Source organism: Lepisosteus platostomus, chromosome 13 (genome assembly GCF_059453375.1).
Source record: "Lepisosteus platostomus isolate fLepPlt1 chromosome 13, fLepPlt1.hap1, whole genome shotgun sequence".
Taxonomy (NCBI): Eukaryota; Metazoa; Chordata; class Actinopteri; order Semionotiformes; family Lepisosteidae; genus Lepisosteus; species Lepisosteus platostomus.
Window position 1 is genome coordinate 39,427,625 of NC_142623.1, and position 144,179 is coordinate 39,571,803.

Sequence of the window (144,179 nt, forward strand, 5' to 3'; positions counted from 1 at the left end):
GGACTGACACATAGTGCTGACACACTCATGCAGATTAAAACAATCCATGAAACCCAAAATGGTTCTGAGGAGTGTGGAACAAGCTAGCCCCCTATTTTGTTGAAGACAATACCCTGGCATCTTAAAGACACAGCTGAATAAGATCCTGGGATCTGATAACCATTTACTACCAAAAGGGCCAGATAGACTAGATTCTTCTTTCTGACGTTTTCAAATCTGATGTTTAAACCATAATTTAATTTAACTATAGAAAAACTGGATGATGGCAGGACTTCTGGCAGGTTGTGTGCGGGCTTCAACACAATTTACAATGTTAAACACCTCTCCTGTACTACAATGATGAGCTCCAGGTAAAACTTGACTTCTAGCAATTGACCAGGGGGCACAAACAAGAGTTTCATCAGAATGCAGTAGTTAGAAGGTTTCCGAGAGAGGCTGTTTTTTTTTTATTTCTTATATTCTTAAAGCAAGACAAATAAAAAAAATCTCAAATGAAAATCACACACAACTCCGATCTGATCCTGGAGTCTTCAGTGTCCTAGTGAACAGACCTAGCAGGACAGAAAGGTCTGTAAGCATGCTAGTAGACAAAATAAATTATCTTCAACCACAGAGTACAACAGCATCAGTGTATCAGACTACTGTCTGTCTGTGTGCACTGTGTGTTTATTTAAATATGTCTAGCTTATCTGCCATATTGTTTTTCTTTTATGCTATCCCTGGTCTGTTAATGTTTTCCTATTACAACTGATAATATACATTAGACATTTAGCAATTGTTTCATTGCTTCACTTGAGACTCTAAAGTATAGTGTAATCTGATGACTATTTTTAATTCACTCTAGTGGTTGCAGAAAATGTTACAGTCTGATATAACAATTGAGGGTGAAAATTTCAAGCAAGATTTCAAAAGCAGACAATGAGAATTGCTAAAGTACAATTGCACAATTAGGTCATGTGTTTTTGTTAGCTAACGTGCTAGATATGCGATTATTTATTATGTGCTAGAGTCATCCAGGCATACACAGTGTTCAATTCAAAACAATTTTTGTTCCAATATATATTTAAAAAAGGATCTTAATTGTTAACAACAAGGGCCAACATTTTTGGAGTTTCATATCTCACTTTTCTTTGGCTGTTCTTTTTAATCCTTCAGCCTGCTTTTCCTAATTCCCTTTTTTTTCTTTCCTCCGCTTCATAAAATCCATTTGTAAAATGGGACAGGTTCTCAAAATGACCATTTAGCAAGTCAGTTGAAGGGACTGATAGAAAATACGTTTATTTTTCTGAAGATGTTTTGCCTGCCCAATGACACTCGCTTAAAATAAGAATACAATTTACTGTATGAACTTGAACTTGAACTATGAAGTGTTCATAGAGTAAATTCATAGTAATTGATAACTAATGAAGAAACACCAAATGTATAGTATCCACAGTATTTCCTTTGGTGACCCAAAAGTTAAATTAGACATTGACAGAAAGATCACACTATAGCAATTCAAAGACTTCATAATCAATTAGCTGTGCCTGTTAGTTCAATAGGATCAGAGCACCTAATTATTAGATTCAGGGACATATTTACTGACAACAATAAATGTCAACTCATTTGAATGTGTTTAAGTAGAATTAATCCTGTTTCTTTTTCTCCTTAACTAACTAAGCAAAAGTCACTAATGTTACATAGATCACAAATTGTTCAAAAGTGAACAGCTAGTGTATTTTTCCTGTCATTTTAGATTATTGTTATTGGAGCAGTCACACTGCATATCTTTTTTATTAACTGCAGTGCCAACATCTGACTCCTTTGGAAATACAAGCTAATGAAGCATGCACATATGTAACCTGTTTTTTATTGCACTTGTAAATCTCCGCATTTACACTATACAGATATTTTTATCATGAACCACTTTACATGTAGGAGGGTAACAAGTTATTCCATCAATAAAATGAAAACCCGGGTGATGCAAGACAGTACCAACAGCCCCACCTTGCAGTAGATCAGGAGAAGCTACTTCATCAGTTGATTAAGATGGAATTTTAGTGAGGTTAAATTGTGCAAGTAAAGGGTAGACTTTAACCAGGACAATAGGTTTAACACTTCTTTTTCTATTGCAATAAGGTTTAAAGCTCTTGATGCAACACACTGTGCATCAAAAGCCAGTGCACCTGCAAAGACAAGAATTTAATCAAGTGAACTTTCCCTGCCAGCTTCCATGAGCTCTTTCATCTTTCTCTAGAAAACATCCCATGGCTAGATGAAAAGTGGCAAAAATCAAGTGGAGCTCATAATCATAACCTCGTCTGCACCATGATGCTACTTTGTCTGGAGTAAAGCTGAGTCAGTGAGATGGGAGATGCAATCCAGATCTCCATAAAAATGCCATCAAACTCCAAGAACAAAAGCCCAGTTTTGATGGAATGTCTGCTGACATTTCCTCTGGTTCTCTCTCCCACACACGGTTCTCCTTCGGAGAGTCACGATAGCTGGAATTAAGAGCTGATTATTATCAGTGGAAGCAGCACCAGTTTGCAATAACCCAAACAGCTAAGTCTGGTTATGAGCAAGAGAAGGAGACGCCTGTTTTTAAGGGGAAAGTCATTGAAATGTTTGCATTATTGTAATTAAATGCTTATTAGCTCTACAATATTAAGAATGGTATATAAAGTTTTGTTCTAGTGAGCACAATATATTCACTGTACAGATAAACACATAATGGCCTTTGGATAACATGATCGATTAGTTCTAGTTTATTTTGCAATTAACAGAAAACCTCAAATGATTAAAGAATCACCAATTCAGCAGTAAAGTCTTAGGACCACCTTTTTTTAGTCTTTGTGAAGCAAATAAACCAGATAAGTTATCTTGTCAAATAATATTATGTAGCCTATAAAAGTGGTCAGAGGCAGATAACCTCAGCAAATACAGAATTTTGTATCACATGAGGAACAAATCCTAGAGATCAATGAGACTCTGATCATCAAAAACTAAGCTTGTTATAGTGTGGAAACAAAACGTAATAAACCTAAGAAGGCATAGCTTGTTTAAAAATCCATGACCAAGCTGGGGTCAAAGTGTCCACAATCCTTAAGAAAATTACCCAGTGGAGTTTACTAAGCACCTTGTTGGACACGGGAAATCAGGCAATCATTAGTTTTTTGTCAAAGGCCACTTTTTATGAATGAGTCCCCTGTGGACTTCAGAGAGGCTCCCAGATCTTCAGTTACACACTTGGCTTTCATTGCAGGTTTGCACCTGAGAACAGGACGTAAATTGTGTGCCATGACCTGTAATTCTTACAATCCACAATTGGTCACAGCAGCAGGATAAGATGGCATAAAGACCTTTGAACTGCTCACCACTGCTGTTGCCATGAACAGTGATTCCTTTGCTTCTGCTGATACGGAACGTATGCAGTTGTGTCTAAACCAACCTACTGACACGAGGAGAGATCAGAAAGCCAAAGATGCACTCAAACCATCTGGTCAGTGCTTTGCAACAGCCAAATTCCCCAATACTTTCCATTGCAGACTCACCGAGCTATTCTGTTTATTGAATATGGTGAAAATAGCAAAGCCTTTCATTGGAATGTATCTTTTGAACCAGCTGTTAATTCTAATTTTTCAAAAAGGACTTTCAAGCAGGCAGTTCCAAATCAATAGTTTGTTACAGCTGTTCATTCATTGGTCAATGCCACAGAGCTACAGCTGAAAATCCTAACAACCTGCACACCATCTCTTTTGAAATGTTATGCCAATATTTGTTTTCTTTCCACATAATAACCATCAAGAAGTTCTTATGTCAAAATTCTGACAAGTTGATTACAAAATATAATACATATTCTGTATCGTTTGGTTCCTGAATGAGTAAACCTTAAATAATGTGCAGTCTAGTTCCTTTTCCAAACCGCTGCATTGTTAGGTATGGCTTTTATTGATTTATTTAATATTGCACTGGCATTTCCTCCAAATGGTATACATATTTTCTTAATATTTGCAAATAATTTGTTTATTCAGACCACCTAAGGGTGTACAGGTTTCTGAAATGAGGAAACATTCTAATCACGCTGACAATACTGATTACAAATACAAAACAAGATGTGGGAAGTTACCTTTTACCTCCAGCTTGAGTCCAACTGGGAAGTTCATGGACTCAAGTTTCAAAGCCTCCCAGAACCTACAGGTAAGTCTCGTCTCCTCTGATGTGGTTGGTCCCATTGTTATGATTGTTGCTGGCTGTTTCTTTTTTGGACTGGGCTGGGTCTTTTGGCTTAGGCAAAGGTTATGTGTTTATGCTGGAGTCAAGGGAACTGGGGTTCACATCATATCTAGGATGTGAAGCAACAGCTTGGCTATATATTACACTGTAAATCTGGATAGAAGTGCAGGGAAATTCTTCCCAGTTTTCCCAGCTAAACACATTTTTTTCTCCAAAGTTTTCAGACCTTATTTATTAATTCTATCTCCTGGTGGTCTGCTGTTCATCACTCATATGGTAGATGATAACAGTAAAAGCCTTTTCAGGCTTAGCATGTGGGTACCTTTGTATGTATTTATCTTATACTCTTTGTATAAATATACAACAGTGAGTATGTTAAGAAGATGGATGGTACTGTGAAAAGGGAGCCTATTTATTTCCAAATCATATAGGTTTTAAATATGAAAATATATAGCGGCATAATGCTTTCAGTGTGCTTGAAGTAAACCATATGAAGGAAAACAAAGGGCCTTCTGTGTTCCAAGTACTGCAGCTTCCACACCCCCTTTCCCTGTGTCTGTGTCTCAGGAGAAAGGGATTGAATGTACCAGAGAGAGAGGAGCAGGAGACAGAAACTGAGAAGGAGAGAGATAGAGGTGTGTGCAGATAACAGGAGCTGGACGACCCTGCTACTGCACGCAGCTTTCAGTCAGGAGTCCAGGTGAACTGTCCTGCTGCGAGATGTGAGACCTGAGACCTGAGACCAGGTCTGAATGAAAAACCAGCATTTGTGTGCTGAAACAGCAATGGCAGACGACTTCAGCATGTAGGTGGGTAGACTTTGTGCAAATGTTTTCTCTGAGTGCAGGTAATAAAAGGTGCAGGGGCTGCCAGCAGCGTTAACTAACAATTGCTCTCAATCGTGGGGGACAAAGAAAGACTACACACAAGGCGTTTTAGTCCCAAGGCAAGGCGTTTAAAAACATAAGGATTTTTAAGAGCTTTTTTTTTTGTCAAAGAGTAATGTTTACATATCAAAATAATGCAATAGAAGTGCAAAGGAAAAAAATATATATTTTTCTCTAATGAAATGTACTTGTTTTGTCAAGTAGTTTAGGTAGAGTTCAGACTATATTTGGTGACAGTGAACATCTTTTGTTGAAATATGTTAAACAAAGTAGTAGTTGTTTGGTAAACAGCTTTAAAAATTCTACAAAGTCAAGCATGGGTTAGTTTATGAGTGGGAAGTGTGACTGCTTGCAAAATGCATGTATCACAGTGACTTTTGCAAAGTTATGCATTCAACCTTAATCTGTAAATCACATCTCAGCAAAGGCACGTTAAAGTTAAGGCAATAAACACAAGCTGTTATGATTTACTTAATTATTTCCAGAGCTCCACTCAGGAAGAGGTCCTCAAAGTAATTCATCAAGCTTTGAAAGTCAGAGCCACGGGACTTGAGAGTATGTAAACCAACTTAGGAGTAGACATCTACAGAGAAACCTCCATATTATTGAATTAGTTAATGGCAAAATGCAACAGAAATACATTTTTAATTCATTTCAATTCATTTAATTATCAGCTAATATACAATTTATTAATGTGCAAGCTATTTTTAAACTTATGCATGAATACTCAGAAATAAGCATGATTGTCTTAACATAATTTTCACATAAGTAAAAAATAGTAACATTGTAAGGCTGTAGAGTTACCTATAAGAAAGAGAGTAAGTTTTTAAACTTGAGACTGAGCAACAGAAGCCCTTTCAGCCTGTTTTGTGGTGATGGCTACTGTAACAGGAAAGGCTACCTTTTACTGACCATTTGCAATGTCTTTGTGCATTTGTAATTAAACACTGCACTGAAACAGCAGATGGTGTATCAGATGTAAAAGGCCATTTGATGGGTATAACTCATATATTATTTACTACCTTTGTGGATACAGAGTATAATACAGTAGCATCATTAGATGTGTATTAGGAAATAATTTCAATCACATCTATTGAATAAAATAGAAAACAGAAAACACCCACCGTCCACAGTATACAAAACATAGTCTGGAAATTTAAATCTTTATATACAGGTACTGTACTGTATGCAGTTAATCATTTGCTAATTGCTTATTTGCACTTACCACAGACACAAACAATCTAGGATTAAATGTTGGAAATAGGTATTAGATTTCATTTTTGTAAAGACGTTGATATTTCTGGGTAGTCAACAATAATATCGGGGTGAGTGGATCTTGCAAAGCACTTTGGTCTGTTTGTGTAATCCCATAAGGATAGATATAATTGAAAGGAGCTAGTTGCCAAGAGAGAGGATCACAGAGGATCTATGCCTTTGTGGTGAAAAAGCTGTCCGACATATCAGATATTTTACAAAAGTAGTGCAATGAAGTTTTTTTTCCGTGTGTTCCAATGCTAGAGAAAATAATACCAGCAACAGCAAATGGAAAGTGTTGGGAAAAGTGTTTCAGGGAGACGGAGTAAAAAGAGGTTTTAGAAACAACTAGTACAGTACCTTGACAGTTGGGAAAAGTACTGTACATTGCATTCTCACCTTGGGATTTACTCATGTGAACTGGTGGAAAATCCACCACAGGAAATGTGTGGTTCATTTCAATTTTCATCAGTTGAAGTTCAAATAAATAACAGGTTACATTGTGACTCTCCCCAGAAAATTAGCTCAAAAGAAATTCGTGAAGCTTTCCAAAGCTGTAACTGTTAATGTGCTCTTTGGAACTCTGTCATCAAACACCACAAGCTGAAGCATGTCTGCTGCCACAGCCTGTGAAGAATTAGCTAAGCAATACCTGTCAGATTTGCCACTGAGTGCCAAATGATTTTCAAGTCCTCAAAGGTCTGAATGGGGCTTTGTTTCATCGGGATTGGGTCCATCCTCTTTAAAAACATTAAAGTGATTTCTTCAATGGCCTATTAGAGAAACAAGACAAGGCCAAAAAAGAAGAGAAAACATACATGTGATAATATTTTTGGAGAGCATGTTAATTGCACTAGGAAACATCAATTAAAGGCATGATAACCATGACATTGTGCAAAGTACTGTGCATGATTGTTTTAAAAAATTACAGAAACTTTTGAAAGGACACAGCATGTACATAATCTGATGAAATATGAGTCATAATGTACCATTTAACTCATTATGATATTATTAATTCCATCTTAATTAATTATATTGTGCATGCAATAATTAGACTAATTTAGAACAAGCTCATCATTCACATAAACAACAACCACTTAAGAACAACCTCAGTGCTGCAACAACTGAGATTACATTTTCGTCAGCAATTCATCTGATAGACATTAGACATCGACATCATGTCAATTACATCTGTAATTTTAATGATTTCCTTCTTTCCTTTGCTGGGACATTTTTGTCGTTTGCTTTGTTTGTTTGAAATGATGGAGTTTACACAACGTCATTATTAATATGCTATCTTAAATTCCAGCAATATATAACATATGTGGAGTTAACACATACTGTATAGTATACGGAGTTAAAATGTAATATACTGTTCTGTTGCTATCCCCCAGTATTTAAAGCTATAAGGATCTGGAAATCTGTGTATGTTAGTATAAGAGGTGTTTCAAATTGGTACATGTCATTTAGCCCATCCTGTATTTTTGGACATACAGTTGTGTGGTGTTATACTCCTTACCAACTCTCATTACCTTTTCACTTGTGGTGAGTTTGCTTTAGTATGTGCAAACCCAGTTGCCTTAATGTTCATTGACACTGTTCCTTTAGTATCCTTTTCAGGCCAGAGTTAGGAGTTAGAGCCTGTCTAGGATGGGTCATATGAGCTAAAGGAATAAAGATTAATTGATCATTAGAAATGACACCTTTTTAATGTTTATCCCTGGGAAATCAAAAAGCTTCTTAACCTGACAACTTGTCCAAACATAGCGCCCATTTTTCACAGTCTTGCTTCGGTACACTTTGCAGATTTGCAGCTTTTCAACGCCTGTGTGAAAGCTATTGTGTGAGTGTATGTGCATAGTGATGTTTCTCTGGAAAAAAAGGTGAAACAGCCTCTTTGTTTGCAGAGTGAGTCAGCTGTGGCAGTGTGGGCTATAGGGTGTCAGGAGGAGGCTGGGTGGATGTATTTAACAAGACCCTGATGTCTTGGCTCTGCACAGCTGCGACAGTGAGGTATTCAACAGGCAGAGACAAGCCCGACTCCTCTGAATGGTATTTCCGAATCGCAATAAACTGCAAAGCATTAGTTACACCTTTCTGATGGGCAGGACAGTCTTGAATGTAAAAAGTGAAAGTTAAGGGAGCACTTAAATGTAATTGTTGAAGCTACTGCTCAAATTACTTTTAAAGCATGTTTTTGTTTCCAAAGAGAAAGAAATGTGTGTCATGAAAAGATTTTCCACACACCTTCTGCTATCAGTACAAACACATTTTTGCTGAATGGCATATGGAAAATGCCCATCACAACTAAGAACAGAAACTGCATTTTTAGACATACGGTGGCTAATTAAAAGTCATAACATGGAGCTTTCAAAGTCTTCATGACAAGAAGTACAGTATGAGCTTCCCATTTGTCTTCAAATACCCACCAAGTGATGAAAACTGAAAAAAGATATGGTCTTGCTCCAGACACCCCGTTCAGGGCAATTTTTTATCTAAAACTATGGATTTCAAATGATTCCTTTTTACTACTTCTTAGTGTATGAATATAAAGGCCTCTCTGTCCAGGTTGGTCAATTTTGTGATCTAAATAAGAGGTTCCATATGCACAGTAATCACTACTACCATGTTTTAAAAACAAAGGAAGTGCAATTAATAAACCTACTTTGCAATCAGCTATGAGCTAGAATTGAGTTCTGACAGACACACTTGCTAACTTTTGCCTCTGGCAGGGATATTTTAACTAAGATTTGACATGGTTCTTGAAGAAACCATGGTTGTATCACATCCAGTTATTGTGCTGCTCTCTGCTTTGAGTAGGGCTACAAATATGAAATATTTTGTGTCTAGGAGTAGAGGTCAGAACAAGGAATGTGAGTTTTAAGCTTTCTTTTCTCCTATTACAGCTGGTTAATATGGGAGGACTTTACGTTTTTCTCTTACAGACATGCATAATGCAAACTTTTCTGATGCTGCAATGTAAAAAACGATATACATGACTTTTCTATTTTGCCACTAAAAATGTAGCTGAAGGAACAATCCTGAATTTTTATCAGGGTATTTTGAATGTATTGTACATTGCAAAGTCTGTGTGAGATACAAGAATATCGATCAGCGTGCTATTTTTTTTCATTCCAACAGTATATCACTGTTTTCATATTCACATTTCATATGAAACAGGAAAAACATTATCTCTCAGTCATCACTTTATATAAGCCAAATTGACATACAGTAAAGTAAAGTACATTGAGAACAGAGGTCACTTAAATTGATGTCTCTCTTCAATTGGCCTGCTCAATAGGGTTTTCTGCCCTTTTATAGATGCAGCCCAAACAGTCATTTTTGAGGTCCTCCTGCCCTTTTGTACACAGACACCAAACTCCTATTTTTTAAAGAATCATTTTAAGTTTTTGAGGTTGATAATGCTGCCAAGACAAACAGTGGACAGGAATTCCACATTAAAACATAGAAGAAACATACTAATTCTGTAGCTGTACTACAAAGCTGAGGGATTTCTGCATACTCTGTAGATGAAAAAATCAAGAAATTCAAAATATCTTAAGAATGACTACAAGGTTTGCTCATGAGCTACTCATTCATTATTTACGCACATTAATTTGATGTAATTGAGACAACACCCTTGTTTTAGATTCGCTTGCCAAAAACAAGTAGAAACGCAGTCCTCTGTTGCTAATACCCACCACCGAGAGCATTGAGAATTCATTTAATCTAAGGTCGCATTTAAACTTTCAAGTATCCAAAAGGAAATTGTCAATGACATATTTTTAGTATAAGTCGTGATGCTCTAATCTGACTGTCAGAATGTTTTATTTCCTGACTGTTGAAAAGCATTCCTTGTGTGTTTAAACAATACACAAATCCCTGATTACCTTCAAATAAACAAAGTCTGTAAGTGATACTCTTCTACTGAGCTCCCCACAATGTCTAGATATGTAAAATAAAATAGATCTTGTCCATTTAAATCGTGCTTTTCCGGGAAGGCTGAGTCTGTTATTGATTCAGTCATCATAATGTGCCAGAACATGTAGCAATTAGGCAAGCTAGAGCATCAGACTCAGCAGAGACAGTGATCTGTGATTAAAGCTACTGGAACACAGCGGAGAGGAATCTGGCTCCGGATACAACATTGGGCATTGCAGGCGGTGGGTCGGAAATTTGTGGGAAGTGGTCCAAATTACGTCAACAGAACCAGCAATCCCCTCAGTCAGAGCCCGGCTTTCAAATGGCATCTGATGCTCAAACAGCATTAGTGAAACAGGATCCCATTCTTGAGGAAGACACTAAACGGAATAACTGAGTGCTGGGTTTGACTAGCATGTCTGTTTTCACAAAGCCTTGGGTTCGGCATCCACTGGAGGTGAACCAGTGGCTACCTTGTGTAAGAGCGTGTTTGTGGTACCCAACCAGTTGGTAGCTTTTGACATTTTTGGGATGTACTTTAGAATACGTGAGCAGTCTCAAGTGGAAGGAAGATGTGTGCTTAAGAGGCTACTTTGTGAATAATGGGAGTTTAGTTGGCATTTATCTCTCACCGTTCTTTTTGAGATTTTGTTCTTCTCACATGAGCAAAACTCACAAATTCAATGTGAAAGCGTGCCTACACTAAATTAGTTAGTATTCAATTCTTCCACCAAAACACATTCACGAGAAAAGAAAGCACTTTACAAAAATGATGGTGATACCAGAACACGCTCCATAGCCAGTAGCTGAAGCTGATTCTCTAGAAAAGAAACATCCAGAAGGTACCCTCAAATTAGTTACTAGTTACCAAAAGAGAGTCTGACTGAATAGCCTCCTCTCATTCACAGTCTTTCTTAGGTTCTTGTATGCTTCCTTAGTTGATTACACAGTCTGCAAAATAGCTAAAGTTGTCAGTTCCATCCTGTCATTGTTTGACCAAGGTCACCAGTCTGGAGCTCCAAAAAATTCCATAACCTTAAATGCCTTTTTTATTAATGAAAACCACTTCTCGTCATCTAAAACTTGCTTTGTTGTGAAGAGGCAGCCAGATGGCAGCCAAATGTTACGCGATCCCCACTATCAGTCATCTGACCACTTATCAAGTCTTTTTTTTTTTACCCGACAATGTCATAAATTAATAATTTGGAAAGCTGTGTTTTTATTCTGCAATGTGGAAACCGTAACTGTCTTGTTCTAAAATTAATCAGACATGTTCATGTCAAATTGGTTATTCCCTTCCTAAACATTAGAAAACATTAAAGACGTTTAACGGATTTTCTTCTTTGCACATTATATTAAAACAGTTGCTACAGTAGCTTTTTCCCTGCTCATGGTCCTTCTTCCTTTCAGTCTGTAAAACTGGAAGTTAGTTCATCAAGGTTACAGTATATCGGGTTTTGAAGCACTTAACCATCCCTCTCAGTTCTGTTATCCTGCAAACGTGTGACATCTTCAAATAGTAAAAGAGTGGCTCAACTGACTCTTTGTTTGAAGACTTCTCAGCTGTAAAACTGATGTATTCCAGCCAAAAATATTTGTGTAGGAGGAGATTAGTGCTATTTGGCAGGGGGAAGGGTTCATTAAAAATAATCTTAACCATATTAGAAGGACAGAGAGACCACAGTCTTCGTAGGAAACGTCCCTCCCTTTTCTTTTTGACAAAGTATGTGCGGACTGTTAATTTAGATATATCACTGTGCTTGAAAAGTAATTGGTAGAAGGACTTAATGTGTTGTCTTGCTAGAACTAACTTACGGGAAACTCCGGTCACTCCCTTTGGCGAATGTTTTCTTTTTTAAGCATTGAGATAGCATTGTTAAATACAACATCTCCTCTTTCGTGGGTCCCAGCAGAAAACAAGGAAATTAAACAATTTCAGAGCTCTTACATATTTGCACTAATTAAGTCATTTTATTAGTATGTTTTCAGTTTCATTCTCATACAATGTCTCTACAGAAGGAAGCTGAATTATAGCTTTCTTAATATATTAAGATATACTTGTTGTATTATTAAAAAAAACTCTAAGTTGATGTATGCTTCAAAATTAACTATTTTCTGAAACATTAAGGTGAAATCCTATTCCTCTATAACATTTAAATATGAACAAAAATAAACACTGACCAGTTTAACTATTCACTCCTCATTGGGGAAATGAAAAATGAAAATTTAGACTGCAACTGTATTCTAAAACATTTCATTTCAAAAACTGCTACTTTTTCTTCATAAGATTAAGAAATGATTGTTGGCTCTTAGATAAGGTCATTTAGCCCATCTGGCCCAGTTGGTATTTAGTACAGTAGCTTATTGTTCCGAGTACCTCATTCAGGCATTTCATGAAGGAAGCTAGGGTATCGGCTTCAAAAATTAATTTTAAAAATTTAGCAAAACATACCTCAGCAGGGACCAACTTCTCTCTTATTTTCGTTTACAGGTAGCTGCTAAGTGGGAGTCAGTGGAATTACACAACAGAGTGCAGGCCGGGTGTACCAAAACAACAACCAGTCCCCAGAGCTCGGACTTTTTAATTCCCCTCACACCATCTGGGGACAGTCTTCACAAGAGTCTATTAGAAAAGCCACAGAGCACAAAAAAACAGCGGAAAACAAGAAGAAAGACATTCAGCAAAACAAAACCAGACCAAATAACTTCACAGTGACTGCCACCCTTTCATTGGCCTCGACCTGGAGGTTTTGAGAAGTATCGATCCCTCCACTTGTTTACAGGAAAGTAAACGGTTTAACATGCATTTCAGGACAACAGAGGAGTTAAAAGTGACCCATGGAATCAGAATTGCGCTTGAAGTGAATAGATCATAGAAATCACACATAAACCCAGCAAGAACAAAATCATAGTTTATCGAAATTAAAATGATTGTCTGCATTTATCTTCACTAAAATTATAATTACAAAATATTTTAAGCACTTAAGCACTGGCGTATTGAAAATGTTGATGTGACCACTACAGTCTCCTTTATCTCCTGGGACTGTTTCTAAGATCCTGAAAGACACTAATAAGGCTAAAGATACTCTTTTTTTTCAGCTCCTCAAAGTCTGTTTTCCTTGACTCGCAGCCAGAAGTAATTGCCAGTTTTATTAAGAAAATACTAACATAAAAACACTTATTTATAGAAAGTGAACAAAGAAAAATATCTGTATTCAAACTTTACAAAAAGTTTTGAAACAAGGATAGGAAGCAAATTTGTTTGCTCATTTTATGTGAAGGCCTGCTGTGGCCTTCAACCAACGGCAAAAGAAACAAATCTGGAAGGCTTCAAAATGACCTTTCTAACTTCAGTATACACTCAGACATGTACACACCAAAAACAGCAACAGAGGAAGTTCTAAAACATTGTTGTGGTTTGTTTAAAGTGTAATGAGAAGTTCCTAACATTTACTGGAGCTAGCAGTTCATTCTTACTCTGTACGCAGCAAGAAAGATAATCTACCCAGGAGACTTTCCAATAGAGGCCAGATTTATGTTTATGAAAGTGCCTGCTACCGGATTAAGACATGATGGTCAAAAACATCCTGTATTTGGGACATTCAGCACTGTTTTAAGCAAATAAAGTGGAACTAGTTTGGCCTTTACAGGAACCAAAGTAGAGCACACTCAATGTTAAGCAATTCTGATGGCAATATTTTTTGTGGGAACTGTTCCAAACTACCCTCTCTGGGATTTAAGGGGAGGTCTTCTTAGATTTAAACAAAAACAGCACATGATGATGTGAAAGTATTCTTAGCATTCATCTTCTTCTTGTTGTTGTTCCATTATCAAACACTCTTTAACGGGAGCCAGAGAGAAGAAATCGGCCATAAACAGAACAATTCATTTTTTATAAACTGAAGACCAAAGAACTCCATAATGTTGAAAATTGATGTGCATCCTGATGTTGCTGGAGGGTCTCCTGCTCAAGCTGGGGACGTTTGCAAAGAGAGTGGTGGTAGTTTAAAACCCAGCGTCCCTCTACAAGGCTACGGCCTATCTGGGGATACAGAGAGTCCTGCTTCAGAACCTGATGTGAATAAAACCGTGCAAAACCAAGGACTACCACAAACCACCACCTGGTCTTCAACAGCACTGAGTCAACACAAAGAGGTGGAGCAGGACAAGAAAGTGAACCAAACCATCAGGAGAGGAATGAGCTGGACTGGTCCCAGTTCTGCAGCGGCAGGCTGGACCAAGAAGCCCAGCCAAGAGAGACAGAGGCCACTGGCTGTAACAGAGCCACCCTGGAAAGAAGGGGGGAGCAACAGAGATGAGGAGATTCAGGACCAGGAGTGGAAGGCGGTAAAGGTGAAACCAGTGGTCAATGCCAGCACCAATCAACAAGGACGAAAAACAAGTAAATATGCCTTTATTCTTTTAGAAATCTGTTCAGTTCTGAAACTGACCTGACTGTTTCAGTATTGAAACTGGTCAGACTGTTATATTCCGCTGATATGCATTTGTCCAGCAGTCAAGAATTAGTGATAATGACGGTGATAAATGACAAAAAAGAAAACACGTTGGAAAGAATACTTGATATCTGTATATGAAAAATACTTTGAATTCAGAAATACTTTCTGAATGTGTTTTGTACATTTTACTGGTATCTGTAAGATTTAAACTAACAAAGATTTAATTGGCATTCCTAGTGAATATGGACAATGACATCAAACATTAATGTCAGTTAATATAGACATCATGTATAATGCTTTATCCCATCATAAAGAAAGAATTTTAATCCTACTAAAAAGAACAGAGACAGGAAAAAAAATGAAGAAAACAGATTTTTGACTTGACTGGCACAAACTATTAAAAGGAATAATTCAAGAGACTTAGCAAAACATCTGTTTCCTTGCGGTCAGAAACAGAATATAAAACATGAATGCCGTCATTCAAAAAAGCTTTTGGGTTCTCACCATACTTCATAAAACCATCTTAGACTACAAATGTCTGACCTTTCAGGATATTTGCTAGGAAAGAACTATGATAGATTATCCAGCTCGTAGTCTTCTAAACTGTTGAGTAACATTTGTAATTCACTTGAATGATGAACATTAAAAAACATGACTGGGAACATGTAGGTATTAATTTGACTATCTTTTATATCCGGGAGGGCAGCTCCAGTTCTCAGTGGTCTGATGGTCCTTTGATTTTTATTGCGCCTGAACTTAATGACATATTAAAATTAACTATTTTTTGGACAGAAGTGATATCACCAGTTTTCTAGCCATTTATCACTTGCTAATTGAAAGACATATTTAAAACCTGCAGGTTCCTCTTCTGCTGGAGGCCTCATATATGTAATCATTTGGTATATAAATCGTATACATCGGGAAGATCTTGCGCTTGGCAAAATTGTGTAAATGTCTTGTGTAGCCCACTCAACATTTTTATTTAAAACTTATCAAGGAGACCATTGCATGGCTGGACATAATTCAAAACAAAAGCTTTCAAAGAAACTAATGATATTGCAATTGACTGAAATGAAAAAGCTCATAGCAAATGTTTTATGTTCGAACTTGCCCCTATCTGTTGATCACAAAATCAGAGAGGGTTTAATTGAAATATGAATTGTCTGCTTGAACAATGGATAATATGAATGCTCTGGCTTGTTTTTGTCATGTCTAGATTTGAACACTTTTCGCAGAGTGGTTTTACAAGTGAAATTCAGTGAAAATATGCGGTGGTCCCATTTGCATGCTGAAAAGATTAGCTCAAAGATCTTAAATGGAACATCAGCACATCCAATATGGTACCCAAACTGAGTCATGCATCTACTGTTACTTGAAAAAAATATCTATTTTTACCAAAACAGTTTGATATTGTTACCTAAGAAAAGAACATACTTGTAAGAAAGGTCACTGACAGGAAGAGGCCATTTGGCCCATATTAATTGTTTGGTAGTTAGTGGCTAATAGATCCAGCCACTTCTTGAAAGAAGCCCAGGTATTGGCTTCAAGCACATCGCTGGGCTGCTTGTATTGTACTCCCACGGCCATCTGGGTAAAGAAGTTCTCTGTTTAAAACACACTTCCACATACTGTAGTGTGCACCTGTGTCCTCTGGTTCCTGTTTCACTGTTAATCTTAAAGCATTCTACTGACTTCATTTTGCCAGAGCCTTTGAGGGTTTTGAATACTTTTATCAAGTCCCCTCATAGTCTTCTCTGTTCAAAACTAAAAAGGTTCAGTACCTTCAGCCTGCCAGTGTAGAACATTCCTTTCAGTCCCAAAATGTATCTGGCTGTTTGTTCTCTGGACAGATTCCTAAGCAGCAATATCTAAACATGGTGACCATGTACAAAAAAGCTTATGTCTTCCTTATCTGATGGCCTCTTCTTTAGAGAAGAGGGTTTGAGTTTAATGGAGCAGGAGCTGTGTATAACTGGGTGTCACATGGGAATCTGTGCATCCAAAACACAAATCTGTCAGTTTAGTACTTTGCCATCAACAGTTCCAGATAATTCCTTGCTCTCCCTGCTGCACTGCAAGAATGCTGATGTTATTCTACCCGAATGCCTCGTCCTAGTCTGAAAGTTTAGATCTGACAGTGGATCATTCCTCTGACAGACAGCTTGGAGCAGCAAAGAGAGTGCTCAAATTCTTCTCCTAAGCAGTACGGGCTAGAATCCTATCTGCACCTAGAGACCAAAGTCCAAGGTACGTTTGCATGAGAGTTTAATATCTGCCCTTTAAAAGGAAGGAAATTCTTCTGCACTCCCAGTGGACTGCTGCTTAAGGTTCAAAAAGGTCAGTCTTTAAACTGGGTAGGCTCGCCACAGATCAGTAGTTTGAATTCAGAAGGCCAGATGTCTTTAAACAGCCTCTAAATCCCCACATTCAGCAGTATGCTGGGGAGCTCTCCTTACCTTTCACATTGTGAACGCTAGAGGGCAGCCGAACGCAGAAGATTTAAATAAAACCGATGAAGATCTTCACAGCTGACTTTGAAACCTTTAAAAATGTTATCGTTCCATATAGATGATCTTAACCCAAATAGTAGAATCTAATTTTCTTGCTTCTATTTCATATGAACATGAGTTTCATACGGTGTTCAGTGAATAAATCCATTTATAGATCTCTTTAAATGTGCAGAGATATCCTTGGTATCTAAAGCAAAGCCTAGCATTCCATTTTTACTTAACTTTTTTTTAAATGATCCTGTCTGACATATATTTGGTTTGTCAAGTGATTAACTCAACTTTATATGGAACTCATTAATAATACCACTTAAATTATCCATCAAATTTCCCATTTGAGACAATAAAGAAACGTACTGTACTGTAACTCCTGTTGAATGGTGGTATCGGCCAATTCCCGATGAGCGATTTCTGCTATATTCTACTATATTTTACTGTTCATAAGAAGCATTAACGCAAAGCCCAGCAGAGATACAGCTTTTAGAAACAAGCCATTAGAAATCAGGAGATTGTGGAACTGAAATATAATCCAATGATTTTAACCTACAGGAATTAACCCAAGACATCTGCAGATCAATTATGATTCTTCTCCACCCAATTCAATTTACATTATTGTCTTTCATCACTTTGTTTCTCATAATATTAAAATATTTTGATTACAGATATATACAAGCTTATTCATACGATAGTATCACAATAGTAATATACAGGTATAGCATTAATTGTATCAGATTATACAGTATAATAGTTGGTGGAGAACACATGATTCAGTATTAGGGGCTTACGATTGAATCTTCTGTAATGAGCTGAATAAGAGTTCAGTGGTAGATATGATAGGCTGAGCAGCCTGTAATGTAGATAAATCTGCTCATCTTTCTTATCTCGTATGCTCTGCAATAATGTCTTTTCACTGTGATAAATGCAATACTTTGTAATAGAATTCTCACACAAAGAAAAATAGAACAGCAGTTTAACGAGTTAAAACAGTCCAAAGAGAAAAACATCATTTTCTGGGATACTTCTGCCTTGTATGGTGCTTTTGCTCACTGCTGAAATCTTCTGGGGACACAATTTCAGTACTCTATCTTCACAAGATCCGGGTTTCGAGTTCAGAAGTCATTGCCTTTTCATTGAAGAGAGCAAACCTACAGTATATTTAGTTCAGAAAAGTTAAGGGCCATGCTTTTCACAATCAGTGTTTCATCTTTTTGTTTGTGTTTTTTTTTCCCTGTCATTGGATTGCTTCCTGTCACTTGCCCTCGCAAAAATAATTTTATTGGAATCCTAAACTATTTTGATATGAGGATAGGAAGGTACAATGACATCACTTCGTACCTGAAGCTTTTTACAAAGCAGTAGAATTTAATCTTTTCACAAAGTCGCTGTGTAATGAGCACACCGTTGATCCTATGTTCAAATATTCGACATTAAATATTTCAGGCTTAATAAACACGATTAAAATAAACTTTTCTTAATACACACAAACTGAATCTTGTAGGAGCGGGGAACGGTGTATTACGGGGAACTCTGGGGATTTCCTGACTAAAATGACTTTTTAATACCCTGCAGTCATTGTGGTTAGAAAAGTAAAAATGAAAGAAAAAACAAATACGTAACTCCTACAAATTAAAGAACGACAAATAGCGAAAAGCTTATAATGGCGTTTGCATCTATAATTATTCGCCAGACAACGGCAAGATAATATATTTAAAGGGAAAACGATAGCACTAAGACCTTGGGGCATCCATCCATCTTAACACAGAGATGATAGATAACTACGATAGTGCTATAGACAGTTCTAAAAGTCGGAGCTGGAGTTCATGATATCAAGATCAGAAGAGTGTTCAAGAACCGAAAGAGCTTTTTGACGGCCGCTGCCATTCGCTATGAAAACGAAATACGATCCTCTCTCCGGCTGGAAAAGGGGGTGTGGAGGAAAGCTATACAGTTAAATTGAAAAGGCTGGTGAGAGTTTTATTCAGAGAACGGAGTTAACTGAATAAAAGGTAAGAAGGGAGATCATTATTCTAACTAGGTATCTTTCAGAAACATAACAAGTATAATGGAAGACCTTATGCAGTCCTGGTATGAACACCTACTGACCGAAAGGGACGGAAAGTTTGCAAAGTCCAGTTTCATACCAAATGCGTTTTCTCATTGCATACAGTAAATGATGGGGCTGGCAGTAAGGCTTCGATAGTTGTGTAAAAAGATTTTACGGCGAACGACTTCAAATTATAAGAGTTTGGTAAAATAAATCAGTGTAGTACTACTCATTGTATTTTATTAAAACAATCGGGAACTCGCTGCAACATAATGTGAAAAGGTTCGTTGAATGTTACCTGTAAGCAGTACTTATTTCTCTTATGAACTTGAGTACCTCTGTGCGTCAAGCGAATGAAGTTATCTTCTTAATGATAGCTTTTACTGGAGTAGTCAACATTCTTGGTTGTATTTATAATGTAGACCTTAGACATCTAGGAGTTGAATTTCAAGAGCAGCTTTAGTCAAAGATAAGCATCTTTTCACTAAAAAAGTGTTGGATAGTACATTATAAACCTTTCGTTCTCTGAGAAGACCTTCACAACTCTGAAATGTGGGTATTAAAACAGATAATAGTTGTTGGTAATATTTTCTACAGTACAGTATGTAACAAATAAAAACAAATGTATACGGGAAAGTTAGGTGCTTTGTCTCAGTAAATTTCCCTGCCGACTTTCAGTTACTTACAGTTTAGTAATAGTTCAGTCAGTTTCGTTATTTGTTTTATTATCCCCAATCGTATTGCTAATTAGTAGCATTAGCAACACAATGTTAATATGGACCTTTTATACTTACTGTACATATATTTGAATTCTAAAACCAAAGAAGTACAAGAGCACATCATGAAATCCCTTAAGAGGGGGGTAAAGTGTCTACGATGCTATTTCAGAGTAATTAGTGTATTACGTTTTTCAGTTATAATATTTAATTGCAGTTGGTAACGACTAGTTTATGCTTGTTGCTCTTCAGATCCTGACCTCCGGACTAACCTGCATTATTTCAACATCATGAAATGGCGCACCTTAACCCCCCCAAGAAATCTGTTTATTTCTAAATGTTTTAATGAACGAAATCGTCGGTCTCCACTGCAACACTCCAAATGACACTTGTCCAGTGACAAGTAAACCAGCGTTTAATCTCGGACGTCAAACTCCCACGAAAGACAGCACTTCGAATGCTGAATATGAGAGTATTCTGTACAGGCTAAGAATCAAGTCCTGTGGAGTAAAACTTTTTAAAGGAATCATGAAGTGCTCTCTCACAGGCTTTGGAAGATAGTCTTTATGATCAGTGACCTGACCAATTAGAAAGACTCTATTTACATTCGATTTATGTTCGATTAGCTGTAGTTTGGAAAAATGGAGAACAAAATGAGATGACCCATTGCTTGTATTATTTCATCACAACACAGAATATTTTAATATTTCAATTATTTTCTAGCCAACCTGCAAACCCCGAAATTTTGTGAATATGGCAGAATATGCTCAGTTCATGCTTGTGATCTGTAACTTCCAGAACGTTATAGTTTTGTGTTTTAAATTGTTCTTTCCAAAAGCAGACTCACAACTTCGGCAATGGCTTGTTATTCTTGAAATTGTAGAGCTCAAAAAACAAATGGCAGCTATTGAATGATAGTCCACAATTTTTACTTTCAATAGGTTTGAAACAATAATGAGCCGTTTTGGACCATGCAGTTAGGCTTATTTCAGTGTGTACAATCTATTTGGAAAGTTAATGGACACCATTTCAATGCTGTGGTGTTTTAAGAAAGGTTTGTTGAATGCTTTGGGCAAGCAGGTAACGCTGTGTTTGCTATGTAATTTACATTACATAGCAGGTTACTATGTAATTTAGTGAAAGGGGAAAAATACTTTCATATTTAATTCATGTCCAGCTGAAGCTCATGTGGCAAGTGATGTACTGAACATCCAACTTCCGAAACCAGAAAGCCTGAGTTGCAATTCAGTCAACATTGATAACTATTTTTATACTCCGCCTGCTCTTATCATAATGTACATTTCCCACTTACTCTTTTCTTATTATGAAATTAACAACTGAGTACTAGCATAGCTTTTGAAACCAATGTAAGCTGTTACAACATGAGAAATAGGAGCAACCTTAGAGAGTCTCGCATGTGGAAAAAGACAATGAAGTTTGTGAAGTCACCCTTGAAAGTGATAATGCCTTTTTTTCAGCATGTTAACACTAAATTACTTCAGCTGTGAGCTGAACACTATGTGTGTGCTTTGATGGCAAATGAATAATTTCAAATCAAAGCCGGTTTCCTGTTCTCCTAAATTATTGCACAGGCCTGTGTGCAGTGTGTCCTGTGGTTACACTGGGTTTCAGTCCTGTTTAGATCCAACTGTCTCATAGAAAAGATCCAATAGAAAACATATGAAACCAGATATTCTGTTTGCGTAACCCTCCTAGCTGTCTGGACTGTTCCAGCAAATGTTTCATAACATAACGGAGTTTAACACATACTTAGGGAGCAGCACCTTTTTCCACAAAGCTATAATCCTACTGAAGAGGATCTGGCACACATTTTTGGAATTGATGGCATGGAGATGTTTTCCAAGTTTTATTTTGAGTAATTGTAACATGATGTAATCTTACAATATGTGGAAATCGAATAGAAAGAAAGCAATTTATTTTTTGTATAAATGATATTAATCAACATACCGTATAATGCGTAGATGTTTATAAGATTTTCATAAGCCTGTTTTTTAAAAAAAGTTCCAGAAGCACTGCGTAACTTCAATTTTATGTTCAAATGAATACACAATGTATGGAAAAGGATAATTATACAGTACTTTATTCACTTTGTTATTTTAGACAAATGGCATTTGTAAGGTTCAGGAAGATTTGCATTGTACTTTAAGACCAAAACCAAGGTTGAAAATTCCCATTTTAAAGCACTTCTGAAAAATATTTTAAAGTTCAATGTAATGTTTGCAGAACAAGAATGCCCCACGAGTTGACAACCATAAAAGATTGTTTTATTAATTTTATAAGGGGGCACCCTTGAAATGTGATAAAAAGACTTGGATTTGCAAGAACAAATCTGCAGGTTGCTATGTAATTTAGTGAAAGGGAATAAATTGGTACCTTCATTGCAGACATTACCTCAAGCCTTTTGGCATTTTGATATGTAATAAAATCAGATATTACTGTTCCACATTAACATTTTGTTTTCAATGTGGAACGTTTTTGGTTACCATCTTAAAATTCATCCTCTGAAAAAAAAAAAAACAGGCTCACAAATAAGGGAATTTTAAAAACATTATTAAAAGGTGTACCAGGTACAAAATACCTAATTCAAAGTGTGGAGCAGTGGATAGAGTTCAGGATGTCTACCTGGAAAACTGTTGGTTCAGATACCTGGCAGGATACTCTGGTACCCTTTAGCAAGATACTTTATGCAAATTGCTTCAGTAAATTAACCAGCTGTATAATTGCAACCAAATGTAAGTCACATTGGAGAACAGTGTGAAGCACATTAAATTGGACATACTTAAGCATGATTTACAATGTATGTACATGATTTACTGTGAATATATCATAAATACTTTATATAAGCTACACAGCTGTATAGTGTAGTAGAACACCAAAAGATTTGCGAGACACAAGTGCACTATTCCAGTTGATGTTTTCTTTCCCATAAATCTTACACGTGTTGAACATGCTATGAAATTCATTTTTGGCCTGGGGCCTTCTTGTGTGGCTATTAAGGACTCAATGTGTCTGTTGTTGTAACAAGCTGTTAAGTGTAAAGAAGGTTATTGAACTTTCATAGTTAACAAGAGAGTTAAGGAGATATTACAACTGTTGAAATGTATAGATTTAGGGCAGATTTTTTTCAGCATGGAATAAACCTATTACTTGTTCCTTTGCATATATTCATATTGTACTTTCATTTTAAATATTTAGGATTTCTGCATGTCAGTTTCAGGGATCAGCCTTCTTTTGTCCCTTCCCACATTTGACATAAATAAAAAGATCAGTTTGAATGTTTTTTTTATAGATCTGTGTGTTGCAGATTACAAAAAGTCCAGTTATACATTCTTATTACTTTTTCTTCTGCACTCGGTGGCATGTATCCTACATGTCTCCTCATACAGCCAGTATTATTAGCAGGTATTAGCAATTCTGGAAGTGGTTAAGAATGAATGAGTGAGAGACTTAGTCATACATACGAGATTCCAATAAAGCCAGCCACACATCCTGTGTTACCTTACAGTTTGTTTATTGAGAAACTTTCTTTCTTGTTCAGACCTCAGCAAGAACAACACCCTTTTGTTAGTGTGGCCTAATACCTTATCTGCTGCACAATTGTGTTTTCCTAAATTAGCTGTTTTGTTTTCTTTTCTGATCATAAAGGAAAGACGGAACATTACCCATTGTGTAAAGAATGTTCTTTTTTGTTTTAGCTTGCTGTGAAAGAATTCCAGTGCTGATGAAGTTCTGAAGGCTTGTTTAAGTGCTACCACAATGCTATCCCTACTCCATAGCAACTTTAAAAAGCTGGCTGCTTCGGGCTTGTGCTAATCGGATGACCTGTTTGTCACATTCAATGATATTGCTCCAATAGCATTGATCACATTCAATGATATTGTTTCTTCTGTATGTGACCTTATACATCTGTCACATGCACTGCTTTAATACAATTTTGTAGTTCAAGTATCAGATGTAGGAAATTATTCCTTATATGCACTGTATTCTCACACCTCAAGCTTCCTAACAGGTGTAAAGTGTATCTGGAAAAGAGCAACGGTGCATATGCTATATAAAGTAATATTACACATGTCATGGTTTTTACTGTTTATTTCATGTCTGTAAGAAATATGTATAGTAGAGAGAGAGAGAACCTACTGTAGTCCATTAATATTTCTCTTATCACAGTATTATAAACTTTGTTGATTGCCATCCGTCCTGGCTTTGTTGAGCTGGCAGCCGGAGTATAGGCTCAGGCTGTAATTTCCTGAGGGCTGACATTTCAGACATTCCCAGTGAGTGGTCTGAGGGCATTAGGAAGCCTGAGCTGCACGATTCTAGGCTAGGTCAGGGCAGCATCAGATAGCGTTTCTTCCATGGTTTTGTTGCAGTTCATAAAAGAAGCGGGAGGGTTTAAGATCAGCAGGTTCATTTCGGACACAGAGGAGGGCATATGAATTCCTGGGATTTACTGGGCTAACTGCATGTTTTAGATAACTGCAAACAGGCTAGCTGTCACATTAGGTAAGAAATACAGAGAAGAGGTAAAGAACAGAACTGCTGGCATGTTCTTGGATCAGTACTAACCAGACATTGCATGGTAGGTCTTTTTCTATTTCTAGTTGAAGAATATTTCACTTTCATTTGTATCTCAGAGGGTCTTTTAATTGAGTTGGTTTTCAGCAAGAACTTACACATAATAGATAAAATGTTGCCTCTTGTCTGAAAAAGAACATCCTTATTTGGTGTGGAAAACCCAAACGTTTCAACAAATGCAAATTCCTTTTTCAAGCATTCCTGTGTTGCCAGAGAATGTTTTACAATGCAGCATAAGTTCTGTCCTTCTCTGCCTAAAAAAAAAAGGATCCAGCTGCATCTGTTTATACTGCTATTTAAAAAAAAAAAACATTCCACAGTTGTTTCCAAGGTGAACCAAGGTGGTTAGGGATCCGAGCCTATTGCCTAGCTAGTAGGTACTTAAAAGAAAACTTAGCTGCTTGGGTACCCAGTTCATCTAAATTGTATAAAGAGGGATTAGCTTCTTTGATTTTTTGTAATAGGTTGTGCGTAAAGGAAATAGGTTTGTGAATAGCTCATCCTCAGTGGTACGGTACATGATTGTTGCATTAGGGTGATGAGCAAGTAAAAAAATTGAAGACACTAAATAAATTCCAAATTATTTCAGGGATTATAGTATAGAGACAGTTTGTCTGGCTAAGGGAGGTGGGGCCTAGCAAAGGTGTAAGAAACAGCTTCTAATATTTCAGCCTAATATTCTCCAGGCAACTGTTGTAACATAGACTAGACACCATCAGGCCAGACAACCACATAAGATGCATTGTTAATTTCTGCTGTCCTCAGGGAAAACAGAAGTACTTCTTTCCGGCAATTCATCAACACTACTATCTAGAGGACATCTGAAGTACCAAAGGCATTCCTTTTCTTAGATTTGGGCTTTTAGTACTGACTCACACTATGCCTACACTTCTGCATTGGAGTGGATTCATGAACTGTATTTCTTTATATCACTTATTTGTTTTGACGTACTTTTGTCCTAAGAAGTGCTCCATTTTAATTTGTCTCCTGAATATCTCTTTTGTTTTAGGCAATGACTGATCTTCTTATATTTTTTTCTAGCTTTTAGCCTTTAATCAGTAGTTGACTCAATTTAAGATGTACAGTATGATTCAATCGGATTATCTCCAGTTAAAAGATTTCCCTGCTTATGAAAGCCATGATAGAGGGACTGGTTAGGGAAAACATATGACAGCTCATTTTTGGCATAGAAGGCACTGGAGTTCTGACGGCATGCTAGGATTTCACGCAACACTCTTCTAGGTAGTTATGGAATGTCCTGGGATGGATTACTACAGATGGCTGAGGAAATAACTGCACAGATAGCATTGGCAGTATAGGTAACAACAAGAAATCAATGCCGTGTTCAATAAATGGATTTGACAGATTTGTAAATGAATGCACAGAGGTTTTAAACCCACAAACGTGACTGTTGCTGAGGCTGGGGTTAGCGTTCCCTTAGAAAGAAGAAAATATGTTTTACTTGTTGAGTTAAATAGTAGTCTTCCCTTAAAGCACTTATGACCAAATCCAAGAGATTACTTATTGGCAACAACAAAAATAATGAAAAACAGCGCTGGTTAACATTATTTAAAAATAGTATGTCTAGAGAGGAACTTTAAATCTAAATATATTCAAATGCTGTGTTGTAACACATTGTTAATTTAATGCAGTGAAGCAACCAATGTTCTCATACAGTATATGTGGGGAGGCAAATACAGTGACATAATTGGTTTATATATTTTAAGATACTATGTATATTGTGGCCAGTTTTCTTGTGGCTCAAAAAATAATATTGGACTATTTTATGTCACTTTTCATTTTGTGCTGCACTTAATAGGATTTACACTTCCAAGGACTTATGTATTCATGTAATTATCTCAATATCTATAGGAAAGTACAGAGCACCAGGTTTTAGTCCATGGGGTATCTGGTTACAGTTGTGATACATTAATAATGCAGTATAACTACATACAGTAGCATTCAACAGGGAGCTGGTTGTTATTTTGTGTTGTTATTCAAGTGCTGACATTCCCATTCTACAGGTTGTGTTTTTATAAAAATCCTACGTAAAGGTGTGTAATTTTAGGCTCTTTTAACAATGCATACAAAAATGTCTCAAAATCTGAACTCAAAATTAGTTCACATTGAATGCTAAAACATGTGCTCATCAATTCACTCCTAAAACTACAATGTGCTACCTGACCCCAAAACTTGACGGCTCGTAATAACAGCCCATTAGATGTAATGGATCGCCTTCTGGAATGGTATTAAAGTTTGATTATTTGACTTGCTTAGTGACAGCAGTTAGTTTTCTTTGAAGTTCACAAATGGAGAAGAGCTGTAGCCAGAGAAGTGTGGGTGGCGGGAGTTGTGACTTTCTAGACTAAATGAAACAATTGCTCTGCTAGCTTTTCATTTTAACATTGTAGGTTGTAATCTTTGATCCTTCATTTTAAAGCATCTAATACTTTGGCAGAGAGGCTGTTTACCATCGCAGACTTGTTACAGGGCACAGACGACGATGCTTCTCTATTCCAGGAACAGCCTCCTGATTTGGATTAGAGTTTCCTTTAATGTCCCCTTCTTGATTTCCCACTCACTACATGCTCAGCATAGTTATAAATAAAGAAGTATACAAATTCTCTTGCTGCAAAGAAACCAATAAACAACTGTTTCTGTAGTTGAAAAGAATTATTATTCTGAATAAAGCGAGCAACATGCTTAATGTACATTGACCATCTGAGTTTAGGCAATAAAAAATAATACTGGAGCTGCCAGAGAAGCAGTTAAAAGGCAATATTTTTAAGTTTAATGTTTAAGGAAAAATACTCTTTATGAATTTAAACTTTTTTCCTTGTGTTAGATATTGCATTTAAGAACTGTAAATTTTCCACATTGTTTTAAACTATTATGTTTCTCCTGAAATGTTTACTGCAGCATTCTATATCAATTGGACTTCCTCCCTGTTTGTTTTATTGAGGTCTCTCTTTGTTTTAATTGCAGACCTTTCCAGAAGTGCCAGTTTATCTGAAAAAGAGCTGAAAGAAGCAAGAGACAGGAGTCAGATCATAGCTGCCCAGCTGACAATACCATCCAACTCCAGCTCCAGGGGAGTGCAGCTTTTCAACAGGCGGAAGCAAAGGGTGAATGCCTTCACTCTGGTCAGCTTTGGAAAAGGAGTCCAGCAGCAGCCTGGGGGGAACAAGACACAAGGACCTCTCCATAATAACTCTGTAACATGGGAAGAAAAGTGCTCTGAAGGAACAACTGTAGAATCGAGCCCTTGCAGCAGTAGCTCAAAGACCAACTGGTGTCCCGGGGGAAGAAAATATACAGGGACTGAAACAATGGCAGAACAAATTGGTGGTATCCACGAGGTGGAAAATACGGATCACTTGGGCAAGCCAGAGATTCTCCCTGTGGATGGGATAGATGAATTGCCAGTGCAGCCTTTTTGTGAGAGTTCAAGCACGGAAATTAAAGATGAGCCTCCCAGTGATGTTTATAATATTAGTACAGACCAGCCAGCTAATGGGCTAGAGGTAACTGAGGCAAATGGGACATGCGCTGACATTTTGGTCAAACCTGCAAAAATTCAGAATGGATGTTCAAGCACTGCAGACGTAACTTTATGTCTAACTAAACAACCACCAGCTATCACCAACAGAACAGCGAAGCCATTTGGCTCACCAGCTATGGTACGGTCACCAGAGGCTAGAAGTCCAGTGATAGATCTTCTTCCACCAGCTCCAATTTCAGCTGCCCCTCTGCCTACCTTTTCAAATCCTCCCCCTGTGTCCCGAGTCATTTCACCATCTCCTCAGTACACATCAAACATCGGTGCAAGTCTGACTCCGGCGTTTGTGCCTCAGCACATCAAGCAGCCAGTGCCTGTCAAAACGGGGATTCTGGAAGAAGGCACTGCTCGTCGGGCGACCAGAAAGTCAATGTTCACGTTTCAGGAGAAGCCCAAACTGGCCCCCAATCCAGAGCTCCTGTCCCTGGTGCAAGGAGTGGACGAGAAGAAAAAGCAAAAGCAGCCATCCGAGCACACACAAGATGAGGAACTCTTGGCTCTCGGTGCTGAGGCTTCCAACTTCCAAACCAAAGCAGATTCAGAGGAAGTCAAAGTACCTGAATGGTCTACGTGCTTGAAGAGCTCAGGAGCAAGAGTTCGGTCTGAGCCCAAACCAGCTCAAGGCCTGATGAACGTGGCAGGGAAGGGAGCAGAGCTGTTTGCGAAGCGGCAGTCTAGAATGGAGAAGTACGTTGTAGAAGCCCCATCGATGGTAGAAAATTTTGGCAGATCCCCGTCCCCGACTATGTCCCTGCCACCTTCTTGGACATTTCCATCAAACATGCCAGGACGGGTTAAAGCCATGGCTAGCTCTTCCCATTACTGTCCGAACCCATCTAGGACTTCCAGATCTTTGGCTGCTGCTAGTTATGGAAACCAGGAAAGGTCAGTGGTAGAAAATGGCTGCACCAAGAAAGAGATGGACATCATAAAGCACCAGCCCTATCAGTTAAACTCCTCTCTGTTCATCCTCAACCCAGCCAAAGACCCAATGAGTTCTTTACCCAAGGCAGCACCACCACCTAAACCCATGGTTCTTGATAAGGCTTACACAAGACAAGCTTCTCTGCCACTGTCTCCTCCTTCACCCTCTCCACTCTTCAACTGCCCAGCACCCTTTAGAGCAACCAAAGGTTTTTCTCCTCAGATACCACCTAGCCCAGTCAATGGAGTGGGAACCCTGGATTTCAGACCAAGTCGGGAGCCAGAAGTTGTCCATATAGCCTCCCCAGTTTCTGCTTTATCTCCAGAACGGGTATCGTCACCAAAACCTGGTATCCACACACCAAGACCTACATTCTCTGCCAAGAAGGCAGGGATTGAACCACAGGTGTGGAGGCCTTCCTTTTTCTTTAATTAATCGAAAAATATGAACGAGTGCTTGCACCACACTGATCGTAAAATGTTTGGTATCATATTTTAAAATGAAAATCCATACATCAGCATACTTTTTCGCTTTTTTTCTTTCTTAAGTGAGCCATCGTCATAAGCAATTAACCAATCCCCTGCACAATTTGTCTCTCCTTTTCTTGTAAAAAAGGGAAAAAAAGAAGAGAAGGAGTTGAAAAAGATGTTAAAATTGTAAATGAATGTCTGACATTTGTGTGCTGGGTGAAAGAAATTCTGCTACTTGGATTTACATTTAGTATTCAAGTTAAGTATTATTAGGGAAATAGTTTTTCAAAAGGCTGTGAACTTCTGCAGCTGTAGAAATAAATGGGAAGTCTGTTCAGCAAGCTTGGATGGAAAAGCAGTAATATAATTGACTGCCCTTCCCCTCTCATGCTTTGGTTAATACACAAAATTCAATATTTTTAATTCAATTTTGTTCTAGTAAACAGAGCCGATTAACATTATTCATTTGTTAATCAAAATTTGTATTTAAATACTAAAGGGATCCTAAATAGTGACAAGTAACAGTTCTTTGAAGTTAATAAGCATTAGTTATTTTCATATTGTGCTAGTTAATAAATGCAGTGGCAAGTTATGTTCAACATATACAATTGTGAGTTGTTTACAAAAAATATTATTTTTGTTGATTAAATACGTATGTATAGACTTATGTGTTTTGAAACATTTTCCAGAGAGTTTGAAATGCTCCTAAACAACCTTTAGAATGTAGTGTCAATTTAAGTGTGAGTAATGCAGTCCAGATTTCTCAGAGATTTGTTTTCGGTTAGCTGCCTGTTGAAGGGCGCTGGTAATGGTAACTACTTGAACAGATGGCTTGGCTCCTTCGGTTTTTGATTTATGCTTTAAAATTTAATTTGTACACCCAAGGAATTGAGGGGAACTCCCAGTTTCGAGTTTCACTTTGATTCTGCCACAAAACAGAAATAGCTCAATCCAATTAAAATCCAAATGTGAAACACAGAAAAATAGTGCTATAAAAGCATATTTTGCCTGCATTTTTTCTTTCTTTTTTAACAAGTCCCCTCAAGGGTTCAATAGAAAGATAAAACATTTAAAACCCTTCTTAAATGTTCCTTTGTGCACTGGCATCAGTTGGTTTTATTGTCACTGTGTTCCTTGGAACTACATTTATTTACACACCAAACATGATAGAAAATCTTCTCTATGTTAATCATCTAAGTGCTATACAGTAAATGTACATTATATTGGATCACTCTGATGAATAATCTAAAGAATTCCTAAAAAAGCTAGCTATGTAATAAAACTACACAATTTCGATGGAGTACATCAGTAAAGATGAAGTCATATTTTAGTTTCTGCCTTTTCAATTGTGTAACAAAAGCCTGTGAGTGATAAAATATTCATAGATTGCAAGCACTTTATTAGCAATATTACAGGTCAAGAACAAATTACCATTAACTGATACGATGTTAATTTTTAATAGCATGGTAGGAGTTCACTATATTTTTCAAATATTTATGTTTATTTTCCAAATAGTTTCCAAATAGTTTTATTATAAATGTTATATTTTAATTTAATTAATTTTGATGATGTATGACTCCTTTGAAAACAAAGTTTTAAAATGAGCTTTTAAAGTGTTTTATAGCAAGTTCAAATGGCTATAAACTTTTTACAGCCTGTTTGTGTGGAACCTGGTCTTCAGTGAATTAGGAAGACCTAAACTAGCAGATCACAGAATAACATTGTGCTCTTTTTATGCTATAGATTGTTACATACAATCAGTTTTATCATAAAATAGAAGTTACTGATCAGATTGACCTTAAATAGCTGATAATGTAACTACAAAATAATAGAAAGTTCCTAATTAGAGTTGCCTGTATTTGTGTTATGATGTGAACATAATAGTAAAATAGCAGTATTGTAAGTAGGATACTCTCAGACCTACAGTCTGAATTAAGTGTAAGGACTTAATTCTGTGTCTTTTGTTATAACATGAAAGGTAATTCGTACATAAAAGTGAAAAAAGTACAGGTACTTTATCTACTGTATATTTAAACATGATATAAGGTCACCTACACTTTGGTTGTGGGACTGTTTGCAAAACCCATCTTTGTTGGGAAAATTAATCTAAAATATATTGTAGTATTACTTAAGATGTATTATGCTTTTGTTTCCTTTAACAGTTTTTTTTGCTTTATTGTCTTAACTGCATTTATCTGGCTCTGCCTTACCTTCTCCCTGTCTTTATTATATTTCACTCTTCAAACTGTTTGAAAACTCTTTTCTCTTTATTAAAGCTTAATCTTCATACTTCTCCTGACTATCTTTCTTTCCTCTCTCTCTTTAATGAACACTAATTGTTGTTTACAATATTGAATCTATTTATAATAGATTATAAATGTCATAATGTTTAAAACTCCAATAATCCAATAGCAATAGCAATAGCAAATCCAATAGCGTATCAAAGATGAATGACAAGAGGTCACAAATCATTCTCTAGATGTATAAGATGTGGAATACCCAAAAACTTTTCTTATCATAATCAAGACACTGACAACCCAGGAAAGGTGTCATTACAAGTTGTATGGACTGCAGAATGATTTATTGTAGAAATTGTAATATCATATTTTACATTTAAGCTTTAACAACATAAATAAGACAGATTTAACTGGGATTCACATGATTGACTCTTTAGATTTAATTTCGGGAATGTAACATCTTCTATGTATTTGGTATAGAACAGAAATCAGAAATTATTCATTAATGAAAAAGCTATAGATTTGTCAGTAAAAGCACTGTCCCTTTAAAGTAAACACAATACAAGTGTTTTAGCTACTTGTAAACTTCCAGGATTTTTCATCTTGTTGGTGCATTGTTTGCTTTTATGCTGCTTTGTAAACTCTTTTGAAGCACAGCTTCAATAGTTGATAGTGTCTAGGTGGTGAGTTTTTTCCACTTTGAGATCATTCATAGTTTAATGTTTTCCATTTTGCCTCTACCTATGATATTTCACCCCTGGGTGTAAGATAACTTTAAAAAGTTCCACCATGAATTATGACTTAACAACAACTAGCTGTGAAGTTTGTTTTAAGACATTAGTGTTGAGGGATGGATCTTGACCAGAAAGATACAGCATCTGTGGCAAACTGAGATGAATGGACACAAACACAGTGACCCACAAAAATGTCCCTTTATGTGTCTAGAAAGAGGTTGAATGGCTTTTGACACAGGAATGCAAACAAGTGATCTTGATTTTACTACCAGTATTCTTAAGTTCTAGATCCAATGTCAAGTCTGGAAGTCATTTTAAATAAAGGGCAGTAAAGGAAGAGGGAATGGAATGTGGGAAAGTTTATTTTCTCTTCATTTTTTTATTCTTTGCCTTTGAGCCTTATTTGGCTTCCCCAAATCTTTTTTTTATATTTTTTTAAAAATGTAAAATTCCAAAAAAATCGAATGCTTGAGACGTGAAGATACACATAGAGTTTTTAAAAAACAAACACAAAAAGACAGCAAGTCATTATCCTAACCAAGGCAAAACTCAACATTGACTGAAATCATTGCACATTCCATTCCAGCTCCTGGAGGCTGAGTTTTCGATGGTCCCTGCTGTTTCCATTAACTACAGTTAGTAGAATGTGGTCAGGCAGATGTGTTCAGTCAGATGGTGAACAGCAGCTTCCCTGCTGCAGGAATATATATCTACTCCATGCTTAAGAGCTGATTGACAGTTCCGAGTGTGAAAAACAAATCATGGGAAAGGTTATGGACTTAATCTGAGCTTCATTACAGTAATTTGAGGAGGACATAAAAACCTGCTAATGGCTAATGTTCAGGAATTCATGTGTAATCACATACAGATAAAGGATAACATTTCTGCTGAAATACAAGCAGGAATGTAACATTTGGGAATCAAGTATTATGCATATAAGATATTTCTTAAAACTCTTTATTCAGACACATACTGTATAGCTCTTTAAGGTCTTGGCAGCCAAAGGTTACTACAGTATGTAGCTTGGCAAGGTAGAAGGTATGTCCTAAAAATAACTAGGAATAATTATTAGTTTTTAAAGTTAAGAACAAGAGACAAATGTGTAAATCTTAGCCCCTTGTATTTAACATTTTCTGCGGAAAGACACTTCCAATATATTTGTTTTCTATTATTCTGAGATTAAATTATCTTAACACTACACGATTTAAGTCCCTGCTGTTCTGTCTATTGATTATGAAGAGAAGAGTAATAAATAGTAAGGCACACAATTCAAAATGTTTGTTTAGTAGTAGTAATGGTAGTGAACATCCTTCAACAAAAAAGGGTCAAAAGGACCTCAGCTGACCTTTTGATTGAGAGATGCAGGCTTCCTTCCAATGTTTTCAGTTACAGTAAAAGGGGGATTTGGTCAGTCTTTACAAATTAGAAAAATAAAATCTGGTCAAAATAGTGGTTTGCTACCAATGATGCATATTTTCCCTCCATCATTTGTCAGCGTGAAGGAAAGATTTTGTAACATAATGTATAATCATTATGCTAAGCTCTCCACTTCCTGCAGGCTGACACAGCTAAAAAGACATTCCCTGCCCTCTTCACTAAACAGCATTATCCAGCTGTTGTGTTCAATCCAAACCTCTCTGCTTCTAAAAAACTTTTTGTGTTTTCTTGCACAAGTAATCTACAGCCTTGCTGTATCTTCTTCAGGCCTATAAGATTAAAGACTTTTATTTTTCCCGCTCTGAAAGCAAAACTTCTGATGATTCAATGACAATGCATTTATGACTTTGTACTCGGTTTAGGGGATCTTCATTGTTCTGATATTTGTAGATTTAAGGGCTCTGGAATTCTGTGAAATCAGTGTGCTTGTGGTCGAAACATCACAACACAAGTAAAGAGGGCAAAGGTTTGGGGATTTTACATAGTCCCTAAAGGAATGCACGCTATGTCAACATTTCAATCTGAAAAATACCTGCTATTGGAGAAAGTCTGTGGAGAGACCATGCCACTCTTATTGTCCCAGAACCTGTCTATGCTTATCACTAATTTTTTAATGTCATTCTTTCTCCATGCAGACCCAAAAAGCGCCTGTCCCTGTAGCAGCCACCTGGACGCCAACTCTGTCTGCACGGGTCAGCAGCCCAGAGTCTACCGCAGTCAAGGCCCACCCAGCAACAGAAGTCCAGTTACCGTCCTCGCGTTCCCCTTACCCTTCCACGGGCTCCTCCCCCATCTCCCCGCCCTGGGAGGACAGATGCCAGTCCCCCATAGGGCAGGATATCAAGACCAACCGTCGACTGCTGGCCAAGAACATTATCAATGCTGCTAGAAGGAAAAACAGTCCATCTCCCGGAGGACTAAATGGGCGAGGGACTTCCATATCTCCTGTAGGTGGTTCCATTATACCCCACGGACATCAGCCATTGAGCCCCTCCACCATCCGATCCAGAGCTTTATCCAATCAGTCTCCATCTTTTAAGAGCCCCCCAGCAACTCCATCTAGAATGATCAGGTCACCAGTGCACTTGTATACTACTCGGTCGCTGACGGATTCTGACGCATCGGTAGAGTCTGAAGATTCAGGGCTGAGGTCTCCCAGCATCCGGAGCCACAACACCTGTCCAAGAGGTTGGGAGGGCAACTTCAGCATTAAAAGAGGAAGCATTCCAGCAGATCTATAAGGATACCAGAGCATGTCCCTGGGTAGGCCCCAGTATAAAGGTGTCACTTCGATGAAATGTTTGGCTAATACAAGAACCATTCCATCAAAGAAAGGGCAGAGACTGTTTCATTTTTTGGAAGCATCTCGTTTTCAGGCTTTTTTTAAAAAAAATGCAAATACTGTAAATTGCACAAACCAAAATTAAATTCATTCTTATTGGAATTGTTCCTCCTACCAAAGAAAACATTTTTTTTACAAGTTCAAAAGTATTAACAAATTTGAGTATTTTATTATATTATTACTGTACATTCTAAAAGTTTCCATAACTTTTCAATAAGCATTTATTTGTGCTCCTTTGAGTTTTTTCTCATTTTTGTACGTTCTACTTTTTACAAACACAGCAGCGTCTTGAGAAAAGGAACAGAATCCTAGCAAGCACATACTTCTGCGAGATATTTACAGCCTGATTCTGATCATCAGAGAGACTGTGAGGACATCAAAATGATTCTTCAAATCCAGAAGGATTTTTGAGGAGCAAACATTCCAGGCAGTACTGGTGACCCAGGACACTGCAGATATTCAGCTACCAGGTTCTGCTTTCTGGATGTCATGAATGCACTTTGATGAGTGAACATGAGTGAAGACTTTTCTATTCCCAAAAGACTTCAAAGGGGATTTAGTAGAAACAGAACAAAACTGCATTTACATTCCTTTGCGAGCAAGACTGATAATAGCATTTCAGACCAAAAAAATACTGCCGTCTTCACACCTTTCAAGCTTTGAGGCTGCCTTATATTTAGACTTAGAAATATATACTAAAACATTTTCTACAACAGCAATAGATATGCTAAAAAACTGGTTTTAAATCCTTGTAACAGTGCAATAATCCATATATCCCTTAAATTGTGTATGTTTTGTGTTTGCAACCAGAATGTCTTAAACCACCTGTGGTAATTGTATGTGAGATTGAGCAAGTGAAAGAGCTGTTGATTGGTAAACATTCTTGTCCATGTGATGGTTAGCTGATGGTGAATTAGTGAAGTAGTTCTTTCAAGCACTGCAGCTGAAACAGAGTCATATGTAAAGGAGGTTCTTCTTTATAAATCCAGGACACGGACACACATTTATAAAAATGCAAATTAATTTTCCTTAATTTGATTAAGATAGATTGATTTTTAATTTGTGCTGAAAATACACACCAAAGAGTATAAATAACTGAAAAAATACAGCTACTTTAGTGAAACCTTACTTTCTATGCTCTATAGTCAGCTCCACCGTAAAGTATACCATAATATTAGTCATGTCAATAAGGCAGAGACAGGAAAAGTAAGAAGTGTGAAGCAGAAGTTTATTGAAGTGTAAATGGGGACAGACAGTTGTTGATAACCATGTTATTATAAGAAATAAGTTTGAGGAGAATACATATCTAAAGACATCCCTGAAAGTAGTGTATTACATATTCTCATTGTAAAAGGACAATTAACACTAGGATGGAATGTCTGAAACACCTATTTTAACAATGTCAAAGTGTGTTTTACTTTCTTTGCCTAGCATTTTGACTTGTAATAACGTGGTTAAACTGCTTTTTACTGAAAGGAGTCGAGTGCTTCCAGAGGGATATGTATTTGTTTGGAAAACAAAACTGGGACTTCACAGGTTATCACACACTGAATATTTATCACTATCATTATAACTATAAGTATTAATAACATTTTTTTCTCTTCACAAATTGTTCTAAAGGCAGTTTTGCTTCATTCTTGACAAACAAGTCTACAAATATGTAGACAGTTTTGGGTCAAGAAACGCACTACAGCCTTTAATAAACATTATGTATCATACTTTGTTTTACATGGATTGATAGCATTTAGAAAAATATCGGTTCTTCAAACACCACGCAGAAAACTCTTATAAAGGAGATGGTGTGACGTCCCAGTTCAGTACATCAGCAGATTTTTGCAACCTTTAAGGCCCAGTGATTATTTACAGACCTTCTGATTGATGAGATACCAGCTGTGTGGTGACATTGCACCTCCAACAAGAATAACTTTTCATTGTCACAGTCTGGTTTAAAATCATAAGAGCTGTGCTTATTTAGCCCTGGACTTTATCAATAAAAAAAACATCTGACATTGTATTTTTCCCTAGACTGTCAAACACATGGAATCTTCCATGATTAACTGATCTTGCAGTGCTCTTACTGTTAATTACAGTACCGATGACAACAAAAAACATATATAAAGGAATAATGCTACAAATAAATTATGGCTATTGTTATTTGTGTGTTCTTCCTTAAAAGTTTAACATAATAATTTTGTATACTTACAGTACATTTGACATTCAAAATGGAAATAACCTTGCTTGTATTTTTAGTCACTTCTAACAACTATTTCATTTAGAAGACAATAGAGAAAATGCCAATGTTTTGGAAAGTTTAAGTGTTTTCTTTTGTTGCTGCATAATGGGAATGTATTACCAAATTTAGCAGTTAAAGTAAAAGAGTAAAGCAGTTTCATTAGGAGATCCAAGAAGCATGTCAGAAAAATGAACACAGTAAGGCTCCCTTTTTTCTTGAAATGCTCCATCATATTTGAAAGGACTGCCAAGATGTGGTTGGGGTGTTGTCTCTGGACATCGTATGAAAGTTAAATCTCGTTTCCCTGGCATGCAGTGAGCTTCTCATTTTACACATGCTAATGGAAACACTAAAAGACTTCTTAGTTTAGACAACCAAACATCCATAATGTTTTTAAAACCTTGCAGGAGTATTTATTGGACACTGCTATTCCAATCAGAAATCACCGGGTAAATTAATTTTGAATGGAAGAATTCTCTAGTTATATTTTCTGCAAGGAATGTTAATGGTCAAATAGCCGGAATCCCAGGTTCCAAAGTCTGATGGGATCAACTGGAACAGCAGGAATCATTAAAGTGGGTAGCAGTGTAATCTGGTGTGTGTTATGTACTGTAATAGTCTATATAGAAAGTGGTGTCCTTTAACTTCTCTGCATACATTGTGTCACGATCTTAATCCCTCCTCTTAAGGGCGCTCCGGCTCTTTCTTATTTTGCTAATTACGTGCACCTGCCCCCAGCCCTGCCCCCTCCATATTTAAGCCTGAAGCTCTCGCTACTCTGGGCTCTGCACTGGAAGACGGACACCCAGAGGCCCGCCTACCATCAATCATCCTGACCCTGCTGAGTCCGGGGCTCGGAGCTCGCCACCCCGTTTTTAATCCCTGTCCCTGTACCGGATCCCGTTCCGGCTTTTAACTCTGCTTTGTCCTGTCTCGATTGGATTATCCGGTTTTGGACTTGTTCACCCTGGCTACGCCCCCCGAGCACCAGTTCACCTTCGTCACGCCCCCCCTGTCTGTCAACCCCTCCTGTTCCACATTGTCTCCTCCGCGTCATCCTTCTCCACTTACTTCCGGATTATACCGTCTGCATAGGGTCCAGAACTACGCTTCACGGGAGCCTGGACCGACTCCTGTTACACATTGTTGCACACATGGAATTTCTATGCACAATAGAATATATAATGCATAGATATTGTATTTCCTTTCCTTCCCCTCAGGCAATTAAATGTGGTTGATCTTCCTAGAACTCTAGAGCAGAAGGGCACTTTCATAATTGGTGATCGAAATAATACACAAATTTCTAAATCAATTCTTACTAATGGTCTATGTAATTTTAAATTTAAATTGCAGTATAGTGTTTTCACTATTCTGTCCTTTTTCCTATTGTTTCCCCATGATGTCTAGATCAGGACAACTACTACAGCACTTTCCCCAAGGATTCCCCTTTTAATGAAGCCAAAAGGGCTTAAACTGTGTTGTATTCTAATCTGGAAACTATGCTCTGCCTATCAAATGGCATTTCCATACCAAATAACCCAACATAAATCCAAATTCCTTAAGATTCTTGTGGCCTGTAAGATGTATTCCTCTTAGTACTTCGTCTTCCAACAGAAGGTGCTTAAAATACAACAACTCTTACGTTTTCTGCTTTACAAATCCCCCTTCACTCATAATACATTTCTTTATTCTTTGAATGCGCCCCATTTTAAGTGTAAAAATGCAACAGAATTAGAATAAGTTGTTTTACCCTTTTCTAGTGTTTTTCCAATAGGTAAACTTTAAGGATTGTTGTTAAGACATTTGGTTTGTTTTACTTCAGAAAGAAACCACTCCGTTTTAAAATGGAACTAATCGTTAGTGGCATGTATTTATTTTTTACGATTTTCCGAGGGATCCCTAGACGGTATTGGCTCACTCTCCTCACTAAATGGATATCATGCCAAGGACCGAAAATATTTTGCCAACTCCTTCCATATATATATAAAGTTTTATATTTAGTAACATTTGTGGATATAACGTTTCCCGTGTTAGTGTTCTTTTTGTCTCAACAAAAAGATGGCGCTGAATGATAGCGTTTGCGTGAAAAAATACTGCACTTAATAAAAATCACAAAAAAATATTTTTGAACACTTTCACCGCCATTTAGCAATCTTCATCCACGAGATTGTAAAATATTTAGAGTCTTTCTAATCGAATTTTTTTGCTTTGAATTTTGTATCACGCACTTCAATCCCAGTATTTATCTATCTCTCACTATATTAAGTACAACGTCTACAAATCAAGCTGTTATTTTAATACAGGGTAGTTTTATTAAACGACAACAGGGTTTAATTACCGTTAATGTGCACTGCGGTCGTAATTTGTTTTACTGGCATGAGAGGTTAAAACGAGGTCCTGTGTACTGCGTCATGAAAGTCCCCACCCATATGAGCAGGGGTGTAACACCGATGTCCTGGCTAAAGTTCTCTCTGGGTTTACAGTCTTGATTTCCTCAAGTCCCCCATTAATTCAGCTGGCGAATTTCCAACATTTGTAACTGATCCGGTTGTGTACTGCGGCATAATGGCTCCTGCACACCAATCAGGTGAGTACTGCAACTCAGTGGAGGATGAGGTAGGTCCTCTCTGCTCTGTAAATCAGTAGGAATGACGTCCTCTGTGAATGCGATTATTAATAATTAAACACTGCTAACCGGTGATTCATTTGGGGAATTTTTGCTTCATATAGGGGATTTTCCGTTACTAACCAATTAATCTTTTATCCCAAATTAAAAAAAAACGTGTAGATATACTGTACCGTACATAAAATTAAACATAGCTTTATCTGCATATATGCATATATTTGTAGAAAAAAAAGTGCATTCTGGATATTAATTACAGGTTTTTGGCGTTTAATTAATTGATCACACTTGAGTGACTTTGTTGCGTGTCTACTAAAGCACCTCATGATTTAGTCGAACTGAGAAACGGGACAGTTGTGGGGGCACAGGCGATGGGATGATTTTAACTTGTTGAATGTCATTCCTGGTGAAAATTAAGAAAGGAAAAACAAAAAAACGGAACCACCATACCTCCCTTGTCAAGGAAACGGCACCTTTTCGCCATCAGTATGTTGGAGGCTTGACTGTATCAGTGTACTGCCTCTTCATGTCTGTGTTGTTAACAGTCCACAATTTCTAACCTGGCAGAATGTTCCAGCCAGATACAGTCTGTCAACGGCAGGCTATAATCTGGAAGAATGCGATTTATGATGAGATCAACACATCATCATCCAAGTGTGATGATCTGGACAGAAGTGTTAAGTCACTACTGAACACCTCTTGTAGTGATTGATGGCAATCTGCCTGCATGTCTCTACATTGATTAAGTCTTGGGATTTCACACTCACTACCCTTCCTGTCGGCACAACAATGTACTGTATGTCCCCAAGCTGTAATGGTGACTTTCTTGTGAGATGAGTAGGTGACAGGTACACCATTGCTGTCATATGTTCCAGTCATGGGGAAATAGATCCCTGTTGATCAACGTTTTGGAAGACAAATGTTAATCAGCATGACTTAACTATGTCATGTGTGTTCAATGTCAATTATACATAAATATGTGGTCACTGTTCTGGACAGTAAGTTAAATTAAAAAGGCAAAGGTTTTTTTCTTAAGGGAAACGGCGTCTATTTTTCTTAAGAAAGCTTAAACATTTTAAGGTTGGTTTAAGCTTTTTATCATGTTTTTGCAGTCTTTTATTGAACCTGCTTTAAACACAGTATATTTGCATGTATGAAAAAGAGCTCTCAAGGCAACTGGGCGGTTAATTTTGAAATGCATTTCAGAATATTTAATTTGCTTGTATGAAAATGAGCAGGAATGTACATGAAGAAAAGTTAATAATTGCACATTTAATAAACTTTTAGAACACTTTTTGAACACTTTTGCAGAAATCTTGAATCGGCTTTAAACTTGTTTTTGAATGAGATGAGATGAACTATTTCTTGTGTAGGATTATTAGGGTTAGAAACACCATAATACCTTGACTTCAGCTAACATCACTGTTGCATTACTCAAGTCAAAATTAAAACTGGGTGATGTGAATTGCAAGCTTAGCATGAAAGATTTGTGGAAGCCCAACTTAGCTAAGTCACATCTTTATTCCTAATGCAATCTCCAAACCCTAAGAAAGGCTGCAAAAGTATTTGGAGCTAAATCCTAAACACCAATTTTCCTATATTTTAAATTGCATTAAAAAAAGGCAGCAACATTAATAGATGTCTACTCTGAAGGTGAATTAACCTTAACTCTAGCTCCCCTCTCAAGTTACCATTAGGGAACTATGGTTAATTTTAAAATACTTTTTGAAATACTTATACGAGCATCTGTGAAAAAAAGAGCAAGAAAAAAAACCTAAAGAAAAGTGAATAATTGCACATTTCAAAAACGTTTAGAGCACTTTCTTAACACTTTTGGAGAAATCTCGTATCGGGTTTGAAATAGTTTTTGTGAATGAGTTTAAAGTCAATGCCCATGACTATTCCCTGGGTAGGGATGATTAGAAATACAATAATACTTTGATTTCATCTAACATTTTAGTTGCTTTTTTCATGTCAACATTTAGACTAGGTGATATGACTTGTAGGTGTAGCATGAGAGATTTGTGTGGTTGCACAACATTGGTTAGGTCACACCTGTACTCCTAATGCAAACTCCAACCCCTAAGGAAGGCTGCAAAAAGTATTTGGAGCTCAATCAAAAAGTCCAAAAATCCCATTACAAACACAGCAGCAACATTAATAGCAGTCTACTATTAAAGGGAATCCTAGCCCTAGCTCCAATCTTAAATTAACTTTTTGGTTAATTTTGAAATGCATTTCATTATACAGTTCCCAGATTTGATTGTTTGGGAATCTGATTCTGAGGAGTAAGAACAAGCTGCTGAATATTGTCATACCATGTCAGAAAGTCTCTGATGATTGCTCTTTCGGCCCCATCCCACATCTATCGTTTACAAATTTAGAATTAAAACATATTCTAACCTACAGGACTTTTGCTTAATTGAATTCCAATTGCTCTCCTCAGAACACAGATTCCTATTTCCTAATTTAAAACACTCAGTTCTCAGTTGTATCTGTTGCTATAGGAACAAGAAATAGGTTTATTCCGTGCTGAAAAGAGAAGAGAAAAGCTCTTTTCAGCATGGAATAAACCTATTACTTGTTCCTTTGCAGACTACGCATCCTGACGCAGCTACCCACCTGAACTGTTGCTATAACCTTGTTTAACAGATGTTTTTTTTTGTGCATGTACCATATACAGTATGTGTATCGTTCGTATGTTTTCTCTTTACTGTCTACTGCTGTAATACAAATTGCTTCCAGAGGTTAGTAAAGACTCTCTGTTAATTGATGTGAATAGATGCTATCATACTGTACCTGAATATTGAATAGCCATGACTCACTATTTAGATTTCTTCAAGGTGAAACTGGATCCTGGGCACCCTGACCCAATACTGCTAATAGGTTCTACTAAGGATATTGTAATTATTCCTCAGCAATCAAAGGTGCTCATTGCTCTTCTCTGAGACATTAAGATTTCTTTTAACATGAGAAAACAATATTTCCTAATAAGAAGCAGAAGGTATTATTAAAAAGGTCTGCCACTAAACCATGAATTCACATGTTTTAATGTGCCCTAAGATAACTCTAACCATACTTAATAAATTGCAAACCCTGATTAATACCAGACTGATCAATAGTAGAAAACAGTTTTGCCATTTTATGTTCAGAACACTTGCACATCTTTTTTGGAAACTAAGACATTGTTTTTGTTAGCTTTATATGCAGAAATATGATCCTTGTTCTATGTGGTCTCTGTTCTAAAAGATCGTGTAAACATGTGGCCGTTGATGCAAATGGCAGAAGTAAAAGTAATGTTGTAATTCCAGCATTCACAGAAAAACAGCACTGATTAAAACTATAAAACTTGAATGTGCTAATGTTTGAAGGAGAAAATCTGTGACTGAATAGTCTAATAATGACTTCTGTATACATTTCATGCTTTTTTTAAATGTCGTGACAGGAAGAAAACTATTGCAATTGACCTTTGTAAATAGCATCCTCTAGTGGTGATGAATGCTACTTTTAAATCAAATGACAACTGGTCAATAGCCCCCTCTTGTGATAACGCAAGGAAAGGTCTTTGAATATTTTCATGGTTGTAGATTTCTGTGCAGCCTTCCGTTCAAGAATAATTTAAAGATGAAGCAGAACAGACTTGTGTATAAAGCCTTGTACATATTTCTTCTGTTAGTATTAGTGCTTTGTTTGAACCAATACCACAATACTACTAATTTTAATAAATAATATTAATACCATTTTAAGGCTTAGTGGAGGATTAAGGTTATAAGGAGGAGATCAGACAACTGACATCAATGCCTAGATGTTAATGGAGTTTCATCTGTACTGCTACACCTGGGCTGAAATCTGTTAAGTCACACTACTCAAAAAACAAACAAACTTGTGACTCATAACATAAACGTCAATAAATCCCTGTAGTTAAATCCCCACACATGAATTGGTTTTCAAAATCGTAATAAGTGTTTTGGGTTGCAAATGACTGCTGTGCACGAGAGACTGGGCAGTGTTAAGAATTGCAGATTGCAACTTCTGAGCTAGAAGCGTTGCAACATTGTATAGACCTCCTTACCGTGCATTTGTATAATTGTATCAGTTCATTTAGATCATCTAATATATTACAATCCTAATACTGTAAGTTTTCAGCACTTGTCAATATGCAAAGGCACATTTACTTACACTCCATTCCAAAGTGAAAAAACTTGTAACCCGCAAACTAAATAACTCCTGAATTTGCAAATCATATATATATATATGAGAGGGGTCAAAAGTGGTATTTAATTCAATGTTAAAAACAAAACAAAGAGCTTTATGAAGACGCATAATAACCACACATTTGTCAAATCATTTTATTCAATATGAAAAAGAAGCATATCTGTAAGACAATATACAGTGTAACAGACCATGTCCTACAATCAATGTCCTTTCTTTTCCTCAGAACTAGTAGTTCAATGAAATTGGTTCAGGAATTCAACTTGTAAACAATTCAACATCTTAAAACGTTTACTATCAGAAAAAATAAAAGGAAAAGTGTTTGCTGTTTTTTTTTCCATTTCTTTTTAACTTGAACAACTACTTGACATTTATATATAAAGGACCTAGTAATACTGCATCACAAATTGTTTGGTAACATATCTTAAAAATGATGGATTCCCTCGATGGTCACTGGGAACTCAAGCCCACGCATAAGATTATCAACATTGAGTGGTAAAAAACAGGAAAAAAAACATTTAAATACAGAAACATACAGTAGGTCCAAAGAATGGATGGGCAATGTAATTGTTTTTATTAGTAACATTAAATTGTAAAACCTAGGATCCACAAAGAAGGCATAATCCCTGGGGAATCGTGTGCCTTTTTGATTACAAGAGTATAGATCCTGCCCCCTCTGTTATAAAAGTAAGGGACATACATTCTATATAGTAAAAAAAGTTATACTGTGACTAACGTTCTACTCATGCATTGAGTAAATAGAGGCAGCAGGTCAGGTCTATTAGGCAAAGACAAAACCATCTGTTTATTTCAAGGGATACTGAAATTGAATCCATTAAAATCAAGGTGACAAGAAAACTATAATCTAATGGCAAGATCAATGTTACAGTACACAAAACAAAAATAATTAGAAGTACTGGCCTTGACCTACATTTATAAATATGTTCCAACATTTCTCTGTGAGAACAGCATTAAATATATGGTTAATTCTGTTTCGTCATATTGAGTATGGTATAGAACTACAGCCAAAACATTAATCAGCCAAGCATCATACCAGCAAGACTATGACCTGAGAATCAAAATTTGCTTGCCTCTTTACAGAAAGCCAAGCACGTGGTAAGGGGACCGCTTAGAACACACCAATAAATGAATGAAAGAGATTAGGAAATTAAATTAATTTAAAACTAACAAAGAAACACAGCTGTATTTTAGATACTGATGTGTGATGGGCTTGGTGTGGTTCACATTTTTAAATGCTCATGCTGTTTTTAACTTATGTGGGTAAAAATAGTATTATTTCCAAAATGATCCCACAATCTCTAATTATATATTGGGAGATGATTTTTTCTGTGACTTAAAGCTTGGTTAACAGTATTTTAAACTGGCAATAAGAAGTCAGAATTTTCAGAATTTGTTGTCTTCATGTCCTCTATGCTAACTACACAAAAAAAACCCAAAACCTGTGAGTTTTGTTTTTAGGAAAATTAAAAAAAGATGCTTGCAAAATGGTAATTTAGATGTACACATTCTGTGATATGCAAAGCAACACGAGAAAGTCCTATCTGATGTGATTTAGTCCTCGTTTTCAGACTTTTTTTTAAACTGAGGTAGAGTTAAAGGTTTCTACGAGTGTAGGCAGTTTGACAGCTTGTGAGCACACCAAATAATTTTGTGTGTGTGTGGGATTTGTCTTTAGAATTGGTCCTGTTCATGAATTAAAAATCACTAAAATGTTCTGATTTATCTTTGGGGGGGGAGAACAACCTCTTGTTTTAAGGAACAACTTTAAAAATATCTGCAGAAAATAAAAAAAAATATTGGAATACCCAATATATCCCAGAGTATCCTCTTCATTGATCTTGGACTGCAAGCTAGTTGTCAGACAACTAGATTGTTAGTATTGCAGAACAACACAAAGATAATTGTAAAGAGTAGGAACAGTAGCACAGTTCCTCTGCTTACAGATGTAACTTTTCCACCTTTCCACAGTAAGTTGTGGTGCCTAAAGAAACTCTGATCTGCTCTTTTTAACATTCTTTCTAGATACATCTGAATGTTAAAAATGACCTCATCTAGAATGTCAAGATATGAGGTCAGAACTGAGCTTGGGATTTCCTACAGGCAGCAGAAAACTATTTAAAAAACAACAGCAAAAAATGTTTCAACTTGTAAACGAAATTTATTGAAATCCAGTAACCCACTCACTGTGTTAAAAGTCTACTTAGTAGACTAAAGTACTAAAATTGCTGAAATATTTTAATCAATTCAAGAGGTATAGGTGTGTTGTCTAAAAGGAATGTACATCAATGGCAGACCACGGTTATAATGTAAGATTGCACATTCACACTATCAGACAAGGAGCTTAATTGTCTACATTACTATCACTCCAGCCCAGGAATGTTATAGTTTAAATCTAGCGAGACAAACTTTAAAGAAGGCATCTCTGTCATAAGATGTAAAAATAAGCACAGTTGTCCAGAAATGCAAGATCATCATAATGTCCGTACAGGAAGACACGACAGAATTGCATATTAAATTAAAATGCTTACTTTTTTTTATGGGTACCATAACATATCTACCCAGCACTTCAAATGTACAACTTCAGGAGTCAGCATTAACATTAGAAAGTAAATTGCCTGGATGTTTTATTAATACAAAAAAAAATTAAAAAATGAATGCCAGGCACGATAGCTAGCACAAGCTCAGACGTCCTGTATATATGCTGAAAACCACAAGATAAAAACTCTTATTTTACTCACAGGCACCCAAATAATATTCATGGAGTTTTCATCAGGGCCTCACATCTAACATGCAAGATATTTGTCCCAGCTGTCCCAAAACCCTTCTTTCTGTGCTAACCCAGTCATCCTTTAATAAAAACCATATCCCTATGGACGAGAGAGTGGCTGGTTTCAGGGAAAAGGGAAGTGAATGCTACAGACATGAACTTTTCTTTAAAAGAGTGTGTCTGAAAATGACTTTGGACAGGATGCCACCATTTTTTTTTAAATCCCGTACAGTATGTACTGTACTGTTCCAAGTGGCGCAATGCCTTTTTGTTGTAGTGATATTTGTTGGCACTTCAAGAATGCTGGGGGTTGGCACTCAAAGGTATGTGGTTAAGAAGCACCGACCTAATTTCTGAGTGAGCTCCACCAAATTTAGATTCTACACAAAGCTTCTGTAAGCAATGCAGACTGGAACTGAAGACCTGTATGAGAAGAAAAGGGTATGGCAGATGAAAGAGGTAAACCTCCGTTTTAAAAGTTAAAAGCCGTACGCAGGCAACACCCAGCAGCAGTTGATCAGTTTAAACACGAATCCAGACAAACATTAAGTTTCAAAACAACACAGTCAACCCTGTCTTTCTGGGATTTAGATGCGTGGCCAATTTCCAGCTTCCTCTTCCTCATAATCATTCACGTAACAGGAAGATGACTTTGTTTTTACCAGGGAGGCTGGTTTCTTCTTTATTTAGACAACACTAGAACCTAAAATAACTGAGAACTGAGAGGCACTGCAGCACCATTCACACATTTTTAGTAAGGTTCTCATTGGAAAAATATTTTTATATTTTTCTTACTGGATAGGTTTTAGGCAGTAAACCTACATTCAGTAGAATGTAGCCTCCATTCAAACGCAGTCTAATGCAGTGTTCTTTGTTGTGTACAAGACTTCTAAAGTGAGGCGAAATCATGTCTTTCTAGAATTGTTTTTTAAAAAGGAAACATTTTTATGCAACACCAAGAGAGGGAGGAAAAAACACTTCAAAGGGATTTATACAGAATAAAACTCCTGCTGAATTTCAGTTTGGCTTTTGAAATTTCAGCCAGAACTTTCTATTTGGAAAACGAATGCAGAATGACCGCCTGTAGTGTCGATAGTGAGAAATTAAATTATGCTTCTGGATCCCTATAACCCAAAGAAGGAAAAAAACTCTACAGGCAAAGGGACTAAAACAAATGAGGACATATTTTCGAATACCTTTGTATTCATTTACCAAGTTATAAATTATCCAGGACAAGATGTCAAATACTCAGTTCTGGCAGTTCGCTGGAAGGGAATGTGTCCTCCACCTACCCTGACTTCTCCAGGTATCATGTCTCCTGAAAGACATTTATCATACTCAGTAAGGGCTCTGAGCCACAATTAAGCCCATAATTTAAGCAAATGAATCACTGCCGGCCTATCGGATCAAGAAAGAAAAGCAAAGATAAAAAAAAGGGAGAGGGAAGAGCAAGTTCTTGGGGGGGGAAAAAAGGTTCTGCCGTGATCAGGAGATAATGACAATCTCTGATTAGCTGTCGTTCTAATTATTATAATAATAACAACAACAAGGAAAGGCGTTTCCCAACGGTACTTTTTCCCTTCAGCCCAATGCGAATTTCTTAACATTCTTGCAAGGGTATGTGTGCTTTGTATGTCTTCTGCATACCGCTTAAAAAACAAAAAAACAAAAGAGAAACAAAAATAAAATCGATTACTTCAGGAGTCGGCTAACTGATCAATCCACAGGACTGTGGATCCGCTTGAGAAAGAATCGCTCCCCGCCCCCACCCTGCCCCTGCTGCAGACACTGCTCCATGCATAAGTTCAGTTTCCAGTTGCTTGGCAGGGCAGTCTGGGGGTTTAGCTCTGGCTGCTGGCTTGGCTCGTCTTCCTGGCCCTCCATCACCAATTTGCCTTCACTGCTTTAATGTCGCTTACAAGATTTTGTGCCAAACAGATTCCAAAGATCTAAAAAAAAGGGGGCACTTATTAGTAATATTAAAGGCAGCATCATGAAAACCAACCGATGGGAATCTACTTCTGTAATTTTTACAGGACATGTTGCCAGTGGTGTAAAGGTGCTTTAAGAGTAGCCTAACAAAGCTGTTTTAAAAAATGAAGGGAAAAGGTGTCAAATGATAAAGATGAAAAAAGGTTGTTCTGATGGTAATTTAAGGTGCTCTCGAATTTGCTCAAGCTAAACTGATTCTCTTAATTCTAGGGGTGTCTGTATTATAAGGCAGTTCCATCTGCTGGACAGGTGCAGTAAAACAATGCACACCCGAAGTGAAAACAATTATAATGAAAACAAGAATGGCGCTGATGTGTATCTGAAGTTACACCATGTTTTTACAATGTTTAGGTAGTCAAATTTGAAAACAAGACTTGCATTTATTTTAATGCTCTATGTCAACACCAGAGGGCAGTGTCATTTAAGACACAATATCTTAGACAAGAGGGCCGTCTCAATGTCAGAGGCAATCAATAAAGCCCACGTGACCCCAACACAGGAGGTGTTTTTTTTCCCCATTTGTGAACTTCAAACAATATGTTCTTCAGAAAATAAAACACGGAAATATACCAGTCCTTACCTGAAGTAGTGCAATTCCAACAAAAATACCAGCAACAAGGATTAAATTGTCTTGAAGCCACTTTTCAAATTGTCCCACGCAGCCCTTGGTGTAAATATATTTTTGTTGATCTAGTTCCTGTTAGACAAAAAGAACCTTTCGTTAGACAGAAACTAAATTAACTGTGTGTACTGCTGTAGTAGCGTATGTGAAAGGGCTTTGTAAAATGATCAGTGAATGCTGTGTAACACTTCTGTCCTTCAAAACTCCTTTTACAAAACAGGTGGAATTCCACTGGCTTTTCCACCATCAGTTTGGATAAGTGGAATAAAACAGCAGGACCACAGTAGCACTACAAAGCGTAGTAGCTAAGAGTTCCAAACTTTGATACTAATGGACAGACAAAGAAACCATGACTTCTGTGTAACTTAGCTGATGCGTGACTGGTCCTTCAGCTACACACATCCCAATACAATATCAAGATCACAGCACACCAAGCTGCCAAAATAGCTGAAGCACATCCCTACATCAAATGGATTAATTCATGGGATTATCAGAAACTTTTGTTGGGGGGGTAAAAATGACCATATGAGTGGCTTAATCTGAATTTATGAGTAAAAAACAAGCCTAAAGAATTAACTGCTACAGTGTGCTTTCTTTTATAGAAGAACTTTTGTTTTACTTATTAACGGCCATTTTGAAATGACAGACAAGTCGAACTCTGTAAAAGGATGTGTTTCACTACAGGCTGGATGGACTGTGCAGTTGAGGAGGGGAGGATATTCAATAGGGAAATCCAGAACCTAGACACCCCCCCACCCCTCTCCAGAGACCCCTCTTTGTTTGCAAAAGGCACAGACAGAAGGAGTCTTTTGTTTCCTTGAGAAACCAACAAAAAAAAAAGGCTTGGCTATTCACATCCCAACAACGCTGCTGTCTGTGAGGAATGAAGGCTTGGTAGTTTGTTACAGGAACTGCACCACTGCCACAACATGACTTTGACTAAAGTACTCAGAGGTGTTCCTGCTGCCTTTCACTTTGTGAAACCATTTTCTTCCTGAGGGCAACACACCCCACCTAGTTACAGGAAAAAAAAAAACTTGGCAGTGCAAAAACTAAATTCACTAATTGCCTCAGAACAATTTGAATTTCTCAGAATTGATTTTCCTACCAAAGACTGTGTAAGTGAGAGTTGTGGGACAGTCTCCATTTTTGTTGGTGAAAATACTTCTAAATTCAATACATCAATTCATGCAAATAATCTTAATGTCATCCTGAATTATATTCTTTACCATATTTGTGTTCTGTAGGCAGTTCCCTGGGTGTACAAATATGATATATAACAGTTAAAATAAAAGTTTATACAGTGCCTTGCGAAAGTATTCGGCCCCCTTGAACTTTTCAACCTTTTGCCACATTTCAGGCTTCAAACATAAAGATATAAATTTTTTATTTTATGTGAAGAATCACCAACAAGTGGGACACAATTGTGAAGTGGAACGAAATCTATTGGATTTTTGAAACCTTTTTAACTAATAAAAAAATGAAAAGTGGGGCGTGCAAAATTATTCGGCCCCCTTGCGTTAATACTTTGTAGAGCCACCTTTTGCTGCGATTACAGCTGCAAGTCGCTTGGGGAATGTCTCTATCAGTTTTGCACATTGAGAGACTGAAATTCTTGCCCATTCTTCCTTGCAAAACAGCTCGAGCTCAGTGAGGTTGGATGGAGAGCGTTTGTGAACAGCAGTCTCTTTCCACAGATTCTCGATTGGATTCAGGTCTGGACTTTGACTTGGCCATTCAAACACCTGGATACGTTTATTTCTGAACCATTCCTTTGTAGATTTTGCTGTATGTTTGGGATCATTGTCTTGTTGGAAGATAATTCTCCGTCCCAGTTTCAGGTCTTTTGCAGACTCCAACAGGTTTTCATCCAGAATGGTCCTGTATTTGGCTGCATCCATCTTCCCCTCAATTTTAACCATCTTCCCTGTCCCTGCTGAAGAAAAGCAGGCCCAAACCATGATGCTGCCACCACCATGTTTGACAGTGGGGATGGTGTGTTGAGGGTGATGAGCTGTGTTGCTTTTACGCCAAACATATCGTTTTGCATTGTGGCCAAAAAGTTCGATTTTGGTTTCATCTGACCAGAGCACCTTCTTCCACATGTTTGGGGTGTCTCCCAGGTGGCTTGTGGCAAACTTTAGACGAGACTTTTTATGGATATCTTTGAGAAATGGCTTTCTTCTTGCCACTCTTCCATAAAGGCCAGATTTGTGCAGTGTAAGACTGATTGTTGTCCTATGGACAGACTCTCCCACCTCAGCTGTAGTTCTCTGCAGTTCATCCAGAGTGATCATGGGCCTCTTGGCTGCATCTCTGATCAGTCTTCTCCTTGTCTGAGCTGAAAGTTTAGAGGGACGGCCAGGTCTTGGTAGATTTGCAGTGGTCTGATACTCCTTCCATTTCAAGATGATCGCTTGCACAGTGCTCCTTGGGATGTTAGAAGCTTGGGAAATCTTTTTGTATCCAAATCCGGCTTTAAACTTCTCCACAACAGTATTACGGACCTGCCTGGTGTGTTCCTTGGTCTTCATGATGCTCTCTGCGCTTTCAACAGAACCTTGAGACTATCACAGAGCAGGTGCATTTATACAGAGACTTGATTACACACAGGTGGATTCTATTTATCACCATCAGTCATTTAGGACAACATTGGATCATTCAGAGATCCTCGCTGAACTTCTGGAGTGAGTTTGCTGCACTGAAAGTAAAGGGGCCGATTAATTTTGCACGCCCCACTTTTCATTTTTTTATTAGTTAAAAAAGTTTCAAAAATCCAATAGATTTCGTTCCACTTCACAATTGTGTCCCACTTGTTGGTGATTCTTCACATAAAATAAAAAATTTATATCTTTATGTTTGAAGCCTGAAATGTGGCAAAAGGTTGAAAAGTTCAAGGGGGCCGAATACTTTCGCAAGGCACTGTATACTATATACCATGAGCTAGGAAAAGAGATTTTTATCTCCTGAGAGGATACTGACATCAGTGGCACATACAGTACTGTACTGCCTTTACATGTCCATTTCAATATTGAAGAGTCTGAAGGCCAAGTTTGGAAAAGTGTCTGCAGATGAAATACTTACAGAATGAATACAGTTGTAATCAAATATTAACAAACTGCATTCCAAGGCTGAGACTGCAATTTTTATGAAAAGCAATTTTTTGTTGCTCGTGATTCCAAAACCTTTGTTCTAAGCAGTTAGAAAATGGATGGATGACCTACGCTGTACTGGAAGATAGCCAACATAATCACTCTCCTCTGTCATGTCCAGTGTGCTGTCTGTTTGCTGATTGCATTTACAGGCTTTAAAGTACACGATTTAAGCCCCACACTATTCCTTAAATTTAACCCTGTTTCCTTTTTTAAATGTATGTATTGAGTCTTTGAAGTGCCACTCTTCTAAATGAAAATATCCACATCTTAATGGCACACTAGATGACACAACTGGAAATGTATCTTTTCTACACCCATTCAGACGTACTGCAAATCAGTAACATTAGAATCAGCTGATCTACTAAGTTAGTCAGAAATCCTGATTCTTTCATAGCTTTGGGAAATTTTTTAAGCAACTTTGGTGCTATCTGACTTTGCATGTTTTCCCTCTGTTCATGTGGGTTTCCCGTGTGCTCTGGTTTCCTCTAATAGTCCAAAGACACACTGCTACTGTACGTTAAAAGTCTACTGGGAAAATTGAGCCTTGTGTGTCTGTATCTGTGTCTGTGTGTGCCCTGTGGTGGACTGGCCTTGCACCTGTTGCTTGCCAGGATAGGCTCCAGCTCCCCCACAACCCTCAATGAGATGAAGTGGTTAGAAGATGGATGCATGGAAAAAAACAAAGTTAATTAACAGACTAAACCTTAATCTGAACCAGAGGAAAATGTAGGTATCACACAGAGAGACCACTTTTTTTTTTTGCAGACTCATGCAACAACTTCATCAACTTTTCCTACATCCAAGAATCCAAGATGAGGAAACAAAGGAAAAATGCCATACTTACACCCTGAAGCCGAACGTCATAGCCACACTGTGTATTAAGTACATCTTCCTGCCCAGAAAGAAAAGGAAGATTTATTTGAAATGAAAAATCTGTAGTTGTGAAAACTGCAATTTAATTTACGTACATGGGCAGACACAGTGTCTTTTGGTATTTGTTCTCATCATGCTTGCCATTAATAAATTGGTTGAATTATTTGATTAACTGTTAAATTACAAAAAAAAAATATTTTCCAGGACTCAAAATGTTTTACAGATCCTGCACTTTGAATCCAGTGAGTCTTTCATGGTCATCCGCGCTGGGGAAAAATCATAACCATGACCCCAGCTGAAACAGTGAATTCCTTTTGTATGTGTATGAGGGAAGCTAAAGGAGGACGAGGATAGCAGAACGAGTCTGAGCCCCAGACAGTGCAGAGGCTCTTGGTGTTGCAGGCTGAGCGAGACATGATTCTTACCGCAGGGTCTCTGACGCAGCAGGAGAAAGGCACTCCACAGCGCTCTCTGCTGGGGTTCAGCTCAGTGCAGTTAAAGTAGATATTCAGGTTCCAATCATTGGGGCCATGCGCGCCACAGCAAGACCACTGCAAGAGCAAGTTGATGTTAGATAAGGAAGGTATGTGACGTCTCCTTCGGCTTATGGAAATAAAGAAAAAAAGAAAAACAAAAATGAGTCCTACAGATCGCATACAGAACCTGGGCTTTGCTGCAGTAAAAACAGTCAAATCCATGCTTGGGCCTAAAGGCTCATAATTGTTTCTGTGGCACTAAGCAGACTGAGAACATGGGACTCCCTCTGGGTGGATGCTCATCCAGCATGGGGATAACCCTAGTAATGCAGGCACACACCTGTAAAGCAGAGTGGGCTGGAGCAACTGGGACAAAGATCCTTGCTCAGTCCCAAAAGAGACCCACAACCATCAAGGGTTGAATCCAGTGCCCTGCTCACTAGTCTGTGCTGGTCAGTGGGATACAGAGGACTATAAATGTACTATATTCCATTACTTTTCTAAGCCTCCAAGACATCAACCAGTACAGATGGGTTGTATCAAAATGTAATAAAGAAATAGGTATTCCTGCAGAAATGAAAAAAAAAAATGAACAAATGTTTCAGAGAGTTAAATTTAGGAAGATGAAACTTGTTTAAAAAAACGTGGCTGTCGCAAATTACAGCCAAAGTGAGGTTGTCACAGATCTAAATAGAGCGTTTTAATTCCTAGAACAAAACTGTATCCCTTCCTGCACACAGTCACCGAGAGAACCGGCTTTGACCCTGCCTTGCGTATTGTGTTCCTCTCTGTAGGTCTCTTAACTGAAGCCGACTGTTTTTATAGCCAGCTCCCATATCAATGTTTTCACAAGAAGAAACTCAGCAGGCTCTATTGTGTTTCAGGCCTGAACTTCAGCTTGGCCCTGCCTCTATCAGAGCTGGAACATGTAGAAAACAACTGTCAAACCTTCATCCCTAAATTTATGGAAACTCAACATCCTGTATTTATTTGTCAACGGCAGGCCTTTTGACATCAGACTGCAATGTTGCTCGGTTTTTATTTTACTGAAAATGCACAAGACCTTTAAGTGAACAAAAAGCCAGTATTTATATTCGTTTTACTGAGTTTATAGTTCAGGTATTTTTTTTTTCCAAAATACCCATAAAACAAGATTGGCCAATATTCAGAACTAATCCCAGAGAGCTTGGTTTTGGTGCTGCATTTTTGGTCCGATTTGCGGCAATTTGATTTCTTATCTAAAACTGTCTCGGCAGAACCTGAGAGGTTATCTGTATACGTATTGCTTTGCGATGTCCATTGCAGATGACAGAAAAACGTGCACCTTCCACTTCTGAGCCATGAACAAACAAGAATTCAGAAGCAAGAAATTACAGATGTTAAGCTGAAATACAGGAGGCTCGAAACCATGAGTTTGTGCTTCAGCCTTCATCCTTTTGGCTGAGAAAAGTGTTCCAGAATTCCCCAAATGATTGCAAGAATTTTCTCTTGCATCGTAGCCAAGTAAAATCCTCTTTCATTACAAATCGCAGCAGCTACCCAGAAAATCCTCTACAGGCTCATTTGCTAATTTAATATCCCTTAAATAAAGGGTGGTTCTGACATGCTGGATCAGACTCAAGAGCTGTTAAGGTGGGGTCTTAACATTTTCCAGACAAAGAACCTACAGTCATGTCATCTTATCGGGTAGTGAGACTCTGTATGTAATGATACATGTGTAAACTCACATATTCTTGTGCAAAATCGATGAGGTTCTGTAGGTCAATGTCATCCCGATATGCCTTGACGTTGTTATTAATGAAGAAATTCAGCTGATCCTTGATCCAGTCCTTAAACACGAAAGCTAAGATCCCTGCTGTTAGCTCCAGGAAAAAAATGAGACCTAAAAATACGGAGAACTGGGGAAAAAAAGGAAAACACGTTTAGTCTTCGCACTTGGTTAATGGGAGACCACAGTGGTTCACTTTACATAAAGGGAGGGGGGTCTACACACTCAGCATTACATCTTCAGAACAAAAACCAATATGCATTAAAACAAATTTTCATTTTTTGTTGTTTAAAACTAACAGAGCAGACAATTTATAATGATCATTAAAATAATGTTTTGAGGCCAGACCAAACCAGAATACACAGGATTCTATGTTGTTTAAGCTAAAAACGCATGTTGTGTGCCCCATCTGTTTGATTTGTAATGTGTTGACTGTAAATACTTCAGGCAACACGTCAGGAAATACTTCAGTGTATCTATATCATGCTGGTCATAAATCATTTTCTCGGCTTCTGACAGGCTAAGATTGCTTTGAGGAAATTTATAGGTGAAAATGAAATTATATTAGCAGCATCTGTGCTGCACACACAAATACTGCACCTGCATTAATATCATTTTAGTTCTAGCTCACAGCAGTAGCAAAAATAATTTTTTGGTTTGTTTTGTCTGCTGTAGACAGGCTATTCTTCATGAGTATGTACACTACAAGGACATACTTGTGAAATAAGATTCAATCTGCCCTTTTAGTACATACTGTATAAAGTCAAAAGTAGCATCTGCGGACAAGTATTTTTGCTTTTATTAAGACATACTGTATATAAGCCTGCATCACTGGCCAAAGTTAGCAATGTTGAAAGAGCGGTTTGGTACTACTACTGATACCACTTTTGACTTTAAGGCAGAATCAACATTTATAAGATAATTCCCCATCTCCTGTAGTGTTGACTGGACAAAGGGATAATCAGCCCGTACTTTATTATGTTGATAAGCTCCAGAGATGCCTCTGAATGTAACACACACTCTTAAAAGAAGAAGTATCATATACTGTATACATTTGATAGGAAAAAACACTGTCAAACGTATTCCCAGTATTTCAAAAGAATGCTGTGACTTAGCTGCTGGCCCTTCTAGCATAATTTATATGTCCTCTTCAGTCAGTTTAAAAACTACATACGCACATTCCGTATAAGTACTGAGGAATGTGATTTTGGTTAATGACTAGCTAAAACGATGGGATTTGTTTATCTAAGTTAGTTTTAAACTTCCACACTTCAATTTTACTTTGGCAAAGGCATCAGCATGAGTAAAAAATTAAGGTGCCACGTTTTGATAAGAAAATGCATATTTGAAATGAAATCTACCCTACCTTAACAATATTGTTAAATATTACAGCTAAAATGTAAACTCTTTTCTAATTAACATCAGAGAAACTTATTTAGTGAAGTAAACATGTTTAGGTAATTCATATCACCATTGCTCCCAGATCATTGCCACACAATTTCTTCGCTAACCATCAGGTTATTTAATATTGTAACTGTATTAGAGAAATTATAATGATGTTACAGGAAAGCAAACAGGTGAGACTTAATAGTAAGAAAAATAGATTTAAAAATATTTCTATATAATATCTTACAAATTTGAGGAGGAATGTATTTTCTCTGAGAGCTCCGATACAGCCAGCAAATCCTAAGATGAACATCACCCCTCCAACCACTATGAACAGCCACACTGGATCAAATCCTCCAAGGTCTGTGATGGAAGAGATATTGGACAATACACCCTGCAGGCCAGAGGAAGAGATTGAGCAGAAGGTTAACTCTGTGCCATCTCAGTCATGCTGAAGTGTCACTGAACAGCTCAACAAGGAGTCTGGATCAATAAGCTGCAATCAATCAAGTTAGCAAAAAAGAAGGAACTACCTGCTCCCAGACAGTTGTTTTTCTTCTATCTCAAAATGGCAATACCCCTTCTGTTGTGTGTCATTTTAAGACTAAATACAAAAAAAGACTTGAAAAAGACTTGATCAAACCATTAAGACCATTAAGACATATTAAAATATTATTAAATCACTCTCAGTTTCTTAAAACATGTGCTCATGTACAAAAAGATTTACTTGCTTGACTTCTAGACTTGCTATAGGAACATAGTTAGCCTGAGTCTTATACATGGCACAGAAGAGAGGTATTGCATTGCTCTTAACCGAATCATATTACATGTCACTGGTGTACATATCATTAGCTTTTTCACACAAGCAAGATATTCTGGTGTTGGTGAAATGCATTTGATACAGTGACAGAGGTAAGTTGTTGCATTTCAGGAATGCACAACTAAAAGGTCACAGTGAATCATTTTATTCACAGTCTCTTATCAATCACATTACGTTGAATCAATGACTTGTATCTATCAGAACCAGATCAACACCTCCTAGCAAAATAACAGTACCTATTCAGTTATTGCACCAGTTACTCTGCTGGGAAGGCCAACGAATTTGGAATCAGTAAAATCGAAGCTGGGTACTTCAGCTAGAGAATGAAATGGTAAAGGATTCATATTGATATTGTCATGATTCCATAATAAACAAGCTGAAAACACATCAAGCATTTCAACTGTGTTATGGCGCTCAAGATACGTGCCTTCTCTGCCCATGCCCACAGTCCAATACCCAGGAATGCTGCTCCCAGCAACTGGAAAACAAAAAGACAAAGACAATCAACTTCGTAGGCTTCATATATAAATTAGCATATTGCTGTTGGAAATAGGCGCCGGTTGCAAAGGAACAAATTGCTAATGCCACACTAAAAAGCAGAAAGAAAAAAAACGATATTTTTGGTTGTTGAGTTTTATGCAGGCATACTCAAGAGACAAAAAGCTGTTTTTCTTCTTTCAACTCAACAGTGCAGAATTACCCTTTACTTGTTCCTTTAAATGAAAAGGATTAAAAATAGCTTTTTTTCTGGAACCAATATAATAGAAGAACAGTGATAAGTTCTAAAATATTTCAGTACAGAATACACAGTAATAATGTTGAGCCTAAAGTAAGCTATAAAATCTCATGGAACAACATTGCTTTTTGGATATTATTATTTTCTGCATTTTCTCCTTAAAAAACAGTTTTCAAAGGAACAAATTCAGGCTGTAAATCGGGGTATGTATGTATTGGCAAAGAATACACACAACATAAGACTACTCAGAAAATAAAGGAGACTCACTAGATTCATTTGAACATTCAGTGCTCTAACCAGAGACACACAAATCTACTGTTGCACATGATAAGTATTCATTCTGCTTTAGGAAACCGGTTCCTCTTACTAGTTTATCCTGCCCTCTTTCATCTTACATCAGAAGTTATATAAATTGCCAGCTTGTCCTTACCTGTCTCACTTAAATCTGGGGCTGCCAGTTTACAATTCCAGCAAAGAATTGGCTCCTTACCATCACTACAGCAACCATGTGCTCTCACACTAGCAATTCTAATGAAAAACGTGCCGAGTGTGATAGCTAAAATAACTATGCAAACTATTTTCAATACAGTACATGTATATCGACTATAGTTAAGGCCGGAGGATCTTCATTTGCTCTTTGTAACCTCCTTCCTAATATACACATCCTGCTACAACAAAATCGCTGAATGTTTACTATACCGACATCCCTCATGGCTTGATCATTTAAATCTGTAAAAACAGAAGGTAGTGATATTTTGAGAAGAGCACATCTTTGTGGAGACAGTAATCTGAACTAGTCCTTCACAACACCTCTTATATCTCCACTGTACTGTATACACTCAGTTGATACATTAAGACAACTAGTAAGAGGTAATGCTGACTGGTCCTGCCAAAGTTATTTCAACATTCTAAAGGGTAAGGAGCTGTCAGAATGCGAGTTTGACATCTTTTCCTTCATCAAGAGCAAATCAAAATAAAAATTAGTCAAAGTATTTTATCTCTGACCTCTCAGGTAACAAAAGCTTCTGAAAAAGTGCTTAATACTGCGTCAGAAACACTCATATATCCTTCTGTTCTGTCCAGCCTTGAAAGCTTAAATCATTAACTGTGGGTTTTATTTCTCTCTGGCAGCCGATATCTCCGTGAATTCTGCTGCTAGAAAACTCAGCTTACTCGCTGTCTTCACATTCTTGCTGTCTGCAGTTGTACCTCTCTACTGTCTTGGTCACTTTAACAATCAATTATGTTAGAATGTCTAAGTGTAAAGGTTAGCTATTAGCAGTTAATAGTCCTTTGTGGGTTGTTCAAAAGTAAAAACCCATCATTTCAGCTGTGAAGCCAACTTCAGGTGTCTAGATTCCTACTTGTTCCTTTGCAGCTGGAATGCTGACACAAATACCTACGTGCAAGAACGACAGACACAACGTGTTCAGAGACAGGCAGTGGAATCCTAAGGAAAAGGAAATTGAAAGGCCGGATGTATTGAACGGTCTTTTTTTCCATTATGCCTTAGGTCAAACTGTGCAGCACACATGCTTTGGGAGTTCCTGATTTTACTGAACAACTGGATGGCTGGAAGTTCACTGTGGAATGAAAGAAGCAAATTCTCTTCATTTAAACATTTACAGTGGCAACAAATGTGATTGGTGCCAATAATCATATGTTTCATTTCTAATGTCTCTATTGTAGCACGAGCACTCCATGGCAACATCTAACAGCATGATAAAAGTAATAAAACCTTTGGTGTGTGGTCTTTAAAATTCCTTACCATTCGCCATGCAATCACTGCACTCATTTACAGCCTAAGGCAAAACTCATGTTCTTTGGCAATTACTACCATGAATACAGCTTACTTTCCTGCAGCCTGCAGACTAAAACAACATACCCAACAGCATTGCTGATTTTTTCAGTCCAAGCATGAAAAGATATTATTGTAAAGCTAATCTGAGTCAATTTATTTACCTAGAACTGAATTGGGACAATGCATTCGCCAGCAGGAACTCAGCCAGAGACAGAGTAATCAAAGAACTTTCCATGACCATGTTGGTAAAGTCGTTTTTTTGTTATTTGTTAAAGTCTAGATAGGCTACTATGTTCTCAACCCTTATATACGGCTTAGAGTACTTTAATTCTGATAAATTACTTAATCAGTAACAGTGAAGGGAGTCTGGTAGATCTTAGATAGAACAAGGGGTGGAAGAATAAGAGCTTGGATTAGTCCTGTCACGAAATTAGAACTGGTCAACTAATAATTCAAACATAACTAATACATTTAAAAGCTCTCTGAAACAAAGGTGTGAATTGTTTCATGTGAATGTAAATGTGCTTGAGCAGCCAGTACAAAGTCCTGACGTGAATCTAGCTGAGGTCACCTGGTTTTATTCTGAGTCAGAAACAAAATGAAATGGAACCCAAGGGTGTTTGAAGAAAGTGGAACAGGGCTACAGTGGTACAGCGCTGATGGTGGATCAGTAGGTGTCACTATTCCTCAAGGCTCCAGTCCCTGATTAATTGTGGTCATTAAATATCCTATAGCTTCAACCCCAGAATCCTGGCTAAATTCAGTTTTGTCCTAATTCCTTCCCTTTAACGTAGTGGATGAAGTAATTTTCACTTCTGCACCTGGGCAGCTGTATAGTTCGTTCAACTGCAACCTGTCAGCAGGTCAGTGCTATTATTTAGTGCTGGGTGGATGTAGTAGCTACCTTCCTTTATGTAAGCTCTTAGAAAACTCTATGTTTCTGAGCTTGGCACAATCATTTTAAATAAGTATGCACTGCAACTAGCAATAATTATAAAGTGGAGAGCAAAATTCAAATGACACTATGCAATTTCTAAATCACCAAGCTCTCCGAGACTGCCGAGAAGCAAAACTTCTAAATTTGACTTGTGCCTGTATACCCTGTCTGTCCCTGTGACTAGCAATTTTCATAAATCTATAAATACTGTTCCAGGTCCATTATTTTCCACCTACCTGTAATGTGAGAGCAATTTGCAATGAAATTACATTCCACTTAATGTATAAATAATCAATTAGTTGCATTACAGTGATCATTAGGGAATACTATAAGTACTGCTGTAATGAACCTCAGTGGTTATCAATATCATCATAATATATTCAGTATAACTTAGTTTGCATTAAAATAAAGGAGAAAAGGCACCTTACAAACAAATGACAGTCCATATATGATTTTCTAAATATTTAGGGATAGGATATATACTGTATGGGAAAGGGTTATGTTCAAGTTATGTACTAGCAAATATCATTAGTGGTGCCACACTGTTTAGATTGCACATATATTCAAAAGCAAATATTAAAGAGGAAATTATTCACAAGACTCCAGTAGTTACTGTACGTCTGTACCAACACTCTTGAAATGAAGGACATACTGGTTTCTAAGACAAAGCAACAAAATTGCTTGGTTAAAATTAAACTGTTTAGTGCTGTTTAGAAGTGGTGTTTTATTGCCTATTTATCCCCCCTTATACTTTGCATTTATGTGAAAAAGGATAAAAACAAGTTTTAGTACAGAGAGTACAAGTCCATCCTGTAAGGACAGTAGGTACCTCGGAACCCCACAAGAGCTAGCAGCCAGATGTTTTCTGCAATTTCACAATTCTGTTAGCAGTTTCTTTTCCATGCAACGTTTCCTGTGGATCTTCGACCAAAGCTTCCTTTATTACATTACTATCACTGCACATGCTGCAAGCACCTCATACCCATTCCTCTAAAGCTTAACGCCACATCTGTAAATAAAAAGGTTATCATGTCTACATGAACAAAAGCTGTAATCTTGCAATACCAATTAAGCACAAATACATTAACATACAGAAAAGGTCAAGTTGTTTTTTCTTTCAAATAAAATGTTTGTTCACTGTTAAGAATAACCCGAGTTTAGTATATATATATAATCCAATTCACTGCAGTCTAATTCATTTTGAGTCCTCCAGCAAAAGTCAATGACATCAAATTGTTGTGGTATACTGTACCAATTAATCTAAATTTATTAAAATACCGATTTAATTTTAGAGAACGAATTATAAGCAATGTTGTGTGCTGCGTTCTGTTATGTTAATTCTGTACATTTTAGATAAGAGATCAGAAAAGTGATAAGATTATTTTATTGGCCAGATACAATTTCTTGTATTAAGAATTTGTCTTTTCGCATATCCCAACTTGCTCTCCATGAGACACACAGAAAGGGAGAGAAGCTTGGGGTCAGAGCACAGGGTCAGCCATTTATACAGCGCCCCTGGAGCAGCTGGGGTGAAGGGCCTTGCTCGGGGGCCCAACGGAGTAGGATTCCTCTGCCGGCCGCGGGATTTGAACCGGCAACCTTCCAGCCACAGGCGCAGATCATTAGCCACAGAGCCTCCACACCGCCCCAACTTTTGCACTACCAACAGCTATACAAACCACAACATTCTATACAAACATACTGTAACTAAAACAGACTATGTATTATTTTAACTGTCCAATTTGTGTACAGGTACAGATCATTTTAGGCAATGATAAATAAAATTATAACCCTTTAATATATTGCCTGCTGGAAATAAGGAGAATCTTTGTACGGTCAAAATGAACTTGAACATAATGAGGTACAATTAGAATTTTATTCACCTATACCTACAGTATAATAAACTGTAGGAAGCTACTTTCTCCCCAAGACCTCTGCGGCTACATTTTGAAAATTAATGAAAATGAATTATTAATAGTCTATTTAAAATAAAAGGAAAAATAATCAATTTAAAAAGACCCACTGTTATAATTACAGTAAATCTCTCAGGGTTAACACATCACAAAACACAAATCTAAATTCAGAAAAGACTGGGACTATTGCTAAGAACTGTTTTCTAGTCCATTTACATTCGTTGCATTTCTGCAGTACAAACTGATTTCAAATAGAACAGTTACCCGACAGCAGCAATGGTTTATTTATTCAGCCTTGGTTAGCATTTCCCCACTCGATTGTGAGGCAGTATTTCAAAATTTGGCACCATTTGATCTCAAGTTAAACTCTAAATTCAACAACATTTCACAGATGGCCTAGTACACTTTCAGCTGAATAGAACTGGCTTCTTTTTTTTTTTTTACCATTTTAAGATGTACATTCATGATTTATTCTACGTCCTGCTGCAACCTGGTGGAAAACCTGCCTCATCTAATATGTGCACTAGAGAAGGAGTTCTTGCCTCATTAAAATCTGAACAGTCTTAGAAGCTTTTATTTTAGCACAGAATTTTTATTAATATTAAGCCTCTTTCATTTTATTCTTATATAGCCTTTCAATCAGAAGATTCTCGCGGCACTTTGTATTCTGAATGGATTAATCGGTCAGTGCCGGTTTTAACACTTCTCAGTCCCCAACCCTGTAAAGCAACTGTTTTCTTCTTGCTAAATACATACTGTGAGTCTCCACTGAGACTTGTCCAACATGAACTGAGCATAGACACGTATGAGCAATGACTGAGCCACTGCAGTTTTACGATATGTCATGTAGGCCTTGATGGAAAAAAACAACAACAACACATGATTAGACGAGAGACTTTCCAAAGCTCTGCCGAGCCACTACCCTGACCTTTATGAGCCCTTCCAGGATTGTGTCTCTGCTTGACGCTGGTGTGAAGGGCAGCGGTTGCCCGGGTGACGACAGCGGCCTTATGAAGATATTCTCACAAACGGAGAGGTGGTAGCGGTGTTGGTAGTGGGTGGGCGGCACTCAATGTGTGTAAAAGAAGAATCCCACCTCCTACAGATTGTTGCCATAGTGACCCGCCTTCCACCCCCTCGATTCTTCGCATTGCATGGCAATTAGGCCATGGTTTCAAGCCCACTGTGTGCAGCTCCTCTCTTCAGCACGGGACTGGAAGAACTCCAGAGTGTGTTCGCAACACATAGAAGAGTTGAATGAACAGGTCAATACTGTGGCCCCCCACTGGGAACAGAAGAACGGGCCGTACTGTACTACACTTCTTTTGTTTGTCAGAACACTGTGCATGTAATTGCATAATTGTAATATAGGAGGCATAAATTAGGAAACTTTCTGTAAATTCCTTCTTTACCGCACCTACAGTATGAAGTCGTGTATAAATAAGGGGGTTAGCTTTGAACAAACACGCATCAACAAGTTCTTCAAAACTTCTCCTACAGGGTATGTCCTTCCGGACTTCCATGTAACACAAGACAGAGGAATGGCAAATAATTATGGTGCACTACACGACTTCTGTCAAAGCTGTGCTACTGTATGTGAAGGCTGTGGTTAAAGTTGTGGTCCCATTTTGAGACATACTTTGGGTTCAAGTCCCATCATGCAAGTACAGCACAGTACTTTTAATAAATAGCTCCCAGCTTTCACTGGGGGTTCACCTGTGACAGACTGGTAAGACACGCAGAGAGAGTCTTGCGGCCTTGAGAACTTCTTACTGTACTTCTTTACACAAATGTTTGTGGGGACTACTGAACAAACTACCCAGCCATACTGCAGAAGCGGATACCCTGGCTTCTGTCAAGAAATGAATGAAGGTGATCCTCAGATCAATCGACGACTTAAATACTAAATGGGCTAGGTGGGAGAAACAACCTCCTCTCTTTTTGTAATGGTTTTTACGTTCTTAAGACCATCAAAAGGGCAAGCAAGCTTTCAGATGATCGGCACAGGGCTGGTAAAAGCGACGAATCCTATTTTGCTCAGGCTCAGACTAATCCAACTGGATTAGAGAGACATTGCAGTGAAAGCAGCATTTAGTATCCCTGTCAGTCTGCACTGGGAAGACAACAGTAGGTGGAGAAATGAGAAGCTCTCCATTACTTACACACCTCAGGAAGGGTGAGCAACGTGATACAAGCATGATTTTTTTCACGTATTTATTAAACTCTCTGGGACTTCGACAACATTGGTGCCAGAGCACTTAACTTTGATTTTTCCCCAAAGAAGAATCCTTGACTCTTATTAGGGTGCTCCTATAACCATGCATTCCAGCAAGCAGCCAGACAAAAACACAAATCCACATTGACTTCTGTAGAACAGAAAGTAAAAGTAAAGGAATGATGCAAAAGAGATACTGGTCTGTGCTCTATCTAAATTAGCTCTGGTGTGGTCCAGTTAGGTACAGGGTGTGGCATGATTTCCTTTAATGCAGAACACCCCTAGTTAACCAACAAAGTCTGAGCAGGGAGCTGTGTCAGAGTGCGAGCTATAAAGGAACAAGCAGGCTTAGAGGTTAATTCCATGCTGAAAAGAAGTAAGAGTAATTGACAGTTTTTTTTCCTTATTTCTACTCCTTGGTAATGCATGTAATAGCTGCAATTTCTATAAATGGCATGAGCACACTACTATTTTTCCACAGTCAGAATGATACAGTAACTATGTGTCTTGAAACACAGCCTCCATTTGTGCAACACCCACTCTAGCAACCATTTAGCACTGTAACAATTGATTTTCAATATAATACACTCCTTTCTGAAGGAAAGAAATAATACTGTACTCTGCCAGAGGCTGCCTGCATACTCTTTTGCGTGGGAAGACACAGTGCAAGTTGTTAGACAGGGCTCAGACTACATCGTTTCCTTATTTTAAACTTGCAATACTCAGTACAGGTGGGTTTGACATAATATACAGTAGTGTTAGAATAAAGTTTCAAATATCACTAATGATGGTTCCCAAACTAACACTAACAAAACTTACAACTAAAACCAATCAGATCCAGCACTACTGTATTGGTTGTGATTGTATATTTATATGTTCTTAAATAACCACTGTAAAACTATTATTTATCATTTCTGTTATTATAATTTTTTTTCTATATGTTTCTTCAGCTGAAAGTTCTGCTCCCAAAAATGACGATTATTAAAATTGATTTTCCAAATGCTGACAGGAACTGGTCCAGGTAAGGATTCTGCGGAAGCTGCATCGTGCAGAAGCTGATGCTTATTTAACCAGACACCAGGGAGACCACAAACCGCAGAATTACAGCAATCAATCTCTGAAGATGGAAATGCACAAGTCAACAGCTCAATGCAATGCCGGAAAAAGGTGTCTGCGCAATAAACCATCATATAGTCAAACGCTCTGTGATTTTATTAAGTTATTTTTTGTAAGTAAGTAGGTGGATGAAAGGAAAAGATTTTTATTTTGCTGTACAACTGAAGACATTCTACCGCAGTCCCTGTGCAATAACAATGACAAGGTCAAAACACGCAGCCTTCAGGGAAAGTAGATTCAGCTGCTCAATGGCCACGTGTATAGGCATATTAATACTGTACCAATCACTAGAAAGCTGATCTGTTACTACTGCAAACTCTTACATTTCTTACACTCTTGATGCAACTAGATAATATGAATAAACATGGTTCTACATACTGTTTCACTTATTCAAGTATTGTTACTTGTGACTTGCATGTAAACCTCAAGGCAATAGCCAGCACAAGGCTGAAATTACCTTTAAAACAAGAGACCCTGAATCAAAAAGACCTGGCTAGATAGAGCTCACCTGCAGGAAGATTATCATAAACTGACAAATGTTCCTCTCAAGCTCATGTTGGAAAGCAGAACACAAAACAACTGAAACAATAAATTCTATTAAAGTGGGCTCAATTGTACCTCCATTACTGGTGACAGATTTGGGATACGCAAATCTTGAACAGCACTTTAAAGAGCACATTACATTAATGAGAAGCTCAAACAAAAAAGTATTTTAAATGTCCTTACCCTTCCAGTGAAAATATATAAATTGAATGGATCACCATCCCCGATTTAGTGCTGCATTTTTGATCAAAAGATTGATCATTAATAAAGATGTTTATCTGATTGACGCTGAAATTATTTTCAAAACACTATATAATGCTATAAGCACTGAATGAAAGCACAATGTAGCTCTCTGTATAAGCTAAGTACAATGTTCAATCCTTAAGAAAAAAAAAGGTTAATAATGCGTTTATCAACTGTGCTTCTAAGATGATAATTCCAGATAATTTAACATCAATTTAAACTTAATAAAACTAAAGTAATGGTTTAATAATAAATTAGTAAAGTAATTCTTTATTTTGCTTGCAAGCCAAAGTTGCTTGATTCGGTACGTCTCTGTGTCAGAGTTGTCATTTCCACTGTAACAATGTGTCTGCCCACATGTGTGGACAGAGGGTACAAAGGATCTTGATTAGCGTGTGGTCATACAGGCAGGTTTCAGGAGATTAAATGTGTGAGGGCACAGAACCATTCACAATGAAAGCTCTCGTCTCTGCGCCTAAGATTCTTAAAGATGTCGCGTCTTAGTTTAATACCATAGAATAGATCTCCATAACCTTCTGCGGCAGACAGAGCTTATGGAGTGTACAACTCACTGAACAGTATGAGTGATGCGCAGAATGAGATTTCAGGTCTTTGGGTTTCTGGCAAGGAAATTAAATGCTGACTGACAGGCCATTTTACACACCACATGGGCAGGTGTCGTCAATTCTTTTTACATTTTTATACTCCATGTTAAAAAAGAGAAGCAAAAACATCACAGGTATCGCAGCTTAAATATCTCTGTACTATAGATCCAGTAACACTTAACTCAGAAACGCTGTTAATTTATCAAAAGTAAAATACAGTAAAACATTTTGATTTTTTTCCCAGCCGCCTACAATCTGAGAATTTCACATTCCTGTGTACTTAACTGCATGAAGCATTGTGTATTAATATTTATGCACTATTCTATGGCTATAAATCTTATGGTGCTGTGTCATCTATAAATAATTATTAAAACGATATCACAGATATACAGCATGATCTGCAGGATAGTATTGTTTAGCATGGTCTTAAAAAGTTAGACTTTAATATTTTACAGCGAAGTTTGTTTATTGTGAACTAAACCACAATGCACAGTAGGCTGTTAAGTAAAAAGAGATGAGGTTGCTTACAGTAGCACAGATGCAAAATTTACTCCCAATACAGTTCTACAATAACAAATCTGCACTTTGCTGCTATATTCCTAACCTCACCAGTAATTCAGATTCCACACCAGGAAGGCAGGTTTCTGTCTGTTTGTTCTGTTTTGAATTCTGAAGGATCACGCCAATTTCCTTTTCAGCTTCACTGGATTGTTCATTAAAATTATTTTCAGTCTTCCAATGAAAAGCTGGATTAGAAGGCCAGAAGTAGACTACAATAAAAAAGCTTTTCAAAACAGCTTACTTTTGGAAATGTGTTGCACTTCCTCTTCAGCAAAATGCTTTTTTTTTTTTAACTGGTAAGAAATAGGGCAAACATTTCCAGATCTAGGGGAAATGTTTAGGAACATCTGAGTTTCATATACTGAGGGAACATCTGAAAGGTGTTTCAGGGCAATTCTCAACTACCTCAGAATGCAATCTTGTTTTTTCAGAACAAAGAACCAGAGACAAATCACATTTCCCCTTCCAAAGAAACCGTGGACTAGGAAAGAAACCGTTCTCTCAACACAAGACAGTCTAACAGTATAAAGGTTTACGTAGGCCCGTTTCTCCTTTCACAATATCAACAGCTTAAAAAACCTTGAAATATTATGCTTCTGTGTGCAAAGTACGTTTTATTATCCAATAGTATTAACAGATTATGCAGTAACATAAAGCATGTTTCCTCAGGCAAGGTTGCTAATGATCTCCGGGCCCATGTGTGTCCCCTGCATGCTGCTTCTTTTTTAATTATCCTTCGATATAAAGGAGCAAATGTTTTCAAGAGAAAGAAAGACGATCTAGAATGTGAATTAATTTGAATAAAACTCCATTAACAAAGATCTGAGTGCTCACGAGGCTCCTACTACAGACCTCTGGGGCTTCGGAGTGCTGGTGAAAGGCAAAACATAGAAAAAGACTTGTTTCTGAAAAAGGCACCTCAAGTCCAACTAGTCTTGGGACAATAAAAACAATTCTCTCCGAGTGAATAGGACGGGATGAAGAACGTGCACCCACCAATGTGCACATGGATCTCCGCCCTTTATTCCCACATTATTCCACGGGGTGGCTGCTTTCCATTTTGAACTGAGGCTAGTTGGAAAAAAGACTGATACAAACTGAAAAGCACAGGAATCTATACTCCTTTCCATCAACTCTCTCCTCTTGGCTCCTGCAATCAAGATTTTTTAAGAAATGTCAACTGGTTTTTTAGCTACATGTATAATCGGTGGTCTTATTCTGTCCCAACCATGAGTGACCCATTTTATAGGCAGCACAGACAGAGAAATCATCTGAAATAAAAGCTTCAAAACAATTAGCGTTGCCTAGAGGCTCCCTGAGCCTGAAGACTATTCCAAGAAATTTACAAGAAATGTATTAAAATCAAGAAAATTGTAATCGCTATTTAATCTTTATACTTTATACTGTTTAACACAACTTGACCACGCAAAAGCATGGAAGAGGTTAAAAAGTGCAATATAAGATATAAGCTTTGAGGAACTTTCATTTTCCTGTATTGTGCTTTCTTTTTTCCAACAGAACACACAGTAACCTACTGTCTTGAAAAAACAAAGACATTGCTTTCCTGTGCTGAAATACGATGACTAATTGTCCACAGTATAAAAGGAATCAGGACAAGTTGCCTCTGTGTTCAACGTGAAGCTTGTAAAAGTGATCACATGACTTTAGTCTTCAACTCTGCTACAGTTGAAAATACAGTATCTAAATACATTTAGAAATTCTCAGAAATAATAGCATGTTTTGAAAGTAATTACTCAAATCTAAACTACAGCCACTGCTCTATTATGAAACTTGAAGTACAGTACATTAGCAGCACAGGTTACAAATCTCGACTTTTCAGGCTCAACTAGTTTAAATTTCAACTTTTATAAAGATACTCACTAGGTACAAGGTCTGAGAACATGCACTGCAAAGTGCAGTGATTCATGCACCACCTGCAGAAGCTTATCTATATTACAGAATATATTTTTTCAAACATGAAATAAAACAAGAGAAAAAAATACGGAATAAGGGGGCTGGAAGCAACAAGTGAGACGTTTTCAGAATCCACAACATCAGTGTCTTACAGCACAAAATCATCTGGAAATTCTCAAAATAACTAATTAGTTTGTATTCTCCCCATTCCCTCACTGCTCCATAGGCAAAATCCATACTCCATTATGGCAATGGAAATAGCATTTTCTAAACCAACCACACTTTTGCTACTCATATTTATCAAATAAGTCTTGATACTGCAACCCACTTGCAGTGTGATAAATTATTAAGCACCTGAAAAGGCCATGTACACATTTCTGTATGTCTGGTACAGAATTTTAAGGGCAGTGGCAATTGATTAGACCTCCTTCTTCTGAACAAAAAGGTATTTTTTTAAATTGACAAATGCCAAACCAGACCTCAAAACATAACGCAACATTGTGGTTTCCAGTCCTGGATGTTCATAAACTCACAGGTCTTCTTTGTGACTCTAATGATCAAAGGGTTGGAATCAATTTTAAATTGGACTATCTATGCAATTGATTGCTTCAATTGAGTAACACACAGCTATGCCAGAATGAAAAGCATTCTGTAGTTTTACAGTACTGCATCTCACCACTAACAAAACACAATACCAGGAGCAATGTTTTTTTATAGTACACTGTAATCTGTCTTTCAGTAGCAAGACACTGAACATGACAATTAGTCAGAAACTGGGGTTCTCATTCAGATCACAGTAAATCATGACATTCCCTTTCAAATAACATAAAAGTATTCAAGAGGCAGCACAAGTACAACGCCTGGTTATAAAGAACCTAGAAAACATTATTTAATATCTTCATTACGAACACTGTTGGCCTAATTTCTCTTGAAACTTTCCTCACAGCTACCATGAATCTTGGCATCCCTCATATCTCAGTTTCTGGGTTTTCATGAACTCTTTTTTTACAAGGGGTGGAACAAGAGGCACTGTACAACAGAAAACTGAAGATTTAAGTGTTTGAAAACACATCGAAATTTGAAATGGTATGAGCTGTGAGAAATGTTAACATTGAAAATCCTGCAGCAGGATTAAAAGAAGTCCACCAACAGCACCTATCCACAGGTGCATGATCCTTAAAGCCAGCATTCCCCTTAACCTACCATTCTGATAAAGCAGGACGCACAGTACTTCACCTCAGGAAATTCAGCCAGTGCGTTATTTTAAAGTAGAGTTCAAGACTAGTCATGGTGAGCCAGGGGTCTGACTCACAACTAGCCAATCAAAATGACTTGGAGTTAAAACTGTTTGTCTAGTGGTCTTCATTTGCTTCTACTAAAATAAAGCGACCACAGAAAAACAACCAGTGCCACACACAAGAGATGCCAAGGTGCTGTTACGAAATCCTCTAACTCTTCAAAGTATTATTTTGTTACGTATTTTCTCTGTAGTTCTGGCTTCATCCAAAAAAATGGAGGAAGGGATAGCCTACAGTTGTCAGAAATGTATCTTTCTTCCATAGTTTTGTATTAACCTTAAAGTATTTCATACATGGCATCAAAGTTTTGTTAAAGAGCCTCAATATCTAGACATGAAGCAAAATACAGGTCTCCTGGTCCCTTCTAAAGTTTCTAACTTCATTTCATATCCCATAGTTGAGCAAACTTGGCAAAATAAAGTGTTTAAAGTTGTTTTAAAAGAAACAACTGAAGTAGTTTTTTCCCAGCCATATATATGAATTTGGGAGGGAAAAAAAAACTCGTACTGGCACGTTTTCCAGCATCCTCAAGTACATAAATAAACCCAGTTACGCAACCAAGCTGGGTTAGCTGGCTGTGGCAATTAACTAATTCAAAAGGACAGATACCCGAGTCTAAAAATACCGAGTGCCTGCGATGATCTTGGAGGGGTTGAATTCAGTGTAGCACAGCAGTGACTAATTAAAAAATGTTTTCTATTAAAAAAAAAGAGTATAGAGACAGACCACCTTTTTCCTTCTATTACAATCTGTGGTTTAAGACAGGTCCCGACAGACTTCAGAAAGCGCTGACTGATGAGGCAACAGAAACTATCGTCTTTAAATCTGCTCTCAGCTGGCACCACGTCCCTGCAGGCTGCCTCCCCTCCGTCAGACTTCACATCTTGTCTGCAGATTCAACTCGCTTCGCGGGGGTCTGAAGTTCACTTACACCAAGTCTCACCCCTTATTTTGTTATTGTGAAAACAAAAAAATCACAGTTCCCTTAGAAAAGTGACCGCGCACACTTCAAGGTCATCCACATAGACTGAAACACTTTGACGCTGTTCGGGCACCTTTTCCTTCCGCGTCCGCGTTAACAACCGCACGTAAAAGAAAATAAACAGCATTTTCTTCTAGGTAACTGCCTTTTTTTCCCCCCCCGAGCCGAAATACAAGAAAAGACAAGAGAATGACACCTGGAATAATGAATGCCACATCTTGTTTATATATCGATAACCTGGACTTAACTTAATGTGTTGAAGACTTCCAAACCAGATATTTGCTCTTACATTTCGACCTGATTGGGGGGGGGGACCTCCCTTTTAACAGCATTGTAATTTCCTGTAAATATTCCCACCAGAGGGACAGTCATTTATCTCTTCTCGCCACCGGGCTGTTTTAATAAAGTCACATCCTTTTTCTGCTCCTTGAACAGCAAACTCGGCACGAAATCACATTTAAAGACAGCGTATTTTAAGATCTTGGCGTTACTTACCCAAAAAATAATGTTGAATCCAAATAAGAAATACTTCACGCAGCAGCTAACTTCGGCTACTTTGAAATGGTGATGTTTCCTACTCATTCTTGTACTGGTATATTATATAATCGGCGTCAGGTCAGCTCTATTTACAGCACATGTACAGTATATATACGAGAAGGCAATAAAATTAACATGGGACTACCGAAAACAATTAATCAAAAATATATACATAAACAATAGCCCAATAGCGCTTCCAGCAATATGGGTGGATAATACATCGACCCGATTCATCTGCAGGTTTAAATTAGTTTATTCTACGGAAAGCAAAGCAAAAACGAGCTTTCGTGCCGTGAACGCAAACCGACGTTCCCCGAGACGCACAGAAGGTTGCATTTGTCTGATTTCAGTGTCGTCTGTAAATATCCTCCATGACAGCAACAATGCACCTCCGACTTAGCTCTGAAGACAACAATCACCGCTGGAGCGCTGTCATAGCTGTGAGGGAACACAGAAGTAAAACAAAGCCTGTTTCTAATCCAAGCTATTCTTCGTGGGGACCTCTAGTGGAACCTGACAAAAATCATTTTGGGGCGAACCGCAGAATGGGGGAAAATAAAAACACCGACAGATTTCCCTGTGCTGTACATCTGTGCAAATATTCCGTGCTGCTGTTAGAAAATATGCATGTGTTGTTATTATATTGCATGAGCAATTAGACTGTTAACTGAAGCAGTGCCGTATAATTAGTCCAGTCTTACACCAACACAATATGGACACAATTCTTTTTGCCCTGGTATGAAAATCTTGACAGCACTGCACAATTGACAGCTTAATGTTGTCATTTTTGATAAAAAATATTGTACTTTAAGCTAAACCGTTTGCAAATACATTACTCCCTTTTCAGATCTAACGGGATCTAATATTATCTAATGCTACACTTTTCTACATTAATGTTATATATTCTTTTGTACCATACTCCTTCTTAGCCAGCCAATACTATCTGTCCACTCAGTCGGCTATATTATCTGGTAGAATCCTAAATAAGCTGTTCATAAGTGATCTCAACACTGCATTGGCTTCCTGTGATATTTTGAGTTTGTTTCAATACCCGTCTGCTTCTGAATTCTTCAGAATTCGGAGCCTTGCCTTTCCTTCCTCAGTTTTCTCCCACTGCTGCATGCAACTGATACAAAAGCTTAATTCTCAACAGACACTGTCCAAACCGCACTACTTTCAGTATCTTCTCTCTCCCTACATCCCTTCTACAGCCTTCTTCCTTGATGAGACTATTGCTGGCACTATAATAATTTATCTGACCTCACTGGGACTGGGTATTAAGATTTTCTCTTGGTTAACATTTGTGCGTGGGTTGACTACATCTGGTGTTTCACTCAATGATGGGTGCTGTCCTGTTCAGTATTTATCCTTTCCCTTGCTCAAATACTAAACTTGCGTGTGAATCTGAATTAATATTTCTCTGCAGATGATATTTATATTTATGATAATTAGTTACGTCTGAATTGTGATAAGATTGAGGTCATATTATTGGGTCCTTTCCATCAATTATGTAACACAAATGCTGTACCCTTGACAATTAAAAGCACTTTGCATGGGTTTTGATAAAAAAATGAAGAATTTAGGGATGATCCCCTAGCCTGGCCCAACATTTTTACTTCATGTGCAGAAAGCTATAGGATATATATCTATATGCAAACCAAAAACACTGCCAGGCTGCATCCCATTCATTTTTTTAAGAACAAATTATAGGAATGCCTTATTTAGTAAACAAACTGTAAAATGAGAAATGTCAAGTTACAATATGTTCAGAATATGTCAGCTAGAATCTAATCATGGACAAATGATCTCATCACTCATCTTGGTGCCATTGCATTGGCTTCCTATAAGACTTTGAGTTATTAAATCCTTCTGTTTCCATTCAAGGATCTACACATTCGCTCCAGCAGACAGTATATCCTGTACATTTACACCTCTCTACATGGCCTGATTTACTAGGTATTCCTACTGTTCTGTACAGTCCATGGGTGAGAGGGGCTTGTGTTGTCATGCCAAATGTACTTTTATGTCCAGCTTAAAACGTATTTTCAGAAATGCTTCAATATGTTTTATTTTCTCTTTTGTAAGCTTTGTAGTTTCATTTTTATGCATTATAAATAATTTGAGAACTGCTTTTAAAGGTACTATATAACACAATACATACACATAGAATTAATATACATAGAATGAATTTTAAAGTACTGAACCTGGTTTTTATGACTCTAGAGGGCAAAGGTCCCATCTACCTAGCTGATCTTTGTTCAAACTTCACCCCAGGCTTTAAGATCAGGTCAATTTAATCTGCTGCAAGTCCCCAGAGACTCAAACTACACACGAAGGGTAACAAGGCATCTCAATCTATGCGCTTTGCTTGTGGAGCAGCCTCCCCAATCATCTCCAAGAAGCAGTTTCAACAGAGACCTTTAAAAGATCTTAAAGCCCTTCTTACCAGCATGCCCACCAACTTCCAGTACTATAAACCAATTTCCTTTTTCCTTGCTCGTAACTTAAGTTCCTTGAATTTTAACTTTCTTTGCAAAAATCACATTGAGATTCACTGTATACATTGAATCACATTGAGATGTGCTGTAGAAATTAACTTGTAACATAAGATTGCTGATAAAATCTATTTTCATTGCTTTTGTGCACCCAAAAATACATTTTGATTTGCACTAAAGGTAAGATCAGAAAGCACGTGGATCAGATTTCACAACTTTTTCCCCCAAGAAGGGAGTAGTACTGTAGTTCAAATGACAAACCAAGAACTAATCTTTGATCAGCGCCATTGAATAAGGGTAGAGTTAAGACCACAAACAATGTAAAGAAGAATTTACTGCAGAAGGGAAAGGTTCTCTGTTTGTAAGGTGGTACATTTGTACAGTACTTTACACAATGTACAATGTTAAGTAACAAATAAAAATAAAATACTGTATAAAGGAGATAGAGTACCTATGTTATGTTTTACCAGGTACTCTATTTCCTTCACACACACACTAAATTTTTATCAGCAACCCAACACTGTCCCCATGGCAATCATATCCCCTGAGGAAGGGGAATGGCCTCCCCACTTTATTACAGTACATACCCATGAGCGAGTGGGCTGCAGTGTCTCTGTCCCCTGTGACAGGTATTGTTTGTCTACATACCCTTATTCAAAGCAACTGGAAGCATAAAAATCTCACATTATGTGTACTGCAAGTACCAAGAAAAAATAAAGTGTTCTGTATGGTACTTTTTATTGAATGTCAAGAGTACACACATGCTATCTAAATCTTGATCAGGTGCCAGAAGGAGATGAGGGGCAGAGCAGTCCTGATGGCTCTGGGGAGTTCATTTCCCCACTGAGGGGTGAAGGTGGAGAATTCAAACAGAGAGCAAAACAAGGTTGTAGGGAGGGATAAGTAATTACATGGACAGATCTTCCAGGCTACAAGGTGGTTTCAGTTTATGATGTATTCTGGATTTAAACCTTTATACCTTACAATTCCAATAACACACCATGAGCTATAGAATACACAAGGAATTGAAATAAAGTACTTGGGAATTGTCAATTCGAACAATGCGGTATCCATAAAGTGCACATTGACACTTCCCTTTGGGGAAGTATCTTTATTTTTTATAGACGTTTGTCTGACATCAAGTAAAAAAAAGGTTGAGAAATTTGAATATGCAATATATTAGGACATAGAATGTGGAATACTGTGCAGGGAAAGCCTTCTTAAAGTGAAAGAGTGACTTATAAAACTAAGAAAACAAAATGCTTTTTATCACTCAAAATGGGTCTCATTAGCTTAAAACTGGAAAGGTTGTCTTGACACCATTCCCCCTTAGTACAAGCAATAGCATTTCAATGAAGTGAATGACTTCTGGAATATTCCAATCAAAAAGATACCCAAAATGCAGAGTTTGGTTCTCTGATCTTTGAATTTTTACCTCTCCAGTCCACTTTACCTCCACCAGAGAACCTATACAATTGCAAGACAAACAAAGGAATAAACTGAACTACTGGTTACAGTCAAACCAAATTTTATACTTTGCTTTATTTTCAACAAACCTCAAGCAACAAAAATCTCAAAGTGCAAGAACTATGAGGCATTATCATCCTTACCAAGTCCTAAGGCATTACATATTTAATGAACATAAACAAACCTCAGAAGTCCAACATCACCACAGAAGAACACAGGTGTGACAGCTTTCAAGGAGCAGTTCTGCACATCTAGGATTTTCAAATTTATAATTAGACAAGGACAAAAATGAAAAAGGGAAGCATCTTGACATTGCAGATCATTTAATCTCACATTACTGAAATGTCATCTTATACTTTTACTTGCTCTCTCAATTTCCCCCCCCAATTGGTCCACTAGAAACATCTGTCAGCTTGCTCTGCTCCATTTGCGTCCTCCAACATGCATGGAGCATTGGACAAACAGTACAACATACAAAATTAACAATTACAAAATATTCATTTCAGACAACAAATTTATTCTTGGTAATGGAGTTGCTCTTGGTCGCAGTATCGGCATGGGCCTGATAGCCAATCACAATTTTGGCAGGCAGGCCTAGTCCTTCCTTGAACTTGCGGCTAAAAAAAAAACAAAAAAAAAGAATTAAATGTCTTAATATTTTTGCAGTTAGCAAGGGGCAACAGACATGTGGACTTCTTTGAACCAAAAGTGCAACTGACTAACTGGCAGCGTAAATTAAAGAGATAAGTTATCAGTTGTTGTAAGGATTACTGAAAGATCTGCGAAGAAAGTCAAAACAAAACAAAAAGTCAACTATTGCCTAAACAACCCTTCGGGTTGTTAGAAAATTGTGTGGTGTGCTTGAAATAAGAGATAGAAGAAAAAAGGTACAGGAGAAAAAATCATAACACCTTACACAAAATACAATATGGCTTTTAGGAAATACTTTGATAACAGCGTTGAGTTGAGACCAATTAGCCTCAGTAGTTTTTCCAGAACTACTCTGTTCTGGATTCGATACAACTTAGCCCTCTTCCTGCTACACACCTCACATACTGCTCTTGTTCAATATGCTGAAAGCACATTTACCCAATGTAAGTGACAGCCTCTCTGTTTTCTGCATTTGTTGTCCAGATGGCAATTTTATCACCTTTTGCACGTACGTTAATGACGGCGCCACACACATCAGCACTGTACACATCAAAGCCCTCTCCAATAATGCACAGGAGCTTAAGAGGGGAAAAAAGTAAAAATCGCCAGTTAATTAAGGCAAGTGACATGCAATTTCTGACTTGCATTAGGTATTATAAGTTTTTGAGCAGCTGTCAAGATTAAAATACTTCTTGGCGAAGCTTTAAAAAGAAAGCCAGTCCAGTAGCTTGTACCTATGTATTAATTCTACAACCATAATTTGGAATGCTTTCAGCATTTCTTGCACACTAAATTGAGGCAAAGGCATACTTAGCTTCAGCTGTGATGGATTTAAACCTTGGATGGAGCTGGATCCATCGATGGCTGTAATGCATATTCTTCCCAAAGCAACCATTTTCCCCTGCCCTGTACCAATCACAGCCTCCTAATAATCCCCATCTATGAACTGGCTTCATCACTGTTCTCTGCCCCACTGAAAGCTGGTGTGTGGAGAGCGGACTGGCGTGCTCAGACTGGCATCGCATCATCTAGATGGGGACACACTGGTGGTGGTGGAGGGGAGTCCCCATTACCTGTAAAGCACTTTGAGTGGAGTGTCCAGAAAAGTGCTATATAAAAGTGTAAGGAATTAGTAATTCAGCCTCTGAATTTAGAAAAAAAGATACTATTCAAACATACAAGATTCACAAATAAAACTAACACCTGAGAACAGAATTAATCAGTTTAAAAAGTATCGGCACAGAATTTACAGGCACCACTCACTGTATCAAGCCAGAAGCGGTCAAGCTCAGTGTGTCTCTGCTGTTTGGACAAGGTGATCAGCCAGCGTCCACCACACTTATTACTCCTGTCCTCCCACATTGGCTCAATCCCATCCTAAGAAATACACCCACAGGAATAACCCAACATTGCTTACTGAATGAGAATGAATAGCTCCAAGGTCCAAGATTACTATCACTTTTCACAGAGTAATGTCAAATTTACATTTTAATTGAATGAACAACAAGGAGTTGGAGAGAACTGCATTATGCCTTACAGAAACTATCCCATCCCCCAGCACAAGTGTTTTTAACAAAAGTAGCTGAAACCACAGAGGACCCATTTCATACTAGAGTGTGAAAATCTCGATTACCAACACTGCCCTCTATAAAGCCCAGGAGAAACTAAAACCCAAATTACCTTAAACACAGAATAGTCACAGCCTGAGGACAGCTTGCTGGCCACTTTCATGTTGTTGTATAATCTTTAAAAAAAAGATGACATTTAAAAGGAGATGGCACAAAATATCCATTTAGAAAAGCTGCATTTGGAGGTGGAAACAAAATAAAAAGCAGCACAATTGCCAGAGCTACAGGTTTTCTTTCAACCTACAGTACATCCTGTTTTAAGGACTGGATGGAAAAACAATCATTGTGGTAAAAATTTTACAGAAACGTTTGGATTTGAAGTGAAGTTAAGAAATATGAAATTAACTTTCCCTCCAAGCACAAAGAAAAACTTAGTATGAAACATTTTAGATCTACCTAACAAAGATGCACACAAAGATGATAGAATTGATCCAAGTGCAGTTTGCAGGGTTAATTGATGAAACGATACCCATTTGTGCCACAAGACGGCAGTCTACATTTAGCTATGATGAAAGACTCCTAAAACCAGGGCATTCAAAAGGAATTTGCAGTTTCTCCAACACCCAGCCTACCTCTACAGATAATGAAAAAGGCTTATGGAGCAGCACAGAAAAAAACTTCTAAATTTAACCTTTTCCACAATATTATTTAGGTGTTGCTAGCATGGGATGGCTATGATATTAAATGTTTTCTCACCCAATAAGGATTCTCTATTATCCACAGTGCTAAAAATAGCACCCCCCCCCCTTAAATCTGGAATTGGAGTATTACTCACGCCCAGAAGTCCTCCACTGTGTCAAACTTCGTGATGAGCCTCAGATTTTCCTGCCAGGTTTTGCTTTTGTCATTCTTATAGAACCAGAGGGCCCACCTGCAAGAAGAAGAAAACTCACTAGGAGTTTCTTGACAAGCCACATGCGACTCCTGAAGAAAAGTCCCTGTAAAATAACTGATTTATTAGTGCTGCTCAGCACATTTAAATGCCACTTGACTTGAACCCAGTGCAGAATTTGGTTTGCTTAAAACATGGATATCCTAGGCTACATCCACAGGAAGTCAGTAGTAAACAAAAACAATAGCTTTAAAAGAATGAATGTTTGTAATTATGCTGATATTGCATATTACACTGTTTGTCAAATGCTACGCGTTACAGGAAAAGAATGGAGCAGATTAAGATGACAGATGTTTCCATTGGGCCAGTTGGTGCAGTTTAGAGGGCAAGTAGAAATATAAGCTCTAAAGATGACATTTCAGTAATGTGAGATTAAGTGCTTTTGCAATGTGAAGAGGAAAATGAAAGTCTATTGAAACAGACATCTAATTCAAGCACAACTCAATTTTTTTTAACTTGCAATACCAAACAAAACTAAAAAAACTAAGATGATTCCCTCTTATTTCCTGAAAAATGCAATTCAGTAGCTTACAACTGAAAGCATTAACATTGCAGCCATAGAAAAGCCCATCATACACATATCAGTGACCTTTGTTATCTTAACCCAGTGGGTCCCTCAGCACTTGCAGGGACTTAAATCAGGAGGCAGATATCTTTCTGGGCATGAAACTGGACAGCATGTCTACCAATAAGTACCACAGGATCTTATGCTTCCCTGACACAAACTGCACTTTCTCTTGAACTATAAAATAAAGTGGAAACAAACTAAACTAAGAGGTGTTAAACCACCACTTCCTCCCAATGTTCTCTTGAATGAAAGGCTCGTCCATTTACTCTTCTGTTCCCCACAGGTTGTTTTTTTTTTGTGCCTGACTGGTTTCTCTCTTCCTGACTTTCATGCTGGCCAACAGGTAAGAAGTCGGGTCTCCTGCCGACAGCCTTCACTAAAAAGACACAGCCACCTGGCTCTTGGCAGTTAAGCAGAGTGCAACACAGCTGTGCTGTTTAGCAAATCTGCCAAGTTGAATCGGCAACCCAAGTGCTTGCACTTCAGCAGCAACGGCAAATTCAATTATACATTACTAGCATGTCGGACGGTCAGAGAAGTTCCTCAAGTCACACCCAAGCATTTTCATGTACCCAAATACAATAAGCAGCTTGCCAGAACTCCAGTAGTAAATGCTGGAGTCAGGCCTAAAAATGCACCTTAATCGCCTACAACGTCCTGCCAGTCACAAGGTCACGATCGTACCGCAACCTTTCTCTGCAAGCTAGTTAGAATAAACAGCTCACTTTACACCAGCTCAAGCACTGATCCACCACACCTGTTTTCTAAAGGATGTTTAAGGCGCTTCCCCAGCAAAAGGGCCGCTTCTTTTCCATTTGCTTTGGCCGTTTTCCTCAGCTCTCCTTTGTCACGTCTTGGGGGCAGAGCAACCCCCTGTGGGGAAAAACCAGTAATAATTACGTCTTTTTACAAAAAATACAGATGAAAATAATGGACGAATGCATCATTGCTTCGCCATACCTGTCTTGGGTATCATTAATGCGCTTTTACCTCTTATGTTAAGGTTCAGAAGTTGATATAATTGCCATAAATGCTAGAAGGAAAGGAAAGGAAAAGAGCAAAGATCTAACGCCGCTTAAGCGCTCAATATGCGTTTCTATTCTAATTTCTATTTCCTCTATCGAGACATAAACCCAGCACCTATTACAAGTGCGAGATGCAGTTTACTACGAGCTACGTGTAATTGGAAGGGACATAATTCGAGCTAAATTTCCCCTACGAAACGTTTCGGACACAAACTTCACAGCTCCTTAAAAGCTCACCGGGTGTAACGCTGCTGTTGCCATGATGATTTAATTAAGACGGGAGAAGGCCCTTCTCAACACTTAAATAGCCCCTGGGCATCCGGAAGTAGACCACTTATATATCTTATTATTGTCATTATTATGTTATTATGTTTTTATTTATCATAATAATAACCGCCATAATAATATTTGTATTTCTATTTTTAAAGAAACGATACTTAAAAAGAACATTTTATACTGTTTTGTTACTGATCATAAATATTTACATACATGTTACTTTCTGTTCCTAGGGATGTTTCATTAATAAGGTAATTAATTTGTTTCATATTATTTTATTTAGCATATTCAAGACTGCTTGTGCTAAAAATTCAGAATATCGATTGAATTTTGTCGTTTATATCGTAAGAAGGATCCTTTTTTGTCTTGTATCACTACACAAATTCAACGCCAGAGGGCGACTAATACTTTCATTTTCTGACTCCTAGAGCAATGTGCTGTGCTTAAATTATCAGATACTCTAACAGCTGTGTAGAAAAGCTGTTTTATGACATTTTTTTTTCCTTGGCACATCATGCAAAACTATGATTGCACAGATCTTTGTACATAGCTAGAGCTAAAAGCATGGAACTACCGTACAATGAGATCAAGGACTACAAGGATCTATAGTCTTTTACCTGCGTGTCATTAAGACAGGGCACATCTACTATCTCTAGTTTGGAAAAGACAGTTTCCCTCGTCATGGCAACTAAGGTCTAGGAGGTCTTAAGTCACCCTTAAATCTGAAATTCGTAAAGGCTTAGAACAGGTAAGTTTTTATCAGTTTACTGAATTAACTGGTTCTGGAAAAGACAGAGAGTGGTCGTGAGGTGTTGGCATTTTCATTAAAAAAATGATCCTCAAAATACTTCATTGAACAAATTACTTGCTTTGAAATTGTTAAGAACGTGTAGAAATTCATGATTTAAGGGCGAAAAAAAATATCAAGAGGTCTTCATGAAACACGGCAACTGAAGATTTGACATGCACAGCTGCATATATTTGAAAGTGTTTACAAAGGCAAACACCTACATTTGCATATAAATACATTTTGTACATATATACAGTACAGGCAGAAAGGTAATATATATATATAAATATTTACCAAAATGTGTAAGTGTAGCTGTACATATAATTGTCATTTGTGCAAACATTACCTCAAGACAGTTAATATTCAGTTCATGTCCGTTAGAGCCAGAATGAAATTTTAATTAATATCTGACCCAGAACCAGAAAGTAACTTTCATTATTCTGAAAATTGCCCATTAGGCTGTCCCAGCGGATGATAAACATGACATCATAAAAATAATAATAACTGTGATTTTCACTTATATGATTACAGGTTCCCGGGACTCACAGAAAATCAAGGCAACATTTCGATGGTACCGTAAGGAAACGAAAAATAATAAGCACTTCGTCTGAACTGACATGGATCTGAGCAAACCATACTTATCCATCCATCCCTTTTCTAACCCCTTCTTTCAATTTAGGAATGACGTGAGCCAGCGCCTATCTTGCGAGCTGTGGGCACAAGCCAGAGCAGGACAGCAGTCCACTGTAGAAAATGATGAGGAGCTCTGACCTGATACACCTATTAAAAACCCCCAAAGTCAACCCTACAGGCCTCTTCCGATTGAACAGTAAAACATGAACCAGCGCACACGAGTGGAGGTGCTTTTAAAACCAAAACTTGGAGGCACCTCGTTACCCCAGAGGTTGTGGGAGTGTTGAACCAGCTACCCAGCCGTGCACTTGAAGCCATAACTTTGGCTTCTTTCAAGGAAAAGGCTGGATGTGATCCTTGGATCCAGGAGCTCGGAACTTACTTGAATGGGCTAGAGAGACCCGTTTGTAACCTTCCTTCTGTTCTGAGCAAAAGACCCCGTGAAGTTTTGAAAGGTTGTGTAGGCATCTGTGGAATAGGAGAGGTTAGTTTACACCAACCGAAATAAAAGACGTCCCTCCTTCTCGGCATTGTAAGCAATGAAACACATGGGGCAATCATTTGCCAATCCATGGGCACCATTCCTAGCCTTTATAATATGTTTTTGCTCCACTGTTACAAATGCTGTGATAAATGTTGCACCTTACAAGTTCCAGAGTAAGAATGCTTTACAAAATCCCCACTCTTCATACTCTGTCTTTAACTGTGAAATCCAATGTTTGAACCAAAAATGAGGTGAATTCTTAGGTTAAGTGAGAGTGAATGCATTTAGAGCAACATAATGGAGTCCATCATGGACTGACAAAGACAGATGGGCTGCATTCACTTTTCCCCGAATTGTGTGAGATAACTGAAGAGACAGCAATGGTGGAAGGAATGTTTTTTTTATCTCCCAACAGTGATGGTTTAGGTAAGCTGGTAAACAGTGAAATAAACAAATTTTCACTTACATACAGAAACCCACACACAGAGGATATACTGTACAGCTGTCTAGAACTTCAATATTTCTTGGAACTTTCTCTTTGATGTGGGTTGTAAGGTCATAGATCAACATACAGTATAGCTGCCACAACAGATTAAGTTTATACATTCTGCTAAGATGCCATTAATATTCCAATACGACTAAATAGATTTTGCTTAAAACTTGACTACTTCATATTTTCACCTATTAAAAATTGTTGTAGTGTTGGGCTAATTAGATTCTCATAAGCCATTTAGTGCAGCAGACCTACTATTTCTCAAACCTGGACAGAATAAATGACCTTTGCTGGTCTGAATCATTTTTACTAATATTAGTAAACAGGACTATTTTGCACGCAACTGCACAGTTTTGGTGGTACAGCACGATACATTTTTTTTACTTTTGAAGAGCTGCATCAACAGTCCTTACAACCATTACTTGTATTAAATGTCATAGGAATCATGATTTCTTTGTATCTGACATATGCCAAAGTAAAATGCTGTCAATAGATATTAAAAATCTCACAGCATCTTAAGTTTACCTTTATGTGACAAGGAAGGAGTGTAATACCACAGAATCACCACTAGAGGCCACCTGGACATGGTACGTGGGTGGAGACCTCAAGAATTGGTTGGAGATGGAGGAAGGAGCCTCAGCCTAAATCTCGAGTGAGCTGAGCTTAGGGGCTCTAGCTTAGGACTTTTTGAGGAATTCTTACTTTATTATTTTATATAAAGATTAAACCCCTAAATGACCAGAAAAGGTATCAAACATGAAAAACACTTAAACATGAATGTTTACTTTCTGTTTAGAGGAGAAGTGTAGACACAGAACACTATGGTCTACTTAAGGGCTGACAGGAACGTAGATAACCTCAGGAGTCAGGCACAGCTTTTCTCCAAAGTGCATCACCCCTTCTGTGTCATTTATATATAATCGCATGATGTTACTTGGTTTAGCTCATCTCCTCTTGATGTGGACAAACAGCATGTTGCTGTTTAATGGAAATAAGACACGGAACCAAAGCTATAGATGTAGTCTGTGTGTGATCTACAGTACAAAGCAAATGCCTCTTAATTATGTTCTCAGGATGCTGTACAAGAATTGGGCTATTATATAATAAGGCTATTATGTTTTGCTTTTATTGAAGCTGCCAGTAGGCTTATTTTGTAAGACACCGGGTGTGTAGTTCATGACCATGTGTTACTCATATACTGTTTAAAGGGACTCTTTAGAGGTTAATGCATGAATTAAATTGTTTGTGCAATCCAAATGCTCAAAACACAAACACACACAAAAAAAATTAACTTAGTAGTGACTAGTATTGAACTCAGTAGCTTTCTCAGCTGTAACAGTTGAAGGAGAGAGAATATGATCTGGTGTCCTGCAAAGATCTTTCACCTCAGCTATTATTGTACAGGGACATGAACTGCATGGAAAAGGAATTGACTGTTTTTGTTTTCCAGGTTCCTAGTCTTCTGTGAATATTAACTGCTCCTTTGAAAGGAAAGCGCTGGCTATGAATGAGGAGTGCCTCAATCTGCGTCATGCTCTGGATCTGAAATCGCTCATGTTAATTAACTTACGGATGGGCATCAGAAAATGTTTTCATTTAATTTTTGTTTACATATCTCTTCTCTTGCTTTTAAGTCTTGCCTCAAAGCACTGATACTTCCCTTTGCAGTTTTAATAACCAAACAAAATATGGAGACATAGAGTAGGATCCCGAAACCGTTATTTGTTATCCAGTATCTGTTGTGTGACTCTCATGTCCAGACTTTTTTACATTTAAGTAAAAAATTAAATTGTGCATGTATTCTTCTGTACTTTTGCCCAATTCTAAAGTTAAGGCTGTAACAGCTGTGTCAGTGACTGTTTTATAACTCACTTTTGCTTCGTCTGTCGATTATTTGACTGATCTCTACTCTGCAGTGGGCTGATCGACAGTAAAAGGTTCAGAAATGAATTACAAATGAATCCGTTTTTTCTTGTTCACCCATGATTTTTGCAAGGTTTCTCTCTGAGAAATGCAAAGTTCATGACATTTGTAGCTCTTTATTGCTTGATTAAATTTTTTTGCTTATTTTAATTTGATTTTAAGCCTTGCCAGGAAGCAAAAGTGAATTGAATCAGAGTAGTATGCAGTTAATCAGAAGATTAGTTAATTCACTCTGCTAAATCTGACTCTTACTTTCAGTGACGTTCTCTGATTTCAAAGAGACAAAGATAACTACTAATGTGAGTGACGAAAGAAGGTTAAATTAGTGATGGATAGGCAGTATGTAAAAGAAGTACTGGAGAAACTGCAGCATGCTTACTGGTCTGCTGTACTACCCATAATAATATCAATAATTATACTACTAATAATGAACTTTGTTTTATATAGTGCCAGTAAAAGTGGCTTCTCAAAGAGAAAAAGCACACAATGAGAGGAGATGGCAGGATTACATAATTGTAACAGGGGTCTGGAATACAGTTAAATAAAAACCCTTCTTAAGAAGGTTTTGAGTCTTGATTTGAAAGTACTCAGGGAAGGTGAATTTAGGGATAGAATTTGAGAGCTTTGGGGAGTAGCAAGAGAAGACCCTGTCACCCATAGACGGCTATAGATGGGCTTGGGGGACAGAACTAGACGAACAAAGGTTGCGATGTGGGGAGTAGGATGACAGTAGGTCAGATACTGTGGGTATTGAGGTGCCAAGCCATGTAGAGCCTCATAGGTGAGGATGAGGATTTTGAAGTAGACTCGAAATCTGATACGAAGCCAATGCAAGGACTCCATAATACTAAGCATATCCTGGATACTAAACAATGACATGGGCCAAACAAAATTAGGACTGCCCACACTGGGGCATACTTGAACGAAACAAAAATAATAATAAAATTAAAAATAACTTTTATTTATAAAGCATCTTTTCATACCCAAGGACCCTGATCATACAGTAGTGATAAAAAAATAAAAACAAGTAAAAGAAAAAAATGAAACAAGAACTTACAGGATAGACTGTAGGGCAATGAGACCCTAGTAAAAGATTAGGTTTTAAGTTTGAAGAAAGTCAAGTATTTGTAACAATAACAATGGAGAAGTTACTGAAAAAGCATGGTCACAAAAAGTCCAAGATGTAGTCCCAGATACAGTGAACAAAGCACCAGCCTCAACTGAACTGAACCCGAGGGAGGGAGTGTAACCATGAAGGAATTCAGAGACGTATGATGGAGCTACAGTAGATTATTTAAACCCTTAGATTTCCACAATAAGATCCTAAATTGAATATATTACGTTATAGGCATCCAATAAATATGTGTTATTCATTGGGGTGGTGTGGTGGCTCTGTGGCTGAGGATCTGCGCCTGTGGCTGGAAGGTTGCTGGTTCGTATCCCGCGGTCGGCAGAGGACTCCTACCCTGTTGGGCCCCTGAGCAAGGCCCTTAACCCCAGCTGCTCCAGGGGTGCTGTAGAAATGGCTGACCCCCAGCTTCTCTCCCTGTCTGTGTGTCTCATGGACAACAAGTTGGGGTATGTGAAAAGACAAATTCCTAATACAAGAAATTGTATATGGCCAATAAAGTGATCTCTTATCTTCAGTGCAGGAGTGATATGCCAAAATCTGGTGTGTGTTACAAGTCTAGCTGCAGAGTTTCAGATGGATTGCAACTTGCTGATTGTTAGGGAGCCCATAGAGTAAAGACTGGCATAAATCAAGCCTTGAAGATTTAAATGTGTGAATCAAGCACTCAGTATCAGACATTGATAGAAATAGCCTAATGAGGGCAATTTTTCAAAGGCGAAAAAAAACGTCTTAATCATATTTTTCATGTGGGGTTCAATGAATGAATGAGATGCACAATTGCAGCAATCCATGATTACTGTGAAGCTCTCCAGCTGAATTTGCTGCCCACCAGTAAAATTTCTGTTTTTCGTCACTATTTAGCTTCAGAGAATTCAATGTCGACCACAGCCTGATGCAATGCAGACAAGAGATAAGTGATGGAGGCAGGATATCAGAAGTTATAATGTAAATCTGAGTACCATCTGCATAACAATGTGACCAAGAGGAAGCATATATATAATTAAAAGTAATGTGTCAAAGCCTGAACCCAGCAGCACACCAAGATTGACTGGGGCCATAGGCGACACAAAATGCTGCCTGACAGCCAGATAAGAGCAGAACCAGTTAAACACAATACCACTGATATACAGGAATGTTTGCAAACGTCTGAGCAACACTGAATGATTTACTGTATCAAAAGCTGCACTAAGAGCAAGGAGTAGAAGATTAGAATCATTCATACCCCTGACAAGAGCAGTCTCAGTGCTATGATTAGAGCAAACACCAGACTGGAATGGTTCAAACAAATCGTTAGCTATCATGTGAGCCCGTAATTGATGTGCAATCACACATTCTAAAACTTTAAAGGTACATAGAAATGGTAAATTAGAAATTGGTCTTCAGTTCATCATTATATCAGAATCCAAGCCACGATCCTTAAATACTGTAGTGATTGGTGCCGTCTTTAAAACATTATGGACCAGACCCATGGAGAGGGAACTGTTGGCAATATTGACAATGAAAGGGCATATGTCTGGCAGGCAGGCTTTCATTAAAGAAGGAGGGATGGGATCTAGGTGACAAGAAGTTGTTTTACAGCTGTTAATATTTTTTGTAAGTTGATCTAACTTAACTAAGTGAAATTTAGAAAACTTAGGAACTGGGGTGGAATGTTAATGGACAAGCTTGGGTTCAAATACTGTAGTTTTCCAAATCCAGTACAAGACTAAGGCTTGATTCAGGTCATTGGAGATTTCTAGCGTCAATCTTGGACAGAAAGTATTGCAATAACTTAAGACAGAGGTTAGGGGTGGAAGAAAGAGCAGAGTTGTCAGGGGAATTAATGACCTTGTTTATAACAGAAAAGAGCACTTTGTGATTTAAAAATAGTGTAATTTTTAATTTAAAAATAAATTGTGAAAAATAAAGTAAACAATAAATAAACAATTTATGAATATGTCATAACTTATATTTTAAGAAAGAAACTGAAAAATGCAGAGTCTGGTCTTCAAACAAAAAAACATTACTTGAGCTTTCTCTTGTTCCATTTGACATAAAGCATCAAAAAGAAAGATTGTTTTAAAAAAATGTATTACTTTGTTGTTTGTTTTGGTTTGGAGCTGAAGATGTGTTTTGTTATTTCACTCCAGGCATTTTTCTCTGATATCACATGGATTCAACAGTTTTTTTTTTTGGTCGGTCTGTTCTAACACATCCTTGTTTATTGTTCAGTGTTCTCATAGAACTCTAATTTATCTATTTATTATTATATAAGAAACATAAAATAAATTCAGACTTGTGGAAGGCAGTCAGCCCATCCAGCTCAATTTGTTGCTAGCAGACAATTGATCCAAGGAATTCATTCACCCGTTTCTTCACAGAAGCAATGGTATCAGCTTCAATAACATGGCTATGTAATCGATTCTGACTCCCAAAGCCCTTCAACGTTGTTTGCATTTAAAAGGCTAAAAACTTTCTCTCAACAGGTCTGAACAAAAAATGTCTGAGTTGTAAATACCTGTGGTAGTGGTCTTAAGCAAGCACAACTTTGTCACAGTGAACATATTTACTTAGAAGACTGTCTGTGTCACACCCTCATCCCACCAGATTCGCACACGGAAGAGCACTCTTGCTAATTACACTCCAGCCCCGAGCACTTCTGCCAAACGACACCCCTCCTGTCATTCAGCCAACCACGACACTCCATCAATCAGCGCACCTTCTTCCTCGCACAATACTTAAACCCTCCAAAAGCCTCTACTCTTGCCTTGGTATTGGTTGTTCTTTGGAGCTTTTTAATTGTATCAGATTAAATGTGTATAATACAGAGAACATGGGTTTGGATAAAGATTTTTTTCCCTGTCTTTTATTGTGTAGTTTCTCTCTGTTTTGAGCTTAGATCTAACAACACATTTTTTTCTATTTTATAGTTGCTCCTCAAGCTTCATCAAAATAAGAAACGCATTTACATTGATCTCTGTCCATGATGGTTGTCCAAACGATGACAGTGTCGTAATCGTCATCCCTCTTAAGGGCGCTTGACTCTTTCATATTTTAGTTGATTATGTGCACCTGGCCCCTGTTTTGTCTCATTATTTAAAGCCTGGCGCTCTTGCTATTCCTGGCTCAGCATTGGGAGAAGGGAGCCTGCCTACCAGTGGGTCCAGGAGAGACCTGACCGTCCGAGTGCGGGGCTCGGAGCACCTGGCCTTGTTACCCTGATTTTATTCCATGTTCCGGTTTTAATCCTTCATAATCCTCTTTAACCTTAAATAATCCTGTTATTTTTAACCTTGTTTGTCTTGGATGGATCCCCCCGGTTCCTGGACCCTAGGCTGTGCCCTGGATTCCCCCTTGGACTGTAAACCAAAAAAAAAAGTAAACCAAAACTTTTTTCTCTTTAACCTCTCTCTCATACAAATAAAAGAAAACACAAAAAACTTCCACAACATGACAATTTTCCCTTTTTTTTGCGAACTAAACAGTTCTATACACATATAATACCGGTGTGGCTCTGTTACTGATTTTTTTTTTTATTTCTTAAAGTTAAAAAGGATACAAAGGCAGGCTCAAGTAAAAAGTCCTTTTTACTGTAGTCCCTTGATTTTCATTTTTTTTGCGTTCACCAGATCACCGCGGTCAGCCCATCCATAGGGTCCTGAACCACGCGTCACTACGAACTACGGCTCTACTTCTACTTCTTCCAAACAGATGAGCTGCCCAAAGAAACCTGTGGTGTTTTTTAAGCCGTTGCTCTGGGGCAGTTCCACTCTCTCTACCTCAGAAGCCTGTGTCCAGTGGTGCGAGTAGTCGTCATGACTGAACACTTCCTTGGTTGCAATGATTGATCTCTATAATGGGCAATTGTATCACATTTAGTAAACAAATCATAATGAAGGTCCCCATTCACAGATACAGTACATTTCTGTATCTGTATTGAAGTTTTCCTACAGCACAGCAGAACACAGAATCAATTTGGTGTGCAGCATAATGACATGGGAATTGGTATTCCAATAAGCAGTTCAGCTCTGGCTTTGGATGGTTGTGTTTAACTAGGGTTTTGCACAGTTTCTGTCATGATTGTAAACCCCTCTTCTTAAGGACATGCCAGCTCTTCCTCATTTACGTCAGATTTCCTGCACCTGCCTCCAGTTCCAGCCCCTTTCCTATAAGAGCCAGACATTCCTGCCCATCTGGGCACAGCTTTGGAAGATGGAAGCCCGCCTACCCAGGAGGGGCTCGACGGCATAGGGTTCACAATGGCGTCCTGACCTTTTGTGTCTGGCACTGGGAGCGCCTGGCCCTGTTACCCCCTTTTATCCTCCCCCGACCCTTTGCTGGATCAAGCTCCGGCTTTTAACTCTTGTCTGGTCTGTCAGGATAGATCACCCGGCTTTCTCAGGATATTCTCACGGACTCCTTTGGACTTGTTTGCCTTGGAACACCCTCCCTAACACCAGCGCACCTTGGACATGCCCCCTGTTCTTCTTCCAGCCCCTATCCTTTTTTCCTGGTGTTTTCTCACGCCCCTCCGGATTTCGACCAACATTGGTTATGTCCCTGAAATGGAACCAGTTGTGCATGATGGAGCAAATTTGGCAACATCTTGATGTTCTGCTTTGATCTGTATTACCAATATTAGCAGAAACACTTTCAAGTATCAGTACACTTGACCTCCTATTACTAGAATCTCATTTTATGTAATTCTAAGGATTAATTAAAAGATGCTTTTCCTGACTTTTAAAATTCCACAGGCCAGACTCTTGTCTGGCTTTGTGCTTTTTTAGTACCACAGTCCGGGCTTTGTGCTACATTCTGTAAATTCTCCCTTTGTGAGTATGACTTATTTCATCTGCCACGATTATCACGAGCCTGCTTTTCACAATTCTTTCCAAAAGGATATGAAACTTTCTAGCTTTCAAAGTTTCTCTGTGTGATTGTTAATTAATCAAGCAATCATATGGCCTGAGATATTCCTCAAAGTGATTATAAAAATATAAACTTCACTTTTTTTGGATGAATTGAGAGATAAAAGCTATTTTAACAGCTCTATAGAACCTTAATGGAAGAACCAGCATTGTAATAGAGGAGAATGTTCTTTGGCAGCACATGTTATAATGGGCAAGTATTTGCTCTTTGTATATCAATCATTAAACTTTCAATGACTCTTCAAATGTAGCCTATTCACAGCTTTAATTGAGGGGGGATGGAATTTGGGGGGGGGGCATCCTCTTTGTCATACTTTTGTCTTTGAAAATAGTTGTGTTCCCATTTAGAAGTGGGAGGATATCATTCCTCTTTTTTACAATAAAATTCTCTCCCCAGAATTCCAACCTATGAGCAGTTAGTACCATCATTCCTATCCCCAACATTACAGCCTAAAGGGAGATTGGATCACATGTGTCTTTTCTTAGATTCATTATTCTGCTGTTTAACTAGTTCAAGTATATAATTTTTTAATCCTTTTTAATCTTTCTCTTAAAATAACTGGCACCCAATACCATTAGGAAATGGGAGCTCATGAACAAACCTACAGTGAATGTTGAGTAAAATGTGCTAAAGACATACCAGTATAGAACTGATGTTATGTTTTTACATTACTATTCAAGTAAAACAACAAATAGTTGGTGAGGCTGAAAAGATAGAACAAACTGATGCTCTGTCACATTTGTACGTGCTAGAGGGGTTGTTAAGAAGCTGCCCTGCAAATAATGTGAAAGTAAAAAAAATCATCAAAACCTCTTTGTATCAGTAAACATGAAAGAAAGAAACTTTTAAAATGAATTTATATTTGATGTTTCATTTAGTAGGGGCTCTCTAATTAAAGGAAAATGTCAACATATGGAAAAAAGCATTGTCATAGGCAGAGCGTTGCTCTTTTATAGGACATTTTAATTTTGTATTTAATGGCTCTTGAAATGCTAAAGTGTTTCGTCTAAAAGCAGATGGCATAACAGTTGTGCTGATTTGGCACCTTTTGTGAAAAACATTGTGGAATTTGTACATGTCATTAGCAACAATGCTACTAATTAGTTGAAAAGGTTAAATGAAAAAAAAAAAAACAGTTTTTGCCGGTATAATGAAGTTTATTATAAGCCTGTTAGAACTGATGTATAAAAAACAGTATGAAAACGTTTTTTTAGACACAGATCTCAAAAGTCCGTGCATACATTTTTCAAGTATTACTTCGTAATGCAGTTAAAAGTTACTACTTGTTCTTTTTCCACTCCCAGAAAAACTGGGGGATCATTTTTCATTACCGGAGATTGATTGGTGTCACCCCATTCCACTTTTCATGTCATGTGTGACAGAAGAGTTAAGATGTTTTGTTATGTGTGAAATGTTTGGCTTATTTTTGAGTCTTTTTTAAAACATTTGTTGCTTTTTAGAGATGGCTGCAAATGTGTTTAAAACTACATTGCATTTATTTATTTTTTTTAAAAAAAAGCTTTCTTGTTGAGTTAATTTATCAGGAATGACCTCAAAACACCTGAAGAAAAGACATTTGGAGTCTCAAAACCTGTGTTTTTTTGTTAACATGATATATTTCAGTAATATCATATGTCTATTATATCAGTGCAATAGCGTTGTATTCCATATATCCCATCCTTGCGATCTCAGTTATGTTGAATAATGTATCATTTAAATTGAATTACCTGGACATGAGGTATAACATGATGATATAAGGCAGATTAATTAGATACATTGTATTCGCACTGCCAAAGACATTTTGCCCCAGCAATTTTGAATTACACCTGTCTTGTTCAGAATCAATGAGGGAGGATATCAGTGTAAAAGTCTTGTCACTGAGGAAGAAGAAAAAACAGAAGGTTGTAGAAAAGAACCAAAATTCATGCACGCACAAGGGTCTTTTAAGCTGTTTTATTCTTTTCAGTATTTAATAAGTATGCATTTGACCACTAACTGGTAGTGTAATGTCATTTGCATGTGATCTTTAACATCCAGCATTCAAGAACAGTTGACAGAAGTTTTTAAAAATGGGTTTGCCTGTGTAAACAATCGCAACCATGTATTTAAACCACTGTTAGCATAACAATTTCTCACTGAGTGTTTGCATAAGGGCCAGAAGTGTGGCTGTTGAAACTGCACAGAAAGGTCACAGCTAATGAAGTGCTATAAACATCTGGTGTTTTGCAACAACTGGAGGCAAGAGAAGTTTCAACTAGACTCCAGTCAAGTAAGATGAGATATTCTGACCTAAATTGAATAAGACAGGGTGCATAATTCAGACTGGCATGCACCGCAATATCTTAACACTGAATTCCTGAAGTGTTTAATAGATAATGAACACTCTATTAAGCCTTTTATTATTTTAGGCACTTTGTTCATTTTCACATTTTCTTTGTCCCAGAGAAACAATAAGGTCTTCCGAATTGCAGGTTTAAATGCCGTCTGATGTTTGGCAGACCTGGTAAAGCAAATGCAATGTGCTAGGAATTTATGAGGTGATGAGAAATTATCGCAGCTTAAGGTACAGAAAAGGCTGCTTGTGTTTTACGGGGATTTTAGCTGTTGAGTTCATTTGTGGGTTATGTGGGTTACAAAGCATTATTAGTAGAGTTAAATTAGTAGCACAGGAACTGACATGAACTGACATACCCCACCTAACACAGATAGAGTATTTATTTTTTGGTTAATTTCTTTGGAATCTCACTGTGTCTGCATTCAAAGGCGTTCTCAGGTCTTGTTGGTGTTGATAGTCCTACTAATATAAACATTTTCCACCTCAAGATAGTTTCTGAAAAGATTTTCTGAGGCTGAACCTAGAGTAACGGTGCCCACCAGGTGTTTCTGGATACTCCACAATGCCATTCAGATTAAAAACAGCAGCAGCAACAACAAAATAATTATTCTTTCAGCATATTTCATAGGATATGAAGCAGGCAAAGGGTGTCATTGGACAATCTGAGTGATGGCAGCAGCTACCTTTAATTTATTTTTCTTCTTCTAATGTCTAGTTTTTGGTCTACGTACATCTGTCATCTGTCAGTCACAATTTAATTTACTGTCTTTTCAGGATGGTGGTGGGTCTGTCCAGAAATATAAAGATTGGCAGTTTTCTGAACTGAAAAAAAAAATCAATGTTTTATGCCATGAGGTTTAGGTGGATGTGGGTGGAGGTGTTGATTTTGAAAAGGAATCCTTGGGACCCACAGTGATAGATATATACGCTGTATCTCTACCCTTTTTAATAAATGTTTGTGGTTAGTCATCTGCAGGTAATCCTGGGAGATTTTTATAGCCTCTGCAGAAGGTCAGCTGCCAATCAAAAGTGCCACCTCATTCACTGCAACATAAGTCTAGCTTGGTTTCAAAATCAGGCCCAAAAAGAACATCTCTTTTAAATCTCACGGTTTAGTTAACAAATCCAACAGTTCAGCTGCAATATTTAAACTGGTTGCAGTATGAATTGGGGCCAGTCTTTGAAAAACGCAGCAGCCTAACTGTAAGTGTTGTTTAGTTGTCTGCTTAACAAAAAAATGTAATCCTGTAATCAAATCTAATTACGTTTAAATACAAGCATTAAAAATCCCCAGAGACACAAGACAATGTCGACACAGCAGGTTTTTTTAGAAAGGAGTGTGAGATATGAACCAGACAAATAAAAGTGGGAAATATGTGAAAGTACATTCAAAACCAAGAACAGGAAGGTGATACCCTGGCTACTTTCAAGAAATGGAAGATGAAATGCTTGAATCAATTAGCTACTAACTAACAAACAGTCTTAGATGGCTAGAATTAACAAAGAGGCTAACAAGCAAAGAGGCTCAATTACCTCCTCTGGTTTATCTTTCTTGTGCTCTTAAGTGCCAGAAAAAATGTTTCACTGTTTTTTGTGTTCTTTTCTTTACTTTTGAGGTTGTATATGCACTAATAGTCCAGGTGGTTTTGAGAAAAGATGTATATGTCAATTACAAATCTATTATCTACAGTGTACAGTGCACAATAGAGATGTCTTCACATTACCATACGCATAACAGGTTTCATAAAGCCTTTAAATGGCAGTGGTGATTTAATCTAGTTACATGTGCTATAGAAATAGACTGTTGCTACCAGTAAACCTGAAGATATACAGTAGGAGATAAAAAAGCTTATTTATATTCTTCAAGCTGAATGACTGAGAGATAAAAATGAAGGCTGATAATCCCTTTAATAGAAGGGCACAAACCATAGAGGGAATTCAAGCTTGAGTCTGGCCTTTAGATGACCCACCCTGTTGCTTCTTGATGATATAATGCTGAAATTAGATTTTTGTCTCTTGCTTATATTATATGTTACTGTGGTATATTTCAATTTATTGTCTTGTTTGCTTATGTTGATATTTTTTGCAAACAAAAAACTAATTTCAGATATCGTAAATAAAAATACTATTTCTGATTTTCTAGCATTTTTATCGCTAGTCTTTAACTTAGCTAGCCAACACACTGTGGAAAAGTAGCAATCTTCCTTGTACAGTGCAAAACCCCACATCAGGCTGTGTCTCAGTTGAGGTTTTCATTCTTTTTGAGAAATTATGTGATGTCTAGACTGCATTTTTTATGGTGATAGACAGTACAGAGATTCAAAAACGAAATAACTTCAAATTACACGGCCAGTCAGTGAGAAACTTCTGTAACAACCTCAGCTCTCCATGAATAATAGATTTTTCCATTGGACGGCAATAATTTCAGCTTTGTACAGAATTGCAAACAGCATATCTTGTGCTGTTTACTTGTCTTTCTTATCGTGTAAACCTAATGTTTTATTCAATCCCAGCAACTCAACATATCAAGCCCCGCATTTTCATGTATACAGCAAACAGCTTGTCTCCACATACTAGTACTATCAAGCTGAGAAGTGACTCTGACTGCCACCCTTTACAGCGTCAATGTAGTACTTTATATGTTCTGCTAATCTTAATGTCAACCACATTAACATCATGGAATGCCACTCTTCCTAACAAGCAAGAGCTGGGGAATGTAGTACTATCTGGTGGAAAGATTACAAACCCATGGGGCTGTCTCAAAATGGCTTCTTAGGATATCTGGTTTAAGTTAGTTAATCATTGTAGCTCTGTAATTGAGAGTTTGTGTGAATACTTTCTGTATATCGCTACCTGAAAAGCCCTGTTCAACCGGCTGCTGTTGAGTTTATTGCTATTCTTCAAATGCCACGCTACGAAAAGATTGCAGAATTCGTGCTGATGTTTCAGCAATAAAGAATGCCTTACAGCGGATGAGCCCCTTCCCTTTTTTTTTTCTATCCAAGGATTGGGATTAATTTTGTAAGAGCAGTTATTTTCCAGATCTGCAAGCAGAACATAGCCTGCTGTGTTTGTGTTTTCCACCAGGCAAGTCAAGTGACAATGAATTCTTGCTTACCATGACAACCAATTCAGCAATCAGAATGAAGTACCTTGCTCAAGGGAACAGCAGCAGCGTCTCACCCCGGACTGAATCCCATGACCCTCAAGTCCAGACTGGAGAGCCCCTAACCACTGCTTCACACAGCTGCTCTCCTCGTTGTGGAACCACATACTGTGGTTAAGTGCATCAACACATTGACATTTTAAAAGGAAAGACGCAGGAGCGAAGTGCAGAACAGTAAATACAGTACTGAACATCGTTATAAATCGTGTTGTTCTAGTCACATGGAGGCCCATGGATGATTTTGCCAAAAGGTCCACTTTCTAACTTTGAATATCACAAGATTTCAAAACATACTTTCCTAGAGCATTCTTTCATACTTTTCACTAAAAAAATAGAGAACAGAAAGTTTTTGTTTCATTTCATGTCTCATTTTCTGATTATCTTACAAAACATCCGGGTGAATGCTGCAGATTGGTGGTGGTGGAGGGGAGTCCCCATTACCTGTAAAGCGCTTTGAGTGGAGTGCCCAGAAAAGCACTATACTGTATAAGTGTAAGCAATTATTATAATTATTATTATTATTATAAAATAAATCTGAGAGCCCAATCCTAGTGAATTATGGTAAAGTCTTTAGATTAACATAAGAATATAAAGGGTAGGATAATTTCATTTTCTCTAGATGAATTTGCAGAATATAATTAAAACAATTTTAAATGCTGCACCTTTCATGACAACAGGAATGCACGTCACGAAAATGACTGTCTTAAATTAATTAAAAGTATGTATGTAAATCCTTCTACTTATAGATGAAGAAATGAAGCACAACATTAAAAATAAGAAGCGCTCTAAAGAATGTGAAAGAGATTAGGGATTACAGTAATGTAAGAGCAATTATGATTGAAAAAGAACATTACTTCCCTTGATGATAGATTTTCAAAAGGCATTGAGAAGACACGGAATTAACTATGTAAAACAACATGATTCGGCAAGCTGTGTCTCTGGCTTTTTAAAGCTGCCTGAGAATGAGAGCAATTATGCACTTACTTTACTTTATTATCTTTGCTTCTCAATTATTTAAAGTTCTGCAAGAAATGGATTGTAGTAATCTGATGGATTGTGGATCTGTTCTAATATGTCCATTTTAATTGTATGCTTGTAAATGAAACATTTTTAAACAGTATAGCCTTGATTTGGCGGATGGCTAAAATATCACCCTGATTTAGAGAATCCCATATATTGTATATAGTGGTTTTGATGCATTTATTTTCTTAAATTAGAATCTGTGTCTTCACATTGAATAATATAACAATTGGAATGGACATCTTTATAATCAAGAAAATCATATTTTGGAACCTTTTATTGGAGATATTGATCAAGAATCATTATCTACTGTAGGTATGATCACAACTGGGAGTTGCCAGCTCTTCAGAATGCTGAAAGAGAATGTAAAATATCAGAGGTATTGATTTCACCTCGAAGCCACAATGCTGAAAATCCAGAATTTGTCTGCCTGGCTGTTTGCTGCTCTCTTTGAATCTGTATATTTCGGCCAACAACAATGCAAAAAGCATAAACATCAAAGTAGCTTAGTTTTTTTTTTTTTCAGTATTGACACATACCGTTTGTGTTGCTGAAGTGAATGACAGATCACCACAACTTGTAGATTAACTGTATTATCAAAATCACAGAATCAAATTCCGTTTAGTTTAAAGAAAAATAAATTTGGGGCATTTGTGTCATGAACAAAAATGGGTCAAAGATACTATGCTGTGCATGTGAAAATTCAGGGGGGCATGGTGCCACAGTGGTTGGCATTGCTTCCTTGACGCACTGGGGCCCTGTGTTCAATTTTTGTGGTGCTTCCTGTGTAGAGTTTGTCTGTTCTCCCTGTGCTCGTGTGGGTGTGCACAGATTAATCAGCTTCTGTAAATTGGACTAGGTGTGAGTGTGCGCATGTGTTTGTTTGTGACTGGCATCCTGTCCAGGGTGTATCCTGTCTCACACCTGTTGCTTGCTGGGATAGGCTCCAGCTCCCCTGCGACCCTGTATTGGATGAAGCAGTTTAGAAAATGGGTGGATGTTGGATGAGAAGATTCAAACCAGAAACAATAACAAAATTCATCAAACCACACTAAAGTTAACTCAATTGACATCTTCAGAAGGAGTAGTGAAACACACAACAGGAAACTGGGGAAAATTATGTGGAAGTGCATTTAAAACAGAGAAATCAAGGCAATTCTTTATAGGAAAATCTGCCCTGTTATTGAAGCTATTATCCACAGTTCTTTCAAGAAACAGGCAGATTAGACACCTTGAATCAATTACCTACTAAATGCCAAATGAGCTGAACAGCCTTTTTGTATTTCCAATTTTTATTGTGTCTATATAAATTAAATATATTTTTTAAAAAGTCAGTGGCATTAAATAGAAGGAGGCTAACAACAAGAACGATTATGATGTGGGGTAGGAAGGGTTTTCAGGCTGTGCTCTCTCTTATTAGGCTATTTAACTGTGCATACAGTATAGCAAAATCAATTTATAAAACAAGAACAGATAAATTGTACAGGTTGAAATACAAGCTTTAAATAATAATCTTTAGTACATGGATTCCATTCCATTTTGTATTTTGATGAGACCTTCACTTGCTAATCACATTTTGCAATCCTCATACACTGATTGTTCCTTTTCTTATTCAAAACAATTCATCAAACCACAGCAGGTTTATGAACATCACAGAAAAGAGGCCTTCTGAAAATGAAGAATAAAATTATTGCACTCAAGGTACTTGCATTGCACGTAGTTTTTTCAAATAATAACTGTTACAGTAATTTATGCACATAATAGCCTATTAGCCTAAAATAGCCTAAAAGTTTAATGTGAAAAAGTCATTGTAATTCTTATCTAATTGCTAATGAGCTATTGATCTCAGAATGTTATATAAAAGTGGACTTTTGCCTGCTCTGGATTTCCCTTCGGACTCCCCTTGGACTGTTTGCCCCCCTCCCTGTGCACATGTTCGTCTACTAGCCCAGTTCCTCTTCTCCTCCCCGCATCTGTTCACTCCCTTCCGGATTGTGCTGTCTGCATAGGGTCCTGAAAAATGCTTCGTAACAAACAGGTTCTTAACATACTGCAACATTGTTCAATTTTTTTCAGTATATTCTCTTTCTGGTATTGAGAAACATCTAATGACTTCTCGAATGTTAATATTGTATCTGAAAACAGTCGATTCAAAAACTGCTTACTTTGCCATATTAATATTTCTCTCTAAATTCATTTTTGTTGAACTAATACTGAACTTCCAAATACCACAGTGTTGTTCCTCACTGCAGATTTAAAATTGTTGAGATTTACCGAGCCAGTTTTTTCTTCACATTGTTTTCACTTTGGCCATTGCTGATTGGTTTGAAAATAAACAAAAAATGTATATTGTTTGTACTGTATAGTTTCAATAGTAGTGTAGTGATCCCGTGGATGTATACTGTATACAGTACTGTATATATTCAACACAAAATTTAATTTCAAGAAGCTGGTTTTAAATGAACTATGCATATAAAATTGAGGGTAGCTGCTCAGCTTAAGAATGGAACAGGAACATAACACCAGGTAATTCAGATAAAACCCAAACTGGAAATTGTTATCGCAAACTCCTTCAGCCCTGCAAAGCTTCTGTGTGTAATAGGCACCCTAAGGAGCTAAGGTTGAATCTCCAACCTTGTTATGTTATTCACTTTGACAGCTGAATTCCCCAGGACAGATCTTCCTTTCAAGCATTTCACCACATACAGTACCTCTCTTTTCCCCCAAATTCCAAAATTACACAGGATGTGTACCTTAGGGTTGAAATGCTTATTCACAAAGGTGGAATCCTCTTGACTTTAGAAGATAACACAAATACATATTTCAATGCCCTAATTGCTGAGTGTTGCTAAAAAGAAGCATCTGGCAGAATGAGCAGGAGAACAAGTAAATGGTCCTATAATGGAATCAAAGTCAGAAAAGAGATAGGTGTGATTGTTCAGCAGTTTTGGGTAACAATGGCAACAGATGTTTTTAAAAGCTTTGATTACATATTTTTGAATAAATGTGTTCATTTTCTTTCTTTATTGTTTTATAATAATAATAATAATAATAATAATAATAATAATAATAATAATAATAATAATTGCTTACACTTATATAGCGCTTTTTGGACACTCCACTCAAAGAGCTTTACAGGTAATGGGGACTCCCCTCCACCACCACCAATGTGCAGCATTCACCTGGATGATGTGACGGCAGCCATAGTGTGCCAGAACGCTCACCACACATCAGCTATCAGTGGGGAGGAGAGCAGAGTAATGTAGCCAATTCATAGAGGGGGAGTATTAGGAGGTTTTGTACTGTACATGTTTTTTTCCATAAAGGTAGAAACTATCTGGCTAACGGAAGATTGCCAATCTGCTTAATGCCTGTAAAGACATCAGAAGGTGAAGTCTGAGGGGGGCAAGGTTAAATCCCTGGTATACTCTCAGAAAAAGCCAATAAGTACTGTTTTCCACACAAGAGTATGACACGCTCCATCATTCAAATGAGAGAGAGAGAGAAAAACCCGCATTTAACTGAGGAGTCTAAATTGTAAAAAAATTCCTCTGAAGGTTTGTGAGGTAAATAGCGACAGGTCTGTAGAGGCTTGGAGTGAAAGACAGGCTTGTGAGAGGAAGACAGGTCTGTGAGTGAGACTCCTCATGGTGTGCTGGGAGATAAGGGTTGTAGAAGTGGGCCACTATCTCGGTTGCTAAGCAACAGCACTTGGAATGCTCCGGGCAGAAGCAGAGTTCATGGAGGAGATAGGGCAGCCTTGATGAGGGAACTTGTTGTTTTGGGCAGTTTATACTAGTTCCATGCACGAGCCCCATCTCAAGTCACATGAACCTGGCTGAATTTATTTTTCACGATCCTCAGATTCTTACACGTCTGGACTCTTTTGTCACTTGCCTTGGGAAGAACATGTCCACTGATTACAGTGGATTACAGAGATCCCTTGTGTGATGATTTATTGCAAACAATTGCTCGTAAAGTATTGGATTTCTAAACTGTCTTCATCCTTCTGCGAGTACAGTTCCCCCTCACTAGGAAATTAATAGGGAGAGCAATTTGCCCATTTGCAAATCAAGTTTTATTCAGTAAAAGGCCCTTTTATCTCTTTTTGAGGACTGTGATACATTTTTTGGCACATTACTGTGACAATGGGGGGAAAATGTCTACCTCTTATTCCTTTCCTTGTCACAGTCCAATCAGCCCCATTTGTCAACAGTTAAAACACCAACGAAAAAAAATGTTTTATTTATATACAGTAGTGAAATACTCAAGGCAGTACTGAAGTGCTCATGTTTACTGTTAATATGTATATGTGGAATCTGAGAAATGAGAGAGTGCCTCTAGCTTTGCTTTAGACATGCTCCAGGCAATATTATCACTAAGGATCAGCACTTCATAATTTAGTAAGGAAAAAATTAAATGTATAAATACAGAATACTCACAAAGGGAATCTTCTGACACTATATTTAATGTAACAGTGCTGTCTCCAGGAATATTAGTGATTCAAACAGTATTTGTTGTTTTTAGTATTTCTTAAATATTGGTATAACAGCTCAGGAACGATGTCCAAATTCAATATATCCACAACAGGAAATGTGCCATTATTTTAATGAGGAAAAAGTGCTCATGATAATCCAGCATTTACATGATTATGTTTGTACTAATAGTGATAAGATGGAAGAAAACTAAAACAGGCTATTAAATGGAGTTGCATGTGATTGAAACTGTTCCCAAAAAGTTTATTTTTTGTGGAAGAAAAAAAACATTATGCTATCAGCATTGCTGGATTCCTTCATTCTTTACTTTCAAAAGTCAATGATTCTGGATTATTTGTTATTTGACTTTATATTTTTAAAATGTATTCATCTGGATTTGTTCAAATGATTAACATTTGCTTGTAAGGATGTATATAACAATATTAACACATATTATATAACCTACAGTATATTAGAGATATCTTTGGTTCAAGTGTACTGTACTGTATGTGTGAATGATGTTTCTCACTATGTCAAAACCGAATCTGTTCAACACAGCAGAGATGTCATCCATGTTTCCTCAAAGGCATTGAAGGGTCCTGATGTACTGACATGAAACTTTCTACAATGTGCCAAATCAAAACAAGGCAGAACAAAGAGACTGTGTGTTCATGCTGTTTACACAAGTAGAAATAACAGAACCTCAATACCTCACAGAGCTCGCAGAGAGGTAGTGAGAGGTGGCTTTGCATTAAAGTTGCCTGCTAATTGGAAAAAGCAGCAGAATGTGACACAGAGAAGAGAGAAATTCCATGTGAAAGAAAGGAACTGTGAGGGTAGACTCTGTATGGAATTAGCCACTCCTCTGGGCTAATTAATAGGCTTATAATAACAACTAGGAAGGAAAGGACAGGCTCTGGCCTAGAAGGAAGTAGAATGAGAGTTCCAGAGAGGAGTTCTGCTTAGTAATGGATTGGGCTGGCTCAGGACTCAGTGGGCTATGTATGCTTGAGACAGTACAACATAGGCTGTACAGTGTAACAGTGTTGGTTCCTGGGAGGAGCCAAGGTGATCACCAGTAAAAGTCACGCCGCATATTAGGGGGAGGAGGCAATGGTGTGAGGTTTTTGCTGACCTCACACCATTGCCTCCTCCCCCTGAGGGAGAGGAGTCTAGGTGGCACAGGATGAGTCCTGAGCAATCCCTGGCCATAACCATCCGAAAGCAGACTGGCAGTCTCAGAGAGTATTTTGGGCTCAATAAATAAAATGATAATAATAAGGGATAATATGGTATAGGTGTGTGGTCCATTCCTTCAAAATGTATTTCCTTTATCAGTGCATCCTTACATCTTTCTGTGCTACTATGGCCATTAAGCCAAAAAAATCAATTCACTGCTGTATGTTATATTTAGAATATCAAAATGTGTTTGTATAAAGTGCCAAGGTTGTGGGTATAATCACTGAATGGGCCAGCTGTTTTGTGTTTCTAAATGTACGGGATAGGCATGGAAGGCCTCCTCTCATTTGTATCCATTCTACTTCTTGTTTAATTATTACATCCACAGAAATGGATGATTAAACTTTGATTTTGAGTTTAGGGTAAAGTTCTTTCTTTGCCCAGCTGTGGTTATAGTCATAATCATAACTGAAGGACAGCCAAGCTTTCTCAGGGCCCTAATGGTCTAATTCTGTGATTTCTATCTTTATTTTCTCCTTTTACTTAAGGGGCACAATTTAAGGACTCAATGTTCTTGTGCCTACAATAAGCAATTGTTCATCCCATAACTGTTTTTTTTATGAGTTTTCACAGTTCTTTGCTGTGGTTTTTTTTTGCTTGCTGACTCACGGTTGCAGATCAGGATTAATTTTTTATCCGTGTATGAGATTTGAAAGGCTTTGATTTCGCTTCAAAGCCTCCAGGAGGATTGCCACATCAGACTGTTGGTGCTTAAGTGAGGAGTGCTGAGAATAGATTTTGTTTTCGACACCCTGGCTTTGAAGACAGGTTTTAATACCAGCAGGGGCATTGATTCAGTAATTATTCTGGATTGGGTCCTGCCTCTCCGTGTTTCTTTAAGGGGTTATAACTAATACGCTATATTGAATTATGCAAACTCCTGCACACATGACCTGGATAACAGTTACACATTCACAAAATCGCCTGTATGCTAAAACAATGATGAGTTTTATTTTTGTTTTGAATATTTTTTCTTCATTCCTTGCCTACCGAATTTAGAACCACTTTTATTTTCCCAGATCACAGCAATGGCTTCTGTACTGCAAAAAAGAGAATAAGACAATAATAAAGAGAGACAAACATACTCAATTCCACCTATGGCCCACTCACCCTAAAGAGTCATTCAAGTCTTTGCATGCTGTGAGATCCACAGGACTTCACAGAAGAGTCAGCACAATATATCTGTTAATTATGTCATTTAAGGTCTGCGGGCACCCAGGAGGTAGCAGGTGCCATTTTCTGTCATTTAATTTTAGCGGTAAGTTTTCTTTAAAGCATTCACGTCATTAAACCAAATGCACACTGATAGCAATATGATTGATTTAAATAAGGTGACTTCTCAGAATGATGAGAGAATTCATCACCTAAACAATATTTTATATAATATAGATTTATAGTATCTCTGTGTATCTTTGATCTCAACTACTGTAGATACAAATATAGATTTGATCTTGACTAAGTGCAATGTTCCTTTATAAAGTGTACATCTTATGAGAGAGGTTTTGTATTTGAAAATTGGATTTTGCACATAGTGCTTTGATGTCTTGAAAAGATATATGCTGTGCTAAAATCTCACTAATTAGATTATTCTTTTTAAAAACATTTTAATCGGATGATATGTTCTTATTTAATTTCTTTTAAACAGAGCTTTGATATCAGCCTTGGTTCATGTCTGGCTTGATCAGCTGCCCGTTTGTTCTTTCAAGAAAGAAGCTGCTTTATAAATAATTTTGTGACTTTGGTCATTTTCCCAACCAGAAATCTGTGATATCCCTTTAACTAAATTTTTAGCTTTTGACTTAAATAATAAAGCATTGATGATCTCATTGCTGTAACAAAACTGATGATCATATTACTGATGATCGGCAGTTTATTAGAATTCCATTATTGTATTTTAATGCCCAAATGTTATGATTCAACTTGTAACTTTCTTCTTTTAATTTAGTTATAATTGGATTATTATGTTAATGTGTCAGTAAACAGTTTTTAATTATTGACCGTGCATTACATGGTGATATCAGATAGGATGATAAAAATGATCTAGAGTCCAGTACAATTAATAAACTACTCAAGTAGACAGATAAAAACAAAATAGGAGGATCGGCAAAAACTAGTAAGACCTTATTCAGAATAGAGACATCAGTTTTGGTCACCACGATACAAACGGTACAAGTAAATTGCTGGGCTCAAGGGGATTACAATACTGTAATATCTTGTCACAGTTTACAGTGTCATGTAATGGCTGAGGGTTAACTGGACTCTCTCCCTTTAACTGACGTAAAAACCATTTCCAAGACAGGAGTAAAAGATAAAGAGATGAAAATACAGCAACAAACCCTATTCTCAGGCCCCTTTCTCAAGTAGCCACATAATACCCATTGTTCCTGCACAATACCCATTTTTACATAATGCATTTGCGTTTAAAAATACAAAGTCATTTATATGAGTTCCCTTTTTGATTACTCCAAAACAATTACTGACAATTAAGTGCAATGAAATCCCCTCCACTTGAATTTGTGATTACCTTCACGTAGGCTAGCTAGTCATCAGCAAAATTCTGGAACCATTCATACACTATTAATACCTTACAATAATATGTTTAATCGAGTCAAAGACTCGTTAAAATCATTTTAGAATTGATCAGATTCTAGATCAGTTTTAGAACTGATTTCAAGCAACCAGAAACCCCTTTCACATCTGCAATTGAAAAACAGGGAATTATTCTTCAATCCCTTTTCTGCCAGTTTAGCAGTTTATCATGTTCGAGGTTGTCTCTGCAGAGTACCAACTGGTTTGTCTCTTAGATGGCAAAAGTGACCCTAGATTAACAGAGTTATAATGAATGGGCACTTTTGAGACACATAAATTTTGGACTTTTGATAGTTTGAAGGCGTTTATTGGGCTTTTGGCTGTGAATTATATCTTAACAGGACTAAAATGACACCTTTTATTCATAGGAAGCATAGGCAGAGATGGAGGTTATTGTTCATAATTTCATGTGTCTTAAATTGTAGAGTATATCATGTATTCTATGTTTTTGGCAGGTGAATAGGTTGGAAAATCTGGAGAGGAACCATGCTTACACAGTTAAAGTGGGCAAAAATAAATCCTTTTTACTACGTGGACATTGTTATTTTCACTTTCCTGACACTTTGACATGGCATTCAGAGTCACAGTTGCAGGTTGCTTCTGCACTCCACAATTTTCTACAGAGCAGTATGTCAAGTTCTGTTACAGCACTGATATAGTTAGCTCAGAGCTATAATATTCTTGTGTTACTAGTGCAGCACAGTAAGATTGTCACCTGACGTAAGTGCCTATTTCTTTGTGCCTTGTGCATGTAATGTTTATCAATTGTGTTTAAAATGATATAATACATAAACTCATCCCAGAACAGTATAACAAATTAAAAATCACACGGTTAAAAAAACCTCCCAATGGAATAAAAATGATTGCATTTATACTTTGAATAGTTTGCAGATATATCTGAACTTTGCTTTGTTTGATTTTCCATTAACAGACATGTTTATAGTTCTTGGTAGACCCATAACAGAACAGTTGTACTGCTGAGAAACCCCATACAGATGGTGCTGTTGCTCTTGTTAAACAAAAAACTGTTTGTTTTGTTAGTTTAAAGAATCTCTGGGGGGTGGGAAGGGGATTCATATCTTTTTCCAAATTTATATTTTCATTTTGTTCATCTACAATAACAACACCCAGAAGCTTTAAATATAGCAGTGTTTCACTTGGCCTGCTAGCATCACAACATGACAGCTTTTCATAGGTGGGTACCCACGGAAGGACATCTTAGCATTGTATGCAAAGAGACTTTGTGTACTAGGACTGTCTCCACTCCAGTCATCATTCTTTGAGATACATTTATGTACTGACTCCTTTGTGAATGATGGCTTCTTTTTTTCACTTGGCTCATGGCTTTGAAAATCACCCTTCCAGTTCCGAACTTTATGTTTTATGTAAGTTACTGCTTATTTAAATACCACATTTTTCAAGTGTTAAAAGACTTGATTAGCCAGACAGCGCACAGCCCAGTTAGCACAATTCTCCCGGAAACAGAAAAATATTGTACTCGTGGGCCAGTTTCATCACTGGTGTAAATGAGTGGATTTTTTAAAGCAGAGGTCGGTGTATGTTCAACAATACAGATTTTTAAAATACAAATCAGAGTACGGAAGCCTGAACTACAGTATGCTGTTGTCCATTTTAGTCCCTTTGCACATCTCATAATTTGTTTTCAAGTTTTCAGCCTGACTATACAGTAGATGGCTACTGTAGCTTATTTGTAACGATGAGTTCTTTCCGTGCCCTATGCGGATGACACGATCCGGAATTGTGAGGATACAATAGGGAAAATAGTCATGCAGGATCTGGAGACGGGGGGCGTGTCCGAGGAGTGCAGGTAAACTAAAGAGCTACTAAAGAGGGGCTGGGCAAAGGAACAGGTGTAAGCAATGGGGGAAAACGAGGAAGGGCTGGAGCGCCCTTAAGAGGGAGAGTAGCGATCGTGACATCATTACAATGTTTTTATGCTCTTCAAATGTAGATAGATTTATAATACTCCCAACCTGCATATCCCATCTGATGTAGCTTTGCTATCAGGAAGCCAAGAAAAACAATTTTATTGCTTGTCTTCTCGGCCTCCTCTCACTTTCCTCTGCCAATTTCCTGTTTTCACCTATCGTATCCTATTTTGTCCATTCATTCAGTGGCTAATTTCTGTTTCAAAGCCAACATACTGAAAAGTACACAATCAAGTGGGTCCAATTATTTGAAAGATGTCATTTTTTTCTCTGTTGCAGCTGAATAGTGTAATAAAAACAACAATCAGCCCTTTGTGGATGAAACCTTATGAGGTACCCTACATACAAAAATAGCAGGAGAGAAACAAATGTCTTCTTGTAGCATCTAGTCTTTCTTGTAAAGTTATGGTTATTGGATTAGCTAATAACGCTAGAGAGCATCTTACTCACCAGCTAAGGACAGAAGCCAAGCGTGGAACATCCTGTAATCCACTGTGAACTGCAGTTCGAAAATGTCCGCTATCTATGAAATACCATCTGATGCATCGATAGGCCTTTTTTCTCCTATAAATATTTTATAGTGCTTTCCAGAAGATACTTAATATTTTCAGTGTCAGTTCTGAGTTAAATATTTTGATTGATGTCTTGAGACTAGCCTGTCTATTAAAAGGGTTTTGATAGACCTGCATACCAACAACACAAATAACATAAAATTGCCATTATAAAAACAGGTTGATCATAGTAGTATCTCTCCACATATACTGAGAGACATTAAAATGCAGGAAGTGTCATTGTTTCCAAAGGTCAAAAATTAAGAAATATATAATCGGCATATATAATAGAAGCACATACTTTTTATTTTTTTTGCTGCTTTGACATTTCATAAATCATTACATCTTATTTTCTCTCAATATCCCATTCCACTTAACAAGAGGAAAAGGAAGGGGTTGGTTGTTGTGAATCTAGCCTCTTTTATGTTTACACCTGTTCAAGAGCAGCGATGAAAAACTGTTCATGCCTTACATTTGTATCACTTCATTAAAAGAAGGCATGTCTGCCTCGTGAATGAACTGCAGACAAATACATTCTGAAGTGTGAGCTCTTGCACCTCAGAATTAAATCTCTGCATATGACCTAAGTTATTTCAAGAACAGTGATAGCAGAGAATTAATGGCCTGGCATAGTCCAGCCTTGTGTCATCTGTCTATCAATTCAGGTACCATTTCACTGTGTCACGGACGTCCAAAGGGAAAACGGCCCGGGCTCATTAGTGCAAAGAGTTAAGGAATGCCGTATAGAAACCTATGCCCTCAGGGAGTGGGGCGCCCTGGTGCTAGGCGGGTCTCAGGACATCCGAACGTCAATGCTGAGCGAGGACAGAGTGCAAGACCCGGAAATATATAGCCCAAGGGAAAGAGAGGGGCAGGAAGGACAGCAAACCGGAAACTAGAGACAGGACAGAGAAGGAGAGCCTTCTGGCTGCAGAGGGCGTGACACACTGCAACTCTGTGTACCATGAAAAGGCTTTGGGAAAGGGATGGATGGATTACATCTGAGCGATATCTGATGATGTGAGACAGTCTTGTGAGATGGTCAGTGTGACAGGTATTTCTCATCCGATACTCTGTCTGAAACGTAATTACAGAAGAATGCTCCTCTGAGGTTTGGGACATCTGAGAGATTCCAAAACTGCACTGCTTACAGAAAAAAATGTGAATCGGATTAAATGGACAGCTTGACCTTATCTGGGGCAGTGGAAATTCTCATGCTGCTCTTTCTAATGACATAAATTTGAGGTCATGCGTTCTCCTGATTCTACACATACTGCTGTTCCAAGAGTAGAAAAGAAGTGCATCGTGGTCAGCATATTAAGCTTGCAAGTTCTCACCCCCTTTCCAGAGTTACTAAATTCAAATGTAAATGCTGATTTTCAGTGAAACTAATTACTTGACTTAGGGCATTTTTTATTTACAGTGTGCTTTTGAGATGATGAAAGAGAGCTTTGGATTCGTGAACTCTGGAAATCAAAAGAGATAGTGAAATGGAAAACGTATATATTTAGAAAGTGTAAAAACACAGAAAGACAAACATTAGCCACAGATTTCTTTCTATTTTTGTCAGTCCAATAACAGGGTTTAAGGAGTTCCTATACAAGGTTTCTTTAACTTGTCAGGGGTCACTGTTTTTAATGCCACAGAACATCCCATTTCTGTTAGTGTAAGGACAACACTGACCTTTGTGTGAGGTTCCAACAGCCCATAATATTCCTGAAGAGTGAGCAAATTAGTCCTTAATTATTCATTGTAGTCACAAATGACTGTCTTCATAATTAAGACAAATTGTGACTTTGAAACAGTTGCTATCCATCATGTAGTTTTCTTTGGTAGCTTTCATTTGGCTGAAAAGCCAACCACACTAAGATCCAAACTAAAAAACAGTGTGAGAGAAAACAAAACACTTGTATAATTATCTTTATATTATAATATTTCTAATTTAATAAAACCAATTTAAAGGAGAGGTTTAGTGTGGTACATGCTGCCTGACAAAGAGCCATCAGTTTCTGCCTCGATATCAGTGACTGCAACTTGAATATCATTATTTCCCTTCTGGTGCTTAAGCACTCTTTTCAACTTACTGGTACAAAGAAGAGTCTCTTTTGTCCCTATAACTTAAGAAAACTCCCCTGTAAGACCTCTAAAGAACTGTCAAGTTTAAGCATAATTTCTTTAAAACATGCAGAAAGAAAATAAAGCTAGTGTATTTATTAATGATTTAGACTTGATAACCTCATTTTGCAGTAGAGATTCACAACTCTATTCTGTGGAGAGGCAAAAAGATTAAGATTCTCTTTATATCTTAGCCCTTAATTGCCTAATTGAACTAGTTAATTGCTTAATTGTAGGAGCTGAAGCCTTTCCTTGTTCTTGAGAAGCTGAAGATTTAAAGACACCTATAAAACCTGCTGGGCAGCAGCCCTGCAGGACCTGAGTTTGGCACCCCTGTTTTACAGTATTTTGTATTTTACAGGAGTTTGTATGGTAACTGGGGGGTGGCCAGTTATTTCTGCAAGGATGTGAAAATAAATTTTAAACCAACCTTTTTATTTCATGCGCAGAATGGAGCGTGAGCTTACTGAAGTACTGACGGAATTGGTCATCAGTAAATAATCTTCAGAAAACCATACACAAGGACAAACAATGGTGTGAAATTTGTTTTACTGATCAGTGTTGAGTTTAGAAAACTACTGCTGTGCTCAGTAGAGCAGGATCTAACAGCCTATCATGCTTTCATTGAAAACTGTAATATAGATGGGCATTTCCTTTGAAGCCATTTTAAGTATTCACTATCAGTACAAAACTTAACACCAGAAGGGCAATACTATAAGGAGGACATTTGTACATTTGTGGCATGTTGGCACAGTGGTTCGTATTACTGCTTCGCAGTGCTGGGGCCCTGGGTACACTTGGAGTTTGTATGTTTACCCATAATTGTGTGGGTTTTCACATGTTCATATTCTGGTGCTCTGGTTTCCTTGCACAGTCAAAAAACATACAAGTAAGTGTGTGCCCTGTGATTAACTGCGATTAACTGGGATCTCATCCAGGGTGTATTCTCCCTTCTACTCATATAGGATAGGCTCTGTCTGCCCCATGACTATGTATTGGATAAAGCGGTTTAGAAAATGGATAGATGGATGTTTTACCATCAATGATTTAGACTTCCTAAGACTTCTTGAATGAAGAATCTTTGTATCTGTTCAAATCCTCTGAAAATAGATTTTTGAAGCACATAAAATAATTTCAAATAGACCTATGTTTCATTTTTCAGCTTAATACAGAAAAAAATGCAACTTGGACTGTTAACTCAGATAACTGTTACAAATTATTAAAAGTACTGTATGTCGCATTTCGATTTCATTTAACTTACGTGAGGTAGCCTGCTGAATATAAAAAAAACAGCTTTTTTTTTTAGGTTTGGAAATGGATGGATTTCACCTTCACTTAAACTTCACAAACCTTCCTGCACACATAATAATGCTTTAAATAAAATTAATCATTCAAAAATAATCATTTCACGGCTAAAGTATGAGTTCACTTTTCAGTTATGGTATCAGTCCTCATTATAGAGATGGATACTCATGTACTCATAGGGATGATTACAGATGGCAGAGTACAGTATGCAATAAAATCTACCCTAGCATGTGGTATCTAATAAAAAATACATCGGATGCAGAAACTGTAAATGTTAAAATGATTGATGAAATATTTTTCTCTCATTTAAGCAGGGGTGTGTGTGGAGGCAGGATTGACATTTATAAACATTGTTTATAATTATAAAACATTGTCAGTCAACTAGCTAATCCAATACCAATTAAACTGTTGTTAATAAACCTCAAATCAAAGCATGTTTCCACTTCTGGATATATTATGGACACACATTAACAACTCCAGCTTTTCCTAAGACGTGCAGCTGATGTGACAGCTTAAAATGTAAACCTCTGTCAGCCTCTTTAATTCTGCGTGGATGAACTTGGGCCCTAGAGGATTTGAAAAGCATGTTGCTGGCCCGGCTCTTCCAACTCATTAAACACAACATTAGAAAGGCCAGGCTAGTTAACTGCTCTCCTGTAAGAGGTGAAAAAAATCAAATGGGTTTGATCTTTTATTTTTAGTGAAAAATTATTACAGGACTGTGTGACATTTCTGCTACTCCACATATCCTCACACATTTGTAAAAGCAAATGACAGCATGTATAAAGAGATCACTTTTATTGGCCATATACAATTTTTTGTATTAGGAATGTGTCTTTTCGCATACCCTAAATTGCTCTCCATGAGACACACAGACATGGAGAGAAGCTTGGGGTCAGAGCGCAGGGTCAGCCATACAGAAGGAGGGTAGCTGAGTTCTACTTTTTTTATGAGCAAAGATTGCTGTCCTGAAAAATCAATATAATTTAACGATACCTGTTGCATTGGTGTAGTCCTAATCTGATCACACCACTGATTGTTGTAAATAGCTGGGGCTGACAGACTGCAAACCAAATGTCAGGCAAAATCATAATGCAAGTAAATACCTCCCCACAATTGCAAAAAGAGGTCATAATTCTGTCATAAGTCAAAAGCCATAAGTACTATTTCAAAGTATAACACTAGGTGTGACCAGAATGGTTACCATTTGACCCTGGGTGGCAGTGAATATAACACAACAAATATCATTAGCACCTTTTTACTGTATTATTGAAACTTCATGCATTTTCTTCTATGTTTTGACTCTATATTCAGCTATAATCTAACAGACAAGAATGAGTTCAAATGATCACTAAAAGATACATATCTATATATAGTAAAACCTCAGTTTAGTGGACTGAGAAGGGGTGTTCAGTATTATTGAATGTCCATTAAATGTGTACATTATGAATTGTAAAATGTAAATTTTTTCAGCACAAAACATACTATTCTCACACTATGAAAAAATATACATATAAATGCTTACTGGATCTTTTGCTTTTTTTTGTGATCTATACAGTCAGCGAAAAGTGTTCCTGTATTTCATGTGTCGTAAATATACAGCATAAAACTTGTTATAGTATATGAATCACAAACATCCATTGTAAACAGCTGACTTACTTGTATAGAGCACCAGTGAAATTCCTGAATTTCAAACCTATGCAGTATTTATTTTTACTTTGTTTTATTATTTGTGCATTTCATCAGTTTTACAAGGAAAATCCAATATTTATGATTTTACAGACACAATTGTCCTTTAGCAGACTAAGTCTGTTAAAATGAAGTCCGTTGAACTGAGGGTTTACTGTTATTAACTAGCCTTTTCAGAGATATCTCACATTTTAAAAATTGCTTGATTTAAATATTTCTGGAAAGTTCTACAACCTGTACAGCACTGAATGCATGTCAAATAAGCATTTTTCGCAGTTATTTGTTGGTTGTCAAAATTTAGCACAAGAAATTCAAATCCATTTGTATTCCTGGTAGCTTACAGTACCAATGTGTTCCATATTTGTAATGAGGGTATCGTATTTACTAATTAACATTTCAAATAAAAATCTATCCATTGTTTCAATTCAGCTACAGATTCTACTTCATTTTGTCTTTTATCAAAATGATGGAAAAATCTTTGACCAAAGACTGTTACTTGATAAAGGACGGCAATGAAGTATTACACTTTTTAATTATATGGTTTATTCATTTAGGTTTAGGCTCATATGAGTAAATGAACAGGCAAAATCCTGGTGGTGTTCACCTTAATCAGTAATGAGTTGTCTCGAGGTGAAATTAGACTTGGCAATCAAACAATGAATCACATTTAATTTTGTAGCTGTGCAATAACAAATAAAATACATTTCTTTCATTGCAGCCCAGAATTTAAAAGTTTTTTTTTCCTAACACTCCTTTCTGGAAATAATCATTTTGAAGTAAAATTCTGCTAAGAGACAACACAGTTATACAAAGGCCATACAAAACGCTGTTCTATACTTGTTACAAAGTTTTCAAACTTTTCTTCAGTATTCACTGCTTTAAAAAAGACACGTCTTGTATTGAAGAAAAGAACTTGAAAGTCACCTTCTGTGTATCTGTGGGAGCAGAGGAGCTAAAAACAAAAACAAAGAGCTCTGTGAAAGAAGAAGACTGGAATGAACTCTGATTGTGAATAGTGGACCACTGTGTCACTGAAATTAAATAATAAAATAATAATATAGATTACTTAAAACATATATATGTGCCAAGGCCCCCAAAAATAAATATTTTGAATTAGAGCTTACCATAGATTTTTAAAACCACATATTGTAGGACTGAGCCCTTTTATGTTTCTTTTTCCATACTTTGCTTATGAATCGCTTTGATCTCAGTGAGTTTCTGTCACACAGTGCTTCTCAATCTTTCTATTTCTCTCTGTGAAAAGCATCCTTGACTTGACTCATCACACAAGCTTTCAAACTGGTATCATATCACCATATGTATAGGACTTTAAAAATATATTCTGAATAGTAGAAAGATCAGAATAATTTTTTAAAAATGCATTAAATAAAATAAATAAATAAAAGGAGAAAAATTATTGCACAGTAGATCACATAAAAGGGGTACATTAAGCTGACATGTTGTACCTAAAATAAATTCTGAAATAAAACAAACCCCTTAAGTAATTGAAACATTAAAATTGTCCAAATGCTAATAAAGTGAATATAAATATAAACAACATTAATGTTAAAACATACAAATTATATATATGATCAATTTCGATTTTTTGACAAATATTAAAAACAATTATAAAACAATCCAAATATAATTAAAACCATTTGTAATATTCATTTTAGGACTTTAGGACTTTGTTTTATTTCTTACTCGAGCACATTAATAAGGTTGTGATATGAAGTATACTGAATTTTTTGTCAATTGTTATAAAGATTTCTATACCTACATATGTACAAGTTAATGAATTTCAAACGAGCTGTGGATGCTTTTTTAACAATTCAATAATTATTATTTAATTGTTTTTTAACACGGTATTGCAAGTGAATTATTACTGCACTATAAGTAACTTCTATTTTTTCTGTTGTGGAGTCTCTTTCTGAAACAACCTAGTCCTGTGAATCATCAATCATTCTCTTTTCAATAAAAACAAATGCAGTTAAAGGACATTCAATTTTCTTAAACTGTGCAGTGTGTGCCTCAGGGAACATGTGAGGCAATGTAAATGTTTTCTTAGTGAATCACTCAAATGCCAAAGGTCTTACAGCTTGATCGAATGAAGGCTAATGACCTGTGCTGTTGATTTCAGAATACAACTTTATGCATTGGCAAACTGAAACTGGTTGCCAAAAGCTCGAGAGATTAATATTTTTCATTCCTTTGAAATCACTCATATTTATTTTACCGTTTAGTGTCATGTAAACACGATCACTTCATTGGCCATTTCTTGTATTAGTAATTTGTCTTTTTGCATATCCCAACTTGCTTTCCATGACACACACAGACAGGGAGAGAAGCTTGGGGTCAAAGCACAGGGTCAGCCATTTATATAGTCCCCAAGGACTTGGGGTTGAGGGCTTTGCTCAGGGGTCCAACGGAGTAGGATTCCTCTGCCGGCCACAGGATACGAACTGGCAACGTTCCAGCCTAAGGTGCAAATCTTTAGTCACAGAGCCACCGCACAGCCCCTATAGTGATGTGTAGACCTTCAGAGTACTTATTCAGGGTAATACTGTATATTCACTACTGTACTTCGGGACTGGTTTTATTGTACACAGCAAATCCCACAATATACTGAGGAATTTTTAGGAACACTTCCATTCACTGTGATCTTCTGTTAAGATCCTAACGATTTCTGCTACAATTTCCTTTAGCTTTTTTATTCTCTACCTTAAAAGTATATTTGTGAAGATGGTTTTTACATTATATTTAAATAAAACTGTCAGTCAAAATGTTTTCTTTATGGATATCCCTACAAAGCATATTTATCATGTCTGTAATATTGATAGAAATATAAAAAATAGTCTTTTACCTGCACGTTGAAACACCCAGGGACCGACAGCTCAGAATCTTGAAAGAAACGTTCATAAATAATTTTATCCATGATCTTAAACTGCTCAATGCGGTAAACAAATCAATACCTGGAAACAGCAACCCGACTCCATTTTCAAGTTTAACGATATTCTTTTAAGAAATGTAGGAATGATAATTAGCTACATTTGGAGGATTCATCTTCATAATTCATAATTCAACCGGTCACTTAACCTTTGGGATGTCTTTACAGTAGGTTTCATTACTAATAAACAAGAAAATTGCAAGAACTTGAGAAATTGCAAGGTCGAGTACTGTATTTGTCTCCTCCTATTAAAATGACTAATAAAGATAAGCTGCACAAGGCAAAAAGGTTAAGCCCTTTACTTTAAATATACTTTTGATTCACACTTCATTGCTGTTAATTCCCTGTTTTTGGAAAACTTCCCTTTTCTGTATTAGTTTTGGTAAGGTCATTAAATTGGGAAGCCAATTAAGAAATCAGGAGTGAAGAATCATCACCCAAAAAATGCAGAGGATTCCAAATAGATATTAAAATAGCTCTCATGTAGAAAATAGGTTAAAGAAACAATGTTGTTGTTTTTTTGTTAGAGCAGACTGGGTGGCATATTCATGTTTGAACATATTCCTATAGTACACAAAAACAAGTCCTGAAAAAAAATTGCATTTTCCTAAAATAAGAAAATACTGGGTAGCCAGAAACACCCACTTAGTATTCAATCATTTCTTCTGTTCCTCAGGTGTGACAGAACACTTCTTGACCATGGTTATGTATGGCAAGATGTTTTTAACATTTAATTTATAATAGCTGATATCAAAAACTGATTCGTGCTTCTCATCAGTCACAACTTTAATATTACAAATTAATTAGTGCTATCCAAAAATACATTTCTGATATCTGTAATTCAAAATTCTCCTGTGTATCAGATGTTAAATATTTTAATATCAATAACACTCCCACTCCCACTACAACTAGGTAGTTGTATAAATAAACTTTAAATACATATTCTATTGATAATCAATTCAGTGCTAGAACCAAGGTTCTACAGGATGTAAATAAGACATCCATAGATATTCAACAGTGCTGAGGTTAAACTGGGGTTAAGTAAGTGTTTGTATGATCGCTGCTATGCACAGTATATATAAATTATATCAATAGCTGGGGTAGGGGTTAGCATTCTTGACTTATAACTGGAAAGTGTGGGTGTCACGATCCTCATCCCTCCTCTTAAGGGCGCTCCGACCCTGTCGTATTTCAGTCGATTACGCGCTCCTGCCCCCTGTTTAATCTGTCATTATTTCAGCCTGGTGCTCTCGCTATTCCTGGCTCCGTATTGGGAGATGGACACCTGGAAGCCCGCCTACCAGCAGGTCCAGGAGAGACCCGATGGCATAGGCTTCAGAACGCCAAGAAGAAAACCCAGATATGGAGCATTGAACAGGGCTGTATTAAAAACAGTTTAACAGTCCAGAAAATTCAACGTTCTGTACCATGGCAACTGCAAACTATTCTCCAAAAGCAGCAATAAGAGCAGGTAAAACCTAAACGTAGCCAAACAAGTTATTCTTCAGAATCTGAATGCCTCTGACATTTCCATTGACTTCTATTCTTATAGAAGATACGCATAAATTTGTCCAACACTCTATGCCACCCAGCTGTGAAAGGCAAAAGAGACCAGGGGACAAAAAACATTTACAATTTCAATTTCAAAACTAACAAAATCACTCGCCTTCAAAAATATTGCAAGGGATTGGTAGTTAGTGTCCATGCCTTATACTGATTTAGTTAATTAGCACCAGTGCTGGAATTAATCAATCATAATGACAATGTGACATTTCCAACATAGCAGTTTCATCTAGGATGGAAATTAATTTGGGGATTAAGTGCAATGAGACATAAGGAGCACATGCTGTGCAGACTCTTTATCCCTTAGGCAGATAATCTTGTCAGGAATAGGTTTTTCAAAGAGCGAAAACAAAAAGGCATTGAAAAACATCTTCATCAGATTATCTAAAGTCTTAGGTGGCATATCAGTTTGCAACTCTATTTTACACTAAAAGATGTCAGGATGAGTGGAGATTAATCCAAGATGATCAGTTCATCCTTCTTCAAGTTCATCCGGCTTCTACTTTAATTCCCTTGAAAGGCTGTATGTTCCCTTATGAAATAGACATGAATGTGGAGTGACTTTTATATGAGCTTGATTTTAGTGCATTGCTTTGGGTGAGTGAGGTTGTATATTGAGGACAGACAGCAGACATCTGACTCTTAAATACCTTTAATATCCTGCACATTGCATTGCATTGAACATTTTTTCATGCAGATGTTAAACAAATATCTGAGCTATTTTCTTGGAAAGCACCGTTCCGAATGATGTCTTAACTATGGAGCTCTTGGAGCCCTGTGGTGTTGTGGCTTAGATATTGTAGGTAGAATGATGGTTAGTGCTTATGCCTCTCCTCTTCAAGATCCTGGGTTTGAATCCAGCCTCAGGCCTCTGTCTTTTTGATATTGGCATGTTCTTGTGTGTTTGTGTTGTCTTAATGTACCAGTTTCCACTAGCTTCCTAAAGATATGTTGGGTAGGTTTAATAAGCTGTTTTGAGTTGTGCTTTATTCTGCAGCCCTGCAAGAGGCTGTTGTTCTGCTTATTACTGAAACATGGATGGATAAATCAAACTGAAAATATTTGTTAATGACCTAAAAGCAAGCATAATTGGAGCTCTCTTTCAAGCGTACTGTTTCACAATCACAATGATCAAATTACGCCATTCAGGTACTAATTTTAGCCCCTAGCAACATCTTTTACTGCCTCAGATTCACTTCTTCTGCTTTAAAAATGTCTCTGGAAAAGCTGAGGCTACTTTTGTTGCTGTCTACCATAGTTACTACTTTAATATTTACAGTAATCAACCTTCAGGATGTTTAGATATTCCTGATCCTGAGCTAAAATGTAGATCAATTAAGTTATGTAATTGTATGACATCTTTCCCCTAAACTCCAATGCTGGCTTTCCTACTGGAACAATAAGGAGGAAGGTAAACAGCAGAGCCCAGAAAATCAGATTAAAATTTGGACAAGTATGCAAACCATCTTTGCTGGAATGAAATGGCACATAGAACTTGACAGTTGGGATGTTAAATACCTTGACAGTCAAAGAAATGAAGTAAAAAAATATTTCAGTGGCAGATTATAGGTGCCTTTATGAGATTGTAGCTTGATAATGTTTCTTTATTAGCCCTATACAATTTCTTGCATTAGGTATTTGTCTTTTTGCATACCCCAGCTTTTTTCCTCCATGGAGACACAGACAGGGAGAGAAGCTTGGGGTCAGAGTGCAGGGTCAGCCATTGTACGGTGTCTCTGGAGCAGTTGGGGTTAAGGGCCTTGCTCAGGGGCTCAACAGAGTAGGATTTCTCTGCCAGCCACAGGATTTGAACCGGCAACCTTCTAGTCACGGGCACAGATCCTTAGCCACAGAGCCACCGCTCTGCCCCAGTGAGTGCTAGCAAACATTGCAAGAAACGCTTGCCAGAGAGTGGGCAACGCAGTAAATAAAGGAAACAAACCTGTATTCCACCAGAACTGGCCTGGCAGTGGGATTTCAAATTTATCTTGCTGTCTTTGTTATTTTCATTCTCATTTTTGAGCTAAATAGAATATGGTGATGGTGACATTTATAATCATCCAGTGGTATTCTTAATTAGAAAGGGATCAATATAAATATCAAACAAGCAATATTGAGAAAATCTAAAACATGCAGTTAGAAGGGAATTTTTTGGCACAAAACCTGCTGGCCTCTGTCAGAAAGCTGAAGATGAAGAGGAATTTCACTTTCCAACATGAGAACGACCCAAAGCACACATCCAAGTCAACCAAGGAATGGCTTCAGAGAAGGAAGATCAAAGTCTTGGAATAGCCCAGTCAGAGCTCAGACCTCAATCCCACAGAAAACCTGTGGAATGACCAAGGGAGGGCTGTGCACAGGAGATCCCCTGGGAATATGAAGGAGCTTGAACTTTTTTGCAAGGAAGAGTGGGATAAAATTGCAAAGTCCAGGTGTGCAAAGTTGATAAAGACTTATTCACAGAGACTTACTGCTGTAATAAATGGAAAAGGTGCTTCCATAAAGTATTAGTTTGGGGGGAGGGGTGCACATTTATGCAACCAGGGTTTTGTATGTTTTTTAATTTACATTATTTTTCCAAATAATTATCTATTTGTTTTTCTCTTGAATTTTGTTGGTTCAAGGTCACATTAAAGATGGAAAAATGCCTGACATGATTTATCTTGATTTCTGGCTTTACATAACAAAAACCTGCAATTTTAATAAGAGTGTGTAGACTTTTTATATCCACTGTAGCTGTTATGCATATTTACATGCACCTTAGCATGTACTGTATGTGTGAAATGCAAGGACTTAAATAGAACTTTATCCACTGAAATATTTGCATCATTCCATCTATTCAAAATCCATGCTGTCACAAAAATAGTTTTTTTATTAGAACTGTATTCAAAGCACTTCTTTCTTTGAAAATGAATGCTGGTACAGTCTCAAATTGAAATAAATTATGTCATATACTGTATACAGTGGTCAAATATAACCTGTGTGATTGTGCGATTGTGCTCCCACATTATGTCATTGTAAGTATGAAACAAAGCACAATTTCAGTCACTTGAAGTTATCATCCTCTATCTTCCTAAAGCATCATTTGTGACAGGAATGGAAGTGCTTGCCTCTGGCACAGGGAATGATTTTGGCTTTTCTGCAACACTTTGACAACTTTTAAATGAAGTGAATAATATATTCTTGATATCTGACAGCAAGATAACAGAATTCTAGAAATACATTCACTAAGAGCGTATTTCCTAATTGTTTAACTATGCTGGCGAGTTCTTTCTAAATCATATTTAGGGAAGTGAAGTTTACCAGTGTGAATGTAGAATCTCTGTTGATTTATGAATTACAATATGAACATCAGGTAGCATGCTGGTGTGGCCTCTTTTGCTCTCTCACATCTCTTGGGTGCTGGTTTTGATTCTAGACAAGGCTGTCTGCTTAATATTTCATTTTCTCCCCTGGGAGAATCTCTCTGGGTTGCTGTTACGTTTACCAGGACTATGTGGATTTTTGTTAATGGAAGGATAGTTTATTGACATTTTTGCTAAGGCATAAATACTATTGCCACTAGACAAATTTAATGAACACTGAAAAATAAAATTGTAAGTAAATTCTAAATAAGGTAAGTGGTAAAAATGAAATGTTTATGTATTTCTTATTGGTAAATTAAAATAAGAATGACTGAGGAGTTGTTTTAATTAAAAAATTCAAATAAAACATTTTATGAGATGCAATAATTTTACTTTTTATTGGCTTATTAATTATTTTATTAAATGTTTTTAACTAAATTGCTTGTCTGATAATATGGTTATTATGGTCAATTATTTTTTTAAAGAAAATCTATTACAAAAATCCACAGGCAGTCCAACATTTTTCTTGTATAACAAATCTCAGCATGTGAGTGTTTTTTTGTAGAAGGACTGAAAGAAATATTAAGTGTATAAAAGTTGTTTTTCATATGTCTCTGGTTGTTTATCGAAGATGGCTTTCACAAAGAGCAGCCAAGAAGCACCCATTTATTTTACATTTTGCAATGCTTTTTGTGAAAAGACCTCTGGACTTGTTTTGAAAAACTCGACAGTAATTCTCGCAAGGTGTTTGTTTGTGAACGTTACTCGCAAGTACAGTAGAGGTGTCGATTGATTTTGTTACTGTTTTGTTTTCAAAGGTTAGCTCACTTCCAAAAATAAATACATGATAAGAAGTCACGGAAGGGAATAGTTTCTTATATTTACAATACTACCATTGTCAGGGTTTCTACATGCTAGCAGACTTTTTACACCCGAGGCTGGTCTATATTTTCATGTATTTTATACCTTGATCTTAAGAAAAGATAAAGATAACATTTTCTAAACCCCAACTGCTCCAGGGCCACTGTATAAATGGCTGACCCTGCGCTCTGATCCCAAGCTTCTCTCCCTGTCTGTGTGTCTCATGGAGAGCAAGTTGGGGTATGTGAAAAGACAAATTCCTAATACAAGAAATTTTATATGGCCATTAAAGTGATCTCTGATCTCTTAAAAAACATATATATTTGGATTATTTAATTAAAAGAACGATCCAACCGAAAGATCCTTCTTTGAATAAGTATATGAACCCTTCAATTCAGAAACTGGTTGCACCTCGTTAAACATTAATGACTTCAGGCTTTTATGGATTTGGGTCCAGTCTTCTTCATATTCTTCTTCAGGTCAGTGACATTTGAGGGTTTTCTGCAGAGAGAGCTTGCTTCATACCCTGCCATAACACTTGAATGGGGTTTAGGTAGGGACTATGACTGTGCCAGATCCAAAACATGGAATTTCTTCTTCTTCAGCCGTTCTGTTGTTAATCGGTTTGTATGTTTCGGGTAATTGTCTTGCAGCATGACTCATTTTTGGTTCAGCTTCAGCCGACAAACAAGGGAGCAGCGAAGCAACATGACCCCAGGAGGTTAGCAGTTTAAATTAATTCACATTGCTGTGAGCTAAGAACTATAGGCTGTAAGTGGTCAGCATAAAAGATGTAAGAGGTGTTCACACTGGTGATGAACAGGGACTGGCTTCAAACTCCAAACTTCTAGAAATGGCTTTGGAACCAAATCCGAAATTTCTGATATGTTTCCACTAACCTGTATGGTGTAGACCAAACTCACTGAATTTGTGACTATTACACAGGACAGGGTTGCCCAAATATAGTCCTTGTTTACTGTTAACTAATTATTTAACCACCCTATTCTAATTACCCCCTTAATTCTAAACAGAGGTTCACTAACTATTTCACATGCAGTGATTCTTAGTTACTCATTCTTTGCTACTTACTACATCATTGTGTTTTAAAACATCATGGTAAAAATTGTAATTCCCATAATTATATTCGCTATGTATCATATGAATGTTGTGTGTGTTTAATATACAGTAAGTAGAAGTTTTTAAGTATCCTGGCACATTAGGTAACATACTGCTGTTTAAAAAAGTTTTTTAAGTGTGAAACTGATTCATGATCAAGGAAAAGGGATTTGAACTAAAATATTTGGCCTATGGTTCTTGGGAATTTGTGATAGCAAAGCAATGCAATGTTTCAGTGTTTCCATTTCAAAAGCTGACATTTTCCATGATTCCTGAATGTCAGCAACATTCTACCTAAATTGGTATGCTGACAAAATTGCAAGTAAAAACATTGCCTTCAAGAGACAGAATAACTTCCAAAATGAAAATGTAATTCTATTACATGAGCAGCATTGTAAAGAATGACAAGGAACAATCATTTTTTGCAATACTTTGGTGGTACCTGTGATGATCTGAAAAGGTCATTCTTCCAAGAAATCTGACAAGAAACACACAGTTGTCAATCTTCGAAATTAAAACAGCATATCAGCATCCAAAGTTAAAATTGTGATGCTGAAGCACAAAACCCCAGTGGACCACAAACGTACGACATGATGTGTAATACAATTTCTGGAAGGGGACACTGGATAGGTAGAAGTATGAAGTCTATATGGTGCAAAGGTAAGCACTCCATATATTCATGAAAGGTCTTGTGGTAGAAATTAATAAATCTTGTAGCGAACACATCCTGTTCTCAACTTTAAATAAGATGTGGGGGGGGGGGATAATACAACCTCCATAGTTTCAACTGAATTTAAAAGCAACAAGCTAATAAGGCATTCGGTTTAAGTCATTGAATTTTAAAAATACTTCATGGCAGCTCTAATTTTGCGGCATATTTACCCCCGTGCCTTTAAAGCAAACATATCAAACAGACAAGAATTTGGCTACTTGACATATACTGACACAAAATGCATTTGATTATTACTTTCAGAACAATTCATTGGGAAAAAAATCCATACAGGTACATGCATATTCACAGTTTAAAGTCGTGTACTGTACATTTAATGAAGTCAATGCAGAAATCCAAAGTCCTCACTTTTTACAAGGTTAAGGTAAGCACTGGTTTAATGAGTCACAGGCAAATGCTAAAAAAAATGATAATTTTAGGATTCTTCTAAAATTCTGCTAACCTACCAGCTTTTGTCCTTAATAATATAGGAACTGTTGATAATCAATAATCTCCAACATTATGTGAGTAGAAAGATACAATAACATACTGTATATAGCAGACAGTAATTCAACTCTCTAGTGTGATAGTAAGATTAAAATTAAACTGAATTACGTTCAATCTAGTACTGAAAAAACATTCAAGTGTCATTTTCAATGAAACTGTCAGTTTATGTTTTGTTTGGCTGGTTATTTGGATTGTACAATTACTGACAGTTAAAAAGGATATGATAATTTCTTATGATGCATTTTTAGCATGAGAATGAAGCTTGGCTCCTTATTGCTAAACTATATTCAACATTGTCATGCATGAGAAAACCACAAAATATTCATTTATGTACTGTGCAATCATTCTGTTATGTGTGTAATTAAGGAAAAAAACTATTCTGTATTTAAAATCAAAAGATCATAATTCCATCAGGAACAAGTAATACGTTTATTCCACACTAAAAAAAGAGAAGAGGGAAAAAAAAACGTTTCAGCTCTGGAGTCTTCTTCGTGTGTGAGCTCCACAGCCGAAACTTTGCGTTTCCTTTCTTCTCTTTTCAACGTAGAATAAACCTTGTTCCTTTGCAGCCTACGCATGCTGACGCAGCTGCCCACCTGAACCATTTCATTAGTTAGACTATTTTCCATTTTCAAGTCCTATGCGATTCATGTTATATGTTTTAAAATGTGTTATCTGAAATGTATTTACTAAATCCAGTCATAAATGTTCGCAGGAACCTGGAAGTTACTTGAAACAGAACAAACCCAATCCCTCTTCAGGCTATTGTTAGGCTGGCGGTGTAGCAAACAGCTAGACCCTAAGCGGAGCGTTTAATTCCGATCCGAAAGCTAACTATCCGATTAGGGCAGAGCAGAAGGCTAAACTCCAAATTGTAGGCTGAGGTCGAGAATCCAAAGGAGAGAATAGCGCGGAACGAACAAACTGATCTAGCAGCAAGCTGACAAATCAGAGACACTAATACCGAGCGTGGAAAAGTGAGACAAGAGGGTTTAAATATCGGAGAGCTGAGACGCGATTGGAAAATGAGGTAATTGGTGAGGACAAGTGCGTAATGTGGCTGTAACAGCTATTGGATGTACTGTATCTAAAAATATCAATAGTTGTTTTATCCATGTCATGTTATATCCATGTTATAACCAAAATTATATGAAGTCTTATATAAGGTAAATGAAACATTCAATATTGGAAATGTTTCAAAGAGTAAATTCTTGTAAGATATAAGTTATGGTATAATTTAAGAGTGCTTTTTTGTTACTGTTTTTCAAATTGTTATACAAAGAAATCAGTTAACTATATAGCAGTCACAGTGCATGTAAAATCAACTTATACAGTATGTCTTTAGTATGTGGGTGTAAAAATTGTAAATACTCTTTCAGGATAAGTTTGAACTAAACTTTATGCTTCATACTAAACGTTTTTCATTTCAATTAAATGGAATGGAACATTTCTGTACTAAACTTTCAAACTTTCTTTGTACTATGAATCTAGATTCCTTGAGCTATGAAGCATAAACACAGAGACAGGATGTGCTTCAGACCAGACAATCTTGAAACAAAGCACCTGCAGTAAACAAGCAGTTTGAATGTTGTATGAAAAAATAATATTGTTGTTAAAACTTCTTTTATCTGTCTCATGATAAACTGTACTGTCCCCATTAACTGGGAAAACACTGCCCATCCCAGCCATCAGTATAAAGTAACCCTGTCTCCTATCCTGGAGCCTCTCCAATTGGCATTTTGGCATTTCAAAAAGCATTTGATAAACAATATTGACCCTTCTTACATGACTATGGGGCATATATTACAATATGCGCATTATCTAGAGAATGCCAGGGTTTAATGTGACTGAGTCACACGTGGGCAATGTGCTACACTAAAGCTCAGAATAACTGGTCATAGCCACCTCAAGGCATTCTGAAAGACAAAATCGAGGTCAAAACCAAAAGCATTTTATATTATAAGTTTTTTATTTTTCTCTTAATTATATTTATGTGAGCAGATTCAATTCTTTCTTCTTTTGGCCATTGACTTCTTAAATAATAATTTGTATTCTTGTATTCTTTAATACACACTAACAACGCAGGAATGGCGAACATTTATTTTTGTGCTTTAATGCGTCTTTTGAATTACAGAGTCTTTAACACAGTTTTCAATATAGATGTTTGAAAAAATCAGGCCATATGTAGGATATCCACACCTTCTGCCCACTGCCAATTTGTAACACAATTTCTGTGTACAATTGACTAAGACATTTAATTTTTACATTTTGCATCACACATTTTTTGAGTTATTTTAACCTCCTTCCCAATTTCAAATCCCTACATGATCTCATTTTAATTAAAGTGGAACAGAACACATTTTTTCACACAAATTTGTTTAAATCGTTTGCCAAAAACATCATTACACATAAGCATTATAACTAGACTGTCATTATAATAATGTCGTCATTGAAACACAATTCAATAATAATCCAAAAATACTGCAAAGTCATAAAAGCAATATTACATAAGGGAACACAAATATCAAGTTAACAACTTCCTTCACAAATTGTTTCCATATACAGACATATAACAATATTTGAATCTGCAAAGCAAGAAAGACAGAATGTTTCTTTACATGAAAAAAAAATTGTTGAACACAAGTCGGAATCAAATTATTTAAGTGGAATTGTAAAAAGTAACTGTCCATTATCAAGCTGAAAAGGATTACCACACACAAAAAACCTAGGAAAAGTTTTGGGATACTATTGCTTTTTTCTAAAAAAGTAAATTTGAACATTTTTTTTGGGAGAAGATATTACAAAACACTTAACAAAATACTTCATGGCCCTGGGTGTGTGTTTGCTTTTGTAGATCTGTATGTTTTATTTTATCTGTTTGAATAGTGAAACAGGAAAAATACACATACGGTACTATAAAAATCTAATGGAAAATCTTTTGTAGGTTTCTTAGAAATAGTTAATGTGACATGATTCATTAATCCATGTATTTAAAATGTCATAAGAATGAGAATTCAAGAGTAGCATTAATTATAAAAAGCAGCACTTTCTATCATAGCCTGTATCACATACACAGTTTATATGATTATGAAGCAAATTTGTGTTGTGTCAGATACTATCCTACTTAATCTAGCAATTCAACTGCAGAGTATACACTTGAAACACAATTCCTTCTTACAAACATACCTCTACACATGTATAAAATGTACGTATGCATAAATACTTATAAAGCATTGTACAATATCCAGCAACTTCCTATTAGCCTTAACTTTGATGAAACATAGTTTTTACCACCTGCATATGTTGATTGAACACACTACTACTATTATGCATTAAAATATTTTACACAATCAGTAAAAAAAATTCAAACATTTGTTTGATCTAGTTTTTGTTCAATTTTTAGAGTGGTAAACCCAACTAAAACCTCCTCTCCCCAAGCAAAAGAAATGAGCAATAATATGATTGCTTGAGTCTCACTTTTCTTGTTTAATTCACCATATTTTTAGTTCATGAAAGCATTATCATGAGTAAATTCGTGAGCCTACTAAATGTACACAACACGATGCTGCAGATAGAAATATTAGCATATTTAAATATTAAAATATGTGTTGTAGTAGGTGAAAACATTACCAAAGAATCGCAAATCAAGCAAGAAATTTGAGACATGGATGATGAGATTTTAATTTGTTTATTTTGAAGGGACAATTGTGAACATAATTCAAAATTAACGGCACAATTAAGAAAATGTCACTCTTCCCAAAATATTCTAAAGATAAGATCACTCTTAATTCGCCATAAGGACTATTTCTACATTTCAGGTCTGTAATTAATGGCAGTGTTGTGCAAGTAGTTTTTGGTATGTATTTAATTATTTTAACCTGTTATTTAGTTTTTAACCTGAACCAAAAAAAGACCAAATAATTCACACATTCTAAAAACACAGGTTTTAAATTTGAATAAAAATAATAATTAAAAGCAGAACAGTCAATACAAACACCTGAAATTTCAATAAAAAAATACCTTCACCCCAAATATATTTTCCAGCTCTAGAAAATTGGATGCCAGGCCTGCAATGGACTGAATGTAAACGCAAATGTTCCTTAGCTCTTCACCGTTGTTGTATGTTGGCTTGTAACAGTGACAGGCTATAATTTTTTCCTTAAATAAGAAAATAAATGCAATAGAAGATGCATTGTCTGAAGGCTAGTAATTGAAGCCCTGTGGCACTGGATGCTCATCGATAGATGAATTGCCTCTTGTGTTCTTTAACCTGAATTTCAGTGGTCTTCCATTGACACCACAGTTTGGCTGGAGCCCCTACCGGGACCAGCATTTACAGTCCATTCAATGGCATGAGACATGCTAAGCAATGGTTTCTTCCATCTAAATAACGGTGCAGCGATAGTTTGTATCCCCTATGGCAGTGGAGCCTCCATCGGTCTTGACCACGGTTTGCTTGGAGGAGCTCTGGTGGCTGGTCGCGGACTGCTTCTTCCTGCACAGGCGCTCCTGATAGTTCTTTGCGAAGAGGAGCAGCATGATGGGGTTGATGCAGCTGTGGGCGTAGCTCAGGCAGATGCTGATGTGGTAGGCGTAGAGGAAGGAGATGGTGGGCGACGCGATGTTCAGGTTTATCACCTGGATGACGTGGTAGGGTGACCAGCACACGAGGAACACGGCGATGACCATGATCACCGTCTTGGTGGCCCGCTTGGCCCACAGGGACTGCTTCCTTCGCACCCTGCGAATGGACCGGAACACGTGGTAGAGGGTGAGCGAATAGAAGGTGCTGATGATGATGAGTGGGATGATGAAGCCCATGATCGACTGGTACAGAGTGTACCAGTATATGTCTTTGTGGCCTGAAGGGAGATCCAGAATGCACACCTCCACGTCTCTCATGCGCACAGTTCTGGAGTACAGCATGACCGGAACAGTGAGCAGGAAGCTGCCCATCCACACAAGAACATTGATAATTATTGTCCACTGGATGGTCCTTTTCTCCAGGGTGGGATGGACGATGGCTACATATCTGGAATACAATAAGTAAACAAACATTGAAGTTACAGCACCTAGAGACCCTGTCACATGAGCGTCTTATTAGTTTTCTCAAGGTTTGCGGCCTTTCTAGTTCTGACACTATAAAGAAACATGATTGAGTTATATTTACTTAGGTTTTATATTTACTTAGGTTATTATTGAAAGTAAAAAAGTTCTTTTAAGGTTGTGGTCTGAAAACAGATTCCCACGCTTTGTAATCAGGCTGCTTTATGAGTAAGATGACTACATCCAGTGCAGACAACACAATCCTGCAGAGAAAAAATATTTACATATTTCAATCTCATTAAAATGTGTGCCGCAGATAGTGAAAAAACTCATTTTGAAAGGCATATATACACATTCGTATATGAGAGAAATTTGAGAGTCACTGAAAAAAATGTAGATCCCCTCTAAATTAAAATTTTACTCCACGTCTCCCTGTAAGGTTGTTAAATGGAAAATGAAAGAAACATTAAGATTGTTATTCATGGACTTTTGGCTAATTGGTGTCTGAGTAAAAATGTGTTATATTTGTAATTGTTATCTTAATTTTTTGTAGTAAATTAGTTTTTTAAAGCAGTTTATTTTCTTTTAGTTTTCCTCAAGGATAACCACTTTCCTTTGAACATCATGAAAATGAAGGTCAAATATTTAATTGTACTGTACATAGAGCCATGTATTATACATAGAGAGTTATTTAAGAGAAGACCCTGAAGGAGTTTTTTTTATTGTAGGAACAACATTTACATGAAAGACTTTCCCTAAAAATCCCATGGATATCAGGTGACTGCCTTAAATTGTGTGAAGAAAAGCAGTTACTGTACAATGCAGCTGTGTTAACACAACAGATATGAGACGTTAAGGAACACTAACATCTCGTATCTGTTGGTTTGATACTTTTTTCATCTTTTTTTTCCTCTGAACATGGTTTCAGTTTACAGTATGTGCAAAATACAATACTACAAATAAATACCATAGTTTTCTGTTCCAGGATTAACTACAGATATTACAGTATAACCTTACTGGAGGAACTTAAACCTTTAAACATACTCTACCAACATACAGTACATATACAGTACGCTTTGATATCATCTCTATGTATGTATCTAACCTGTTTAATAATAATAATAATAATAATAATAATAATAATAATAATAATAATAATAATAATAATAATAATAATAATAACAATCCCCCTCCTTGGGGATAAAGGGACTTGCATCCCTTTTGTATACAGTATAGTGTATATACCATTGCTATACTGAGGCATCATCAGGACCACCACAGCACATTTGATCATTTTCTAAGGTTTTGAATTCAGACTTATTAGCGCACAAAGAACAAAAACTCTGTTAATGACCATTTCCATCATACAATACAGCCTAGTAGAGTAATCTCTGCAGCATGACCTGTCAGCTCAGCATGTTGCCCATTCTTTGTGTGCGGCTTATTCAAATGTGCTCTTCAAACACAGGTGCTGCAGCATGTTGCAACAGGCTCAATGCTTTATAATGTAAAGGATGTCTGACTTCACCGCATACTGGTTTCAGTACTTATGGCTTTCCCATTTACATTATAATACGACTTCAATGCTACTATGAGCATATCGAATAATTTTAAGTGTTCGAACAATTATTTGTCAAAGGGTTGAATTTGTAATTGGTACAGTTTTTAGTTTAGTTTATGTGTTTTCTGATAATTCAGCATTTTACCTGCATTCCAGAGACACTCTTTGAATTATAACTACTTTCTGAACTCCACAGGCTTACAGGAGGATGATGGATTATTTTCCTAGGTGTTATCAAGTCCCTACCCATACTGGTGCCGCTTCTACAAGCGTTGAAATCTATTGATAAGTGCAAAGAGAAAGCTAGAGATAAAGAAAATTATTAGAAAGTCTACCACAAGAGGACAATGCTGTCTTTAGAGAATGGCATATTGCTTTTATGCAGTAAACTGTAAAGCCCCTTTTGAAAACAAAGTGGGCAAAGTGGCCAGCAGAAAATACAAATTATAAACTGTGGTGTGGACATGCAGTCAGTAGTGTTTCCCGTAATGTCAAAACATCTCTTTCTTGTGCCATTACAAAGGCACAAAGGTATGAGAACCAAACAATAAGGCTTAGTGCTGCTCCTCTAATCCTTACTGGAGCTGCCCAGAATGAGTTATCAAATGAATGCAGTTTGTTACTTTTTAAATAATCCGATGATGCAGATCTTTTATGAGTATAAAAACATCATTGAAGATCATCAGGATGAAGCCTACATTTTTGGAGAGCTTCCACAACAGAAAGACTGAGGTGCAATCATAACAGGATGTGCCCATAATGTAGCAGTGCATCCATTCATCTATTTATTTCTTGGATTGGGATTGGGATTGCAGCTACTGAGAGTCTAATCCAGGGTAAAGGCACGCCAGTCCACTGCAGAGCACATGCACATACAGTAGAAGCATATAGGAAGCCTAGATGCTCGACTAACCTCTGCAGTGTTACTTCACAAGGAGGGAGGAAACAACAACGTTCAGAGAAAACGTATGTGAGCATAAGAAGAATGTGCAAATACCACACAAAAGGTTCCACATCCTTGAATGGATCCCAGAACCAAAGAGTTGTGAGGCTATAACACTAACCTCCACACAATCTTCCATCAGTCCTAGGGAATTAATATGGTTGCAAAGTGACTTTTTGTTCCACTCCAAACCCCAGCCCTAGCATCACAATAATTTGTCTGGAGGCAGTCTAATGGTCCGGGTGGGGGGAGATGCTGAAACATGACATGAATAATAGTTGCTGGTAGAAAAAGAGAAAATATTGTTTTTTCTAATAATGCTAATGTTTATTGAATTTCATACTGAGTCATTAAACTTTTGGCCTTGAGGCAGTTTTTATATACATGCCTATACTCCTGTTATTCAAAAAGTCAAAAACCAGTTTAAGGCTTTTAGTCTGTGCAATAGCATTGTTACTAATGCCTAAATTGAGATAATGTTTTGGTAAAGATGTAAAATGTATAAAATACAATAGATACTATTTTTGAATGATATGGTACACATACTCTTCTTTCCAAATACCTAGACGTTAAATTATTCTGAACATCATGTTTCCCAAACTTGAACTGCCATCTGTTGACTCAATTCTCAGAAAATGAGTCAAGCTTTTTTGTTCATTATTACCAGACTCCAAATAGCATTTTTCCTTTAAGAAATTTCTACGACTTGTCATGTGATCTACATTTAAAGTTGCATGACATTGGGGGGAGGATGGAATACAGTAATTCAATTATATGTGTTAACAGATGCACAGAACAGGATTATTCTGAAACTCTGAAGGGCATGTCAGGACAGTGCAATAGTCAAAGGAACAGAGACAGTCTCAGACAAACAGGGATGTCTGGTCACTCGAACTAGAAGTAATGTCAGATGAGGACAGAACTACCACCTTGCCCACTGTCTTTTGGGACATTCACATCCATTAAAACAGTAGTGCCATTTAAAAAAAAAAACCCTCAGCTGGCCTGAACAAATGAGTGTTAACAAATTACATTTATACCGTATATCATCATAACATGAGAAAACAAGGATTTTTCACAACAGTCTAAACATGTATACCCTATATTATATACCTATAAAAAGAAATAGAAAAGACTGATCCCAATGTTAAGCAAGTGATAAAATTACATCACTGCTTTTATAAAGAACCCAGTTTCTCCTGAGGGAACTACATATCAGTTCTGTTATACATCGATCCACAATGCATGCACAGTCTGACAGAAAAAAATTATCCACTGTAAAGACTAATATACTAGCATTTTAAAATTAATGAATTCCTCGGATTGTTTATGGTTTATTTTAGCACCTTAAAGATTCATACGTTACTTAAACCGAAAACTGAAGGGTGGCTTTTTGTACAAAATTCACTAATAAATGGAAATAGGGGCACCTGTTAAAAAAAGAGTTTGCATAAAATTCCAGAAATAAAAAATCTTCTAAATACATCTTTTAGAAGGAATCCGAGTATAAAGCTAATGATTTTGGTGTGCTGAAAACACTTTTCTGGAGTTGCATTAAATATTTCATCATCATCGAAATCCATAATGACATACTTATCCATAATGACATACCCAGCAATGCTGGGTGACACTTACACAGCTGGGGGGACTGGAGGTAAACTACCTCACTCATGGTACAACAGCAGTGTCTACAGCATGGACACGAACACACAGCCTGTTAGGTATTAGGCCAACAGCTAACCCACTTCACTACACTGCCCTCCGTACCTCCATAGTTATTAATAATTCTGATTGCTCTGATTGTTTCTGTAGTAACTTTTGATTCCAAAAGATCACAAGATCCCTACTTACAAACAGAGCCATGGAATCTTTAGGAACAAAGTAATCAGAATCCCAGTTTACATTTTGTTTCCCCAAAGGATGACACCTTCTCCCATATAGTACATTGTTCCCTGTCACCATACAGGAAAGAGGGGTTCAGAAGATCTACCAACACTGCGTACAGCTGCAACCTGATTTACCTTAGAGGTCTTCCTTTCCAATAAAAGCTAGATCCAAACTAGTTTCTAACATCTGATCATATCAGGCTTACCAGGATTTCAGCCCTGGTCCTGGAATACCCAAGTATTGACTGGTTTTCACTCCAACTAAGCTTTTAATTACTGAGCCTAGCTGATCTCTAGTTGCTGATTAAGACTTCAAGAAGCTGAATGAGGTTAGCAATTAGTAACAGCCCTGAAGCTCTTTCTGTGTTTCACACCTATCCTCGTTTAAGTTAATTAATGTTAAGTAATTGGATCTTCAGAACAGTTTTTCTAGTGTGAGTTTTTGACACAGTATAATTTTCACCTGTGCCTGGATGCCATTAATTAGTCAGCTAATAAGAGGTGCTTCAACAGAGAAGGAGAAGAAACCACTGAAGAAACATGCTGAGGAAAAAAAACAGATGAACTTCTGTTACTGAAGTTCCTGGAGAAAATGATTAGGCAGCAGAGGTTTTTTTGGAGCCAAAGACTAAAGAAACAAGTCATAAACAAGGAAGTTGAATTAAATGAATAAATTAGACTTAGTGACTTAGATCTGAGCTGAAAAGAAAATCAGAAGTTAAGAAGAAGTACTCTTGAGCCAGACTTGAAATGGACTGACTTATTTTGACTTATTTAAGTTGTGATGTTCGTGAAGAATGACCACAACAATAGAAATAATTTGTCTAAATAACTGGTCACGGTTTTGAATCCTGCATCTTGTGTAATAGGTATAATTAATTAATTCACATTTTTTTAATTGCAGGATACCAGTCCTAAAGGGAAGAAAGTAACAGTTGCTGCTACTGAGACTGTGAATAAAAGCCTGCCTGAAGTACTGAATTTGTATGTTACAAACAGCCTGCTAGTCAAAGCTGCAATTCCTTCTGCGTCTTATCCAAGAGCTACAACAAACAACCTGTTGCTTTAAATTATGACATTAAAGCTAATTCACCCCCCAGCAATGACAAATGACACATCTTGCCACGAAATATTCAGATACATTTCAGACCCCTTACACCCAGAAGGATCATTATTCTTAATCAAAAATTCTTGTTACATGTAGAGGAACCGGAATGATTCTGGTACTAGAGAGGTCAGACTTTTGAAACCGTTGAAGTATATTCTTGTCTAGACATAAGTCATAATTACTTTAAGCTCATACTGATGCAGGAAAAATGAAAAGCATAAATGGATTTCAGAAAACTATACTTTATTCCAGAGAAACAAAGAAACACTGTCAGACATGGTTACCTGTAGATTTTCCATATATTCCATACATTCCAAATTGCCTAGAATGAATTTTATGTATCCACCTAATTTTACTACACAGAGAAGAAATCATTATAAAAGCACAAAATAATGAAATTTCATCATTAGGAATGTCTTGTCATGGAGGTACAATAACACATTCCCCTATTAGACAGATTGGATATGTTTGTCATTTACAATTTTTGCCCTTTGGTGAGTTATGTTAGAGCCTGAACTTTTGTGAAGTTTTTCCTGTCTCGATCTCTGATGAAACATTTTGAACATACTTCACAGTTACATGTAAGAAAGAAAAAGAGTTAAAAGCTTGCAGAGATCAAATTACTTTCAGAAAGCCTGGAGCAAGTATTGTCCTGGAATAAAAATCTTTAAAAACAGTCTTCAACGTGAACAGTAGGTGATTTTTGATGTAATTTCGAAGTAAGGAATTCATGCTTTCCAATTACTGTTATAGTTATAGTAACCCCTATGAATTACTGCTAATAAACTTGACAGACAGTGATCCAGTCACAGCCAGGGAACAGACCCACCTGTCAGACAGTACCACCCTATCCTAACTGCCTCTAAATACAGTCTTAACAATAGGGAGGCTAAATAAGTATAAGGAACTGAATGCTACAATGACTCATTTCATACTAAATACAGTCACAAAAAGTGAGAATGAGAGCCTAGTGTCAAACTCTAACACTCCCTGTGGATGCTATTCAATCAAAATTTCATGGAACATTCACACCTGAAGAACAGAGTCCTTCCCTCACATCTTTCAGATGTTTCGGAAAAAATCCCATTCAGAAGGAAGCTGTGCAGAATAAATAATGCACTGCTTTTGGTGAGCCGCCAGAAAGCAATATCATTATTGCACTCAAAGGCCGCCTTCACTAAAACGTTACACACTGCAGAAATTGCAACAAAAGAGGATAAAACATCAGATGGATTGTTACACTCCACAAACCTACAATACAGCAAATCCAAAACTGCATGCGCCGAGATAGACAGAAACATCCAAGAATACAGCGCCATAAACAGGGAGCAAGAAGTCAGCAGCCTCATAAACACTGTTAAAAGAAAGTTTGGAGCATTTAACTTTTCCCTTTTTTATGTCAGTTGTGCATTAGGGACTGCTGTGGCCCAGAGTTTGGCTGTTCAGTGGTGAAAGCCAACATATTGCCTGGGGCTGCCAGAAAGCATTGTTGGAATGCCTGCAGCGAGAACAGCCAGAGCAGGCATCAGTGTACCCTCTATCACCACAGACTCTGAGAAACAACAGCACCAAAAGGGTATTCACCAACCTTGCCAGGAGTGGGGTAGCCCGGGCAGCCACAGATCAAGCACCCTATGTCACCTGAGCAAGAACCACCCACCTCAGCAGGACTGGAGCAGCCTGTGCTGCCAGTGAGGAAGCTGTCTGCTCATTGTCAGCCCAACCAATGGAAAAGAAATCACTAGCTGAGACAAAGCTCTTGCGCGCATTGTTTTAAGACCATTTCATCTGCTTCAAAAACTGTTTTTTTTGCTTAAAACGTCCTGGTCTGCACACAAACACAGACACACACAAAAAAATCCTGGCTACAGTTGACAACTTATTTAAAGGCCGTATCAAATATTTTTAGCTATGGTGAAATTAAATATATGTATTTAGAGCAGACGTAAAATATTTCAAAGGGATGGAAGAGGTGTAAATGTATCCCTAGGCAGATGTAGGAAGTTCCTGGTTGGCAATTTTATCATGCAAATGAGAACAATTGTTGATTATATTGAAGCTATGTGGAGCTACTAAATTGAGATTCATGAGTTTTATTTGTCCTTTGGCTGTAGTCTAAAACAATGCAATATTTCATTAACGGAAAAAAGAGATAAACACGACAGCACAGTGGAAGCGCGAGTCTCATGAGCAGGCAGTACATGAGCCCCATTGTGCAGCAAAGTTGTTTTTCTGTTCATCAATAATTTCAGTACTGGACATGTGGCTCGCATGGGAATGATGCTCAAATGATACCTGGGGCATAAAGGAAGCATTAATCAATCTGTTTATTAGTCTTTAAAGTGTATATACTTAATGTCTCACAAATTGTGCATTCTTTATGTTGTGCAATAAACATGTAAGAACGTTTACTTATTTACTACACTGGTTTCATAAAGTTATAAAGATATTCGGGGAATGTATAAAATCACATGATACTCAATGTGGTATTCAGAATTAGTATTCAACACAGTATTTTCTTCAGTGCAGAACATAATATTTGTGACACCATTACAAAACACGTACTTAGGGTATTTCACACTGGTAAATCAAAGTGTCAGTGTGCTAACAAGTATACCAGGATTTAAATAATGTCTCTAATGACAAATGACACAGGAACAGCCCAATCATCCGGCTGATCTTTTCCTCATTGGCTGCTGGGTATGCGAAAGATGTCACCTCTGAGCATTTAGCTTCTCACAAACATAAAAAGATCCTGGAGGTCCAAGGTTCCACAATGAGCCCTCCTTCCTGCAATCAATTGAAGTGTCTCCTAGAAGCACTTCCTTTCCAGAGCTGCCTCAGCCTGAGCTGGAGCTTGTGACAAGTCGCATCAGTGAAGATCACAATCTCTATAGCCACACAGCTCAGTTTGTATGGGTATATGACAATAAAGGACTATTCCAGTACCCTGGCAGTAAAGGGACAGGGAAACCCACATATCTAGTGTAGAACCCCCATCCATGTGACCAAGTAGTTTCAGTGGAAAAAGAATTTCCATTACAGTTACCAGTTCAGTTCTACAAAGGTCAAACAGTAGTTTTTTTCCCCCCATCATCTACTGCCATGGTTGACTAAGTGCTGTATGTTCTTGCCCCACCAGTTTAACATCACCAGAACATAAATAAAAACCTCCAAAATCTTCTGGGTGATGCTGTGTTTGATACCAAGGCAGAGATTAAGTCACCCCAACAGACTGAGAAAAGTTAAGGTACTGAAAAGACATTTCACTGACACCAATACTTTTATCCTAAAGGGTAGATGATTCTCCTATTTTAATTAGAATTATTTTAATTAGAATAACAAAGAGTCACAAAGAACAAAGACATAAACTTTGTAATAATAACTAATGAATAATAATGAAGGCATTCTACAGTGTTTGTCATCTCAAAGGATTCCAAAGCACATTATGGAGACGAGACCCAATTCACCCCTACCTGGGTGACATGTGGCAGCCATTTTGCGCCAGCAGTCCCCCCGCACAGCTGGTAAATTCCTTCAACATTTGAATTATGGGGGGAATTTATGTAGGCTAGACTATGAAAGCTCAGGCCATGAATAGGCTTCTGAACAGAGTCATTGGATCTTTAATGACCAAGTAGTCAGGTCCTTAGTGTGAGATGTTAGGCTGAGGACAATACCACCTACAGTACATCTGAGTGGTACTGGTCACCATACTGGTGATTTTTTTTTTTTAATTTGATTTTGGAAATTCTTTTCCAGAGGGCAGAGTACCACTTTTTCCCCCCTAACTCAGTACTGACCATGTTTAGCTTCAAAAAGACCTCACCAGCCACTGAAACGTTAGCAATTCCATTACTTAAAATGTTCTTGTGCCCTACATCTCAGCGAAATGATAAAAAATTAAACACTGTTTTTAGCACAGACCTTTTGAATATACTGTACATTTAGGAGATAATTACCAAAAACAAAAAGCAAGTGCATAGAAAACGGTTTAAACAATAAAAATGCAGCATTAAAAAAAACTTTGCATTCTGTATAACAGACAAACGGGTTTCGCATCAGGAACTGAGAGACTTATGCTTTCTAAAATCAAGCTATCTTTTTAAGTATCATTATTCACTGACTTAACAAGCAACAAAGGCTATCAGTTTCAGACAAGGTCTCCTAATTCTACGACGATACACCAGATTCTGCATGCAACAGATGTTTGCTGATAGTGCTGCTAATACTGTTTCAAAGTGTGCATGCAAGGTGTTAGCACAACGCGGTCTTATTTGTTAAAACGCACGCAGGTTCTGCTTGAATTATCATTTTAATTTATCTTCGTGGCTTTGAATGGGGGGGAGATTCAAACGATACGCTGAACATCGTGTCATTTATAGAGAAAGCTGTATAGATTGGTGCAATTTAAATTTATAGGAATGAACTGCATTGATGCAGTTATATACATACTGTATATAATGTAAGTCGTGCAATACTGTGATAGGCAGCGGGGTGCGCGAGGCTGTGCGCTACAGGTGGTTATAGTACTTTTCATGTTTGTGCCTGCGCGCACTAGTGTATGTACAGTATCTTTGAGAAAAATCAATTTAGATTGATTACAACAAACAAACGCCATATTCACAGGGGTCTGTACTACAACCCCCATGTAGTAATGGCGAGACATTTGGTGTACAATCAGGTAAACACCAAAGCAATTCTTTTTGCAGCTGTTTGTGGGCTCTTTTCAGAAGTTTAGCTTTCCCTGGGTTTTATATAATTAAATCAACCATACTAAATAAATAAATGAATTACTTCGTAGAAATTTTAGTAATCACTATTATTTTCTCAACTTTGCGCATTGGATCGTATCTCAATCAACTGAATTGCCAAGGATATATTTCATGGAACACTCGTGAGAATATTTGTACTACAGTATGCCTCCATTTGCTCAAATTATTTTAGTCCGTCCTTCTGAAAAATGCCCTTCATCTCTGAATACCCTCTTGCAGTAACTTTGCCTTTTTTTCAAGAGTAAGAAGGAGAACAATTCCTACCTGTCTATACACAATACTGTTACAATCCACACTGTGGTGAACTGATTGCTCACATCCACGACAGTCACTGCTTTGCACATGAAATTCCCGAAGACCCAGTGTCGGTCTCTGACAAGCTGGTGAATAGTGAAGGGCATCCCCAACAAAAACAGCATGTCAGCAATTGCCAGATTCAGCACATAAATATCGGAGACCATTTTTTTCTTGCAGGTAGCCACAGCATAGATCACCAAACTGTTTGAAATAACCCCTATTGTGCAGAGAATGCCATAGACAGAGGGGAAAACGTGCATCAAAGAGGTTAGATCCATCGTAGTGTCCCTCAGTGTAGTCTTGTTCGTGTAGGAGCAGTTGGTCTGATTGACTTGCTCGTCGTACTTGCAGAGCAGATCCGTTGTGTTCATTTTCAGTTTTGCAGCTACAGTATATAAAGCCTGTTGCGTGATAATTCTATTCAGAAAGTTAAGATTAGGTATGTGTGGAAGATAACCAGGCGAACCAACCAGAGGCCATATCCATAATGTGGGTTATTGTCAGAGTATGAATTGCGCGTCTGTAAGAAAGCAGAACTACTGTAATGAATTTCTAACGGTAGCTGTCAAACTTATTTTTGTTGCTTTTCGCAGATGTTGAGAAGCTTTTTCCTGCGGCATCACATAAAAAAATCTCTCCAACACAGCGTGAAATCGGATGAAATTTGTCTGCGATGAAAAAATTAGGGAAATCATTCAGAAAAAAAGCTATCAGAAATCGTGCGTCTTCTCCAAGTGCTTTCTTATGATCGCTTTGCGGCACTGATCCCGACCAAGACTAGAAATGCCAGCCCCCTCCCATCGCTTGAAAATGACAAGGAACCCGGACAGCTTTTTTAAAAATCTCTAACTAGTTTAAAGCAATTTAACTGTACATTTCCATTTTTAACTTCGGTCTGTCAGGGAAAATGTCATAGTCAATATCCCTCAGTCACAAAGAAAATCATTTTATTTTAAAAATCCGCTAAACAAATTGTAGGTTTAAGCATTACATTTTTAAAGGCTATTAAACTATGTCCCCCCTTTATTGGCATATGACAATGCATATAATGAGAGCCTACCGTTTTGCGATTCATTTTGGTTTTGAATACATACTGTAGATAACACCTTGTTTAAAATGAGAAGATGGCTATAGAATCATATATTTAAGTGAGCGTACGATTATGACAAAGATATTGAACAATAGAGAAAATCTCGTTTCAATAAGCAGTCGTGTGTTTATTTGTTAGTGAATAATTCATTTCAAGCCATTCATAAGAACATTAGAAAGGTTACTAATTGATCTAATGATCTCATCCAGACGTTTCTTTGAAGAAGCCAGTGTATCAGGTGTCAACAACATGTTCCACAGGTTCCTACAACCCCTTGGGTACAGAAATCCCTCCTGGTGCCGGTTTTACATGGACTTACACCTCCATGTAGATTGCATTTTGTAATGATCCTTCTCTGGGGATTCTATCATCTGTAAAATCTAGCATTGTTGTTCAGATTGATTTCATAGTAATCTACTGACCTTGCCTCAGAAATGTAGCTCAGAATGTACTGCAGATCTGTGACACAATATTGCAAACGTTAAAGGAGTGAAATGCAAAACAAAGGGACCTCTAAACTAATAGTAAATGTATAGTGCTTGTGTGAATTGCATATTTGTAATTTTTTTAACGTATTGGCACTGAACATTACAGGCAGTAAAGAAATGCAAGTAAGGATAAAAGCGATTTACCCCAAAACGCCTAGGTAGAGTTTGTACACCAAACTATTATACAAGCAATAAACATTTTCATGTTTTTTATTACATTTCTGCACTAAAGGCAAGAAATAACGGGCACAAAATTCATGTCACACCAGCAGTGGACATAGAAATCATTATCTTTCCAATTTAAGTGGGTGAAGTAGATGTGACAAAAATAATTATTGTACTTTTATTTCAGGAATGAACATAGAGAAAGATGAAACAGTATATAATTTCAAATATATTTGCAAGAAAAATGTGTATTGTAGCCTACAAATGTATTCCTTCCCTCCTTGAACTGTAAAAGTTGATTTAGCATGAAAATGCAGGTGTCGAT

At 37.3% G+C, this 144,179-nt stretch overlaps 4 protein-coding genes across 5 annotated transcripts; 1 reads left to right on the plus strand and 3 right to left on the minus strand.

The window, feature by feature from the left end:
• The first annotated feature begins 4,800 nt into the window (after positions 1–4,800).
• synpo (synaptopodin) lies at positions 4,801–37,440 on the plus strand. Of its 2 annotated transcripts, none has more exons than XM_088604604.1 (4): positions 4,801–5,024; positions 12,769–14,679; positions 27,583–29,486; positions 34,595–37,440. In XM_088604604.1, exons 2-4 carry the CDS (start codon positions 14,199–14,201, stop codon positions 35,198–35,200), a joined length of 2,991 nt encoding a protein of 996 aa, XP_088460730.1. In that variant the 5' UTR covers positions 4,801–5,024; positions 12,769–14,198; the 3' UTR covers positions 35,201–37,440. The 2 variants fall into 2 exon arrangements, with proteins under 2 accessions (XP_088460730.1, XP_088460731.1); XM_088604605.1 differs by having other exon boundaries at positions 4,801–5,020.
• Positions 37,441–44,492: 7,052 nt separating this feature from the next.
• Positions 44,493–74,095, minus strand: tspan17 (tetraspanin 17). Its single transcript, XM_088604606.1, has 8 exons — positions 73,609–74,095; positions 58,677–58,727; positions 57,677–57,823; positions 56,003–56,173; positions 54,225–54,350; positions 53,771–53,818; positions 49,730–49,846; positions 44,493–49,106 (listed from the first exon to the last, which is right to left on the minus strand). Exons 1-8 carry the CDS (start codon positions 73,693–73,695, stop codon positions 49,041–49,043), a joined length of 813 nt encoding a protein of 270 aa, XP_088460732.1. The 5' UTR covers positions 73,696–74,095; the 3' UTR covers positions 44,493–49,040.
• A 3,561-nt stretch (positions 74,096–77,656) lies between these two features.
• eif4e1b (eukaryotic translation initiation factor 4E family member 1B) lies at positions 77,657–82,718 on the minus strand. The gene is made up of 7 exons (XM_088604607.1): positions 82,614–82,718; positions 82,109–82,224; positions 80,667–80,762; positions 79,944–80,007; positions 79,527–79,640; positions 78,702–78,841; positions 77,657–78,229 (listed from the first exon to the last, which is right to left on the minus strand). The coding sequence occupies exons 1-7, from the start codon at positions 82,635–82,637 to the stop codon at positions 78,115–78,117; spliced, it is 669 nt and encodes a 222-aa protein (XP_088460733.1). The 5' UTR covers positions 82,638–82,718; the 3' UTR covers positions 77,657–78,114.
• A 46,794-nt stretch (positions 82,719–129,512) lies between these two features.
• On the minus strand, positions 129,513–142,849 carry mchr2b (melanin concentrating hormone receptor 2b). Its single transcript, XM_088604608.1, has 2 exons — positions 142,079–142,849; positions 129,513–131,527 (listed from the first exon to the last, which is right to left on the minus strand). Exons 1-2 carry the CDS (start codon positions 142,480–142,482, stop codon positions 130,879–130,881), a joined length of 1,053 nt encoding a protein of 350 aa, XP_088460734.1. The 5' UTR covers positions 142,483–142,849; the 3' UTR covers positions 129,513–130,878.
• Positions 142,850–144,179: the final 1,330 nt, after the last annotated feature.

What these genes read in the sequence shown, in the direction of transcription:
- eif4e1b (XM_088604607.1), bottom strand. Translation starts at nt 82,637, where the DNA reads ATGGCAACAGCAGCGTTACACCCG. An exon ending in GTGACTATTCTGTGTTTAAG is followed by an intron (nt 79,641 to 79,943) that starts GTAATTTGGGTT and finishes TGTATTTCTTAG; the next exon opens with GATGGGATTGAGCCAATGTG. An exon ending in ACCGCTTCTGGCTTGATACA is followed by an intron (nt 78,842 to 79,526) that starts GTGAGTGGTGCC and finishes TCCCCTCTTAAG; the next exon opens with CTCCTGTGCATTATTGGAGA.
- tspan17 (XM_088604606.1), bottom strand. Translation starts at nt 73,695, where the DNA reads ATGAGTAGGAAACATCACCATTTCAAAGTAGCCGAAGTTAGCTGCTGC. An exon ending in TGTGGGCATGGGCAGAGAAG is followed by an intron (nt 57,824 to 58,676) that starts GCACGTATCTTG and finishes TCTGGCCTGCAG; the next exon opens with GGTGTATTGTCCAATATCTC. An exon ending in ATACATTCCTCCTCAAATTT is followed by an intron (nt 56,174 to 57,676) that starts GTAAGATATTAT and finishes TTTTTTCCCCAG; the next exon opens with TTCTCCGTATTTTTAGGTCT.
- mchr2b (XM_088604608.1), bottom strand. Translation starts at nt 142,482, where the DNA reads ATGAACACAACGGATCTGCTCTGCAAGTACGACGAGCAAGTCAATCAG. An exon ending in ACAGTATTGTGTATAGACAG is followed by an intron (nt 131,528 to 142,078) that starts GTAGGAATTGTT and finishes ATTGTATTCCAG; the next exon opens with ATATGTAGCCATCGTCCATC.
- synpo (XM_088604604.1), top strand. Translation starts at nt 14,199, where the DNA reads ATGTTGAAAATTGATGTGCATCCTGATGTTGCTGGAGGGTCTCCTGCT. An exon ending in TCAACAAGGACGAAAAACAA is followed by an intron (nt 14,680 to 27,582) that starts GTAAATATGCCT and finishes TTTTAATTGCAG; the next exon opens with ACCTTTCCAGAAGTGCCAGT. An exon ending in AGGCAGGGATTGAACCACAG is followed by an intron (nt 29,487 to 34,594) that starts GTGTGGAGGCCT and finishes TTCTCCATGCAG; the next exon opens with ACCCAAAAAGCGCCTGTCCC.